The sequence below is a fragment of the Tachyglossus aculeatus genome, chromosome 25 (genome assembly GCF_015852505.1).
Source record: "Tachyglossus aculeatus isolate mTacAcu1 chromosome 25, mTacAcu1.pri, whole genome shotgun sequence".
Lineage (NCBI taxonomy): Eukaryota > Metazoa > Chordata > Mammalia > Monotremata > Tachyglossidae > Tachyglossus > Tachyglossus aculeatus.
The window spans coordinates 21913122-22057300 of NC_052090.1; the positions used below are offsets into that span (position 1 = coordinate 21913122).

At 45.3% G+C, this 144179-nt stretch overlaps 2 protein-coding genes and 6 non-coding genes across 12 annotated transcripts; 4 read left to right on the forward strand and 4 right to left on the reverse strand.

Moving 5' to 3' along the window:
• The first annotated feature begins 19081 nt into the window (after window positions 1-19081).
• Window positions 19082-58250, forward strand: DNAJC5B (DnaJ heat shock protein family (Hsp40) member C5 beta). Of its 2 annotated transcripts, XM_038766730.1 has the most exons (6): window positions 19082-19182; window positions 32678-32806; window positions 38336-38463; window positions 49355-49568; window positions 52761-52938; window positions 57898-58250. In XM_038766730.1, the coding sequence occupies exons 3-6, from the start codon at window positions 38357-38359 to the stop codon at window positions 57990-57992; spliced, it is 594 nt and encodes a 197-aa protein (XP_038622658.1). In that variant the 5' UTR covers window positions 19082-19182; window positions 32678-32806; window positions 38336-38356; the 3' UTR covers window positions 57993-58250. The 2 variants fall into 2 exon arrangements, with proteins under 2 accessions (XP_038622658.1, XP_038622657.1); XM_038766729.1 differs by lacking the exon at window positions 32678-32806 and having other exon boundaries at window positions 19087-19182.
• On the reverse strand, window positions 28518-28606 carry TRNAY-GUA. The gene is given in 2 exon segments: window positions 28518-28553; window positions 28570-28606. It is a non-coding gene; the product is annotated as a tRNA-Tyr (tRNA).
• TRNAW-CCA lies at window positions 29033-29104 on the reverse strand. The gene has a single exon. It is a non-coding gene; the product is annotated as a tRNA-Trp (tRNA).
• A 4272-nt stretch (window positions 58251-62522) lies between the features above and the next one.
• Window positions 62523-62624, reverse strand: TRNAY-GUA. The gene is made up of 2 exons: window positions 62588-62624; window positions 62523-62558 (listed from the first exon to the last, which is right to left on the reverse strand). It is a non-coding gene; the product is annotated as a tRNA-Tyr (tRNA).
• Window positions 62625-66592: 3968 nt separating this feature from the next.
• Window positions 66593-66665, reverse strand: TRNAR-ACG. The gene has a single exon. It is a non-coding gene; the product is annotated as a tRNA-Arg (tRNA).
• Window positions 66666-67318: 653 nt separating this feature from the next.
• Window positions 67319-67412, forward strand: TRNAY-GUA. Its single transcript has 2 exons — window positions 67319-67355; window positions 67377-67412. It is a non-coding gene; the product is annotated as a tRNA-Tyr (tRNA).
• Window positions 67413-68697: 1285 nt separating this feature from the next.
• TRNAY-GUA lies at window positions 68698-68787 on the forward strand. Its single transcript is given in 2 exon segments — window positions 68698-68734; window positions 68752-68787. It is a non-coding gene; the product is annotated as a tRNA-Tyr (tRNA).
• Window positions 68788-78187: 9400 nt separating this feature from the next.
• On the forward strand, window positions 78188-114544 carry TRIM55 (tripartite motif containing 55). 4 transcript variants are annotated; one of them, XM_038766585.1, is made up of 11 exons: window positions 78188-78532; window positions 79527-79699; window positions 85133-85298; window positions 87162-87257; window positions 92678-92911; window positions 93269-93291; window positions 93388-93512; window positions 94299-94528; window positions 95757-96041; window positions 97448-97538; window positions 113921-113948. In XM_038766585.1, the coding sequence occupies exons 1-11, from the start codon at window positions 78365-78367 to the stop codon at window positions 113929-113931; spliced, it is 1602 nt and encodes a 533-aa protein (XP_038622513.1). In that variant the 5' UTR covers window positions 78188-78364; the 3' UTR covers window positions 113932-113948. The 4 variants fall into 4 exon arrangements, with proteins under 4 accessions (XP_038622513.1, XP_038622510.1, XP_038622512.1 ...); XM_038766582.1 differs by lacking the exon at window positions 97448-97538 and having other exon boundaries at window positions 78365-78532; window positions 113921-114544; XM_038766583.1 differs by lacking the exon at window positions 97448-97538 and having other exon boundaries at window positions 78413-78532; window positions 79522-79699; window positions 113921-114544.
• Window positions 114545-144179: the final 29635 nt, after the last annotated feature.

Consider the following 144179-nt stretch of genomic DNA (forward strand, 5'->3'; position numbering starts at 1 on the left):
AATAATTGGCTTTAGTTCTCCATGTCCAAAAGAGGCTCATCATTCTGGCAAAGGGAAGGCAACAGAGAAGAGGGGAGGGAGAAAACACAAAATGTCCACGGAGAAGCTTATCAGCCTCAACCATCCCAGCCCCCATTAATAATATTTGTTAAGCACTTACTATGTGTCAAGCACTGTACTAAGCGTTAGGATAGATACAAGATAATCAGGTCCCAAATGGGACTCCCGGCCTAAGTAGGAAGGAGAACAGGTATTGAATCCCTATTTTGCAGATGAGGGAACTGAGAGACAGAGAAGATCAATAACTTGCCCAAGCTTACACAGCAGTTAAGTGGTGGAGCAGGGATTAGAACTCAGGTCTTCTGACTTCCAAGCCTATGTTCTTTCCACTAGGCCATGCTGCGTCAATAATGCAATTTTTATTTGAGCATGCTCAGAAGGGAGCAGGGTGAGCAAGGCTGTGACTGACCCTATGTGGGAGAACCCAGAGAGAACCATCCTTCCAGTTCAAAGATACTGCTATTATCTCTGGGTGAGTTATCAGGAAGATGAAGGTGTAGGGCAGGGGCCAGGGAGTGGGGGTGGGGGGTGGGGGAAGGGACAAAATAAAATAAAGGACTCTGAGAGCTAACACCCAAGCCTACTAATGGTGTTGGATGCTTTTTTGCAAAGTCTATGAGCACCATGCTATACATGTAGAAAAGGGATGACAGACCACCACATAAAGTGGGAGAAATGAAAATGAGGTAAAGCACTGTAGGTAGCCAATCCAAGTGCCACAAGGGACCCCAGAAGGCATTTTGAGTTCTACATCTATCTTATCAGCAACATTAATGCACACTGATAGATTTCAGCATCAATAGCAGTTACATCTTCACCTCCAGTATGTGCTTGGTGGGGAGGGAGGAAATTAAATATTACTGCTATGCATATAATAGTGATGGAATTTGTTAAGCGCTTACTATGTGCCAAGCACTGTTCTAAGTGCTGGGGGGGGATACAACGTAATCAAGTTGTCCCACATGGGGCTCACAGTCTTCATCCCCATTTTACAGATGAGGAGGTTAACAAGAAGGGGATGAGGTCAACTTGCCTAACTCCGAGATGTTGCGATATTTGGTACTCTGAATGCAGACAGCTTCTAAACCTGTTAGGTTTCAACCATTCTCTTTGCTTTTCAAATGATTTGAGTCCTGTCACTGCCAATTCAACCCTGGGCCCTATGTCACCTCGGTACCGTGAACAAGGGAGCCACTGACCGTTCCCACTTAGAATTTACTTGTGACAAGGACAAACCAGGAAGGGAGAGCCTTGGCTAAAGAGCTTCTAGAAGACGGGAAATGAAAGGCGAGAAATCAACCTACTCTCAGTTCCTTGCTCCTTCCTTCTGCCTTTGCTTCTTCGTGGTCCATCTTTGGAAGACAGAACTGAATTCTAGGACTTGCGTGGAAAGGTGGCCCAGGAAGGGACGTGAGGAGGTCTGACAGAGAATGCCACTGGCTAAAAGAAGGGTTTGGGGACCTTGCTGGGTGTGCATTGTCAATGTCTTCTCTGGCCCTGATAAACCTGAATCATTGCAAAAATCTGCCTTTTCCTTTCCATCCAAACTGCTACCATGCTGATCCAAGCACTTATTCTATCCCGCCTTGACTACTGCATCAGCCTCCTCGCTGACCTCCCGGCCTCCCGACTCTCCCACTCTAATCCAAACTTCACGCTACTGTACGGATCATGTATCAACAAAAATGTTCAGTCCACCTCTGCCCCCTCCTCAAGAACCTCTAATGGATACCCATATACCTCTGCATCAAACAGAAACACCTTTCCAAGCAGCGTGGCTCCGTGGAAAGAGCCCGGCCTTTGGAGTCAGGGGTCATGGGTTCAAATCCCGCTCCGCCAATTGTCAGCTGTGTGACTTTGGGCAAGTCACTTCACTTCTCTGTGCCTCAGATACCTCATCTGTAAAATGGGGATTAAGATTGTGAGTGCCATGTGGGACAACCTAATCACCTTGTATTCCCCCAGCACTTAGAACAGTGCTTGGCACATAGTAAGTGCTTAACAAATACCATCATTAGTATTATTATTATTTAAAGTGCTCAATCAGCTTGCCCTAACCTACCTCACCTCACTAATCTCCTACTAAAACCCAGCCCACATCCTCCACTCCTCTAGTGCCAGTTTACTCACTGTGTCTGGAACTACCTCCCCATCCATAAATGCCAGACTACCACTCTCACCACCCTCAAAGCCTTATTAAGGTCATGTCTTCTCCAAGAGGCCTTCCCTGATTAAGCAAGCCCTCTTTTCCCCAGCTCACTTTCTCTTCTGCATCATCTATAAACTTCGATCTGTGACCTTTGGACATTTGATATTCACCCTGCTCTCAACCCCATGGCACTTATGTATATATCTTCAAATTATATTGCAAATTATTTATTCATATTAACGTCTGTCTCCCCCTCTAGACTGTACGCTCATTATGGATGGGGAACGTCTGCTCATTCTGTTGTATTGTACTCTGCCATGTGCTTAGTACAATGCTCTGCACAAAGTAAGTGCTCAAAAAATACAATGGATTGGTTAAGAGGTAATTATTCCCGACTGGCATCCATTCAGTCTCTGAACATCCCTGTAAGGAATGTGACAGGTATTATTCATATTCCGGCTTTGCAGGGGTGGAAATGGATGCCAAGGAGGTGAAATGAATCACGAAAGCTTCCGGAAGGATCTGCGCTGAGTCAGGGATGAATCCGAGGCCTCCTCCCAGTCTGTCCTCCGTGGGAGCTGGGCCCCAGGCTGTGTGTGTGTGGACGAGAAGTGTCTCCCCCGAATCCCCACACCGGAGAGATCTAGGGTGGGGACCGGGGGGAGGGGAGTGAGGAGTGTCTTCCCAGCTCCGACTCCACTGTTGGGAAGCAGATGGAGGGCTATGGATCTAACTGGATCTCGGCTCAAGGAAACGCCAATCAAAGCTATTAAATGAGTGTTTACTGTGCGCAGAGCACTGTACTAAGCGCTTGGGAGAGTACAATATGACAGAGTTGGTAAACATGTTCCCTGCCCACAGAGAGCTGACAGTCTAGACGGGCAATTCCAACAGCCAGCTAGCTCCCAATGTAGCAGTCCTCTTGGGGTGTGTGGAAGGCAATTTCTAAACCTACTATGGAGCAATCAGTGGGATTTACTGAGCAGGCACGTTCCCTGCCCGCAAGGAGTTAACAGTCTACAGTGGGAGACTGACATTAAAATAAATGCTGAATATATACAAGTACTGTGAGGATGAGTTCATTTATTTATTTATTTATTTATTTTATTTTGTTAGTATGTTTGGTTTTGTTCTCTGTCTCCCCCTTTTAGACTGTGAGCCCACTGTTGGGTAGGGACTGTCTCTATATGTTGCCAATTTGTACTTCCCAAGCGCTTAGTACAGTGCTCTGCACATAGTAAGCGCTCAATAAATACGATTGATGATGATGATGATGATGATGATGAGTGTACAGTGAATATAAAGTGCTTAAATGGTACAAATAAATAAAAATAATAGATAATGATGGTATTTATCAAGCGCTTACTATGTGTCAAACACTGTTCTAAGTGCTGGGGTTGATACAAACCAACCAGGTTGGACACAGTCCCTGTCCCACATGGGGCTCACCATCTTAATCCAGATGAGGGAACTGAGGCCCAGAGCAGTGAACTGACTTGCCCAAGGTCGCAGAGCAGACGTGGAGGAGCCAGGATTAGAACTCAGGTCCCTTCTGACTCCCAAGCCCATGCTCTATCCACTTGGCCACACCATAAATAAATGCCTTGGGGGGCAAGGGGAGTACTCAATCAATCAATCGTATTTATTGAGCGCTTACTGTGTGCAGAGCACTGTACTAAGCGCTTGGGAAGTACAAGTTGGCAACATATAGAGACAGTCCCTACCCAACAGTGGGCTCACAGTCTAAAAGGGAGAGACAGAGAACAAAACCAAACGGTGCCAAAGTGGGGTGATTAGAAACCAAAGTCATGCCCAGAGATGCCAGGGGTATGAGCAGCCAAATCCAGAGATGCTGGGCCTGAGCTGTTGGTGGCCATCCAGATCATGGCACCAGTTCCCTTGCTGATCTTAAGTAAGCCACTTTGTCCCTTAATCCCTCAATATTCTGCCGTGTAACCAGGGATAATAAAACATGCCCTCTAATGCCCTTGCATCGATCCTGGAGATGATGAGACAGGAGTCTCTCCAGGGCCTCTCTCACTTCCGCGTAGCATTTGGAAGTAAATGTTAAACAGTTAAAGGAGCCTTCCTAAACAGATAATAAATTGATTGCTGGGGGGAGGCAGAGCCACAACAGACAGCAGAGCTCAATAAACATTTTAAAAAGCTTAACCTGCATCACTCAAATGCCCTAGGATTCTTAGAGTTTCTGTTTCTAGGACACTTTATAGTGGACTCAATTCTCCCCTTTGCCTGATTCCCCTTCTGGCAGTGAAGATGTTTAGATTGGGGCATTAACTCATTTGGGTCACCAGGGGGTCATTTTGTGGGTGGTGTTAGAGAGTAATCTGTTATTTTCCTTTAAATTGGTATTTAAAGGGACAGACTCCGATTAAGAGCGCAAGGCAGAAGAACATAAGGGACTCCCAGGATAAAGTTTTCCCCTTCCCACCTTCCCTGGGCTACACTTGCGCTCCTACCTCATCATGTTCTCTCCCGTCCCATCACCTGACTTTCCGCCTCACTCTACCAGGGCTATTTTAACCTACAGCAGCAGCTGGAGCCAAAGGAAATGGGAACGAAGGACTATTACATTAATAATATTAATTATGGTATTTGTTAAGCTCTTACTCTGTACCAGGCACTGTTCTAAGCGCTGGGGTAGCAACAGGACAATTGGTTTGGACACAGTCCCTGTCTCACATAGTCTTAATCTCCATTTTACAGATGAGGGAATCGAGGCACAGGGAAGTGAAATGACTTGCTCAAGGTCACACAGCAGATAAGCGTCCGAGCTGGGATAAGAACCCACCTCCTTCTGACTCCTAAACCCATGGGCTTTCCACTAGACCACGTTGCATACTGTAGTGGATAGAGCACAGGCCTGCGAATCACCGGGTCATGGGTACTAATCTAAGCTCCACCACTTGTCTGCTGTGGGACCTTGAGCAAGTCTTTTAACTTCTCTGTGCCTCATTTATCTCATCTGTAAAAAATGGGGATTAAGAGTGTGAGACCAATATGGAACAGGGACTGTGTCCAACCTGGTTAACTTCTATTTACTTCAGCATTTAGAACACTGCTTGGCACATAGTAAGCACTTAACAAGAACCCCCCACCCCACAAAAAAACCCAAAGTCCTTCAGTGACCCTTACTGCAAGCCTGGTTCCCTTTATAAGGTGGTGTCAGACTATAGGAACTGTTTCCAAACCTTGGAGCAATTTTTATCCAGTTCTACTTCACATGCTTTGCAAGGGACAGTCAAAACAGTGCCCCGCTTCTTCGTTAGTTCACCAAAACTGGAGCTAAATAACATAAGAAACTAGTGTTACCTTCTCTGATTTCTTCCTCTAGCTAACAGGGAGAAAGGAGAGAACATGGAAGTTTAAACATTCCCCGTGAGGACCCTAAATCACTAGTCAAGTTGCCCAATGGGTGATTTTTATCGAAATCCATGACTCTGACAACTATTCCAGTTTCAATACCGATTAGATCAGGCTTCCCCCGTCAATCCCCACCACCACCACCACTACCAAATAAGGGATCAAAACGATGTTTGTTCCCAACTGACTGATTTTTTTACCATGAGAAAACTGATAGAACCACTGCCAGCAGGTTGATGGAGCTGAACAAAGAAATCAGTGGGTGTGCGCAGTGAAGGAAAAGTTATGCTTGAGTGACAAGCAAATACTAGAGGGATTAATTTTACAAGCTCACCTTTTAGATCAGATAAAGGGCAGTTTGACTTTTAAAGACAATATCCATTTTATCAGTTTCATAAAAAGCTCTTAGCAACTTTGATAGCAATCTTTAATGGACAGAAACAAAAGGGCCTTATTACTGCTAAATCTAAATTGTTCACTAATCTGACTTCAGTTTATTGCCTGGTTTGCAGCATGAACTTTTAATCAGTCATTCCAAAATGAAAGCTTGGTGATGTCTGTAAATACACCAGAAAATCTCAGACTGTGGTCTAATAAAAGTAAATAAATCTTGTTTTCAAAGGAATTCTGAAACTAAGAGAACCACGGGATTTTGTATAAACAGGAGATTCTGCAAATAGGTCAACGAGAGCCATCTACAAAGACTTTTGAAAGTTTCTCATTTGCTGGTAGCTTAATAGACTAGTGAATGTTTCAGGGTGCCTTAATAGCAAGATTCAAAATAATTGATAATCCAAAGGCAATCAATAAATACCCAGAAGTGTATGGTAATTGGCAATAGTCTCTTGTAGTAGTAGCAGTAGTAGAAGTATTTGAGTCCCCATTTGGTACAATGCAGTGTAAGAAATGCTTGGAAAGTACAAAAATGACAAGTTCTTTGTTTAGAAGGAGCTTATGCAATAATGGAAGAGACAGACACAAAAATATCTGAAAATAGAGTAGTGATATAATTGACTGTGCAGATGAATAAACACAAAAGTAATAATAATAATGATGGCATTTGTTAAGCGCTACTATGTGCAAAGCACTGTTCTAAGCGCTGGGGAGGATACAAGGTGATCAGGTTGTCCCACGTGGGGCTCACAGTCTTAATCCCCATTTTACTGACGAGGTAACTGAGGCACAGAGAAGCTAAGTGACTTCCCCAAGCTCACACAGCTGACAGTTGGTGGAGCCGAGATTTGAACCCATGAACTCTGACTCCCAAGCCCACACTCTTTCCACTGAGCCACACTGCTTCTCCCATGAGACCAGGTATAAATAAGGAAGCTGTGCTTACAGCTAAATGAAAAAAAATACCACTACCTTTTCAATTTTGGCCAAAATCATTTAGGAACTCTGGCTTACTGTGGAAAACAGAGGCTAATATCTAATCATTCAGAGCCTCCAAAGCACTTGAACTTGAGATAGTCAAACCACTAAAACAAAACTGGGTTTTCCTTGAATTTCAGAAGAGTTGCCTCAATCCTTCACTCGGCTTTGCTAGTAGAGACCCTGCTCTAACTAGCAGCAACTCACTTTCTTGTCCCTTTACTCTCCCAAATGGTGGGAGACCTAGATTCTTGTCAGTACCCTCTCCTCCCTGCCCAATATAAACTTTGGTTGCCTGATCAGACGCAAAAATTGGAATAATAACCAATCATCAATGGTATTTGAGCACTGTGTGCAGAGCTCTGTACTAAGCACTTGGAAAAGTATAATACAATAGAGTTGGTAGGCACAATCCCCGCCCTCAAGGAGTTTACAGTCTAGAGGGGGAGATAGACATTAAATTAATTACAGATAGGGTAAATGGCAGAGCGTGAGGACATGTATGGGCATAAGTGTGGTGGGACTGAGAGTGGGGTGAATAACAAGTGCCCAAAAAGCACAGATCGAATTGCAAAGGCAATGCAGAAGAGAGAGTCGGGACAAAGAGGGCTTAACTGGATCTGGCCTCTTGAAGAAGATGTGACCTTCTTAGACAGGGATTATGCCTACTGACTCTATTGCACTTTCCCAAACACTCCATGTGGCACTCAGCACCGAATAAGTGCTCAATAAACACTATTGATTGATAACTCCCATTCTAAAAATGAGGAAACTGAGGCCCACAGAGTTTAAGTGACTTGTCCGAGGTTAGACAGCAGGCCAACAGCAGAGCTGGGACAGAAAGGGGGGCTCCTAACCTCCGGTCCACTTCCTTCCCCCTAGATTATGCTGGAATGTGCACAATTCTTTATTTTCAGTGTTACTTCCATAACTGGAGAAATTTCAAGTATTTTCCAAAGTTACTTAAGGGACCGATAAAGCGTTTGTTCTCCAACAAGGACCTTAGTAATTAAGTGGCCACCCTCAGATCTGGGCAGCAAGTCTGAGAGAATTTCTGCACACAAAGGGAAGTCAGCTTTTCCAGGTGTGTGACCTAGGATGGTGAGCGGGAAGAAAGGCAAGAGGGCCCAGATCATTCTTCCGATACATTTCACAAAGGAGAACAACCCAGCCACACTTTCAAGCAGGAGGACATGACTTATGCATCTTCTGATTAAGAGTTTGAAGGCAGTTATTGGAGCAGGCAGGTGGGATCAAGTGAAACAGAAAAGAAGCAAAGGTTAGGTTAGGGTCATTTTCTGGATCGAATTTATGACCTCCCACAAACAAAAGCTTTGTTTATCGAGGATGCAGTTTCTAATGAACTTCCACTCTTTTTTACTTCTCCCCCACATTAGCACCGAACTATCTTGCAACAATCCTGCTTTACAAAGCCAAAGGGAACCACAACTCTGACTGCTGCTCATGTGAAATATAATTACCCGCTTTTCTCCGTTCACAAGATGACAGTCCTAAAGGGACACAATACAGCTTCTGTCATTAATAACAAGAAAACTCTTTTGAAATTATTTCTTAACAACTCTCACCAGAATAGGCTTCCTTTAGCTTTCCTGCCTGGCTCTTTGTACATTGTAGCATTTGGATAAGAAACTGCTGTGTCGGATCCAAGTAACAAATGAAGGTTGGAAAATTGGATGAGTTTATGAAACAAATGAGTTGGTTCAGAGCCATCACAAATAAAAAGACGGCAAATTACAAAATGCAACCAGTTTGATTGGGGCATATTAATCTCTATTTGCAGCAGTGCAGGACACACACAAGCTTGTAGAATTCAAGTCTATATATTTTTAAAAAAGTCTGAGGGTCAGGTGTCCGTCTTGATTCTTTTAGATTTCTCAGCTGAGCCAAGTTTTTATTGCTCATTCAGAATTATTTGATGGCCCTGTGAGTACTGAATTGTAATTTCAGCTCTGCAGATAAATCCCTTAGATCCAAAACAGGGTGGGGCGGGGGGTGATCTCAAGTTGGGGTGCTGCAGGCTTCCCATCCTTTGTGGAAAGATGGGTGGATAAGGATTCTGGGAGGACAAGCAGTTCTTCGTTGTGATCTGGGCTTAGTTGTCTATTCATTGAATCTTTTCTTTTCCCTATAGTCACTCTCATTACATCTTTTGGTGCCCTTGCCAGAAACAAAATACTGGGCTGGCTCCTCCCGATGTTCTGACCCAATATGGGCATTGTGTGTATTCTTATGTTCTCAAGAAAATGTTGGTCTTCTTTCCAAGTGATGATCTAATGGTGCAGATGAGTGATCTGGATATGGTTCATTTTAGCTAGGCAGGATGTGGTGCTTTTAGAAGAGGCAGCAGTCAGTGATCTGTGATGTCCTAGAGACCGCTTGTCCTACCCTGGATTAGGGACGGTCCATGTTGAGTTCTGGAAAGTATAAGACCCTTGGAACCCCAAGATCTCAGGAAGCAGTAACTGACACAAAAAAGCGATTACCCCAATTCCTCCCCATTGCAGAGAAGTAAGGAGGGAGCTGGTCATTAGAAGGGACCTCACCATAAGTAGTTGCTTGAATTTTGAAGTGTATGGGCAATGTATGCAATTCTGCCCATAAATGTTCCGTTGAACTGAGCCTGCATATTCAAACTGATTAAGGACAAATGAAACAAAACTCCTCTAGACTGCAACCTATTGATCTTTGCTTTTTTGTCTCTATGTTGTCTTAGTGTTTTGTTTCATCTCTTGACTCTAAGCTCCTTGTGGATAGGAAACCTATCCACCAACTGTATTATATTGTACTCTCCCAAGCACTTAGTACAGCCCTGCACAGAGTAGGTGCTCAATAAATACAACTGATTGATTGACTGATTCTGAGCTCTCACAAAACTTGGGGGAAAAAAATAACACATTTCTGGACAGATGCAGAAAGATTGAATTCCAAGCTTAGTTTCCACTCATGACCAGCCCAGTCAGCTGACCACATATGAGCAGCATGGTGAGGTTGAGAGAGGACGGACCCGAGAGTCAGAAGGTCATGGGTTCTAATCCTGGATCTGCCACTTGTCTGCTGTGTAACCTTGGGCAAGTCTCTTGACTTCTCTATGCCTCAGTTCCCTCATCTGTTAAATGGGGATTGAGACTGTGCGCCCCACATGGGGCAGGGACTGTGTCCAACTCGATTTGCTTGTATCCACCCCAGCGCTTAGTACCTTGCCTGGCACATAGTAAGCGCTTAACAAATACCACAATTATTATGTATTCACCGAGGCTTGGCTGAAGAGAAATAGAACAAGCACTCATCCACACATGAATGAAAAGTAGAGTAGTCTGGCTAGCTGTCTTTCTTCAACTCTTGAACTCTGGACCCAGGCTGAACTGCACGCGTTATCAGCACAGGGACCAGGGATATCGAGATGGGAAGTGGAAATGCTGGTCCCTGTTTGTTCTTCTGGACTCATAGACTTCAATATCTGTCCATCAATAGTGTGTTCTGGGTGTTTACTTGGTGCTAAGCAGTGTTCAAAATGCTTGGAAGAGTGAAACAGAAACAATACACACATTCCCTGTCCTCAAGGGGCTTACTGCCTAATGGGGGGAGACTGACAAAAATAATTAACCAACGTTGGGAATTGGAGGAAGAGTAAGGATATAGCAGGAAGTAGTACAGATACAACTAGAAGAATTTTGGCAGGAATCGATTACAGGCACTACAACAAGAGAAGTCATACCTTGATGTTTTATAGTGATTTTCCTCCCAAGAAGTCCCAGCTTTGTGTTCCCTCTAGGAAATAATAAAAAAAAGAAAAATCAAGGCATTAGAAGGGATATATACATAGCTTTAGACTGTAGTGTGTTCTTTAAAAAATGTCCCCATTAATCACCTTAGCACCATATTCATTGGAACAGCAACCACTAATTAACCTTCAGTTTTCAAAACCAAGTCACAGAATTTTGGTTTATAACACAGAAATAAACTTATTACATTATTTTCTTTCCAAATGTCTTGGCCATAGCTCAAAATGGAATTAGAGGATAAACTGCAATCTGGGTTCCCAAAAAGTTCTCAGGTGCACAATGAGGCTCACACAGGAACAAATACTAGCCATATACATCTTATGGATTCCACAAGCATGTTTGCATTTCTATTTAGGCATAAGTAGCTTGACTTGGAAGTACAATTAGGTTTAGAGTTACTCTTTCAGGCTTATGAAGACTGGCTGAACACAGTTCTGCTAGCAACCTATACAGGCAATCTCCAGGTCTCATTGTCGCTAATGCTTAATTAAAGTTTCTATCAACCCTGTTTGTTCATACACCAGTGACAACTTTGCAGCTTTAGCACCTGGTTATTGTTGTTACGTTTACACTTTGTTGTGCAATCAGACATTAAAATCAAATTAACGCAGCAAGTGGAAAATTGGAAGTGAATTGTGCTCGAGAACAATCTCAAATTCAAAATGACTAGAGAGAACGTAGGATTCCGTTTAGACTCAAAAGAACTGACTGAAAAAGAGGCTTCCTGTTCTCAATTTTTCACCTGACAAGTTCCATCAACTTTTGAACATTCATTAAGCTTTCCAGCGGTGGAAAGTTTTGTCTGAGCATCGGACCCAAGTGCCCAAATGACCTGAATAGTTGAATCCAAAATTAGACTTTGCTCTGAATTATGCCGATGCTTTTTGCCAAAACAACCCTCCTGCCTGAATTGTCCCTGTAACCCAGATAATTACCCAGATCATTTACCTTTGTAGTCCCAGCCTGCATATTGGTATCAGAATGGGGACTCACTTTGTTCAATAGGAGCAGCTACAAAACCTTGGATGGATCGCCACTTTGGACTGGAAGTTCTCGTGTGTTTCAACAATGTGCTTGGGTCGACTTGATCTTGTGACCAAACCCATTGCAGGAGCCCGGTAGAGAAGCAGCGTGGCTCAGTGGAAAGAGCCTGGGCTTTGGAGTCAGAGGTCATGGGTTCGAATCCCAGCTCCACCACAAGTCTGCTGTGTGACCTTGGGCAAGTCACTTAACTTATCTGAGCCTCGGTTACCTCATCTGTAAAAATGGGGATTAAGACTGTGAGCCCTACATGGGACAACTTGATCACACTGTATCCCCCCCAGCGCTTAGAACAGTGCTTTGCACATAGTAAGCGCTTAACAAATGCCATCATTATTATTAGTACTCACCGTCCTAAACTCTGGTTTGGCGTGGCAGCCCAGAAGGCTTTTTCGACCACGGGAGACATGAGAATAGGCTGCCATTTCCTCAGGGAGGAAAGAGAAAATCTTTGGAAATGGCTTCACTGAGTATAATCTCCAAAGTAGACGTCTGTTACCACTAAATCCTCCTGTATTCTAAGTTCTGAAGAGAACTAAAACAAGTGGAAACTCTCACTAACATAGGTGTGTCTGTGATGTGTTTAAAGGCCTCTGTTGTCTGTTGATGAAATGACTTCTCAGTCAGGAGGACAAAAATCCACCTTTCTGCAAAGACCCTGCCTCCCGCACCCAAACAAGTCTCTATCTGCCTTTTCCCCTCTATACTTGGGTTCTCTAAAAGTATGTTGTTAGGCAGAAGCAGGGTAGGTTGGGCTGTAATCTGAAAAAAAGTATCAATGCCTAAGCACACACACCCTGGGAAACATTAAGTAAACATTAAACAAAGGTAAATTCCAAGTGAAGACACCCTTTTTTGCCTGAAGGAATTGCCTGGGAGAAAGTTTTCCACAGACAGTTCCTTGTCTTCTTTGCCAGCCCCCTCATCCCATCCACTGAATAATAATAATAATAATAATGATAATAATAATAATGGCATTTGTTAAGCGCTTACTATTTGCAAAGCACTGTTCTAAGCTCTGGGGAGGATACAAGGTGATCAGGTTGTCCCACGTGGGGCTCACGGTCTTAATCCCCATTTTACAGATGAGGTAACTGAGGCACAGAGAAGTTAAGTGACTTGCCCAAAGTCACACAGCTGACAAGTGGCGGTGGCAGGATTAGAACCCATGATCTTCTGACTCCCAAGACCAGGCTCTTTTCCGAGTCAGACGCTGCTTGGACACAGTTGTTTCTGGAATCACTGGAGGTTTATGACCTTTGTGGTCAGGATAGGTAGGAATTGTCTTAAGCTCTTTCCCATGGGCATTTTTCACCTTGGTCACAGCAATAAATATTTTGAAGATAAGACAAACAAGCAGCAAAAGGCGGCCAAACAACTTACTTAAAACAACCTATTCTGCCTTCCTGAGTTATAAACATTTCCAAATGCATATCTAGGGGTAAGTTGACATGGAGTGAATATTCGTAACAACGGGGGCAAAACACTGTACTGAACACCCGGGCCACTCTCTCCCCTCCAGATGGCCATGCAGCTCCTCCAAGGACATGCCACTGAGTTATAAACATTTCCAAATGCATATCTAGGGGTAAGTTGACATGGAGTGAATATTCGTATCAACGGGGGCAAAACACTGTACTGAACACCTGGGCCACTCTCTCCCCTCCAGATGGCCATGCAGCTCCTCCAGGGACGTGCCACTGAGTTATAAACATTTCCAAATGCATATCTAGGGGTAAGTTGACATGGAGTGAATATTCATATCAACAGGGGCAAAACACTGTACTGAACACCCGGGCCACTCTCTCCCCTCCATATGGCCATGCAGCTCCTCCAGGGACATGCCACTCTCCCCCAGCGCGGCCCCCAGACAGGAGAGCTAATCCATCATGGCATTCGCCTTCCCACCGTGACATCCAGGACTCTCAGTGACCCTCTCTACCGGACCTCCACGCTGCCTCCCCGGGAAACTGCGCTGACTCTCTTCCACGTCACTGGGGAACCTCCATCCCAACTTGCCTCGTCGGGAATGAGATAAGCGGCCACAGTAGGCGGCCTTGCCAGAACCTCCGGAAGACCATGGGGGCTGCTGTAGCAGACACTGTGGCTGTGGGGGACTGGGCCCAGGAGCATGAAATTCCACTCCTCTGGTCACTGCAACCTATATATCTTTGGTTTGTTTGTTTTTATATTGTCTTAGTGTTTTGTTTGAGGGCAGGAATCCTTGAGGACAGAAATCTATTGACTTGTACTCTCTCATGAACTTAGTAATAATAATAATAATAATAGTGGTATTTGTTAAGCAATATGAGAAGCAGCGTGGCTCAGTGGAAAGAGCACGGGCTTTGGAGTCAGAGGTCATGGGCTTGAATTGTCAGCAGTGTGATTTTGGGCAAGTCACTTCACTTCTCTGGGCCTCAGTTACCTCATCTGTAAAATGGGGATTAAAACTGTCAGCCCCCTGTGGGACAACCTGATCGCCTTGTAACCTCCCCAGCACTTAGAACTGTGCTTGGCACATAGTAAGCACTTAATAAATGCCATTATTATTATTATTATTATGATGACGCGCTTACCTTGTGGCAGGCACTGTACTAAGCACTGGAGTGGATACAAGCAAATCAGGTTGACACAGTCCCTGTCTCAATCCCCACTTTACAGATGAGGTAACTGAGGCCCAAGGAAGTGAAGTGACTTGCCCAAAGTCACACAGCAGATGAGTGGTGGAGCTGGGATTAGAACCCATGACTCTCTAACTCCCAGGCCTATGGTCCATCCATTACATCTTGCTGCATGCACATAGTAAGTGCTCAATAAATACCATCAAATGACTGATTGATCTTTCCTTATATGTCTATTGCCAGTTCCAGCTCCCCATTTCTACTTTCAGACTGTTAGCCTCCAAAGGGATGAGGACAGTGCCTGATTCCTACTGTGTATTCTTTCACAGTGCTCTGCACACAAAAAGTGCTTCATACGGTAACTCCTACTTCACTGGAGTAAAAGAGACAAAGTCCCTGTCATCACGGAATTAAACCCTAATAAGGGAGATTGGAGGATGCAAAGTCATTCACAAACTGAGGAAGAGAAATAAACAGCACTACAATTCCTGGTAGCAGAAACATGGGAGGATAAATAGATAAATGTGTAAATGCAAATGGATTTTTAGAAGTCAACATTCATTAAATATTTATTTAAAATATTTATGTCAGTTTCGTGGCTCCCAGTGGGTAGAGAAGCAGTATGGCTCAGTGGAAACAGCCCGGGCTTTGGAGTCAGAGGTCGTGGGTTCAAATCCTGGCTCCGCCAATTGTCAGCTGTGTGACTTTGGGCAAGTCACTTCACTTCTCTGTGCCTCAGTTCCCTCATCTGTAAAATGGGGATTAAAACTGTGAGCCCCCATGGGACAACCTGATAATCTTATAACCCCCCCAGAGCTTAGAACAGTGCTTTGCACATAGTAAGCGCTTAATAAATGCCATTATTATTATTATTACCTATCTTGGAGGGAGCAGTTTCTACAACGAGTTCCTCACACAGACATTCATTGTAATTGCGTTCAGTGGGAGCTAAATGAGAAAAGCATCTTGAGGCCCAAATACACTGCATTCTTACATCACAGAAGACATCGATATTGTGCAGTCACATTAGCACTTCCAGCCCTAAACTCTTTCTTTAACCCAGAAGAGTGAAAAGGAGGAAAAATAACTGAAATCCAGTTAATTGTTCCTTTTGGTTTCTTTCTCTCCCAGCCAGAACAGCTCCTGTTAGGCTGAGATAGGCCACACACATTTCTGGGCTTTTGTTTGAATTCTGTTGCTTAATTTTCTATCGCTTTGGTTGCTAATTGAGGAGGGGCGTGGAACTTGAATCTTAGCCAAAGCTAGGCCGGTACTTTGTGGTTAGCTTTAGAAAAGTCACTGAATATTTCAGGCTTCCATTATCTCCAATAGTAAACTACAGAGACCACATATCTCACTATGGTGTGGAAATGTAGCCACATTCAATTGTATTTATTGACCGCTTACTGTGTGCAGAGCACTGTACTTAACTCTGTCTAATCATTGTTTTGATTATAAATAAAATGGCCATTGATTGCATTTAAACTTCACCGTCACGATATTGACCTGGAATAGTCAACCCTTGATTATTATTCTGATGGCTAATAGACTGGGATAATCAATAATTCAATCAGTGGTATTTACTGAGAGCTTACTATGTGCAGTGCACTGTACTAAGTGCTTGGGAGAGTATAATACAATAAAGTTAGCAGATATGTTCCCTGCCCATAAAAAGCTTACAGCCTGGATAACAAAAATAAAAGAAATGCACACATAATTCCCAAGCCCCTTCCTTCTTCTCCCCCTCGTCCCCCTCTCCATCCCATCTTACCTCCTTCCCTTCCCCACAGTACCTGTATATATGTATATATGTTTGTACATATTTATTACTCTATTCATTTATTTATTTTACTTGTACATATCTATTCTATTTATTTTATTTTGTTAGTATGTTTGGTTTTGTTCTGTCTCCCCCTTTTAGACTGTGAGCCCACTGTTGGGTAGGGACTGTCTCTATATGTTGCCAACTTGTACTTCCCAAGCGCTTAGCACAGTGCTCTGCACACAGTAAGTGCTCAATAAATACGATTGATTGATTGATTGATTGATTGAAGTCCAAAAAGAGATTCAGCCTTCTCACTGGCCAAATTTAATACAGCTACTACTATTAATAATAATGGTATTTTTTAAGCACTTAGAAGTAAGTACAAGATTATCAAGTCAGACACGGTCCCTGTTCCACATCGGGCTCACAATCTAGTGGGGAGGAACAGGTATTGAAACCCCATTTTACAGATGAGGAAACTGAGTACTGAGAAGTTAGCCTGACCTCAATCAGTCAATTAATAGGTCATATTGAATGTCTAATGTCAATCAGTTGTGTTGCTTGAGTGCCTGTGGCAGAGCACTAAACTAAAGTGAGGAGCAGCTTGGCCTAGTGGCAAGAGCACAGGCTTGGGAGTCACGGGTCATGGGTTCTAATCCCAGCTCCACCACTTGTCCACTGAGTGACCTTGGGCAAGTCACTTAACTTCTCTGTGCCTCAGTTACATCATCTGTAAAATGGGGATTGAGACTGTGAGCCCCACATGGGACAACCTGATTACCTTGTGTTTACCCCAGCGCTTAGAACAGTGCTTGGCACATAGTAAGCGCTTAACAAATACCATAATTATTATTCTTCTTCTTATTAAAGGCTTGGGAAAGTACAACAGAATTAAAAGACAAGATCTTGCCCTCAAGGAGCTTCCACTCTGAACACAAAATAAATTACAGATAGGAGGAAGACGATAATTGAAAGATGGATCTGCGGATGATACGGGTTGGCAGCAGAATGGCCTAGTGAAAAAAGCACGGCCTGGGAGTCAGGGGACCTGGGTTCTAATTCCAGTTCTGCTATTTGCTGTGTGGCCTGGGGCAAGTCCCTTAACTACTCTGTGCCATGGTTTCCTCATCTGCAAAATGGGGATTAAATCCTACTCCCTCCTAGTTAGACTGTGAACTCCATGTGACCAGGGATCATGTCCAATCTGATTATCTTGTATCTACCTCAGCGCTTAGTACAGGGCTTGGCACAGAGTAAGCACTTAACCATTATTACTAGTTTGTAAATCGATGTGCTCCCAAGTGCTGTGGGTAGTTATGAGTGCAAAAGCGCTGGGATAATTGGCTATGACCTTGAAAGTAGATTAACTGGGGAAAGCCTCCCTGGGTGTGTGGGATTTATGAAGATGGAAGAGTTGTGGTCTGATGTATTTGAAGGGGGAGTGTTCTAGGCAAGAAGGCCCTGTTCTCCCTTCTTGAGTTCCTTCTATTAGAGGTGGTAATGATCAATGTTACACAGGAGGAGGAAAAGCTCAGAGGCCTGGATAATTCACAAATGGGAAAACCAGCCCTGGATAACAAAGCGTTAGCTGTTTGTTCTGTAAACTAGGCAGATAGAGCAACAGCACTACAAGTTGCTCTATCTGCCTTCAAAGCCCTACTGAGAGCTCACCTCCTCCAGAAGGCCTTCCCAGACTGAGCCCCCTTTTTCCTCTCCCCCTCCCCATCCACCCCACCCTACCTCCTTCCCCTCCTCAAAGCATCTGTATATCAATCAATCAATCAATCGTATTTATTGCGTGCTTACTGTGTGCAGAGCACTGTACTAAGCGCTTGGGAAGTACAAGTTGGCAACATACAGAGACAGTCCCTACCCAACAGTGGGATCACAGTCTAAAACGGGGAGACAGAGAACAAAATCATACTAACAAAATAAAATAAATAGACTAGATATGTACAAGCAAAATAAAGAGTAATAAATATGTACAAACATATATACATATATACAGGTGCTGTGGGGAAGGGAAGGAGGTAAGATGAGGGGGATGGAGGGGGGACAAGAGGGAGAGGAAGGAAGGGGCTCAGTCTGGGAAGGCCTCCTGGAGGAGGTGAACTCTCAGTAGGGCCTTGAATCAATGAATGAAGTTCTGTCTTCCTAACATCTGAGAGCTCTGAACTGCAGGCTAATTCATTCATTCATTCATTCAATCGTATTTATTGAGCGCTTACTGTGTGCACGGCACTGTACTAACCACTTGGGAAGAACAAGTCGGCAACATATAGAGACGGTCCCTGCCCAACAATGGGTTCACAGTCTATAAGGAGGAGCAGACAACAAAACAAAACATGTAGACAGGTGTCAAAACCATCAGAAGAAACTCCTATTCCTACCTCTGGAGCACGTAGAAGGTTCAGAGAGACTGCCGGATCTGTGCTTGTGGAGCGATGTAGCACATCTGATAGGGAACTGGCTGATGAACGCACTCTTCCCTACCTGAGTGGGTTCCTGGCAGGGGTTTGAGCCACATGGCTTTGGAGGGTCTAATCCCAGCTCCGCCACTTGTCTGCCATGTGACCTCGGGCAAGTCACTTCACTTCTCTGGGCCTCGGCTACCTCATCTATAAAACGGGGATAAAGATTGTGAGCCCCATGTGGGATGGGGACTGTGTCCAACCTGGTTAACTTGTATCTACCCCAGTGTTTAGACTAGTGCTTGACACATAGTAAGCGCTTCACAAACACCATTGTCATCGTTATCATCATTATTAAGGTTAGAGATCACTAAACTGCTCCCGGTTGCCAGTTCAGTGCCGCCGTCTCCACGTGGGAAGTCGTTGGTTGGGTGACATCACAATACCCCCCAGACCCTCCCCACGAGCTTGACTCCGGAGAAGGGGGCACTGGGGCAGTCTATCCACTCAGCAGTGCCAAGGGTTGGGGCCACCGGGGGAATTTGGAAGGGAACAGCCCACCATGTCATCATTCAGGGTAAGTGGGGTTGGGCTTGGATCAACAGAAATGGCAGGCCTCTGGGGAACGAGTGGGAGGGGAAGAGGGAAGGAAAATTACTCTGAGGTTGCTGATCTATTCGGGGCCAAGGCACAGTCCTCAGAGTCACCAAGTCCCACGTACTGGGAAAGCTTCAAAATGGGGGCAAAGAGAAGCCCTTTGTCCCTTTGCCTATAAGCAGATAGCCAGATAGCTAGGGGAAACCTAATTCTAGAAAAACAGAACCGGGAGGGATTAAAAAATTCAAAATCAGTTCCCTGAGACATTCATAATACCAGAAGCCCGTAAAAGTGAAGGGAACGTGAGACAGAACATAAAAAGCAAGACAAGGACGAGGAAATAAATAAGTCATTCTCTGGGGTTTACAACCAGAAAGGCGCTTATGCAGTTTGGGTTTAAAAATTCAAGTGTTAGAGAGTTAAGGCCACACCTATAAGTTGTCCAAAAGAAAAAAGCTTATTGTTTGCTTGCTAGTAATTCAAACAGCCGTTCACCTGGAACAGTCCCCAGCTCCTCCTTTTAGGAGCTCCTGCCAATGAAATCATCACTCGGGGCTGCGTAAGTCTGATTCTGTTTTCTTTACCCTGCCCGGGGGTTTTGGCTTCCAAAGTATTTGTTTCTTCCTGGAGTCTTGGGGCCCTGAAAGGCTCCGAGTGACGGCAAAGGGCTGTTGTGTTTACCAGCGGGGAGGGAAGGAGAGATCTGTGCCAGGGCCTGACTCTGTGCCAGGGCCTGACTCTGTACCAGGGCCTGACGTAGCTCCATTTGCAGGGTAGCCTGGTTAAGGTGGCCAGCAGCTGGAGGGAGCACAGACAGAGTGGCCCAGCTGGCCACCGATTAGCTCATGGGATGAGTAACTTTTAGACTGTGAGCCCACTGTTGGGTAGGGACTGTCTCTATATATTGCCAACTTGTACGTCCCAAGCGCTTAGTACAGTGCTCTGCACACAGCAGGCGCTCAATAAATACGATTGATGATGATGAGTATTGGTTGGACTATTTGCTTAAGCACCACAGAGCAGTGGAGAGAGCACAGGCCCGGGCATCAGAAGGTATTGGGTTCCAATCCTGGCTCTGCCACTTGTCTGCTCTGTGACCTTGGGCAAGGCACTTCACTCCTCTGGGCCTCAGTTATCTCATCCATAAAATGGGGGTTGAGACTGTGAAGTCCCATGTGGGACAGGAAGTGCGTCCAACGCAATTTGCCTGCATTCACCCCAGAGCTTGGTACAGTGCTTGGCACATAGTAAGCGCTCAATGGAAAGAGCGCGGGCTTGGGAGTCAGAGGTCATGGGTTCGAATCCTGCCTCCCCCACATGTCTGCTGTCTGACCTTGGGCAAGTCACTTCACTTCTCTGTGCCTGAGTTCCCTCATCTGGAAAATGGGGATTAAGACTGTGAGCCCCACATGGGACAACCTCATCTCTTTGTGTTCCCCCCAGCACTTAGAACAGTGCTTTGCACATAGTAAGCACTTAACAAATACCAACATTATTATTATTATTATTATTATTATTATTATTATTATTACCCAAGCCACTCAGATCCAATGTAGCCCTCCTTACTAGATTCTAAACTCACTCCTCCTCTGGACTATAAGCTTGTTGCGGGCAGGTAATGTGTCTGTTGGTTGTTGCATTGTACTCTTCCAAGCGCTTAGTACGGTGCTCTGTGAACAGAAAGCGCTCAATAAATACGACTGACTGACTGGAATGTAAGCGCCTTATGGGCAGGAATCGTGTCTAACAACTCTACTGCATTGTACTCTCCCAAGCGCTTAGTACAGTGCTCTGCACACAGTAAGTACTCAATAAATACCATTGATTGACTGATTGATGTAGACTACAGGTTTCGGTAGTGAGTGCCTACTGTGTGCCCAGTACTGGATCTGAGCGACAACTGAGGTACATACAGACAAAGGTAAATTAGTTATCTTTAGTGGATCTGAAAGATTCTGCAAGACTCCCTTAGAGGAAGAATCAATCAATCAAAGGTATTAATTCAGCACTTACTATGTGCAGAGCACTGTTCTAAGACAACAGAAAAGAGGGCTCAATCAGGGAAGGCCTCTTGGAGGAGGAGAAGGAATGATGACGATGGCATTTTTTAAGTGCTTACTATGTGCAAAGCACTGTTCTAAGCGCTGGGGGGGATACAAGGTGTGGGGCTCACAGTCTTAATCCCCATTTTACAGATGAGGGAACTGAGGCTCAGAGAAGTTAAGTGACTTGCCCAGGGTCACACAGCAGACATGTGGCGGAGCTGGGATTAGAACCCATGACTTCTGGTTCCCAAACCCGGGTTCTTTCCACTAAGCCATGCGGAATGGGGAGAGCCATGTAGGTCATTTACAAAGCTGGCTAAGATGGTCGAAGAATATAAGACTGCAAGCTCCTAATGGGCAGGGAACTTGTCTACCAACTATACCAACTATAAATGTTATAAATGTACCAAGTGCTTTAGTACGGTGCTCTGCACACACTAAGTACTCAGTAAATCGATAAAAGCGAACTTGGAAGAGCTAGGGATGTTCAATTAAGCATTTTGGGGAGCCTTATTTTTGTCCATTTGCTTTTCAGCTATCTGAATAAAGCCGAACTGGGTCACTGTAAGCACTAAAAAGCCAGGCTGAGGTTGGACTGTGCACAGGGGGAAAATGCTTTAGGTCCATCTGGAGTTTGGCTTCCATGGACTGTTGAAAGCGTGCTGCAAGAGTAAATTCAAAATGATCATTTATAGAGTGAAGATAACTAGTATGAAAATAGTGTGAGAAGCAGCTTGGCCAAGTGTAAACACCACAGGACTAGGAGTCAGGAGACCTGAGTTCTAATCCTGGCTCTGTGAGCTGCCTGGTGTGAGATCTTGGGCAAGTCATTTAACTGCTTTGTGCCTAGTTTCCTCATCTGTAAAATGGGCATTAAATAACTATTCTCCGTCCCCCTTAGGCTGTGAGCCGAATGTGGCACAGGGGCTGGTGTCTTACCTGATCTACCCCAGCCCTCAGCACAGTGCTTGGCACCTAGTAAGTGCTTAATGAATACCACAAGTATTATCATTATTAAGTGCCCATTGGGAAATACTTGGAAAGTACAAACCAAAGAAGAAAGCACCTAGTACAGTGCTCTGCCCACACTAAGTGCTCAATAAATATGATTTAATGGCACGTTCCCTGCCTACAAGGAACTTACACTAAATCATCATCATCATCAATCGTATTTATTGAGCGCTTACTGTGTGCAGAGCACTGTACTAAGCGCTTGGGAAGTACAAGTTGGCAACATATAGAGACAGTCCCTACCCAACAGTGGGCTCACACTCTGAAATCTAAAATCCGGAGAGGCCAAATCTAATTTTTCTCCCAGCGCTTAGTGCTGTGCTTTTCACACACTAAGAGCTTAATAAATACAACTCTTATTTTTTTATGGTATTTCTTTAGTTTCTTACTATGTTCCTGGCACTGTACTAGGCTTTGGGGTAGATACGAGCTAATCAGGTTGGACACAGTCCACGTCTCACATGGGGCTCACAGTCTTTATCCCCACTTTACAGATGAGGGAACTGAGGCCCAGAGAAATGAACTGACTTGCCCAGGGTCACACAGCAGACAACTGGCAGAGCTGGGAGGAGAACCCAGGTCCTCCTGACTCCCAGATGTCTGTTCTATCCACTAGACCACCCTACTTCTACAACCACTGTGGATGCCAGGATGTAAAATTACTTCACGCTCTTTGCAATGTGTTGTTTCCCAGCCCAAATACTCATACCCACTCCCGCGGCAGGAGCATGACTGGCAGGGACGAGGGAGTGTGATGGACACTGCACAAGGCGCTAGCACTATAGTCGACGCCTTCAAACAGCTTCTCAAACCAGTGGTCTCTGGGACTGGACTGAGGTGTGCCCATGTCCCCTCCTCCAGGAGGCCTTCCCAGACTGAGCCCCTTCCTTCCTCCCCCCCTCGTCCCCCTCTCCATCCCCCCCATCTTACCTCCTTCCCTTCCCCACAGCACCTGTATATATGTATATATGTTTGTACATATTTATTACTCTATTTATTTTACTGGCACATATCTATTCTATTTATTTTATTTTGTTAGTATGTTTGGTTTTGTTCTCTGTCTCCCCCTTTTAGACTGTGAGCCCACTGTTGGGTAGGGACTGTCTCTATATGTTGCCAATTTGTACTTCCCAAGCGCTTAGTACAGTGCTCTGCACATAGTAAGCGCTCAATAAATACAATTGATTGATTGATTGATTAGATAGGAGGGCTCACTCATTGAATGGTGGACTGAGAGAGTTTCAGTCAATCAATCAATCACTGGTATTCACTGAGTGCTTACCGGGTGCAGAGCATTCATTCATTCATTCAATCGTATTTATTGAGCGCTTACTGTGTGCAGAGCACTGTACTGTTTGGGAAAGTACAATATTATAGAGCTGGTAGATGGGATTCCTACCCACAAGGAGGTCACGGTCTTCTCCCACTCTACTGTGAACTCATTTTGGGCAGGGAACTTGTCTACCAACTCTGTTGTACTCTAGTCTCCCAAGCAGTGCTCTGCACAAAGTAAGCGCTCTATAAACACCACTGAAGATGGTGGTGATGATGATGATGATGATACCCCTTCCATTCCATTTCACTCCATTCAGAGAAGCAGCATGGTCTAGTGGACAGAACATGGGCTTGGGAATCAGAGGTTGGGGGTTCCCATCCTGGCTCCACCATTTGTCAGCTGTGTGACCTTGGGCAAGTCACTTAACTTCTCTATGCCTCAGTTACCTCATCTATAGAATGGGGATGGAGACTGTGAGCCCCACGTGGGACAGGGACTGTTTCCAACCTAATTGGCGTGGATCTACCCCAGTGTCTAGAACGGTGGTTGGCACATAGTAAGTGCTTAATAATCATAATTATTATTCTTCAAAATAAAGTGTCCCTAGGACAAAGGACGATGGAGACAGGCAGGAAGAGAAGCTACGACAAGCGACTATTGAAGGCAGCAAGCCCAGGGTGGAGAGTAATTTCCTCAAGACCCTACCATTGTCACCAGGAACTGTAACAACTTAACCCTTGAACTGTACAAGGTTCTTTGTTACACAATACGAGCTCACCACTTATCCTATATGTCCTTATCCTTTCCCAGTTTAATTAAAGGATTACACATCATTTATGTATCTATACACATACCTACACCACATGCGTGTAAATACAAATATGCATATGATATTAGGGTGGTGTAGGGCTGCTACACCCACCCAGCCATAAATGACATCTGCACATTACTTCACACCAAAAGTGCACATTAGCAAGGGCCCACCACATGAAAGCAATTAGGCCAGATCTAAAGGGTAACTAGCTATATTGTAAGCTCCTTGTGGGTAGGACTCGTGCCTTCTTCCACTGAACAAGTGCTTAATACAGTGTTCCCTGCACAGTGCATGCTCAAGAAATACTACCGACTGATCAAGCTATGGGAGTCAATAAAAATGAAAATATGATTGACTGTATTAGTCCCACAACTTCAGACCAGCGGTGTCCACCGCCACCACCGCCCTGACAGGGCAATCGTGGGGCAGATTTGTGAACATCTTGTGACAGTTTAGATTTTTCAAACCAATCTACTAGAAGATTGGTGCCCCTTCCAATTGTGTGTGCCACACACACATTTTCATTGTGGCTTTCTAAAAAGCCCCATTTCTTAATATTACATTGGATGCTAAATGAATAACCAGTTAGGAAAAGGGAGTGTAAATCAGCCTTATACGCCATAAAAATTGGGGGGATTCACCCCCTCTTGCTCTCCACCCTCTGGACACAATGAGGGTGGGCATCATCCTGGGCAAGATGCCAATGAAGCCAGAAAAAAGGTGTGGCCTGGAGACTTCTGGGCAAAGCCACCAATAATCAGTCTGAATTCCCAGAGAAAGGAGGAGTCACAATCTGAGTCAGGTGAGGAACGCTTTTGCTTGACAGCCCCGTAATCTGAGTGCAAGTCACTCCAGTCCCTGGGGCTAGTCTCCCCTCCATATACAAGTGTCCTGACCGGAGGGAAGAATAGTTGAGTCCTGGATGGAGCAAAAGATCAATCAATTATTGACTGTTTACTATGTGCAGCGTCCTACACTAGACCTTTTTTACGAGTTTTGAGGCCTCCTCCACCCAGGGACAGGACCAGGCCTAATTCCCAACTGTGTATTCTGTTTTAGTCCTTAGTACAGTGCTCTGTGCATCAATCAGTTGTATTTATTGAGCACTTGCTCTGTGCAGAGCAAAATACTAAGTGCTTGGGAGAGCACATAGTAAGCACTTACTGCATGGCCTAGCAGATAAAGCACAGGCTTGGGAGTCAGGAGGACCTGGGTTCTAATCCTGGCTCTGCTACTTGTCTGCTGTGTGACCTTGGGTAAGTCACTTGACTTCTCCATGTCTCCGTTACCTCATCTGTAAACTGGGCATTAAGTCTTTGAGCCCCATGTGGGACAGGACGGTGTCCAACCTGATTACTTTGTATCTACCCCAGTGCTTAGAACAGTGCTTGACACATAGTAAGTACTTACCATCATTAATTATTATTATTATCATAATTGCTGCTTGGGGGAGTGCAATAACCAGTAGATAGGACTCCTGTCTTCCAAGGGTTTGCAATCTAGGGGATAGATGGGACAAACCCATCTTCCCTTTGCCTTCAGGGAGAACAGATGTCAATGTCTGGCACCCTCAACAACAGTGTGAATACCCTTTCGGTCTCCAGAATAATGGCCTGTTGATAACAGGGTCCAATCCTCCTCTCCTTTTATTTTGTTCAGGTAGGGGTAAATAAAAGGCCCAGTTGCAGCCAAAATCTAAAGGAAAGCAGATTTGTGTTCGGAAAGGGTGTCTTCTGTTTCCTCTTGGGATCGTCGTGATGTCAACTCTTCATTAACAAGGGAGGGGAAAGAGCCCCTTTCATGGGCAATGCCCCATGGCGTGGGTTTCGAGTCTGGTTTTCTGTATCATTCCAGTTCTCTGCAATTCCCTGAATATACTGGGCCCTTTCAAAATGGGATTATCCACAATCCCTGGCCCTCTCCACCCTGCACCCTCCAGCACAGCACACACCAGGAGGCTGGAAAAACAAGCCTCCACCCACTTCTAAAGGCCCTGCCCTTCCCCTCGCTCCCTCCCTCCTGGGTCTACACCCTGTGCTTTGCAGGCAAAGCAAAGCATTCCAGACGGCTTCCCCAGGATGTGGAAGATGAAGGTCCAGGGATCGTTTTCTTCAGGGCCTCAATCCTTGATTCCAACTCTGTGGGTGATGGCGGGATGTTCCCCTTATGGGTTTCCAGCTTAAGGGGTAAAGCTACTGTTTCTGTCCCCACAGCCCAGGGCTGTCCCCCCCGCCCCCCAGCCTTGATCACCCCAGACTTCCAATGCACCCAGACCATTAACTCTTTAAAGCCTGCTTGATTCTCCCAAATTCATATCGATTTGCTCCCTCTTTGTGACTCTGCCCTCAGAATGGGAAGCTGGTCCCTCAGGTATCAACTAGGGAGTTCTTTTGAGATGCTAACAATAATAATGACTGTGGTACCGGTTAAAAACTGACCAGGTGCCAGGCACTGGACTAAGCAACAAGATAATCCTGACGAGCACACTGGTGGCCGACCCCATGCCAGGGCCTTAGGACTGCTCTGGGGCCAAGTCTGCTCCTTCATACACTCTGAGAACCCCCAAACCAGAGAAGGGCACCTTGGTGAGGCCCCACGGTCCAGACTTCCGATCAGACATGCCAGCCCTGGTCCCTGGCCTGAGCTGTGGCAGAGGGAAGCTTGGCACCAAAGAGGGGAGAAAATACATCCACTCTGAAATAATTCACACTGGAACGCTTGCAATGGCACCTTCTGTTTTACAGGCGTGGTATTTCTAACGTTCTGGTTTGCTTTCACTCTTGCTCTTTCTTATTCCCCCCCGCCTACCCCCAAGGTATCTGCATTCAGCCCAGGCTCCATGTTAGCCAGGCTGTCTGCAAAGCCCTGGGAATGACGCTGCCTTCCTCTTGGAGAAGGCCGGGGTGGGGGGTGGGTGGAGGAGGGAAAAGAGGAGGTAGAGGAGGAGGAGGGAAAAGAGGAAGAGAAAAGAGAAGGAGAAGAAGGGAAAAGAGGAAGAGAAAAGAGAAGGAGAAGAAGGGAAAAGAGGAAGAGAAAAGAGAAGGAGAAGAAGGGAAAAGTAGAAGGGGAAAAAGGGAAAATTATAATAATAATAATAAAAATTGCAGCATTTGTTAAGTGCTTACTATGTGCCAAACGCTGTACTAAACACTGGGGTGGATACAAGCAAATTAGTTGGACATAGTCCCTGTCCAACATGGGGCTGACATTCTTAATACCCATTTTACAGATGAGGTAACTGAGGCACAGAAAAGTGAAGTGACTTTCCCAAGGCCACATAGCAGGCAAGTGGCAGAGACAGGATTAGAACCCATGACCTTCCGACTCCCAGGCCTGTGCTCTATCCACGATGCCATGCTGAGGAGGAGAAGAAGGGAAAAGAGGAGGAAGGAGGAGAAGAAGGGAAAAGAAAGAGGAGGAGGAGAAGGGAAAAGAGGAGAAGGAGGAGAAGAAGAAGGGAAAAGAGGAGGAGGAGGAGGAGGAGGAGGGTAAAGAGGAGGAGGAGGAGAAGAAGAAGGGAAAAGAGGAAGAGAAGAGAGAAAAGAGGAGGAGGAGGTGGTTCAGGGTGGTTCCTAGTCATTTCTTACAGCCATGAAACTCTTGCCCCCACCCTCCAGGTCTGTTCCCACCTGAGAAGGGCATCCTTCCTTCCTTCCATCCTTCCTTCCTTCCATCCTTCCATCCTTCCATCCTTCTTTTAGACTGTGAGCCCACTGTTGGGTAGGGACTGTCTCTATATGTTGCCAACTTGTACTTCCCAAGCGCTTAGTACAGTGCTCTGCACACAGTAAGCGCTCAATAAATACGATTGATGATGATGATCCTTGCTTCCCCTTCCCCACTCCCCACAAACTTCATATTAGCCAGGGGTAAAAGGAGGCTGAATAATAATAATGGCATTTATTAAGCACTTACTATGTGCAAGGCACTGTTCTAAGCGCTGGGGAGGTTACAAGGTGATCAGGTTGTCCCTCGGGGGGGGGGCGGGAGGGGTCCCAGTCTTTATCCCCATTTTCCAGATGAGGGAACTGAGGCCCAGAGAAGTGAAGTGACTTGCCCAGAGTCACCCAGCTGACAATTGGCGGAGACGGGATTTGAACCCATGACCTCTGACTCCAAAGTCCGGGCTCTTTCCACTGAGCCACGCTGCTTCTCTAAAAAAAACCTAGTCCTTCGAGCCGGAATTTAACCAGCGACCTAAGGATGACCATGAGACAACCACTACAGTCCTCCGCTCTACCAGCTGAGCTATCGAAGGCTTAAAAGCTTGTTGCGGGCAGGGAATTAATTGTCTCTTGTTATATTGTATTCGCCCAAGCGCTTAGTAGAGTGCTTTGCACACACTAAGCACGTAATAAATACAATTGAATGAATAAATGTATATATATGTTTGTACATATTTATTACTCTATTTACTTATTTTATTTGTACATATCTATTCTATTTATTTTATTTTGTTAGTATGTTTGGTTTTGTTCTCTGTCTCCCCCTTTTAGACTGTGAGCCCACTGTTGGGTAGGGACTGTCTCTATATGTTGCCAATTTGGACTTCCCAAGCGCTTAGTACAGTGCTCTGCACATAGTAAGCGCTCAATAAATACGATTGATGATGATGACAAATGTTATTAGCATTCCTTCCACATCCACTCTGGACATCTTTCCCCTGGGAAAGAAAATTCGTTTTTGACCTCGACGTGATTTGAACACGCAACCTTCTGATCTGGAGTCAGACGTGCTACCGTTGCGCCACGAAGTCACCACAGACTCATCTCATTCAAACAGCAAAATACAACCACCATTTTACCGGCTCAGTGAAAAGAGCCCGGGCTTTGGAGTCAGTGGTCGTGGGTTCAAATCCTGACTGCCAATTGTCAGCTGTGTGACCTTGGGCAAGTCACTTCACTTCTCTGGGCCTCAGTTACATCATCTGTAAAATGGGGGTTGACTGTGAGGCCCCCCACGTGGGACAACCTGATCACCTTGTATCCTCCCATCATCATCATCATCATCATCAATCGTATTTATTCATAGTCTAGAGGGGGAGACTGACATTAATAAAAGTGAATAGATAAATCGATAAAAGACACATACAAATGTGCTGTGGGGATGGGAGGGAGGATGAACAAAGGAGCAAGTTGGTGACGCAGGAGGGAGTAGGCGAAGAGGAGAGGAGGGCGCAGTCAGGGAGGGCTTCCTGGAGGAGATGGGCCTTCAGTAAGGTTTGGAAGTTAGGGTGTGAGTCCTGTGTGGGACTGTATCTAACCTGATGTTGCCAATTTGTACTTCCCAAGCGCTTAGTACAGTGCTCTGCACACAGTCAGCGCTCAATAAATACGATTGATGATAATCCTCGTAAGAGGAGCAGCATGGCTCAGTGGAGAAGAGCACGGGCTTTGGAGTCAGAGGTCATGGGTTCAAATCCCGGCTCCGCCACATGTCTGCTGTGTGACCTTGGGCAAGTTACTTAACTTCTCTGAGCCTCAGTTGCCTTATCTGTAAAATGGGGATTAAGACTGTGAGCCCCATGTGGGACAACTTGATCACCTTGTATCTACCCCCACCGCTTAGAACAGTGCTCTGCACATAGTAAGCGCTTAACAAATACCATTATTATTATGATGATGATTTATTGAGCGCTTACTATGTGCAGAGCACTGTACTAAGCGCTTGGGAAGTACAAATTGGCAACATATAGAGACAGGCCCTACCCAACAGTGGGCTCAGTGCTTTGCACGTAGTAAGCGCTTAATAAATGCCATCATTATTATTTTACCGCCTTTGCAAACCCCGAATTCAAGCCGAAGATGACAAATGGGTCAGAGGGCTGGATTTCTCATTTTCCACACTTGACGCCTATGAAAAAAATCAAAGAGGAAAGCGGCGGTTAATTGACGTTTGAACACTAGAGGGCGCTACGTGCATTCAAAATCGCAAAGTCCAGCCCGACTATCAGCCCCCAAATCTCCGACAATGCCAACTGCTATTTCATTTTGTTCATCATCATCATCATCATCAATCGTATTTATTGAGCGCTTACTATGTGCAGAGCACTGTACTAAGCGCTTGGGAAGTACGAATTGGCAACATATAGAGACAGTCCCTACCCAACAGTGGGCTCACAGTCTAAAAGGGGGAGACAGAGAACAAAACCAAACATACTAACAAAATAAAATAAATAGAATAGATATGTACAAATAAAATAAATAAATAAATAGAGTAATAAATATGTACAAACATATATACATATATACAGGTGCTGTGGGGAAGGGAAGGAGGTAAGATGGGGGAGATGGAGAGGGGGACGAGGGGGAGAGGAAGGAGGGGGCACAGTCTGGGAAGGCCTCCTGGAGGCCTTATTAATCAATAAATACCATTGATTAATAGAGAGGTTTGGGTAGTTAGAAAGATAAGTACTTGGCATGGTAGCACAAATGGCGGTGGGCTTACACAAACTTGAGGACCGAATAAAAGACAGTGGACACAACAGATCTAGGAGTCAGTGTCAAAAGCAGCCAGTGACTAGGTGTTGAGGTTCACCACATTCTAGAATTTGAAGGTTTAGGTTTGACTGGGTTTTTCTGAGGGAGTAGGGTGAAAACTGGTGGTATTTAGTCTTGATGATTAAGCTTGAGGTGATACAAAGTATCTAGACCGCTATCTTTCGCCTCTCAAAGGTGTGATGCAAGATGGACGTTCGGGTGCATTATCGTTTACTACTGAGATGGAAGTTTCCCTAGGCCAGGGGAACAGATCAAGTCAAGGAGCATGGAGCAGAGATGGAAAAAAGGAGGTGGCTGTCAGATTTATTATTCTATTTTATTAATGGTGTATATAGCTATAATTCTATTTATTTATATTGATGCTATTGATGCCTGCCTACTTGTTTTGTTTCGTCTTGTTGTCTGGCTCCCCGCTTCTAGACTGTGAGTCTGTTGTTGGGTAGGGATTGTCTCTGTGGACGGATTGTACTTTCCAAGTGCTTAGTACAGTGCTCTTAGCACAGTAAGCACTCAATAAATATGATTGAATGAATGAATGACGAGATTCCTGAGACAAGCTCCCTGACTGGGACAGATGGTGGCTTGGGAGAAAAGCCCAAAGAAGTCAGTAAAGAGCTGTTAGGACACCCAGGAGAGGAGACAGCATTCGAGACTGGGACCAGAAGGAACTTGAGGAGGAAAAGATGCTTGTCCACCCTGTGGAAGGCTGCAGAGAATCAGGAATGAAAACCACCCCAGGCACCCCAAAAAGAGATCACTGGAAACCTGAGTTATGGTGGGCTCAGGGGACTGGAGGGATAGAAACCAACCTGGCACCGGTAGCCGGGAGATCGAGCTGTAGGGCATGATGGTCACCCTTCCAGTTTTCCAGTCTTTTTGTGAAAAATTATTGGCCAGCTCCGACCCAGCAAAGGTCACCTGATGGCATAGAGAAGCAGCGTGGCTCAGTGGAAAGAGCCTGGGCTTTGGAGTCAGAGGTCATGGGTTCAAATCCCGGCTCCGCCACTTGTCAGCTGTGTGACTTTGGGCAAGTCACTTCACTTCTCTGGGTCTCAGTTACCTCATCTGTAAAATGGGGATGAAGACTGTGAGCCCCCTGTGGGACAAACTGATCACCTTGTAACCTCCCCAGCACTTAGAACAGTGCTTTGCACATTGTAAGTGCTTAATAAATGCCATTATTATTATTATTATAGATCACGGCTGCTGAGAGTGTCCATCTCCCCCCTTTGCTCCCAGGACTATTCTGAAACTGGAGCAGGTTGAGAAGCACTTGGATCCCAAATAAAACCAGGCTGTCACCCCACTTGGGTCCTAAATAACATCGGGCTATCACCTTCCCAGTGCTGGTGGCTGGAAAGAATTCCAGCCTCTGACCTCCCCCTATTCCCCCACCCCCACATGAGCACAGCACTAACTAAAACTGCCATCAAACCAAACCACACATCCTTTGCATTCTGCTGGGCTTCTTCCTTGAACTTTCCAATTCTCTCCCTAAAGTATATATCATCCATTCGGCCTCATGACTTCTTTCATGGAGGCCGAGGGGGATTTTGGAACCAGACACTGTGTGCTTTTAATCCAGGATGTGCCAGCCAGAGAAAGAAAAAGAAAACAAATGCTAAATTATCCACCCTTCCAGCATGCCACCATGTATCTCAGTGTTGGAAAACATAGATGGAGAAAACCCAATCTATTCAAGAGGTCTAGTGTTGTCAGGATGGGGTCTGAGCTCTCTGTAGGGTGGAGGTGGCATATATGTTGGCATCCATGTCTGTCCTGTAACAGCAACCCTTACGGTCATGCATGTTTTATTCATGCTTTCTTAGGTTTTCCAGAGGGATAACCAATTGGCTGCTAGAGTAACAAATGACAAGTAACCTGACTCCACTGACCCGCTTAACCCTGCTTTTGGAGGATGAAAAGGAGCAGTTGCTTGCTCTAAACCAGCGGCACAGGTACGGAAAGGCCTCCTTTTGCCGGTTCCTTCCTTTCTTTTCTTTGCCCGGTGTTTTCACGCCACCATTAAAACCACCCGAAACATCCCGTTGATGGTGCTCTGAAGACACGCGGGAGTTGACTGTTGTTTGCTGCTGTGCTGCGGGTTAAGGAGCAAATACTGTCCAGGGTTGGCATCTTGTGTTTGGTTCTGGATATCAAACGGGCCACGTACTTGGAAGAAACCTTTGCTTTCAGGTACTTGGCTGGCATTTCCGAAATGTTCTCTGTGTCTGTAGAACAGCTGTGGGACCGTTTTAATAGCTAGGGTATGATCTGTTAGAACGGTTTGTGTAGATAGGATCAGGTGTGGACGTATGTGTGTGTGTGTCCTTTGAGGGAAGTAAGCTGGAAGACCAAAGAGCCTGTACTTTCTGGTTAAAGAAGAATGTGTTTACTCTAGAAAAGTAAATTATTTATTTGATTTTGTTAATGCCTGAGAGAAAAGTGGAGAAGGGAGCTTGAGTGGGGTTATTTGAGGCTCTGGTTTAGGTAGAACTTTATGCCTTGCTGTTCTCCAGAAACTACCTGCCATTATCAAGTTTGGAAGCCAATGATGTGACCTTGTACATGGGCTACAAAATAAAATTTATTATTGTGGCTGCAACCCAAACGACAGGTTATAGAATTAAAGATGGCTTTAAGCAACTTTCCATGTGTGTCAAATATTCTGGTCAATTAGAAGAGGATTCTGCATTTTAACTGGATATCTTATTGATGAGTGATTGTGATAAATCATTAAAATGAATTGTACATTTGAATATTGAAATGAGAAGGAATATAAAAGAAATAATTAATGAAAATTACATTTTAATAATAATAATTATGGTATTTGTTAAGCATTTACTATGAGAGCCAGGCACTATACTAAGCGCTGGGCTAGATACAAGCAAATCAGGTTGGACACAGTGTCTGTCCCAAATAGGGCTCTCGCAGTCTCAATCCCCATTTTACAGAAGAGGTAACTGAGGCCCAGAGAAGTGAAGTGACTTGCCCACAGTCACACAGCAGACAAGTGGCAGAGCCGGAATTAGAACCCATGACCTTCTGGCTCCCAGGCCCGTTCTGTATCCACTTTGCCATGCTGCTAGAATGAAATTTCCCTGTTTGCTACAGTACTTATCTAGATGTAATTTCTGTGGAACTCTATGATTTTGATCTCTAAGCGTCTTCTTTTTTATAGAAATTCATACCAACTACATGGTTCGAACTGTATCACTCCATTGAATCTGAACCTAAATGAAGCCTAAATCAATAATGTATGAAGGGTAGAATTTCAAGGGCAACAACTAGGATGGGGGAGCAGTAGGGAATTTGAAAGCCCAGTCTTCAAAGCTGGCCAATTAATTGCCATTGTTCTTTCTTCTACTCATCTTCCACCGGGGTGGGATTTGATGGGAAAATTAATCAGCCAGAGAGAAAGGTGTCTGAGAACTATGGGAAGGAAATGGAAAGAGCAGCAATAAACTGTTTTCAATCAATCCATCAATGGTATTTACTAAGCACTTACTGTATGAGGAACAATCAATCAAATTTATTGAGTGCTTACTGTGTGCAGAGCACTGTATTAAGTGGTTGGGAGAGTACAGTACAACAGAGTTGGTAAGAACATTCCCTGCCCACCATGAGCTTACAGTCCAAGGGTCCACAGCATCAGACAGTTCCAGTAGATTCAAGTTGGCCCCTTAAATCTAAAGCAACGTTCTTGCCTTCTGCATCTCATTAAAAACAAATGGCCTTGGCCCGTATCATCTCTATTCTCCTCAAACACTGGCTTCCCGTATGTCTCCAAAACACTTCACAATCAGGTTTAAGGCTCTAGACCAACTCACCTCATCTTACCTAATTTCTGCATCTACGATTCTCCAAATTGCTGTGTTAATTCTTCCCAAGCCAGTATTCTAGCTGGATCTTGCTCTCAGCTTCTCCTCTGGACTATAAAATGTGCCTGCCAACTCTGTCATACTGTACTCTCCCAAGTGCTCAGCACAGAGCTCTGCTAACAGTAAGCACCCAATAAATACTATTGATCGATTCCTCCTGACTCTGTCCTTTTGCTCACCCTGTTCCCCTGGCTTGGAACTCCCTCCCCAGATCCAACAGGCCGTAGCTTTCCCACATTCAGAACTCTCCTAAAAATCCTTCCTCTAACAAGCTTTCCACAGATAACCTCCCTGCAACCTAAACTATTACTTATAATTTACCACCAAGTCTAGCACTTATAAATGTATTTTTACCCATCCTCAGCATCCGTGTGTATACATGTTCATTCAATCATCTATTTTGACTATTCTGGCTCTAAGTATTTATGTTTGTCTCCTCTTTTAAAATGTAAGCTTCTTAGGGACTGAGAGAGTGCCACGGTTCTGTACTCCTCAAGTACCTAGTATAGTGAAATAATAATCATAATTATGGTATTTGCTAAGCGCTTATTATGTGCCAAGCACTGTTCTAAGTACCGGGGTAATTACAAGGTAATCAGGTTGGATACAGTCCCTGTCCCACATGGGGTTCACAGTCTTAATCCTCATTTTACAGATGAGGTAACTGAGGCACAGAGAAGTGAAGTGACTTGCAAAAGGACAAGTGGCGGAACAGGGATTAGAACCCATGACCTTCTGACTCTCAGACCCGTGCTCTATCCAATATACCACGTGCCATGTGGGCGTTCAGCAAATACTACTCTTTATTATTATTAATCATGTAGTTCTGTCTTCAGGAAAAAAATGACTTCAAATACATTGGGAGGGGGCAAGCAGTAAAAATACCTTACATTTACCACTCAGACCAAAATGGAAAGTTAATAAGTGTCAACCACGCTAAGAAAGATGGAGAGAGAAATGAAAAGACACAAGAAAGGAAAACGTTTACACACTTGGAAATATTCCTTGTTTTCGATCCCTGCTTTTGGGATTGTAAGTGCTTAAATACACCTGAGAAGCCGGTAATTTTGTTTTGTTTCCTTGTAAGCCTGTGTCTACTTCCTTTCCAACCTGTGAGCCCTATGTGACTGACATATCTTATATCTACCCCAGCACTTAGTACAGTGCTTGGCACATGGTAAGCACTTAACACACACGACAGTTACTATCACCATCATCCTTATTATTATTACTGGAAAAGAAAAATACTCATGCGTCTTCAGTTGCACCCACATCACCTTGACAACAGAGAGTGTAACCTAGAAAGTCCCAAAACATGCACAGATTTTAAGCTTTCAAAAATGGTCCAAGGAAATAACTGAAAGGGAAAGGAAAAGAGGGAAGTGAAGAGTGAGAATCCCCTGCCATGAATAAGACTTTCCTTGGAGGTCCCAGAGTTTCAGGCAAAGAGGGTCTCTTCTCTGCTCATCTCCCTAGATCCTCAAGAACCTCCAGTGGTTTCCCATCCACCTCTGTGTCAAAAAGAAACTCCTTACCATTGGCTTTAAAGCACTCAATCAGCTCGCCCTCTCCCCTCTTACCTCACTGATTTCCTATTACAACTCAGTCCACACACTTCAACTCAGCCCACACACTTTGCTCTTCTAACGTTAAACTACTCACTGTACCTTGGGCACATCTATCTCACCGCTGACCCGTTGTTTATTACCTCCCTCTGGCCTCAAACTCCCTCCCTCTTCCTGTATGAAAGACCATCACTCTCCCTACCTTCAAAGCCTTATTAATATCACATCACCTCCAACAGGCCTTCCCCAAGATCTCTTTTCCCTTCTCTCCTTTCTGAATTCACTCATTCATTCATTCAATTGTATTTATTGAGCACTTACTGTGTGCAGAGCACTGTATCAAGCACTTGGGAAGTACAAGTTGGCAACATATAGAGACGGTCCTTACCCAACAACGGGCTCACAGTCTAGAGGGGGGAGACAGACAACAAAACAAAACATGTGGACAGGTGTCAAGTCATCAGAATAAACAGAAGTAAAGCTAGATGCACATTATTAACAAAATTGCACTTGGATCTATACCTTTTAAGCACTTAATATTCCCCCCACCCTCAGCCCCACATCACCGTAAGCCTGTTGTTGGGTAGGGACTGTCTCTATATGTTGCCAACTTGTACTTCCCAGGCGCTTAGTACAGTGCTCTGAACACAGTAAGTGCTCAATAAATCCGATTGAATGAATGAATATGTCATTTATTTATTTATCTTAATGCCTGTCTCCCCCTCTAGACCATAAGCTCCTTGTGGGCAGGGACTGTGTCTTCTAACTCTCTGGTATTGCAGTCTCCCAAATGCTTAGTACAGTGCCCTGCATAAAGCAAGCACTCAATAAGCAGACATAAATAAAGAATCAGTGTGGCCTAGGGGAAAGAGCATGTGCCTGAGAGGCAGAGGACCTGGTTTCTAATTCTGGCTCCATCACATACTTGCTGTGTGACTTTGGGCAAGCTACTTCACTTCTCTGTGCCTCAGTTATCTCATCTGTAAAATGGGGATTAAGACTGTGAGCCCCAGGTGGGACAGGGACTGTGCCCAACCTGTTTATCCTGTATCCACCTCAGTGTCTAGGACAACGCCTGACACGTAGTAAGTGCTTAACAAATACCAGTAAAAAAATTAATACCATGGATTGACTGATTAGTGAACCACCAAATCCAGAAATTGGGATAAAGAAGACAGGCTTCCCTGCATCACCATAGTAGATCTGAAGGGTTTAGGGGGGATTTCTAGAACTACTATAGCTAAGAACCCATGCTGGAAGTCCGGGCATCTCCCTCCGCTCTTCCAAAGGGTGACTGATGACACATTTTGGCCACTAAGGTGGCTCCACTATGGATCATGGTTTGGGGAGAAAACTAGTCGGGTGGGAAGTGGGGGGCACTTTCTAATCCTGCTAGGGAGCCAATGGGAAACTTTCAAGCCATCTTGTGATGGAGTGGGTGGGAAAGAGAGGTGTCCACACATGTCCCACAGACACCTGATTTGCTTGGGGAGGGTGGGGGGTGGAGGGAATCTGGTCAGGCTCCCTGGGGTGATGATTTCTGTGGCATGTGAAGGAGAAGTGGATTGAAGATAAGTCACAGCCAAAGCTAAGCAAACAGTTAGCCCCATTATCCTGCAAAATGAAGGCCACGGTTACGGCTGGTTTGGATTATTTTTTTAAAATCCACTTTTTGGTTGAATCATCTAGATTGGCTCCCTGTCATTCCAAATCTACCATATTTCTCAATTCAGTTAATTATCGTATTAAGCACTTTCAGTCTACCAAAGCACTGTGCTAGGGGCTCGGTTGGATACAAAATCGTCGCATCAGCCACAGTCCCCATCCTACACAGACTCTTGATCATTATAGCCCTGACCATTTTGCTTCCCAGCCTAAAGTTTCTGTCTTGGGTTGAGGCGCAGATATCCTTGCCGCTGCTTTTTCCACCAGCACCAGATGCGCTTCGCCCAGGAGCAAGAGTTGATGGCCACTATGACGCAGAAGGCCGGGCCTGGGGGATGTCACCCCTGTGGTGAGCTCTTTTCCTCTGGTTTTGCAGGCTTGGGGATGCACTGATAAGATGGCCGACCAAAGACAGAGGGCTCTGTCGGCATCTGGCGAAGCGCTATATGAGATTCTCGGCCTACAGAAGGGAGCGGCCCACGAAGAAATTAAGAAAACCTACAGGTATGGATGAAGGGGAAAGCTGGTGTTCCCCGTTTTGGATGTGTCCCCCGATGGAAAAAAAAATAGGCCTCCACAGCATTCCTCAGATAACAAACACAGACTCTCCTCGGACGAATGGGCCCCACCCCAGCCTGTACTAGCCACAACTGGGTGCATGTCTGTAATCGCTTTAGTTTCTTGACTCCCATCTTGGTTAGTGAGGCTCGCTTGCCCCTCTGTGCCCCTCCTCTCATTCAACCTGACCCAAGTTTGTTCACCTGGTTTAGAGAAGGAATCCTATAACCCCAGTCAGTTTAAGGGCTTGTTTTTATATCCCTCCAGAAGAATGATTCAGAATTGACATAAGTGCCAAATCTGAATTTGCAGTTTTATTCCTTCTCTACTCAGCATTACAACTATTTTGAGGCTTTGAGTTCTTCTAGACTGTAAGCCCACTGTTGGGTAGGGACTGTCTCTATATGTTGCCAACTTGTACTTCCCAAATGCTTAGTACAGTGCTCTGCACACAGTAAGTGCTCAATAAATATGATGGATTGATTGATTGAGGCTTTGATACAGTCGTACTGCCACTTCATTGCAATTATTTGACTTGGGCCAGTCCCTTCAGCTCTCTGAGCCTCAGTTTTCTCATCTGTTAAATAAGAATGATAAAGGCTGCCTGGTTCTACCTCGCCTGGAAGATGATCTGGGAGTTCTGCGGAAATGTTTCAAAAGCACCCTACGATTCAAAATTATTGATTAGTGAATACTGTGGATTTAAGCTTTTCATTGCTTTCCCAGACCTGACTAGGCAGATATGCCAAAGGGGCCACATTATTCTTCCTGAACTGGTGGGAGCTTTCTAAGGGGAGGTGGATAAGGGGAAAGAAGGATCTGGGTCAGTTCAATGGACTTGGCCGCTGAGTTTTATTTTTCACCGGGAAGGAAGACCACAGTGGACTCCCCAAGAGGGTAGCTTTGTTAAGATTCAGTGCCCCAGAAAAATGAAAGATTTTCATTTTTCTGTCCTTCCCGGCCTAAGCCCCCAGTATCCTCAGCTTCCCCTCCCCTCCCCATCACCCCGACTCGTTCCCTTTGCTCTACCCCCATCCCTGCCCCACTTGTGTATATATGTACATACACATCTATAATTCTATTTATTTATATTAATGTCTGTCTACCTGTTTTGATGTCTTTGTATCTATAATTCTATTTATTTCTATAGATGCTACTGATGCCTGTTTACTTATTTTGAAGTCTGTCTTCCCCCTTCTAGACTGTAAACCCGTTGTGGGCAGGGATTGTCTCTCTTTATTGCTGAATTGTATTTTCCAAGCACTTAGTACAGTGCTCTGCACACAGTAAGGCTAAATAAATACAACAGTGATTTTAGATGGGAGAGCAGCGTGGCATGGTGGATAGAAGACAGGCCTGGAAGTCAGAAAGTGGTGGGTTCTAATCCTGCCTCCACCACTTGTCTACTGTGTGACTTTGGACAAGTCGTTGCACTTCTTTGGGTCTCAATTCCCTCATCTTTAAAATGCAGACTGTGAGCCCCACACAAGACAGGGACTATGATCAACCCGATTTGCTTGTATCCACCCCAGCACTAAGTATAGTGCCTGTCACATAATAAGCACTTAACAAGTACCATTATTATCATTAGTAGATTTAAGGGAACTGGGCTAAGGACATCAATTCCTCCAGAGGAGCATTCTCAGACCAACAGACCCCGACAAAGGGCAACAACACTGTAATTTTAAAAATCCATTTCCCGTTTCATTTCTGCAAGTGAATGTGACTTATAATTGCTTTTATTACTTGTTAAAAACTAAAATTACAGGTCATATTCTAATTAAGGTGCTAATTATGCTGTGTTGTTTGTAAGCTTTATTAACTACAACATAAAGCCACTTCATGTAATCAGTGTCGTGCTATTAATTTTGTTCTAATATCACGCAAATATTATTTTTCAGCTGATTAGGGTAATAGTATGCTGCTAGAGGCATTCGCATCCACTTAAATGACAAATTTGTATTCTGCCAGTTATTCAAAATGTATGAGCAGGCTGAAAACCCTCTGAGAATACCATTCTTATATTCAGATCTGGCTCAAAGTGGTTGTAATATAGTGAAATTAAATCCTAGTAAAATACAATAAAATCACTAACTCTTTCACTCAAAGTTTGCTCCATTTACACTGATGTGCAGTCAGTATTTCTTGGGCTGGGTGACACTCCTGGAACCGAGCTGGGTTTGGCTTTAATGCTTCCAGAGGAGAGGATGGGAAAAAACTGGGCAAAATGCTCAACATCACCTGTGTTTCCCTCGCAAGAAACAAGTCACACAAGAGACCCAAGGATGGAGTTTGGGGCATCTTTTGGAACCCAAAGATCTGGTTTATTCTTGGAGTAGTATTAGTATTTATTGAGGTCCCTCTTAGAGTATTTGATTGATCGGTTGCCATGCACTGTACTAGGGAAGTAGGAAGTATGATAGTGACATGTTCTCTGTCTACAGGGAGCTTATAGTCACTCTAATCCAGGGATGTGTACAAAAAAATATTTACAAACAGAGTAGGGTATGAAAAAAAAACAATTGAAAGAGAGTCCTGTCCACAAGCTTCAGGACTTAGCCCACTGTTGGGTAGGGACTGTCTCTATATGTTGCCAATTTGTACTTCCCAAGTGCTTAGTACAGTGTTCTGCACATAGTAAGCGCTCAATAAATATGATTGATGATGACTTGTTCCCAACACAAGTACCCAGCTGAAAATCCATCTTTCCGACACAGGATTGGGTCCTCCCCTTGGTCTCAAAATGGCTTTCCCAAAGTGGAGGCCCATAGCCCTCTTTTCCTCAGGCCTCTTCAGATGGCAGAAGACTGACCCCAATTAATCCTTCATGGAACTTGGGGCGGGGAGGTGTGGGGTGGAGGGGAGAAGATTCATTCATTCATTCAATCAATCGTATTTATTGAGTGCTTATGCAAGCCCCCTGATTCTCTGCTTGCCCCTGAGCAGGGAGGTTCCCCTTTTGATCGTTCTGGTGTTCAGAACTTCCTTTCCTGCAGTCCTGCCTTCCATGTGAGCTCACTGTGGACAAGGAATGTCTTTATATGTTGCCAACTTGTACTTCCTAAGCGCTTAATACAGTGCTCTGCACACAGTAAGTGCTCAATAAATATGACTGAATGAATGAAGGAATGTGTTTATTGTTGTATTGTACTCTCCCAAGCACTTAGTACAGTGTTTTACACATGGTAAGCGTCAAATACGATTGAAAGAATTTCCAGATTCCCATTAGCAATTCTAACTAGAGGCCATTGGCTTCAGCCTAGTTACCTTGTGTTAATTCAGTGCTCAGCACAGTCCTTGGCACCTCGTAAGTGCTTTTATAAATTCCCTAGTTATTATATTTTCCTTAGTAACAAGGTTTGAGAAGACATTTTACCTTGTTCCAGTCCCACAGTAAGTCCTCTGAGCAACAGTTTATTATTACTATTAATAATAACAATCACTGTGGTATTTGTTCAACACTTAACTATGTGTCAAGCACTGTTCTAAGCGCTGAGATACAGGATGATCTGGTCAGACACAGTTCCTGGCCCGTACAGGGCTCCCAATCTAAATACAAGGGCAAACAGGCATTGAATCCCCATTTTAGAGATACAGTAACTGAGGCACAGAGGAGTGAAGGGACTAGCCCAAGATCACACATGGCAGAGCAGGGATTAGAAGCCAGGTCCTCTGATTCCTGGCCTGTGCTCTTTCCACTAGGCCACACTGCTCCTTGGGTCTTTTGATTAGATTCCTGTTCTTTCTGCTAGTTATTGAGAGAATGCACATGAGATCATCATCATCAATCGCATTTATTGAGCGCTTACTGTGTGCAGAGCACTGTACTAAGTGCTTGGGAAGTACAAATTGGCAACATATAGAGACAGTCCCTACCCAACAGTGGGCTCACAGTCTAAAAGATAGGATTGTTCTTAGGGAAGCAGGAAGTACTGCAAACACAGAGTGACGCACATATGACAGAAGCAGAGAACAAAGCTGGTCACTTGTCCGTTTGTCAACAGCTGAATTCCTTTGAATAAATACATTATTGGTTTCAACCTGCGGAGGCTGGTGTCCTTCTCAGTGAAGACCCCGCCACAACGGTGAGGCTCCAAAGGATGACCATATCACTGCTTTCCCTCAGAGGTTAGATGCTGGAGGAGTTGGTAAATATCTACATCACCTGCTGCTATTTAATTATAGTAGAACCCACACAGGCAGATCAAAGCATCGAGCAACCACTAGGTATGTCCTAGTTTCTCGGAAAGTATTCAGTTTTGCACCAGAAAGGGCCGACTCTCTCAGACGGGTTCCACATCCTTACAGGGCATTTTTGCAGTCACCTGTGGTGGCTTGCTTGGGACACTGAGCAGCAGGGCCAACTCAAAGAACCAGAACTTCAAGTCCCGGAGCCTCTCAGCTCATCTTTACCAGCTCTGGATCAGGGAGCGGGCCCAATCCAAGCTGCTGGCAGTGAGCACGGTACAGTGCTTGCTGCAGATATTCCTCTGCTTTATAAAACTCATACTTTCTCACAGTCTGATTTCTACTAAGACTGACAATTCCTTTTCGGTCTCAGACTCCGGGTCCACGCCGACGTGCGGGGCTGGAGTGGCAGAAGTTTGCAGCCTGGCAGAGGGAAACAGCTCTTTAGGAAGAGATCTGAATTGGGTCAGCAGATAAGCTAAGTTTGTGGTTTTGTACCACTTACCCTACAACTTCAGCCAAGTGTGGCCTTTGGAATGCTTGGCCCATTATGGGGAAGCTTCCCTTCATTCTTGACCTGTTCCTGACCTAATCCCTGCTCCTCCTCACCATCACTGGATCTGGCTCTCCCCAGACGACACTGTGTCCCCTGTTTCTTTCTCTAGAAGGGGGCCTCATCCTCACCCACTCCCACTGCGAATGAGGGAGGAGTTGGCTTCCTTTTGCTCCCCCGTGCTGCTTAAATACCATTCCATCTCCCCGATCCCTTTCTTTCCCTTCCTTTGAAGCTCATAGCATCTGCCCACTCCAGATACTAGTCGCAGTCATCTACCGCCCCCCAGGTCCCAACTCCAACTTTTTGAACCATTTTGATCCTTTCTCCATCCCGACACTGATCCTGGGGGACTTCAACATCCACATAGATGTTTCTGACGATCAGTCTACTGCTTGCTTTCTATCACTCCTCAACTCCACTGACCTTCTGCGTCACACCACCATGACCACTCACCAACTTGGACATACAGTCACTCTAATCACCTCTAGTCACTGTATAATCTCTACCCTCCCTTTATTCACCTCCACCCCCAAGCCCTTTAGCACAAATACATACCTGTAATTTATTTATTTACATTAATGTCTGTCTCCCCCTCTAGACTATAAGCTCGTTGTGAGCAGGGAATGTGTCTGTTTATTGTTATATGGTACTCTCCCAAGTGCTTAGTACAGTGCTCTGCACACAGTAGGCGCTCAATAAATACAACTGAATGATACCCTCACCAACTCTGAAATCCCTCTATCTGACCACAACCTCCTTACCTGCCTTCTCTCCCACACACCTCCTCCCCTTAAACCTGTCCTGTTCCCCTAGAGATCACCAAACGTTTGACCCCCTCAATTTTCTCAAGTCATCATGTTCCAATTAGTCCCCATGCCCAAACTACCTTCTCTTGATGATATTTTAAAATATTTTATTGTGAAATAATCAATGAATAATTATGGTATTTATTAAGCACTTACTATGCCAAGCACTGTTCTAAGCGCTGGGGTACATACAAGGTAATAAGTTGTCCCACGTGGGGTTTACAGTCTTAATCCCCATTTTAGAGATGAGGTAACTGAGGCACAGAGAAGTGAAGTGGCTTACCCAAGGTCACACAGCAGACAAGTGGCAGAGCCTAGAACCCATGTTCTCTGACTCCCAAGCCCGTTCTGTGGTTACTGTGTGTCCGGCACTGTTCTAAGCACTGGGGCAGATACCCGTTAATCAGAATGGACACAGTCCCTCTCCCACCATCTAAGTGGGAGGAAGAACGGGCACTGAATTTTCATTTTACAGATGAGGAAACTGAGGTACCACAAAATTCAGTGACTAGCCCCAGGGCACAGAGCCCAGATTAGACCTCGGATTCCCTGACTCTTAGGTTTATGCTCTTTCCACTAGAACTCCATCATTCCCTTCAGCTGTGAGGGATCCAGGCTCAGTTCTGAATGATGGGGAAAAAAAAAGACCAGAAGCAGCTGCTTTTCCACAACATCATGATATTTAAGCACCTATTATGTGCAGAGCACTGTCCAAGCACTTGGGAGAGGACAACAGAGTTAAGGAGATCAGTTAGTCAATCGTATTTACTGAGCGCTTACTGTGTGCAGAACACTGCACTAGGCACTTGGGAGCCTGTCTTCTAGACTGTGAGCCCACTGTGGGCAAGGATTGCCTCTCTTTGAAGCTGAATTGTACTTTCCAAGCGCTTAGTACAGTGCTCCACAGACAGTAAGCGCTCAATAAGTACGATTGATTGATTGACTGAATGAATACGTGGCTCAGTGGCAAGAGCCCAGGCTTTGGAGTCAGAGGTCATAGGTTCGAATCCCGGCTCCACCACGTCTGCTGTGTGACCTTGGGCAAGTCACTTAACTTCTCTGAGCCTCAGTTCCCTCATCTGTAAAATGGGGATTAAGACTGTGAGCCCCACGTGGGACAACCTGATCACCTTGTATCTCCCCAGCGCTTAGAACAGTGCTTTGCACATAGTAAGCGCTTAACAAATGACATCATTATTTTTAGACTGTGAGCCCACTGTTGGGTAGGGACTGTATATGTTGCCAATTTGTACTTCCCAAGCACTTAGTACAGTGCTCTGCACATAGTAAGTGCTCAATAAATACGATTGATGATGATGAGAGTATAGTATAACAATAAACAAACACATTCCCTGCCTACAAAGAGCTTCCAGTCTAGAAGAAGAGTCAAGTGCTTAGCACCTAGTTAAGCGTTTAACAAATAGACTGTGAGCCCACTGTTGGGTAGGGACTGTCTCTATATGTTGCCAACTTGTACTTCCCAAGCGCTTAGTACAGTGCCCTGCACACAGTAAGCGCTCAATAAATACGATTGATTGATTGACTGAATGAATGAATGGGAGAGTAGAGCATAACAATAAACAAACACGTTCCCTGCCTACAAAGAGCTTCCAGTCTAGAAGAAGAGTCAAGTGCTTAGCACCTAGTTAAGCGTTTAACAAATATTATTAAAAGGGTGTGGGAGGGAGGGCAGTCTTCCAGTTCCCCTGGGCCCCTCCACCACCTGAAATTACCCCACCCTGATTTTTGCCAAAGCAAAGGACTTTTTGGCTCATAAACAGCTCGAGTGACTCAGAGCATTATTATCCTTCACTTCTACCGCGTTTAACTTTCCTCTCTTCTTCCGTCCCTCAAGGGCTGAGTTGCCCCAGAACAAGGCAATGTGAGGCCAGGACTGCTTTCCTACTGAACATGAACGAGCCCAATTACCATAGCAATCTATGGCCAACCTGCCTGTGGTGTTTTTACCCATCTTTATTAGTAATTACAGGTGAAAACAGAGGCAGCTCATGAATAAGTGAAAGTGTCAGAGGGATTCACATGTAATGGAAAAGTTGTGAATGTTTGCGAGAAAATGATGATTCAAGCTCTGGGATTAATTTTAATTAATCTTTTATCAAATGCTAATTTGTTTCCTGAATCCCAAGTCCTTCCATTAAAAATAGGCTGCCATACTAGTTCAAGATTATCTTTTGGGCCCACCGCTTTGACAGTGTCACTTCCCTCCTTTTCATTCATTCATTCATTCAGTCGTATTACTGAGCACTTACTGTGTGCAAAGCACGGTACTAAGCACTTGGGGAGAACAATATAGCAGTAAACAGACACATTCCCTGCCCACAACGAGATTACAGTCTAGAGGACGAGTTTACTGTCTATTTATTACCCTATTTACTTATTTTACTTGTACCTATCTATTCTATTTTGTTAGTATGTTTGCTTTTGTTCTCTGTCTCCCCCTTCTAGACTGTGAGCCCACTGTTGGGTAGGGACTGTCTCTATATGTTGCCAGCTTGTACTTCCCAAGCGCTTAGTACAGTGCTCTGCACACAGTAAGTGCTCAATAAGTACTATTGATTGATTGATAGAGGAAAGCTCAAATGGTGACTCGAAAGACTCCCTGTCGAATGCATCTAAGAAGTGTTTCAGACCCCCTACCAAATTCTGACAGCTGAAAGGGGCTTGGCCAATGCAAACAGGACAGGGCTCAGATACCGCGGGCTTTTAGACTGTGAGCCCACTGTTGGGTAGGGACTGTCTCTATATGTTGCCAACTTGTACTTCCCAAGTGCTTAATACAGTGCTCTGCACACCGTAAGCGTTCAATAAATACGATTAATTGATTGATTGATTGGTTGATTGACCACCCTGGGCTGCACTGGGTCCCCTCTGGGTTTGCCCAGAATACACTCAGTTTCCTGGAGTTTTTCCATATCCCCTCTGGAATACTGGGCTATGCTAGAGGGGACTGGAAACCTCCCTCGATAGGGTGCCCCTGGGATCATCTTCGAGAAGTCTTGGGCCTCACTGGACCTTTTCCTTTTACTTCAGAGTCACTGTGTCCCCCACCAGGTCCCTGTATACAAGGCACCACTTCTGGGCCACGGGACTCGGCGACGAGAGTGGAGATGGAGAGAGCTTCAGCTGAAATCCAACTAAAATACCAGACATAAACACAGCCAGTGTCAAGTCCAGCGCTTAGAACAGTGCTTTGCACATAGTAAGCGCTTAACAAATGCCATTATCATCATCAAGTCAGTACCAGAAAGGGGACACACCTGTAAACCCAGCCAGTGTCATGTCAGTACCAGAAAGGGGACACACCTGATAAACACTGGGGAAGCAATTGGCTTAGTGGCAAGAGCACGGGCTTGGGAGTCAGAAGTCGTGGGTTCTAATCCCAGCTCCGCCGCGTGTCTGCTGTGTGACCTTTGGCAAGTCACCTAACTTCTCTGTGCCTCAATTACCTCATCTGTAAAATAGGGATTGAGACTGTGAGCCCCACGTGGGACAACCTGATCACCTTGTATTTACAGTGCTTGGCACTTAGTAAGCACTGAACAAATACTGTAATTATTATTATTATTAAAGCACAGGTCTGGGAGCCAAAGGGCCTGGCTTCAAATCCCAGTTCTGCCACTTTTCTGCTGTGTGACCTTGGGCGATGCACTTAATTTCTCTGGGCCTGAATTTCCTCAACTTCAAAATGGGGATTCAGTACCTGCTCTCCCTCCAACTTGTCTATGAGCCCCATAGGGACAGGGACTGTATCTAATGATAGCATTTATTAAGTGCTTACTGTGTGCAAAGCACTGTTCTAAGCACTGGGGAGGTTACAAGGTGATCAGGTTGTCCCACGGGGGGCTCACAGTCCTGTCACAGTCACAGTCTTCATCCCCATTTTACAGATGATGTAACTGAGGCCCAGAGAAGTGAAGTGACTTGCCCAAAGTCACACAGCTGGCAATTGGCAGAGCGGGGTTATGAACCCATGACCTTGGACTCCAAAGCCCGTTCTCTTTCCACTGAGCCGTGCTGCTTCTCTATCTGGCCTGGTTACCTTGTATCTAGCGCAGCGCTTAGAGCAATGCTCGACATCTATTAAGGGCTTAAGAAATACCACATTTAGGATCAGTGGGAGCAGTGGGTATCCAGGATAAATCATATACCACCAACATTGGTAAGCAGCATGGCCCAGTGTAAAGGGTCTAGGCCTAGGAATCAGATGACCTGTGGTTTAATCCTGGCTCTGCCACATACCTGCTGGATGACCTTGGATAAGTCATTCTATTGTGCATCAGTTTCCTCATCGGCAAGCTGGGGGATTCAATACCTGTTCTCTCTCCTACTTACACTGGGAGCCCGACCTGATTATCCTGTATCTACTCCAGTGCAGTGTGTGGCACTACTAAATGCTTAACAAATGCTTAAGAAAAGCAGTGTGGCTTAGAGGATTGAGCATGGGTCCTGGGAGCCAGAAGGACCTGGGTTCTAATCCTGGCTCAGGCACTAGTCTGCTATGTGACGTTAGGCAAGTCACTTCTCTTCTTTATGCCTCAATTACCTCTTCTGTGAAACAGGAATTAAGATGGTGAGCCCAATGTTGGGTAGGGACTGTCTCTATATGTTGCCAATTTGTACTTCCCAAGCGCTTAGTACAGTGCTCTGCACATAGTAAGCGCTCAATAAATATGATTGATTGATTGATTGATTGATGTGGGATATGGACTGTGTCCAACCTGATTACCTGATTATCTACCCCAGTGCTTAACACAGTGCCGGGCACATATTAAGCAATTAACAAATACCATTTAAAAATCACCACAATTATTATTATTATTCCACCTATTCTTGTTAGTCTGTGTGGTTCTCTTGCGTGCTTCTATTCTCAAGAGCCATTTTCTGTTGTCACAGAAAAAGAATCTCACTTTTCCTTCTGCTCCAGGATCAACCCTACAGATTCTAATCCACAGTATTCCTTATGGATTAGTGTCCAGGTGTGAGGACTCCCTAAAAACAAATTATCTCCGCTTAAGCATTTTTGAGCTTCCCCAACAGCAAATGGAGAACATTTTTCATGGTTTGAGAGATGTATTGCCAATGATGGTGTATCTGTCCAAGTCTACCTTACTGCACTGAAGTCTGGCAAAATATTTTCTATCTTTTATATATTCAAAGTTACCAATGTTTAAGACTGCCCGTGATCTTCAGGGTGGTCAACTCCTTCTCCCATGTATCTTTAGGTCATTCATGCCAAGCATAAATTTTTTCCCTCTTCATGTTCAAGAAAACTGGCATTGAAATATCACCCAGACAAGAACCTGGACAACCCAGAGGCTGCAGAAAAGTTTAAGGAAATCAACAACGCCCATACGATATTGACGGACTCCTCCAAGAGAAATATATATGATAAATATGGATCCCTGGGGCTGTATGTGGCCGAGCAATTTGGGGAGGAAAACGTGAACACCTACTTCATGCTGTCAAGCTGGTGGGCAAAGGTAAGAGCACACCACCTCTATCTGGAAATGACTTGAAAGTTGACAAGGTGCAGACCCTCCTGGTCTCTGTTTACTGCAGGGGCTAAAATTGCAAAAAATCTCAGGAGGCTCCACTTCAATCACTGAGAAACAGCATTTCCTAGTGGATAGAGCACAGGCCTGGGAATCAGAAGGACCTGGGTTCTAATCTTCTCAGCTCTGCCACTTGTCTGCTGTGTGACCCTGGGCAAGTCACTTTACTTCTCGGGGGCCTCAGTTTCCTCATCTGTAAAATGGGGATCCCTCTTAAACTGTGATCCCCATGAGGAACAGAGACCGTGTCTGACGTAAACTAGCCCAGCGCTTAGAATGGTGCTTGACACATAGTAAGCACTTAAATACCATTAAAAAATAAAAGATAAATGTGCTGTAAGAGGAATTTTCTCCTGTTTCTTAATTTGCCAAATAATTAAAGCAACGACATGTCTCCAACACTTCAAGGCATTAATTATATTTGGCACTAGGGCTCCAGGTGAGTTCTGAATTTTTTTTTTCCCTTCACAAATGACTAAATAAAAAATGACTCACGGCTGAAAACCCAAAAATCCTATCTGTATGACAACCGCCTAATAAATTATTACAGGACAAATTTAGCCAGGTACTTTGCTGTGAATAGCAGGGGCTACAGAATCAATCAATTGTATTTATTGAGAACTTATTGTGAACAGAGCACTGTACTAAGCACTTGGGAAAGTACAATATAACGGAGTTGGGAGACATGTTCCCTGCCCACAAGGAGCTTACAGTCTAGAGGGGGAGGCAGGCATTAAAAATCAATTATAGATATGAATATAAGGCACAACCATACCCAGGGGAGTGTGTACAGAACTGGCCAGGGTTTGCGGAGGAGCTAGGGGAATTTTGCAATGCTGCTCGTGCATGGGGTGAATCCAGCTCCCTGCTATGTGTTACAATGCCATAATAATAATAATAATAATTATTATTATTATTATCCACTTGCCGATCCGAACCGGAGCAGCCTGGGCTGGCACAGGTGGAGGGGTGGTGTGGAGCTACCTCTGGAGATGGTCTGAGACTGGGGGTGGCTTCTGCTTGTGGCTTCAGGTACCCCCTGTCACCCCTTCTCTCTCCTCCCCATGCCCCACCACTTTCTCTAGCCCCGAGTGGATGATAAATCGAGCCTATTTTGAGGAAATGAGAAAAAGAGAGAATTGAGCAGTACAGAGGAAGAGGTAACTCCCCACTGTAATATCCCTGAGGGCAGGGATTATGTTTTCTAATTAATGTACCATTTCAAGCATTGAGTACAGCTCTCTGCCCACTGCAAGTGTTTAAAAATTACTACCGATTGTCTGGCATTGATATGTATGGAATGAAATGAAGCAATTTATGGATGACAAAATACTCATTTATTTGGGGACAAATGAATCCACTTTTGTGCTGCCTATGGGATTTATTATGGTGCGAGCAGCCCATACCATGGGCATGTTTTCAGGGTGGTTTTATGTTTATGAAGGGGAGAAAATACATAGGGATTAAAAGTTAATGATTTCAAGTCTGTAGTGTGGCAACGTTCACAGACTCATCATCACTACTCTCTGCTATTTCTAGCCACAGAATTTGGATCCAGTGAAAGGCCCTGAAATCAAAAGACAGGAATTGGAGACTAGATAGAGATGTAAGAGAGAGGAATGTGTTGGTTGTGGATAAAGCACTTAATTCCCAGTGGCAGTTTGGGAAAATACCACAATGCCTCACCAGCCTAGTGGATAGAGCATGGACCTAGGTTCTAATCCCAGCTCAGCCACTTGTTTTCTGTGAGACCTTAGGCGAGTCACTTCACTTCTCTAGGCCTCAGTTACCTCATATATAAAATGGGGATTAAGACTGAGTTCCATGCGGGACATAGCTTGTGTCCAACCTGATTAGCTTGTATCTATCCCAGCGCTCAGAACAGTGCCTGGCACTTAGTAAGCGCTTAACAAATATCATTTGAACACAAATAAATAAGGAGTCAGTGAGCACGACACAGAAGTTTCCAGAGCTAATTCTCTGAAATAACTCTTTCAAGATGGGCCTGTTTTCACCCCACCACTCACTGTGTGTGCCAAAGCCCAATCCCAAAATGATGGACAGTTATTCCTCCCATGTGGCCCAAGTTCAGCTTGAAAGGGGACGATAGAGGCCCACCCACTCCCCAGGGAACCGGAGTCAGTCAGTATGTCTGAAAGCCAGGACCAGGTAAACTTCTGGACGTGGCCCTGGCGTGAGAAGTAGTGCGAGTAGCAGCGCAGCCTCGGGGAAAGAGCACAGGCCCGGGAGTCAAAGGACCTGGGTGCTCCACTACTTTGCCTGCTGGATGAGCGTGTCACTTCTCAGTGCCTTAGTTTCCACCACTGAAAAATGGGGATTAAATACCCGATCTCTCGCCCTCTTAGACGGTGAGCCCAATGTGGGACAGGGACTGCGTCCCATCTTCTCACCTTGTATCTATCTCAGTGCTTGGCACACGGTAAGCGCTCAACACATTCCACAGTTACCATTTATTCAAGATACTTATGCACATGAAAGCTTGTGCCCCCTCCCACTTGCACACATGCACACACGCACACACACACGACTTGCAGGTACACTTTCTCTCAGTCTATACAGAGGGGACTCTGCTTACCTTGGACAGAATAAGATGATGGCCTCTGCCTGAATTATGGCTTTTAGCATAAACCGGGTTTCCAGAGAACAACAAACTGACCTACTTTTACCTCCAGGCAGTGAATAAACCCCTCTATCTCCTTTCTGAGGGGATCATGCCCATGGGGGCTTGGGCAGGAGCTACTGGCAATGTGGCCTGCCATCTTTGGGGCTTCTGTGGAGCTGTGGGAGCCTTTTAGACTCCCCCCCCCCTTTCAGACTGTGAGCCCACTGTTGGGTAGGGACTGTCTCTATATGTTGCCAATTTGTACTTCCCAAGTGCTTAGTACAGTGCTCTGCACACAGTAAGCGCTCAATAAATACAATTGATGATGATGATGATGATGATGAGGGGTAGGGAGACCCAACAACAGAATCCCCTCCCCTTCCGCCCACCCCTTATGGTCTCTGAGGTCCATCATGACTCTAAGAGGCACTCAGAGACCGATATTCAGCTCTGGAACTCCCACTGACTGTTTCTCTTTCGGCTTCCTTTCCTTCCAGGGCCTGTTTGCCCTCTGCGGACTTTTGACGGGCTGCTATTTTTGCTGCTGTCTGTGCTGCTGCTGCAATGGCTGCTGCGGGAGGTGTCGCCCTAGACCCTCAGGAGAGAAAGAGGAGGACGACTACTACGTGTCCCCCGAGGATCTGGAGGAGCAAATCAAGACAGACATGGAAAAAGGTGCAGTGAGACAGTGTAGCCGAGTTCTGGGTTCTGAGCAATTTCGGGCAAGCCCTGGCACCATGGTGATGGGGCCGTTACAGTGCAGAAAGAAAAACCAACAAAAATTCCCCTCAGAATTGAAAGTTTCATTCTTGCCCCATCCTGAGCCTATCTATTATGCTTGGATGATTTTTATCCATCTTTTCCATTTCTTCTTTCAGAGATAGCCATGGCATGGCATCATCCATGGCTTGGTATCATTTCACTACATTTCCCCCCCAACCATTCATGCGGTATTTATTAAGCACTAACTTTGGGCCAAACACCATGTTAAATGCTGGAGTAGATACAGTCTAATCACAGCAGTCAGTCAGTCAGTCATATTTATTGAGCACTTACTGAATGCAGAGCACTATACTAAGCACTTGAAAGAGTGCAGTATAACAATATAGCAGATGGTTCCTATTCCAAACAGGGCTCATAATTGAAGATGTTGGTGGGGCGGGGTGTCTCATTCAGTCAGACAGTCAATCGTATTTACTGAGCGCTTCCTGTGTGCACAGCACTATACTAGCTGTACTAAGTTATACTAATATAACAATATAACAGAAACATTCCCTGCCCACAATGAGCTTACAATCCAGAGACGATCTTACAGTCCCATTTTATGGGTGAAAAACTGAGCCACAGAGGGGTTAACTGGTTTGCTCAAAGTTACCCAGCAGGCCAGTGGTCAAGCTGGGACTAGGACCCAGATCTCCTGTCTCTCAGACCTGTGCTCTTCCCACTACACCATGCTGCCTTGCATTCTGGCCTTTAATAGTATTTTCCGGTTGAGGACTATTGAGTTGAAGTTGGGAAGGGCCTGGAGAATCAATCAATCAATCAATGCTATTTAGTGAGCACTTACTGAGTGTGCAGAGCACTGTACTAAGTGCTTGGGAGAGTACAATACAACAGAGTCGGTAGACACGCTCCCTGCCCGCAACGAGCTTCAGTCATTCATTCTTCATTCAATCGTATTTATTGAGTGCTTACTGTGTACGGAGCAGGGAACTAAGTACTTGAGAGAGTATGATACAGCTATAAACAGACACATTCTCTGCCCACAACAAGCTTGCAGTTGAGAGGAATCCAGCAGTCCAGGGAGCCCCCAGGTCCTCTCCCTGAATTTCCCGCACCATCACGAGAAGCAGCGGCGACCCAACTTCCATCCCCCCGGCCCACTGGGGCAAATCCAGATCTTCAGCCCTAGGCCTGGGCAGCTGGGCTAGATCATTCCCAGACACAAAACAGGAGGGATGCAGACTGAATCCCTTTTAGACTGTGAGCCCACAGGGACTGTCTCTATATGTTGCCAATTTGTACTTCCCAAGCGCTTAGTACAGTGCTCTGCACATAGTAAGCGCTCAATAAATACGATTGATGATGAATCCCTAACCAGCAGCAATCCACAATCATTCAGGGAAGCAGCACGGCTTACTGGGAGTCAGAGGTCATGGGTTCTAATCCCGACTCCGCCACTTGTCAGCTGTGTGACTTTGGGCAAGTCACTGTACTTCTCTGTGCCTCAGTTACCTCATCTGTAAAATGGGGATTAAGACTGTGAGCCCCACATGGGACAACCTGATTACCTTGTATCTACCCCAATGCTTAGAACAGTGCTTGTCGCATAGTAAACATTTAACAAATACCATTATTATTACTATTATTAGTCATCTGATGCTTCCCTCACTGATGAGGCGAGTGACTTCATTCAGCGGCTCTACCCACTGTGCTGTAGGCACATCTGAGGTGAGGGAGACCCCTTCCCCACTGCCTGGTATCATGCCCTACTGGTGGAGACCCCACAGCTGAGGTGTTGAACTTTGAAAGTCCTGGATTGTTCCAGTTCAAAGTTCTCTGTGCAGCTGTAGGTTTTTCCTTCTTGAAGAGTCAGTAAAACTCCCCCAGATAATGGCGGTTCTCCTGCTGTAAGCATCCCTGCAGCAGATTTCCTTCCTGGAACCGGAATTCACACTAGGAGCCAAATTCCTTCTGCCTGCAGAGTGATCAGTAAAACTGGTAATTCATCTGAATGCCTTGGGCTGTCTTCAGGGGCAGAGTCACAGACATTCCCTACTTCGTTTCAGAGGTCAGATTTTTCCACTAACTAAAGTTCTGCTTCTGTTCCATTCCATCACTGGGTCCAGAAGGGAAGGGGAATTCTTCTTTTCTGGACATTTCTCTGGAGGTTTGACTCCTTTTTTTACAAGCAGAGATTTTTATTCAAAGGACAGGACTACTGTTGAGCTGACTTGTGATGGCTCTTTTTTTTTCCTCCCTTCAAACCAAACTTCAGACTCCTCCTTGGAGGAAGATGTCAGAAGGAGAGAGAAGTTGGGCCTCCATTTCCAAAGGAAAGACAATGGTAGCTTGCATTTAGTTGATCCCAGGGAATACTCCACTTTCACATAAAGGCCTTTTGACAGCTTTTGCCCTTGACCTTGAGAGAAGCCAAACTCTTCCATGGCTACTGAGGAGCCTCCGTATGTCAGGCAATTAGGCTCCTGTTCCTAGCCAAGCTAGTCTACCCACTACATTCATTAGTCACCATTCCCGTGTTTATTACTCCGAGAGAGGTAAGGGGTCTGAAACCGTCCCTCACACCTCCCTCTCCCAGCCTGTCCTGCCAAAGCTTCAGTCAGGCACCAAGTATGGAGGGCTGATAGTCTGCTTCTACCCAGCCTTGACTACATCAAATCCCCTTCCTGCCTTTTGCCCTGAAATGGAAACACCGACTGTGTAATAATAATAATAATAATTTATGGTATTTGTTAAGCACTTACTATGTGCCACTGTACTAGTCGCTGGGGTGGATACAAGCAACTCGGGTTGGACACAGTCTCAATCCCCATTTTACAGACGAGGTAATTGAGGCATAGAGAAGTGAAGTGACTTGCCCCAGGTCACACAGCAGACAAGTGGCAGAGCTGGGATTAGAACCCATGACCTTCTGATTCCCAGATCCGTGCTCCATCCATTAACACCAGGCTGCTTCTCTATGTGTGCTGCTAAGGGCCGAGATGAGATTACTGGACCAGGGAGCTGACATTGCCTTCCCTGAACCGGCTCAGATACATTTCAGAAAGCAGGGGAGGGGTCTCCTCCCTGGGGGAAACTCTAAGGCGGTGGAATGATGACAGTCCTCCCTGTACAATTTTCTCCTTGTCCTTCCCTCCGCCAGGTTCTCCATTTTATGGGGATCTTTACTGTGGCCTAGTAGATAAGAGCAAGAGTTTGGGAATCAGAAGGACCAGGGTTCTAATCCCAGCTCCATCACCCGTCTGCTGTGTGACCCTGGGCATTTGACTTCTCTGGGTCTCACTTACCTCATCTGTAAAATTGGGATTAAGACCGTGAGCCCCATGTGGGACAGGGACTTTGTCCAACCTGATTAGTTTGTATCTACCCCAGCCCTTGGAACAGTGCTTGACACATAGTAAGGGCCTAGTAAATACCATTATTATTATTATTACTATCATCTTTCATACATTATACATTAGGACCCTGGGGGTTAAATTCTCCACCAGCAGGGATAGTAGCCAGGAGTGTGTGACCAGCTGGGGGGGGGGGGTACAGGTGCATATGCCCAGGTAAGGGGAGGAGGGTGGAAAGAGCCCGGGCTTGGGAGTCAGAGGTCATGGGTTCTAATCCCACTCTGCCACTTGTCAGCTGGGTGACTTTGGGCAAGTTACTTCACTTCTCTGGGCCTCAGTTCTCTCATCTGTAAAATGGGGATGAAGACTGTGAGCCCCACGCAGGACAACCTGATCCCCTTGTATCCCCCCAGTGTTTAGCACAGTGCTTCACACATAGTAAGTGCTTAACAAATGCCATTATTATTATTATTATTAGTGAAAAGACCATTCGACTGGGAGTCAGTGACCTGGGTTCTAGTCCCAAATCTACCACTGGCCTCCTGAGGCACTGTAGGAAGTCAAACCTCTACAGACCTCAGTTTTCTCACTTCTGAAATGGGGGTCATTCCACTGACGAGTCTCCTCTCCAAGGAAACTGCGTGGGGCAAGGCAGGCCACTGGGATGTTGGTAAGACACACTGGACCAGAGAAGCGACTGCCTGCCCTTCTGAAATGCCAGCCATAGTCGGTTTCTATGCTGCACATGTGTGGCTTCCCCAGGCTGTGACCCTGTCCCCCGACCAGCACCTTGTCCAGAAAACCAACGACAAGGGTCTGTTCCTGGGCCACAAGGCACCATGCAATGATGTGGTGAATCGTCCCGGAGATGGTATTTCTAGAACCATCACAGAAGCAGAATTATTCATAACGTTTTGCACTGCCACACCCCGAACCGAAGGCCTTGGAATTACCGTGACCGAAACTACTTCAACTCAGATTCATCTCAGTGAGGAAATGTAGAGCAAGGCCGCATAGCCGGCACAGTGTTGGGCCCTCAGCAGGAGCCGTTTGATGAGGAGGAAGGAAATGAAGGGGGAGGAAAGTGGATTTTGATTTCCCTGCTCTCTCTCCCTATGGCTCTAACTAGAGTTCCTTTGGTGTGCAGCAGGAGGGAGAGGAGGGGGAATTCCTCTTCTGTCTAGAGGCTGAGCTGGGCCTTGCCCTGTAGAGGAGAGCAGGGGTAACAAGAGGTTTCTAAAAACAACAATAATAATAATAATGGTACTTGTTAAGTGCCTACTATGTGCCAAGCACGTTCTAAGCAGTGGGATAGATACAAGTTAATCAGGTTGCACACACTCCCTGTCCCACATGAGGCTCACAGTCAATCTCCATTTTACAGACGAGGTAACTGAGGCCCAGAGAAGTGAAGCGACTTGCCCAAGGTCACACAGCAGACACGGGGCAGAGCTGGAATTCTGGCTCCCAGGCTCAGGCCAACTGCTTCTCATAGGCCCTGTCCCACCTGGGGCCTATGTTTTGTTTTGTTTTGTTTGTTCTGTTTTGTTTCTTTTAGATGGCGACACTCCGATAGCCCTCCAGCCGACCAACGCAAACGAGAAAACCCAGCTCATCGGGGACGACCGCCGCAGCTACTGCACAGACTCGTAGCCCCAGCAAGCCACAGCAATGCTGCAAGATCCTATATCTTTTCCCTGTTGGTAGTTTACCATTAGTCAGGCTAAGGTAATTGCAATTTTCTGACCATGCAGAACCTCTCTAAAGGGGGAGTTTTAGAGACACTAATTTGGTCAAGACAGATTCCTGGGAAGAGTGTATTTTTGCTCCCCTTGAGAGATATCACTGGAGCACCCTACACATGCTTTATGTTTGGACCACTTCTTCGTCAATAAACACGACTGAAATTAAGCATCAGAAACGGGATTGGGCCTTCATTTACAGACTGAAACTCAGGGACTAGATTCATCCTAGATGACAAGATGGGAAGTGAACTTTTGTTGGTCGTTTTCATTCATTCACTCATATTTATTGAGCACTTACTGTGTGCTGAGCACTATACTAGGCCCTTGGGAGAATACAACAGTAAACAGACACACTCCCTGCCCACAACGAGTTTACAGTGGTAATCTGTGAAAAAAACATTTTTTTTTTGTTGTTGTCCAGTGAAATGCTTTGAGTAAACTATGACAGTAAGTCTGGACCACTTCAAGTCAATGAACCTCTGCCCCCAAGGACTCCCAAAGCTGTGGGATAGAAGAGAGTGGAGAAGCCCAGGAGGGGACAGCTACATCACTCTCCCCCAACACTCCAGCTCCCTGTACTGACCTGACCCTGCTGCTGTCCCAGGGCTTTGGAGATCCAGGCTGGGGCTAGGTGAGGAAGAGGTTCTAAATGAGACAGTTGTGACCATGGTAGGACAGGGTTAAAAAAAAAAGTCCATATGAAGTGGGTTAAGGTTAAAGATTCAGGCTATCTTGGTGTCTGGGAGGGCACACTATGGGAATCATGGAGGTTTAAAAGAGCTACAGAGAAAGCAGGGCAGGTAGGGAAGGTGAAGAAAATAGCCAGGTCCTGGTTTTATGGGGAACAATCTTTTTCGGCCGGCTGTCCCCTGTCCAATACAGATACAGTATCGGACGTTCCATGTTGATTATTTAATAATTTTCAGCACTGAGTTTACCTATGCCGCAGCTCCCGACACGACATTCCACAGCTTGGATGGAAGGGCAAAGTTTCCAAAGGCCTGGGAGAGGAAAACAAAAGGCCTCAAGTCGGGGTGTTCAGGGGTCCCACACCCAGGTGGTAATCTAATACCGCCGTTTCTATAAAACGGTGCTCATGACATCACATTAGATGGCGAGCCCACTATTGGGTAGGGACTGTCTGTATATGTTGCCATCTTGTACTTCCCAAGCTCTTAGTACAGTGCTCTGCACACAGTAAGCACTCAATAAGTACGACTGATGATGATCACAAGACGCCGCAAGGCTGATCGAATGCCTGCAACGTCAGGTGTATCTCCTTGTCTGGTATTTGTGTGGGCCACCAGTAGCCAATTAATCATCGAGTCTTTTCTGTGTGCCGAGTACTTTACAAACCGCTTGGAGGGTATAATAGAGTTAGTGGATATGATCCCTGCCTTCAAAGGGATTACAGTGGCCGCTCTAATGTCGGGGTGGGGAAAGGATTGCGGAAGGCCAGTCAAGTTAAGAAAAAAACTTTTGGGAGAGTACAATATAATAATAAACAGACACAATTGCTGCCCATAACGAGTTTATGGTGCGTACAATATCTACCAAGCCATTTCCCTCCTCGGACAACACAGCCCTACCAAGTTATGTTGACCATTCATTCACTTGTATTTATTCATTTGTTCAATCGCATTTATTGAGCGCTTACTGTGTGCAGAGCACTGTACTAAGCACTTGGGAAGTACAAGTTGGCAACATGTAGAGACGGTCCCTACCAAACAACGGGCTCACTATGTGTTTTGTTTCACCTCTCCTTAGGACCTTGCCAGTGTCCTATCCCCCTTTTCATTTTCAGTCTGTCAGTCTCTCAAGGTACATCGACTGTGTCATAGTACCCCTCTGTGTACTCTTTCCCAGGACTTAACAAACACTATTACTACTACTTCAGCCTGTCAGAGCCTAGGCAGGGCAAAATATTGGACTCTTCAGTTTCATAAGATATCTCAGACCACAATTTCAAGTCACAGGGTTGCAGTTACCATCTAGGGATTTAGTGAAAGCTGGTCTATCAGGGTTATTGAAGGAGGGAACTTGAGAAAAATTCAATTTTCCAATTTTCCAGCCCTCCAAACTTGGATATAATTTAGGTGAGTGCCCCAGGAGGAAAATAAGGGGAAAGGTAAATTGGACTCAATCAATCAAATTTATTGAGCACCTACTACATGCAGGGGACCATACTAAACACTTGGGAGAGTACAACACAACAATATAATACATTCCCTGACCACAAGGAGCGTACAGTCTGGAGTTCAAATACATACTTTAATTCACATATACAAACAAACTTCCCTGGATACACGGACAAAATTCTGAGAGGATAAACTCACAAGCTAGTCCCTGGAACATAACCACTGCCAAGGTTACCATAACACATCCCAGCAGAGAAAACATAAGAACTACCTCTCCTGAATGTAAAAGCTTCATTAATCTTGCTGATCGGTTCTCATTCACGGATAATTTTGGGTAGATCATTCTGGGCGCGTAGGCCTCAACCTCCTGGGAAATGTAGTACTTCATGGCTAGTCTTCCTACTTCCCCTTGATCTCTGTTTTACCTTCAGTAGGGGCCCGAATGAACATTCTCACAGCCAGGCTCTGCTGACACTGAACCAAATCTCGTTTAAAAAAAAAGTGAAGAAAAAAAAGTCCCAAACTTACGTGTCTGATGGTGAACTCTGGTCCACTGCCTGTTTCTAGACTGTGTGCCTGTTTTTGGGTAGGGACCGCCTTTATACGTTGCCAACTTGTACTTCCCAAGTGTTTAGTACAGTGCTCTGCACAAGGTAAACGCTTAATAAATACGATTGAATGAACAGGGGGACCTCAGAACTAACTCTAAAAAAAAAAATTGCCTGCTCCACGCTAAGAGGGATTTGGGGTTATGTGACTCTACCTGCTCCTACGTGCCTCTTGCTTATGGCTCTGGGTTGCCCCCCTCGCCTTCTTGAGGCCTGCCTGGTATAGGGTGCCCCAGGGCAGCGGTGAGGAAGGAGGGCAGGAATTGGGAGCAGAAACTATAGGAAAAGCTATGAATCCGATGGTCCTTTTGATAGCAAAGAGCCTGGGGCAGGTCGGTAGTTGTAAATACAGGAGTGAGTGTACCTAGGTACCATTTGTGAAGGTTCAGGGCACAGGAGGAAAAGGAAACTCTAAAACACGAACTTCCAGTCCTCAGCCTGCAGATCAGCTCTCCAACAGTGATATTCAGTCGGGTGGGTGGGAGAGAGGGTCGATGGAGGGAGAGGAGGGAGTAGCACTGCATATATGTATGCAGTGCATGTATAAAATAAATAGAATAAATAGGTACAAATAAAATAGAGTAATAAATAGTACAAACATATATACATATACATATGTATATACATATACATATATCCTGTATATATGTATATATGTTTGTACTATTTATTACTCTATTTTATTTGTACCTATTTATTCTATTTTATTTTGTTAATATGTTTTGTTTTGTTCTCTGTCTCCCCCTTCTAGACTGTGAGCCCACCGTTGGTTAGGGACCGTCTCTATACGTTGCCAACTTGTACTTCCCAAGCGCTTAGTACAGTGCTCTGCACACAGTAACCGCTCAATAAATACGATCGAATGAATGAATGAATAGCACAAACTGGAGGCCCAGGGAGTCACGTCCCAAGGGAAGCACGGGGTGGAATAAGGATAGGGAAGAATAGAGAGGTGCGAGAAAAGTATGAAATGAAGGATTTCCCCCAGGAATTATTTCTGTTATCCAACAAGCGCCTGACCCTCTCCCCATACCCCCCCACCCCCGCCCCGCGCATTCATTTTTGGGGAACTTGTGTCCTTACCTCCTTCTTCATCATCATCATCATCAATCGTATTTATTGAGCGCTTACTATGTGCAGAGCACTGTACTAAGCGCTTGGGAAGTACAAATTGGCAACATATAGAGACAGTCCCTACCCTCCTTCCCTTCCCCACAGCACCTGTATATATGTATATATGTTTGTACATATTTATTACTCTATTTATTTATCTTACTTGTACATATCTATCCTATTTATTTTATTTTGTCAGTATGCTTGGTTCTGTTCTCTGTCTCCCCCTTCCAGACTGTGAGCCCGCTGTTGGGTAGGGACTGTCTCTATGTGTTGCCGACTTGTACTTCCCAAGCGCTTAGTACAGTGCTCTGCACACAGTAAGCGCTCAATAATTGATTGATTGATTTAGAGACTGTCTCCGGAGCGTCTTTCTCAATTTCCAAAAATGCCTTATCTGAGGTTGTTAAATGTACTTGAAGACTTAAATAGTTTATAGAGCTAGTAAGAAGGAAATGATTTAGAGACTATCTCCGGAGTGTCTTTCTCAATTTCCAAAAATGCCTTATCTGAGGTTGTTAAATGTACTTGAAGACTTAAATAGTTTAGAGAGTTAGTAAGAAGGAAAAAGCTGAGCCTTCCCTCGAGCCGGAATCGAACCAGCGACCTAAGGATAACTCTGCACCCTTAGTAAGGGAAGCACACTACAGTCCTCCGCTCTACCAGCTGAGCTATCGAGGGAACCTGCCAAACTTTTCCCCGGGGAAACTTAAGGCTAAAATAAAGGGCCGTGGCTGTAGTGGCTGCTTCATTCGGGCATGCGCAGAAGGGGAGGGTTGCTCCCCTTTGGAGCATGCGCGCAAGGGCACTTCAGTCCCAATCAATCAATCAATCAATCGTATTTATTGAGCGCTTACTTTGTGCAGAGCACTGGACTAAGCGCTTGGGAAGCACAAGTTGGCAACATATAGAGACAGTCCCTACCCAACAGTGGGCTCACAGTCTAGAAGGGGGAGACAGAGAACAAAACAAAACATATTAACAAAATAAAATAAATAGAATAAATAGGGACAAATAAAATAGAGTCATAAATAGTACAAACATATATACAGGATATATATATATATATATATATATACATATATACAGTGCTACTCAATCAATCAATCGTATTTATTGAGCGCTTACTGTGCGCAGAGCACTGGACTAAGCGCTTGGGAAGTACAAGTTGGCAACACAGAGAGACGGTCCCTACCCAACAGTGGACTCACAGTCTAGAAGGGGGAGACAGAGAACAAAACAAAACATATTAACAAAATAAAATAAATAGAATAAATAGGGACAAATAAAATAGAGTAATAAATAGTACAAACATATATACAGGATACATATATATATATACGTATATACAGTGCTACTCAATCAATCAATCGTATTTATTGAGCGCTTACTGTGTGCAGAGCACTGGACTAAGCGCTTGGGAAGTACAAGTTGGCAACATGGAGAGACGGTCCCTACCCAACAGTGGGCTCACAGTCTACTCCTGAGTGATTAATAGGCACGGTTCCGTTTCTATTGAACCCTGAGACCATTAATCAATCAATCAACCCATCAATCAATCGTATTTATTGAGCGCTTACTGTGTGCAGAGCACTGGACTAAGCGCTTGGGAAGTCCAAGTCGGCAACATATACAGTCCCTACCCAACAGTGGGCTCACAGTCTAAAAGGGGGAGACAGAGAACAAAACCAAACATACTAACAAACTAAAATAAATAGAATAGATAGGTACAAGTAAAATAAATAAATAAATAGAGTAATAAATATGTACAGACATATATACGTATATACAGGTGCTGTGGGGAAGGGAAGGAGCTAAGATGGGGGGATGGAGAGGGGGACGGGGGGAGAGGAAGGAAGGGGCTCAGTCTGGGAAGGCCTCCTGGAGGAGGTGAGCTCTTAGTAGGGCCTTGAAGGGAGGAAGAGAGCTAGTTTGGTGGATGGGCAGAGGGAGGGCATTCCAGGCGCGGGGGCTGAGATAGAGAACAAAACCAAACATACAAACAAAATAAAATAAATAGAATAGATATGTACAAGTGAAATAGAGTAATAAATATGTACAGACATATATACATATATACAGGTGCTGTGGGGAAGGGAAGGAGGTAAGATGGGGGGATGGAGAGGGGGACGAGGGGGAGAGGAAGGAAGGGGTTCAGTCTGGGAAGGCCTCCTGGAGGAGGTGAGCTCTCAGTAGGGCCCAAGTAGTCCCAGGCTATGTGGTGCAAATTGGCGAGCACAGGCAGTTTTTCCTTTCGTCGCCCGTGGCCTATTGATCTGTGCCCAGACCCCCAGCTCCCCCCTCCCCGAACCAGGGGCTCCTTGGGCGACTGGAAGCTTAGGAGACGGTTGAAGCCGCTGTCGATTCCACCAAACCTCCCCTGTTCCCTCCATCCTCATGCAGAGCCCTAGGCCCAACTTCTTTATCTCCCCTTGTCCCCCTCTCCATCCCCCCATCTTACCTCCTTCCCTTCCCCACAGCACCTGTATATATGTATATATGTTTGTACATATTTATTACTCTATTTATTTATTTATTTATTTTACTTGTACATATCTATTCTATTTATTTTATTTTGTTAGTATGTTTGGTTTTGTTCTCTGTCTCCCCTTTTTAGACTGTGAGCCCACTGTTGGGTAGGGACTGTCTCTATGTGTTGCCAACTTGTACTTCCCAAGCGCTTAGTACAGTGCTCTGCACACAGTAAGCGCTCAATAAATACGATTGATGATGATGATGATGATCTCCCCCTCATCCGTCCCATTCCTTGTTCCCGATAAACGCGATGAGATGCGCTGCCATCCTCCACCACCTTCTCTTCCTCCCCCTCGTCCCCACCCCCTGGCCCAGATAATAATAATAATGATATTTGTTAAGCGCTTACTATGTTTCAAGTACTGTTCTAAGCCCAGGGGTAGATACGAGGTAATCAGGTTGTCCCACATGAGGCTTACGGTCTTAATCCCCATTTTACAGCTGAGGTAACTGAGGCACAGAGAAGTTAAGGGGCTCGCCGAAGGTCACACAGCAGATAAGTGGTGGAGCGGCATTAGAACCCATATCCTCTAAACCACGCTGCTTCTCACTGGGATCTGCCCCAGAGATGGCCTTCCTGTCCATCACCTTCTCCCTCTACATCACCCTGAGTTCCCTATATTATATTACATATATGAGTTATATTTCCTAGAGTTAGTTTGGATTATGGAAGTTTTTCATTTGACCACTTTATTTGGATTAATTTTGTTTTTCAAGTCCTTATCTAAAAAAATAAGATTAAGCTTACAGACATAATAATGTATTTACATATGAAAATACATATATATATGTATATCAGAAATCTTCAATAAATGTATTTCTTCTAGGACCAGCGGCACAATGGATAACACTTTTGACTACAGATAAGAAGATTGTAGATTCAACTCCTGCCTGGCTTGGGGTTATTTTGTCTTCGTGCTTAGTTTATCATGGTTTCTGTCTTCTATTTTCTTAATTCCGCTGTGGGTAAATATCTTCTAGTCATAGTGCTGATCAGAACATTTGAACATTTGAGCGTTTCCTAATGTAGTGTATGTCCTGCTGCCTCAACTGTAATTGCAATGAACATTAGTAGTTGTAGCAATAATGATATTTGAGTGCTTCCTGCGGGCAAAGGACAGTACTAAACACTTGGGAGGGTATAAGAGAAGCATAAGACCTATTCCCTGTCCAAACAGCGTTTACAGTCTAACAGTAATAATTGTGGAATTTGTTAAATGCTTACTTTGGGCAAAGCACTTTTCTAAGCACTGGTGTAGGTACAAGATAATCCAGGACCAACACAGTTCCTGTCCCACATGAGGCTCACAATCTAAGTAGCAAGGAGAGCAGCTTTTGAATCCCCATATTCTGGATGAGGTAACTGAGGCACGGAGAGGTTAAGTGACTTGCCCTGGGTCCCGCAGCAGGCAAGTGGCAGAGCTAGGATCAGAATTTTCTGATTCCCGAGCCTATCAGTACCAATAAAGGGGAGTAGCACAGCTGAAAACTGAAAGCTTGAAAACTTAGACTGATGACCCCCACTACAACCCCTTTCGGTATCCCATGGATGGTAAGAAGCTGCTCTAACAGGATCTTCAATTCAATATTTTTCATTTTTATCTCATCCTTAAAATCTCGGCAGCTCTTTCACCTTCTCCCCAATGCCATGCTATGGCTGAACATTCCATTTCCTTTCCTCTCGCTACAAAAGAAACTTCAACGAAAGGTAACTAAAATCTACAACCAATCAACGGTATTTCTTGAATGCTTACCGCAGGCAGAACATCGTACTCAGCGACAGATTTTACTATAAATAAATTAAGGATATGTACATGAGTGCTGTAGGGCTGAGGGTACAGTAAGCGCTTAATAAATACGATTGAATGAAGGAATGCAAGACATACCTGGAGAAAAGTGGGGTCTGTTTGAAAGGCAAACATGGGCAAAAGAAACATCCTTTGCACAGGGAAAGGCCCTGGCGAGGGCCCACACTGAAATGGAATAGAAATAAGGCTATTGCTAGGTCAGATAAACTTTCTGATGAAGAAATATCAGGAGCAAGGGGATGGATGAAAGAAATGCCGCTCCCCACCCCTATCAAAATGCTGCTGGGAGGAAAAAAAGGACAGTAGCGAGCCAGGCAGGAGTCGAACCTACAATCTTCTGATCCGTAGTCAGACGCGTTATCCATTGCGCCACTGGCCCCACTATATCATTAGGGGCGGGGGAGGGAAAGGAGTGTCTCCCTAGTAGGAGGAGTGGTGGGAGGGACTGGAAAGTGGGTGATGGGGGTGTCAGGTGCCATGGGGAATAGTCTTCATCATCATCATCAATCGTATTTATTGAGCGCTTACTATGTGCAGAGCACTGTACTAAGCGCTTGGGAAATACAAATTGGCAACACATAGAGACAGTCCCTACCCAACAGTGGGCTCACAGTCTTCGGGCTGCAAGGGTTCAGGCCCATCAGGGGATGGAGAAGAAGGAGAGCCACAAGGGCACTGCGGGCACAGCCCGAAATCACCCAACAAAAAGACGAGAATAATAATATTTGTAAAGCGCTTACTATGTGCAAAGCACTGTTCTAAGCGCTGGGGAGGTTACAAGGTGATCAGGTTGTCCCACGGGGGGCTCACAGTCTTCATCCCCATTTTCCAGATGAGGGAACTGAAGCCCAGAAAATAAATAAATGCATGAGGCCATAATCTCTGACTCCAAAGCCCGAGCTCTTTCCACCGAGCCACACTCCTTCTCTGCTCTAAATAAGCGCTTAACAAATACCATCAGCAGCAGCAAATGGACATTTACTGCCCCAGTCTCATACTGAATATTCTGCAGGCGGAATTATTACTAGCGATCCTTCGATAGCTCAGCTGGTAGAGCGGAGGACTGTAGCGTGGTTACCCCACCGGAGAGATCCTTAGGTCGCTGGTTCGATTCCGGCTCGAAGGAGGCGTGTACTTTTAGTTAGAAAATGTCCCAGCTGCCGCTTTTTGATCAAGGCTCGGCGCCAAAGTATTTGAGCTCATTTCGTGCAATCCAAAATGCGATCCCCCCGGATAGGCCGGGTCCTCTCGCCCTGACCTCTGCCCTCTCCTGACAGCGGAGTTTTCCTAGTGCAAAAGGCACTTATGCAACGTCCGAACAATTAATGATTTCGCTTATCGCCTTTCCTCCCACGCCAAGGCCTTCGGGGTAGAGACGAAGGAACTCCTGGGCCCTTCCAAACCGTGAGCCACCTCCGGGGATATTCATGAGGCATTATCTAAGCTCTGCCCCCCATCTTACCTCCTTCCCTTCCCCACAGCACCTGTATATATGTATATATGATTGTACATATTTATTACTCTATATATTTATTTATTTATTTTACTTGTACATATCTATTCTATTTATTTTATTTTGTTAGTATGCTTGGTTTTGTTCTCTGCCTCCCCCTTTTAGACTGTGAGCCCACTACTGGGTAGGGACTGTCTCTATATGTTGCCAACTTGTACTTCCCAAGCGCTTAGTACAGTGCTCTGCACACAGTAAGCGCTCAATAAATACGATTGATGATGATGATGATATGTGCTCTTCCCCCCCAAATACAGTACCTTTCCAAGTCAACTCTCGAAAGAAACTGCAGATTTCCACAACCTATGCCAAGACACTAGGTCCACGTGGAGGTCGCCGGGTACCAGGGTATTGAGTTAATCTGGGCACATTTTAGTAAAGAAAGGGTTTCTGGTGCCCTTTTTTTTGGCGGGGGGGAGGTTGCTAATTCACTGCAAATGGATATATGAAAGAATAATAATAATTGTGGTATTTGTTAAGCGCTTACTGTGTGCTAGGCACTGTAAATACGAGTGAAAGTACTAAGCGCTGGGGTGGATACAAGCAAATCGGGTTGGACACGGTCTCTGTCCGACGTGGGACTCACACTCTCAATCCCCATACCACAGATGAGGAAACTGAGGCACAAAGAAGTGAAGTGACACGCCCAAGGTCACACAGCAGACAAGTGGCAGAGCTGGGATTAGGGTCCAGAGTGCAACTATTTGCATCTTGAATAAAATGACTTGTCCAGATTGAAATAGTCATTGGACACACAAGAAAAATACAGGCAGTGTCATGCCCGGGGCCTTTGGAACTTGCACTTGCCCAGGGCTGGGCAATCAAAATTATTTAAAGTGAAAAGCAGGTATGAAATTTTTTGAAGAGACGTCTACATCCTGCTGCAAAATATGCATTACTCCCTTCGATAGCTCAGCTGGTAGAGCGGAGGACTGTAGATGACTACGGTATAGGAATCCTTAGGTCGCTGGTTCGATTCCGGCTCGAAGGAGAGGATTAATTTTGCACCACGCTAACAATTTTCGCCGATGTGTCCTGTAGCAACATCCTCCAGGGGATGCAATAGAGAAGCTTACAGCAGCTGGGGAATTAGCTCAAATGGTAGAGCGCTCGCTTAGCATGTGAGAGGTAGCGGGATCGATGCCCGCATTCTCCAATTTTTGCCCCAAACCGTTGGGGAAGTCCTAGACTTCTCCCAAAGTGAGACCGTGCGATTTTTAAAAGCTCACCTGAATTTTGCCCTCGTGGAGCCTGCTATTCCTTGCTGCCTTCCATTTGGCAATATTTCCTTTTTATTTTTTTGCTTGCCTCGGGAAGAGCAGGAAGTGAGCTCCACGTGGGACAACCTGATTATCTTGTATCTCCCCCCTTCCCTCCCCGCGCGCTTAGAACAGTGCTTGGCACATAGTAAGCGCTTAATACCATCATTATTATGGGCTGGGGAGGATTGGCATGCAGAACAGGCTATGCACGCATAAGGGGCCTGCTTGCATCTGACGCTGCAGGAGTCAAAGCTGCTTGGTGTTGGCAAAGCAGACCCAAGGGCAGGGAACAGTTGTTACCCAATCTGCAGGAGTCAATCAATCAATCAGTCGTATTTATTGAGCGCTTACTGTGTGCAGAGCACTGTACTAAGCGCTTGGGAAGTACAAGTTGGCAACATATAGAGACAGTCCCTACCCAACAGTGGGCTCACAGTCTAAAAGAGGGAGACAGAGAACAATACAGGGCAACAGAAACGTGTTGCGCAGGTCCGTGCTTGGGTCAGTTCATATGGCAAATTTGCTCCCCTCTTTCCATCTCTCTCTTCCCCTTTCCCTGTCTCCTTCCCCATCCCCAATGCTTTTTCAACATTCATGACCAGACAGATAGATATAATGGAACCAGTGGATTATGTTTGCCCAAGGCAAGAGTACCTCCCTTCCCTAGTGTACTTCCCCCGTAATCTTTCACATGCTAGTGAGACTTCCAACCTTTGAATTCATTTCTCAGAAGTTCTACCATCCCTCTCTTATGCCCCTAAGAGAGTGGTCCCAGAAAATTCCCTGGGAAAACTCTCACTGTTGTCGTATGTTGTCGCGTAGTCTCTGAGTACAGTGCTCTGCACATAGTAAGCGCTCAATAAATACGATTGATTGATTGATTGACCCATAACGACGCCATGGACACATCTCTCTCTGAACGCCCCACTTCCATCTACAATCATTCTGGTAATGGATCCATAGAGCCTTCTTGGGAAAACTCTTACTGTGGTGCAAAACAAGAATTTGTCTTCTCATACCCCAAAGGTACTCCCATACACGGGACAAGGAGATGCATGTGTCATCTCACACATTACACCAGGCACGTGTGAAGCATGACGATGTATGGACTCTGCTTTCCACAAATATACGGATTTTGCCCACCCTAGAGCGTTTCTCCCCCCTGTAGATACTGTGAGATTCACAAGAGACAGGGACTGTGACCTGATTATCTTGTATTTACCCTAGCACTAAGTTCATTCATTCATTCATTCATTCAATTGTATTTATTCATTCATTCAATCGTATTTATTGAGCGCTTACTGTGTGCCGAGCACTGTACTAAACGCTTGGGAAGTACAAGTTGGCAACATATAAGAGACGGTCCCTACCCAACAGAGGGCTTACAGTCTAGAAGGGGGAGACAGACAACAAAACATATTAACAAAATAAAATAAATAGAATAGTAAATATGTACAAGTAAAATAGAGTAATAAATATGTACAAACATATATACAGGTGCTGTGGGGGGGGAAGGAAGTAAGGCAGGGGGATGGGGAGAGGAAGGAGGGGGCTCAGTCTGGGAAGGCCTCCTGGAGGAGGAGAGCTTTCAGTAGTTCAGTGTGTGGCTCATAGTAAGTGCTTAAATAATGCTATTATTATTGTTGTTGTTTTTGTTATTATTCTCCAGAAGCACCAACTTGCACCAGAGTCTTTGAATTCAGTTTGAAATGCGTTGCAACACTGGGCAGGGCACAGACCCACTGGAAACCAGACAACTGTACAGAGAGTCCAGTTTACAGCTAGTCTGTCCCCTGTCCAATTCGGATACGGCACCGGATGGCTTTATGTCTGGTATTTTTATATTTAACCTCCAGCCACCCTCGCCTCAGCTCCCGCCAGCAAGTTCTGCGGCCTCGAAGCGGCGCCCCTGTTCACATGGACCTGGGGAGGCAACGCAAAGGCTCAGGAACATGTGGCAGGAGGAGGGGAGGCCCAGAAATCCCCTTAGAAGAACATCCTAGGTTCTGGGGGACTTGGATTACATTCCGCAAAATGTTCTGGATGACGGGATTACATTATGCTTCGCATCCGGCCTAACGCGTGCAGTCGGCATCATGTGAGTGTGTCAGTGTCTGGTTTCTGCGAGGGAGGGCCGTCGGTGATTCCACTCATTTTCTGACAAGGCACGGGGGGACGGACCCACACAGGGTCGGTCCAGTTCAGACCCCCAAGGCGGCCCCTGCTGAAGGGTTGGCCCTGGGCCAGGGTGACAGTTGGGAGGGGAGTTGGGTGGGAGAAAAGGGGCAGGATGCTGCCCAGACTGGGCACGCCGCCAGCCTTTCTGCCTATCTGCAGCAAGGAATATAGCTGCCAGCCAAAGAGAGGGAGGAGGCAGGACAATTGATGTTCCCTAAGGCAAATGAGAAGCCATTTTGTAAAGAAAAACAGCTCCTGGCAATATGCTGTTGTTGCTAAAGATAGTCCTTACTGTATATCTTTCAGCACAACTCCCTCACACCAACCGAGGGCGAGAGGTTGATAGCACCACAGTCCTCTCCACCCGCAACAGAGTCCTTTCCTTGATTTTTCTATTGGCACTTTGGCTGCCAAGACTGACCCATCCTCACTGAAACTCCTGTCAATTGTGAGGGGACTTTCATTCAAACGCTACTACGGCCTTGAAGATCATGTTAAGGAAGAGGACAGGCTGAGTGAAATATATCTGGGAAGAAAAAAAGCAGGCCTTGCAGGTTATTGCTGTGTAGGGAAAGGGCAAGTGTAGACCTTGCCCTGACCAGACACCTCCAGGGGCTTCTGGGAGGAGAAGGGCTCAAGATTCGGCAGATGCTACAGGCATTCTTGAGCAACAGGTCCCTTTACCCCTAACCCCAGACAATGGCTCTCTCCATTTTCAAAGCCCTCCTGAAATCCCACTTCCTTCAGGAGGCCGTCTCTGAATAATTCACAACATCCTGGTTGTGTCAACCCAGCAGCCATCCTCAGCACTTCTGTGTTGTATTCCTGTTCTCACCATTTGTGTATCTATAGAGAGTTTATTTGTACATTCTGGAATTTAATCGGCTATTTCATCCTGATATGGCTGAACTACTTTCTGTATTATCCTTGTTCTTCCTCCTCCTTCCTCTATTTGTAAATCATTTTCCTATTACACTGTGAGTTCCTTGAAGGCAGGGATGTATGTGCTTCTCTTCAGCAGGCACTCAATAAAACCACCGACTAACTGGTTGATTCTCCACCCCTTAATTCCATTTCCGTTCTCACATTCAGTCAACACCTCGTTCCCCAGATCTGCCCCTTCCACTCCACCCAAACAGCCAACACCCTAGTTCAAATTCCCATCATGTCACAGTTGGACCACTGCATCAGCCTTCTCACTGCTCTCAATCAGTCAATCATTTCTCATCTTCCAGCATCTTCCCCTGCTGCCTGGATCATCTCCCTGAAACAATCCTCAGCCCGTCTCACAACACCTCAAAGACCACCCTCCGATGGCTCCCTGTTTCCCTCTGCAGCAAGCAGAAACTCCTTACCTTTTACTTTAAGGCTCTCCAACAGCTTTCTCCATCTTACACTGTAGGCTGTCTTCACCTGTTACTCCCCAGCTCACTCTCTTTATGCCTGCCAAACTCACTTTGTAACTGTATCTTACTTATGTCTCTCCTGGCTCCAAACCCTTGCTCGTGTTGCTCCTCAAGCCTGGAACTCCATCCCCCACCTCCAAATCTACCAGGCCACAGTCCTCTTCATCCTCAAAATCCACCTAAGATTTCATCTCCTCCAAGAAGCCTTCCCTGATTCATTTGTACCACTCTGACTCTATTTCATGTCACTCCAACAGCCATCCTTAGCACTTCAGTATTTTTAAAATTAATCCTCAGCACTTAATGAAAATTTCACATGCCTTATTACTTAAACATTAACACATATTCTTATACACTTCCTCCTCCTATCTGGAATTTATTTAAGTGTCTCTGCTGATAGATTGTAAACTCCTTGAGAACAAGGATCATTTTTTTAAATCTGTTGTACTCTCCCAGGCAACTGGTTCAGTGCTTTCACACAGTAGATGCCTTCCCTGACTAAACCCTAACTTCCCCTATCCACCCTTCACTTTGTGATGATGATGATGGCATTTGTTAAGTGCTTACTATGTGCCAAGCACTGTTCTAAGCACTGGTGTCAACTAGGCCCTCGGCTGTGTACCCCTTATGCCTTGTGATATGCACCGCAGCCCCACTGCATTTGTGTAAATATGCTTGTATGCTATTTTGGTTTTGTACTCTCCCAAGCATCTAGTGCAGTGCTCCGCACCCAGTAAACTCTCAATAAATGTGATTGATTGATTATTTCCCCTACCCATAGTTTATTTTCATGTTTGTCTCCTCCTGTAGACTGCAAGTGCCTTGTGGGCAGGGTTCATGCCTACTAACTCGGCTGTATTGGACTTTCCCAAGTGCTCAGTACAGTGCTATGTGCACAGTAAGTGCTCAGTAAATAGTATTGATTGATCTATTATTTATTCTGATATTTCATCCTGCCTTATTTCACACTATTTGTGATAGCCATTTGCTTCCTCTTGTTCCCACTAAGTAACTGAAGCAGCGTGGCTCAGTGGTAAAAGCCCAGGCTTGGGAGTCAGCGGTCAGGGGTTCTAATCCTGGCTCCCCGACTTGTCAGCTTTGTGACTTTGGGCAACTCACTTAACTTCTCTGTGCCTCAGTTACCTCATCTGTAAAATGGGGATTAAGACTGTGAGCCCCACGTGAGACAACCTGATCAACCTTGTATTCCCCCCCCCGCCCCCCAGCACTTTGAACAGTGCTTGGCACATAGTAAGTGCTAAACAAATACCACTAAGTGCTAACGATTCTTAATAATAATAGTATTTGTTAAGCACTTACTATGTGCCAAGCACTGTTCTAAGCACTGGGGTAGACAAGGTAATCAGTTTGTCCCACGTGGGGCTCACTGTCTTCATCTCCATTATACAGATGAGGTAACTGAGGCAAAGAGAAGTTAAGCAACTTGCCCAAGGTCGCACAGCAGACAAGTGGCAGAGGCAGGATTAAAACCCACGACCTCTGACTCCCAAGCCCGTGTTCTTACCACTAAGCCACACTGCTTTAGTTTCCCACACACACACACACACATTAGATTTCTAGCTCTTTGAGGACAGGTATCACATGCTTTCCTTCTGTTGTACTCCCTCAGGCATTTATTATAGTGCTCTGCACAACTGGAGCTTAATAATAAATACCACTGATTGATTTTTGCAATGACTGCCTCTACATACCAGGGTGTAATTGGAAGAGGCCATGTGCAGGGGAGGGTGAAGATGTCCGAGAGTTGCCTCTTCTGTAATGACTTCTGTAATGAGAAGCAGCATGGCTCAGTGGAAAGCGCTCGGGCTTTGGAGTCAGAGGTCATGGGTTCGAATCCCAGCTCCACCACGTCTGCTGTGTAACAGAATTGGTAGGCATGTTCCCCGCCCACAACGAGCTTATAGGATAGAGGGTAGTCTGATAGCTTATGATATAATCAATATCAATATCAGATAGTCTGATTGAATTAGTGGGCATGATCCCTGCCCTCAAAGGAGTTTCCAATCTAGTAGGAGGGTCAGAGAGTTAAAAGGGACAATACACTTAAGTAATAGGGTACATGCTACAGGAGGTTATACTTGTAGAAGCCCTGTGTAGGCCATGGGGATGTAAGAAGGGGAAATGAGAAATTAATTGGCGAAGCCTCCTGAAGGAGGGAAGCCCCTAGGGTTAGCTACAGCTCTTCTTATGTTAGATTGGTGATGATCCGCTTGGCAGTCCAAATTCCTCTGACCCAAGACTGTGAGCCCACTGTCGGGTAGGGACCGTTTCTATATGTTGCCAACTTGTACTTCCCAAGCGCTTAGTACAGTGCTCTGCACACAGTAAGCCCTCAATAAATACAATTGATTGATTGATTGACCTTGGGCAAGTCATTTAACTTCTCTGAGCCTCAGTTACCTTATCTGTAAAATGGGGATGAAGACTGTGAGCCCCCCGTGGGACAACCTGATCACCTTGTAATCTTCCTCAGCGCTTAGAACAGTGTTTTGCACATAGTAAGTGCTTAATAAATGCTATTATTATTATTACTCCTGTTCATCACTCCATTGAGCAGCAGTAACGAGTAAAGTTTAAGGGACGGGGAATGGAGGAAAGGAGTGTGTTATGGACACCAAAATGGCAAGTCCTAGTTCCATCTGGAAGTTCTGTAAGGATTAGGAAACAGGAGCGTAGAGGTACGTGTGTTTCTTCAACACCATAATTGGCTTGGGGCCCAGGAACGACAGAAATGGGAATCTGAGAAAATCATTTAATGTTAAATGGGGTCCTCAGTAAAATGCCTGAATACTGGAATGAGGAGTGTGGCAAGCTCAAGCGTTCTATCTATAGAGACTCATGTGATGGAAACTTCACAGCGAATTGTGCCTGGATTTTAGTAGCTTTTCCCAACTCGGATGGAGACTGTGTGGTTAAGGCTGATTTCAGCTCAGAGAAGTCATCTCAGCCTTCTGTTTGCTCATTTCTGGCAGGTGATATGTCAGAGGGGCTAGCATGGTGTGAAATATACTGTATTTCCAGCATCTCTTCAGAACTCTTTATTATGAACCAAAGTTTATAAACAACAGATTTGTTGAAGGAGTAATTATCAGATGAAGAAAAGCCTTCAACCAGAAGTTTGCAAACTACTACGCTGCTACTGCCAAGTAAATGTGAAAAGTACTTTATATTTAATTTGAATTCCTTTTTTTCCTCTTTCTGCTTGACGTTAGGCCTTCACCAAAGAAAAACTACTGGGCCCATCTATTACTGGACAATCGAAATGCTCAGCAACATAGGAAATCAATCAATCAATGGTATTTATTGAGTGTTTACTGTGTGCAGAGCACTGTACTAAGCACTTGGGAGAGTACAATGCAAGAAATTTGGTAGACTCGTTCACTTCTCATGAGTTTACAGTTTAGAGAAGCATAGGTGGTCTCTTTACAGATAAATTGGATGTAAGGAATCCACAATTCCTGGATTAAACGATCAAAAATATTTACTGAATGCCTACTGTGTGACTTGTACTGTAATAAGTGCTAGGAGATTTCAATAGAGTTAGAAGACATGGTTTCTGCCCCTGAGGAGTTTATAATCTTGTGGTGTGGATCTTAAGGAAGGCTTTAGCCATGCACACTTTCAATGACTATCACCCCCCGTTAGCTGGGCTGTAGTGGAGGGGAAACAGATATTGAGAGGAATGAGATCCACACTTGATATCAATCAATCAATGGTATTTATTGAATGTTTACTATGTGCAGAGTACTGTACTAACTGCTTGGGATCCCTACATTTAAGGTGTTTGTTTCACTCCCTGAACAGAATTTTTTCCCACAGCCGCTGTCAAGTAATTGAATCAATACATTTAGAACTCCCTTCCTTAATCTGGCCCCTTCTGTGTCAAGTTAGTTTGGGCCTGTGGATGCAGAGGATCTTAAATTGGACAGAAAATCGGCAGTTACTCTATAAATGTATTCCCAGGTTTTCCCTGGATTAGCTGGGCAACTGCATCAGTGCTCTTCTTTCCTCGGTTGCCTTGACTGACCTGTTGATGCTAATTAGATGTTTAAAAAAATTCCCAAAGATGTTCAGTAACACATGCAACCACTCCGTAGTTAACAATCCATTAATAACCAACGTCATTAAATGGCATTAAGACAGTTAAGAAGGCTACTGCTACAGCTCACTGTTTGTGTATTATCTGTTGTTAAGTGGACTAAAGAGAGTTTGATCTGTAAAATGTACCTACTCTTAAATTCCTGGGCCTCTTTTATTTTTAGCAGTGGGGACATGGTACCGTATTTACCCTGGTGAACAGGCATGCAGCTGTCTCATTATTATTACAGTATTTGTTAAATGCTTACTATTTGTCAGCACTGTAGTAGATACAAGTTAATCAGATTGAACACCATCCCTGCCCCATGTGGGGCTCACAGTCTAAGTAGAAGGGAGAACTGGTATTTAATCCTCATTTTACAGTTAGGGAAACTGAGGCAGAGAGAAGTTAAGTGACTTGCCCAAGGTCACACACAAGCACTTGGCAGAACCAGAATTAGAACCCAGGTCCATGCTCTTTCCACTAGGCTTTGGGGCTTCTCACTAGGCCATGTTGCTTCTCTACTTTCATCTGAGGATTTGGGGCTTTAATTATTGGGTGAAATATTTCTTGACTGTTCAGTTGTCTGCTAACATCTTGGCAAACACCAGGTCAGATAGCCCTGGACTAAAGACAATCATCAGTGGCCAGAAATGATCTGGAAAAATGCCATTTTAAAAATAACCCTGGAAGAGGTGCCAAGTTCAAAAGGAGCCATCTGTCTTAAAACCCAACCCGTACAGCAGAGCAGTCTACAGCTGAGCTATATTTGGGGTACATTACCGATATGGAAACTGTATTCAGTTATCACCTACCCTCCACCAGTAAAACCAAATTACCTTTGCAGGCCTACCGAAAAGAGGGAAATAATAAGTACCTCCCCTTTTTAAGTTTATTTGGTGACTTATTCTCTAATATCTATTAAGGATTTGAAGTTCTAAGCATACAAAAACTCCAGAAGTTAGACACTGGGCAGAAGAGACTCTTCTTAAGCAGTTAAGCTTATGACTAGAAAATTATATCCAGAGACATGATTAATCTTCTTCAGTAAGTAGGGCTACTCCTGACGTAATGCTGGCTTTCCTGAGAATTGGAAACCGGAGTGAATCGGATTGCACGTTTATGCAGTTTAGCATTTAATCTCTCGCCAGTCAGCCCACTTCTATATACTGAGGTGTGCGGGAGGCGGAGGGGTCCATCGGGTGTATGGGCGGAATTTGCATTTGTCAGAAACAACTGTTGACTTCTCCTTCTGCTCTCCCCCTCCCCATACCACTCTCCCCCACCCTCTGCCTCTCACCACTCTGTCACCCTCACCCCAGCCCACTCCCCTCTCTTCCCTGGGGCCGGAATGTTGATCCTCGAGATCTGCCATCTGTCCGGACCCATCCACATGTCAGTGGCATATATGGATAAGTCAGCATGGCAACATGTGACGCAGAGCTGCTAAAAACAGCCCCGGCCCCCTGCTCTGAACCACTGTTCGCAACAATGTCCTCTGGCAAAAGGAACTTTAAAGGACACTTGATCACACAAGCCCTGAGCTTCTTTTGAGGGAAATTTGCTTGGAAATCCGCTAGCTGCCCGTTCTGCTTATGTTGAGCCCCTTGGAGCGGCGAGGAGATGAGCACGTCTCTGAATTACAAGTCTTTCTCGAAGGAGCAGCAGACCATGGACAACCTGGAGAAGCAGCTGATTTGCCCGATCTGTTTAGAGATGTTCACCAAACCTGTGGTGATCCTCCCGTGCCAGCATAATCTGTGCAGAAAATGTGCCAGCGACATTTTCCAGGTAGGACTGTTTGCTAATACAGGGTTGGTACGTCAGGGAATGAGGGGGTAGGGGTTGGGGAGAGGGGTGGGAGAAGTGTTATGTTCAGCTGGATTCCTAGGAGAAACTTCAGAAGGGTTGAACTCCCTCGGAGGGCAGACTCATCATGTCCTTTTGCACCGGCCTTGGGTTTGATTTTCCAGTCTCCACCCCCTCTCCCAGCGATGGAGTTTTATTTTCATTACCAACAGCCAACAGAAGTCTAAAGGAGAGCAATAAATACTTATTTCAAAATGGATAGCTTATCTAGTCCTGCCTCTTGGTGGGGATGGGGGTAAAGCACTCTATCTGGTTCTTTATGTTTGGGCCCAAGTCATAGGGGATTGTGACTTGTTTTGTTCTTTCCACCCCTTACCTCTTTGAACCCCTCGTGTAGGGAAATGTTCCAGTCCCTGAACAGGGGATTTGCATGCAGATAATGATAATAATAATAATAATAACAATGGCATTTATTAAGCGCTTAGTATGTGCAAAGCACTGTTCTAAGTGCTGGGGAGGTTACAACGTGTTGCCCCACGGGGGGCTCACATCTTTATCCCCATTTTACAGATGAGGTAACTGAGGCACAGAGAAGTTAAGTGACTTGCCCAAAATCACACAGCTGACAATTGGCGGAGCCGGGATTTGAACCCATGACCTCCGACTCCAAAGCCCGTGCTCTTTCCACTGAGCCACACTGCTTCTCTAAGATAAGGCCCAGATAATTATTCTATGGCAGAGGCTAGAGCTATAGGTGCTGGTTTTGGGTGCCATTTATCCGGTTTTCAACTGCTCTGTTTATATATGTGGAGTTTGTGGTGGAGGTGAGGGAGGGAGAGGGTGTCTGGTAATCTTTAGGGCAGTTGGTGGTCACCCTAGTCAGGTCAGATGCCTGAGAAACCTGAGAACCTCAATGCCCTTGCCCCTCAAATGCCCAGTGTTATTCAATAGTTGTTTTCTTGCTTGGCAAGAACAGGCCTCTAACCCGTATTTGCCAACAAGAGGAGGCACCACTGTGGCATCTGGAGGCCGATTCAGGTGCCCTTCCTGCAGGCACGAAGTGGTTCTGGACCGACATGGGGTCTATGGTCTCCAAAGGAACCTGCTGGTGGAAAACATCATCGACATCTACAAGCAGGAGTCCACGAGGTAACGTCCCAGTTGACCCTTTTCCCCCAAATGGCAGCTGGACTGTAAATTTGGAGCTAGGCCACAAATTAACTCTTTTCTATTTCGTTGGATTTCCTTATCAATTCTTTCCAGGGCCAGTGGAAGGGGAGGAGAAGGAGGAGGAGGAAGAGGAGGTTCATGCCTTTAAGGCTAGATCCTTAAGGACTGAATTGACAGTCCTGTTGAAACGGGAAGAAATTCATTTCTATGCGCCTCCTGCTTATGAAGCCTATGGAATTTGTACATTTTTCATAGGTCACAGACCTTGGGTTTAAGGTCATAAGAAGAAAAAGGCTTGGTACAGAGATGTCAGGGCAGGCCTGCTGGAAAATAATTGCAGCAAGACAAAGTCCTGAGAATGATAAATTGTTAAAACAAGTTGAATCTGGAGCCAAAGGTGGGGAACTGAAAACCCTGAAGGTTCAGGGGATTACTGTGGGCAGGAGAACAGTCTGTTAAATTATAACTGGGCTTAGGGCAAAACCAACCCTCATTTCCAAAGAATATCTTGTTTCTATTTACTCTCTTGTACTCTCTCAAATGCTTAATACAGTACTCTTCATACAGTAAGCGCTCACTAAACACCTTAATTGATTAATGGATTGCCCAGACTTCTTCATGGGTCAAATGTTCCCGATCAAAGGAAACGCTCAATCAAAGAAGAAGAGGGTTGGCGGCGCTTTCTTTTGGACATAGTATTTTGGGATTGGTTGGAAACTGTTTTGCGTAGCATTTTGGTTGGGTGAGTGTGTGATTGTGCATGTTTCCCAATTGGCCCAGGAATTTATCTGACTGACGGCGGTGGCATGGGAGCATTGAGGGTCGGTGTTTTTCTCACTCCGCTGCCAGCCTGGCTGACCTCTGGGCACTGACTGACCTGAGGCTCTCTCGGCAAGGCAGGGGGAAGGGGAGGGAGGGGGAGAGTGGTCAAGGCTAGTGGTTGAAAAAGCCCAGGATGTCCTCTGTTAATAAGGTGATTCGCTGTCATCAGGATTCCTGGGGAGGATCCTGGGACTGGACTAATGACACTTGGCTCCAAAACCATTAGCCTTTGGGTGTGCTGAGTGCCCCCTATTTTTAATAACTGTGATCCCCTTCCATGCAGATTTTGATCAAAAGAGAAATTCTTCTCCAGAAAATTCCTTTTTAAAATACTCTTTCTGTGATCACTAGCTCACCATCCCCCATATAATAATAATAATGATGGCATTTATTAAGCGCTTACTATGTGCAAAGCACTGTTCTAAGCGCCGGGGGGATACAAGGTGATGAGGTTGTCCCACGTGGGGCTCACAGTCTTCATCCCCATTTTACAGATGAGGGAACTGAGGCACAGAGAAGTTAAGTGACTTGCCCAAAGTCACACAGCTGACAAGTGGCAGAGCCGAGATTTGAACCCATGACCTCTGACTCCAAAGCCCGGGCTCTTTCCCACTGAGCCATGTGGCTGCACTAAGACCACCAAAAAATTATTATATCATCATTTTTACAAATAATGAATATCAGTAAATTCTACAAGCTTTGAGCCCTTAGGAGGAAAAGCACACATATATTCATCCAGTGTGCTGTCATTATTCATCCATTCATTTATTAGGGTATATTGAGCACCTAGAGGGTACAGAGCAGTGTTCTAAGCCCCTGGAAGAGTTCAATAAAAGTGGAAGATGTGGCTCCTGTCCTTGAGAATCTAGGATCATTATTAATTTATTTTCTGCCACAGAAACTCAGAAAAGAAATGAGGCAGGACCAATACATTCTTAGAAGGGAAACAGATGCCATAACTTGGAAGGATGGGGTGGTTCTCCTATTGTCAGCCAGTCAATTGAATTTATTGAGTGCTTCCTGTATGCAGAACACCATATCAGGCATTTGGGAGAGTACAATACAATATGACACCTTCTCTATCCGCAACGAGCTTACAGTCTACCATACAGTCTATTATCCAATGTCCTGTGTCTTGGGTGGATTAGGTGGGGAAGAGGTTGTCCCTTAATAGTTACATTTCACCCTTCTGAAAATGTGAATTTGCAGGCCCCCCACTCAAAGCTAAAAACCATCACTAGATATTTGCACTAGTCCCCTCAAAGGCAGCATCCTGCTACTATGACAGTTATCTCAGTGGTACATCTATCAATCAGTAGTACATATTGAGTGCCTAATATGTGCACAGCAATGTACTAAGTGTTTGGGAAGAGGACAGTAAAGTTAGAAGACCCAATATCTGTCCTCAAGGAGTTTACAGTCTAGAGGCGAGGAAGACCCAAAATAGTTTATGGACAGAAGAAGTGAAAGGGCAAATGGACATGTAGATGACTATGTACTTACATTACATAGGGTATGTAAGTCAATATGTACAGAATTTTGGGTATTTATGATACCATAAAAATTCTAACATATCTAGCAGAGTAACTGAGTATTACCCAACCTGAAATTCTGAGGGAGCTTGACACATGATGAAATAATACATACAAAGAATGATAATGATTCATAAGGAGAGAAAGTGTGTGTGGGCCTGGGGCTGGAAGGCCAAAACAGCTGTGGTATTCGTAGAGCCATTTTATTCACCATCTTCTGGCCTGACCATCCTACAGAGGCATGTGTCAAGAATGGCACTTTGCGGGAAGCCAAATTGTAGAAAGGAATGAATGAAGTCAAATAGCCGAATGGATGCAGTGTGAATTTGTGGTTCCTAATTTCTTTGGCTGCTTTTGTTCTTACACCTTAAATTTGTCTTTGTGGCACTTCTAGGCCCCATGTTCCTCGAAGGATTTTTTGGGGGGATTGCCAAGGAGAACAAAAAATAAAATAATAAGGGAAACAAATATATTTCCATTCGTGAAATAAAAAGGAAATGCAGTAGGTTTGATGGAAAAGAAACACCCCAAAACATTTTCATATGTAATACATGTTTTTCCTGGCTGTTGTTTCCAAAATCCACACGCATCCTCTAGGCTTACCTGTTTATTGATAAATGCTTAATACAGTTCAGTTTGCCTAAGGAAACCTCGGTAAATGTTTATTAAAGATGAGACATGGAAGCTTCTGGTAGCTTTGTGTAATTGATTTCAATGATTCCAGTTTGTTACCTTTGCTCTTAGCCGTAGAATTATTAGTATTTACTGAGCACCCACTTGATGTAGTGCACCGTACACTCAAGAGAGTATTATACAACAGAATTAGCAGACACATTCCCTGCCCATAATGAGCTTACACTCTAGAGGTCTAAATGCTACAGTCTAGATGCTTAAGAAAATACAACAGAAGGACAAGCCACATTCCCTGACCATGAGGATCGTACATTATAATGAAAGAGAGGTGTAAACCTACAAATAGGTTTATGAGAAGCATGTGAAGCAGCAAGGCCTAGTGAATAGAGCACAGGCTTGGGAGTCAGAGGACCTGGGTTCTAATCCCGGCTCCACCACTTGTCTGCTATGTGACCCTGGGCAAGTCACTTAACTTTTCTGAGCCTCAGATACCTCATCTGTAAAATGAGGATTGACACTGTGAGGCCCATGTGGGACAGGAACTGTATCTGATATAATTAACTTGTACTTACCTCAGTGCTTAGTATGGTGCCTGGCATATAGTAAGCACTTAACAAATACCATTTTTTAAAACGGGGTAATCAGAATAAATCAAAATAACTGAGTCCCTCTTTAGGATTCCTGTTCCTCACTCTGATGCTCTGCTTTCACTTCAAGACGCAGGTGCCCAGTTGACATTGAATTCTCCCCTTCCACTCACATTTCTTTAGACTGTAAGCTCCTTGTGGGGAGGAAATGGTCCCTACCCAACAACGGGCTCACAGTCTAGAAGGGGGAGACAGACAACAAAACAAAACATGTAGACAGATGTCAAAATCATCAGAACAAATAGAATTATAGCTATATGCACAGCATTAACAAAATAAATAGAATAGTAAATATGTACAAGTAAAATAAATAGAGTAATAACTCTGTATGACTATATACAAGTGCTGTGGGGAGGGGAAGGAGGTAGGGCAGAGGGTGGGGGTATGGGAAGGGGGAGAGGGAAAAGGGGGCTCAGTCTGGGAAGGCCTCCTGGAGGAGGTGAGCTCTCAGTAGGGCTTTGAATGGAGGAAGAGAGCTAGATTGGCGGATGGACAGAGGGAGGGCATTCCAGGCCCGGGGGATGACGTGGGCCGGGGGTCGATGGCGGGACAGGCGAGAACGAGGTACGGTGAGGAGATTAGCAGCAGAGGAGCGGAGGGTGCGGGCTGGGCTGGAGAAGGAGAGGAGGGAGGTGAGGTAGGAGGGGGCGAGGTGATGGAAAGCCTTGAAGCCGAGAGTGAGTCGTCATTTACAATAATATGTATTGAGAGCCTAATGTGGTAAAATTAGTAGTAGTAGTAGTAGTAGTAGTGGTAGTAGTAGTAGTAGTAGTAGTAGTAGTAGTAGTAGTAGTAGTAGTAGTAGTAGTAGTAGAAGTTGGAGGAGAAGGTAGAGGAGGATGAGGAGGAGTAATGGAATACTGAACACTTATTAAGTACAAAGCACTCTATTAAGCTCTTGAGAAGTATAACTGAAGTACAAGACTCATTCCTTGCCCACGAAAAGTTTACATTGTAATGCAATGTTTACATTCTAATGTGTGCTCAGCTCTGTATTAAATACTTGGGAGAGTAAAACAGGAATAGAAAACGCAGTCCCTCTCCTTTAGAATAATAATGATGGCACTTGTTAAGCACTTACTACGTCTCAGGCACTGTTTTAAGAGCTGGGGTAGATACAAGTTAATAATGTTGAACATAGTCCCTGTCCCACATGCAGTCCAAGTAGGACGGAGAACAGGCATTCAGTCTTCATTTTACAGTTGAGGAAACCAAGTTACAGAGAAGTTAAGTGACTTCCCCAAGGTCACACAGCAGACAACTGGCAGAACCAGGATTCAAACCCAGGTCCTTTGACTCCCAGGCCCAGTTCTTTCCACTAGGCCTGGCTGGAATAATAATAATAATGATGATAATAATAATGATATTTGTTAAGTGCTTACTATGTGACAGACACTGTACTAAGAGCTGGGGTAGAAACAAGCTAATCAAGTTGGACACAGTCTCTGTCCCACATAGGGCTCACAGTCTTAATACCCATTTTACAGATGAGGTAACTGAGGCACCAAGAAGTGAAATGACTTGCCCAAGGTCACACAGTAGACAAGCGGTAGAATCGGGATTAGAAGCCGGGTCCTTCTGACTCCCAAGCCCGAGCTGTATCCACTAGGTCATACTGCTTCCTAGAATAGGGGATTTTTGATAGATTTCATTTTTCCTGACCTCCCTGAGGTCCTATGTGCCCTATAGGAAATGCTTCCTGAGGTTTTGATGAGAGCAACTGAGTCCTCTCATCTAAATGATTTCTTTCACCTATCTCCTACCCTCCCCCTTCAAAGACCAGAGAGAAAATCAGACCAGCCGATGTGTGAAGAGCATGAAGAGGAACGGATCAACATTTACTGCCTGAACTGTGAGGTGCCTACATGCTCCATGTGCAAAGTCTTTGGAGCGCACAAAGACTGCCAGGTCGCTCCTCTCACCCACGTGTACCAGAATCAGAAGGTGAATAAGTGTCCTAGGTTCTCAGGTGAAAATTTTTCACTGGGACTGTTGGGCTGAAAAGGAGGTGGGACTTTTGGAGTAGTTAGCAGGGAGGGGTTTGGGAGTGGCAGGCAAGTTTTGAAGAGCTAATGGGGACAGAAAAAAGGAGTATTTGGGGTCCTTTTGGCCATGTATGGGAGTCAAGGCCCAATATCTGTGAGAGGATGAATGACTTTACTTTCACAGCTGGAAACCCTAGCAAAACACTCCATCGACCCCCATGGAGTCAGTACTTCTGCCTTGGTTTCTCTTCATGCTTCACTGGGGAAACTGGGGCTGAATGTCTTTCTTCTCACTGCCAGCCAACATCCCTCCCTAGTCACACCAGTCAGCCTGAGGGGCAGGAGGAGCAGCTCTTCAGAAGATCATTCTGCAATCCAATTCTTTCCTTTTTCCAAGAGTGAAAGCAAACTCATAAAGGAGTGTCATTCATTCATTCATTCAATCGTATTTATTGAGCGCTTACTTTGTGCAGAGCACTGTACTAAGCACTTGGGAAGTACAAGTTGGCAACATATAGAGACAGTCCCTACGCAACAGCGGGCTCACAGTCTAAAAGAGTGTCCCAAAACACAGGTTGATTTTCTTCTCCACCTCCCAAAGCCATTTGTTTTAAGGCCTTTCCCCAAGGTGCCATTTATGGCACTTGGTTAAAAAGGAAAAAAAAAAAAACCAAAACAGCTTCATTCACCTGTCCCAGACTATTCTCCAGCTCTCAGCTGGCTCTGCCCTTCCAGTTGGCACTGAAGCCAAGTCAGTGCTGAAGGGAGTTAGGGATTATCACCTGGCAAATAAAAGGGGCATTTTGAATATTCAGAGAGATAAGTCCACAGTGACATTCTGAGAAATTCCAGAGAGGTGTAGGCCTTACTGTTTTGAGTTTCAGCCCTCAAACACACAAGGTCCCTGAATTCCGCTGACTTTCAAATCGGAGTGGCTTCCAGAACTCAAAGAAGTACCTGCTTCCATGGGCATCATGTGCTTTGAAATCTACTTGAGTCCATCTCCTCACATAGCTCCAGTCCGACCATATGTTTTCAGGATGTTTGCTTTATTTTTAATCTATTTGGGATTTATTTCTCAGTACTCAACCAGGGAACTAACCAGGGGACTTCACAATCCAGCCCTTTGTCCCCTTAGGTAACTCCCTATAATGTTTGTGTTCTGTAACTGCTGGGGCTCAAGTATAAAGTCTGCTATGTCCTTGTAAGTGTTGTTTGAGTTCTCCATTTTAGTCTCTTAGGTGCTGGCCCTTCCTCCACTCTGTTGGTTCTGGGCAAAGGTCAAAGTACAACGGAGTTCTGTTCTCAAAAAAAAAAATTGCTGAAAAGTCCTGATCTGGTTCATGGGAAATGTTTGCTTCCTATCAAAATGATTCCAAGTTTTCATCTCAAAACATATTTGGGCTCCTAAATTCACTTGTTATGGGTTCAAATTATCATTATGAATGATTTCTGTCAACACATGGTAGGCATATCAGCCTCCAAAAGCTTGATTTCCCCAGGAGGATTCCCCAGGCAGTAAAATGGAAACAAGGATTCTTCAGCTTCTTTACCACTTTCTCAGTATAAATTGTCATGGGTTTGGGTGTCAAAGCCAGCTGGTGGGGCTCTGGATTTGTAGAGGCAAGAAGAGGAGGCCAATTAACTCACCTCCAAAGCACTGCCCCAAAGGCCTCCTTGCCTGAGCAGTTGGCTCTTCCATGGGTGCCACTAGTTGAAGAGAAAGAGTCCTATGCCTCTTTTGGGGCAGGAAGGGTATTCTGGGGCCTGTGCACCTCTTCCAGACATGTATAAGAATAATGATCCATTCCTTGCTCTCCAGTCGGAACTCAGCGATGGCATCGCAGTCCTCGTGGGAAGCAATGATCGGGTGCAGGGAATTATCAGTCAGCTGGAAGAGACTTGCAAGGCTGTAGAGGTGAGTCGAGCGGCATTAGCCTTGTTGAATACCAAGTCTGAAACCCTCCAGGTCGAACTCCCTGCTTAGAACCAGTCTGCAGATTTTGATTCTGATGCTTTGTTCTGACCAGTTTGAGTGGACACCCCACACCTTGCACCTTTGGAAGATTAGCTGGCTCTAGGGTAGGATGGCAATTCATCTGGTTCTGTTTTCAACTGGGCTGTCCCTGGGAGATAACTACCTTATTTTAAAGGTTTAATCTTATTTAAAGGTTATTTATCCACGGTGGGTCTGCTATAGTTATAGGATGCAATTTTTCTGCCCACCTTTAGAAAACCAAATAAAATCATATGGGACCAAATTCAGCATTTTAAACCCATTGGAACCTAGGTTTTGAGAGATTAACAAATCTAGTACACTTAAGTCCATCTGACTTTGGCGTTTTTTAGAGCCCAGATGGGCTGTCTGATTTTCTCAGCCTTGGTGTTTTGCTGGATGTTGAAAGAATGTGACATAGATATGGCTGACATAGATATGGACCTTGTGTAACTACAGTTGTTCAGTTGCTAGTGATTTGCCTGAGACATAGTCCTTATCTACTACTCTATTTTGGCTATAGCAATGGGATCCTTTTATGGAAATAGCAGCTGGGGCAGCTTTCTCTGCTCTTTGCCCCGTCACTCTCCTGAACTGCGATATGATGTTTTCGCTACTGGAGTCTGCGCTTTGGAAATCTATAGCATTGAATGATATGCAGCTTCAGTTGTACCTGCTTGTTGATGACCCTTTAAGAAAGACAGCATGGCCTAGTGAAAAGAGCATGGGCCTGGGAATCAAAGGACTTGGGTTTTAATCATGGCTCTGTCGCTTGTCCACTCGTCCGCTGTGTGACCTTGGGTGAGTCACCTAACTTCTCTGTGCCTCAGTTTCCTCAACTGTAAAGTGAGGATTAGGTACCTGATCTCCCTTCTACTTAGATTGGAGCCCTGTGCAGGACAGGGACCAGTCTGACCTAATTAACTTGTACCTACCCCAGCGCTTAGAACAGTGTTTGACACATAGTAAGCCCTTAACAAATACCTTTAAAAAAAAAGAAATAGAAGACCACAGATCCCAATTTATCCAAGTAAAAAGCAAATTTGAAAGATAAAATTAATGAAACCCAAGGCAGAGCACTTTCTTATGTCCCTAGCTACTTATCTCACCCTAACCAGGGATAATAATGATAACAATAATAATAGTAATAATAAGAATTCAATATTTAAGTATTAAGTGCTGGGGTAGACTCAATATAGGCAGATCATACACAGTTCTGTCCTATATGGGGCTCACAGTTTAAAAGCAAGAGAGAACAGGTATTTTACCCCCATTTTACAGATAAGGAAAATGAGGTTCAGAGAAGTTAAGTGACTTGCCCAAGGTCACCCAGCAGGTAAGTGATAAACCTGGGATTAGAACTAGGACTGCTGACTTCCAGTCCAGTGCTCTTTCCTCTAGACCTCAGGATAAAAGGTGTAGAGGGTTTAAAACTGTTTACTCTGGCAAATGAGAAAATTTTAGGGAACGAAAGTGAAAATTCTGTAAACAGGAAGAGGTAGACTGGAGGGCTCTTATGAGTTCTCAGACATCAGTACGACTTTCAAGTATGTTCATGAGCAGCATTTTAGTAATACAAAAGCTTATGTTTCCTCCTTTTACATTTTTGTGGTGGTTGTAAGCCAAAAATTAAAGCACTCCAAGTGGCGGTTATACAGATCCTGGCTTTAACAGACAGGTGACGACAATGAAGAGCTGATCCCTGGCTGTAGTACACCCCCCTTGGAATACTGACTCCAAAGTGGAGAACTGAGGGCGTCCAAGCTTGTTTTTCTACTTAAAACTCGACAGAACATGCATCCACAAATTAAAAGTTTGATGTCACACTGCCACACTTGCATCCATCTCGACCAATGGGTCGACAAGTCAGATCCTGCAATTGTTGTTTGATTCCAGTTGATTTAGGAAAATCAAGACATGAAACAAAGAGAATCATTGAAATGAAGATTACCTTATTTGGGAAATGTATTTGCTCACTCCTCCTACTGATCAGAGGAAGATTGACAAGAAGGACCATGTTCAATTTGGGCCTGTTATTTTTGCCTGCCATTTTAAAGAACATATGAATTCACATGTGACATAAAATATGTCTTAAAGCAGGAGCAATTTGTATATTAGGCAGCACAAATCCCAGAAAAACTACAATAAAAATGAAATTACATTTGGGATTTTAAAAGAGATGAAACATGATATCAGGTAATCCTTTTAAACTATTAAAATGACATTTCTGTCATGATTTTATGGTCCATTTCCTACTACTTGTTTTGGAGGTAATAAACTAGCACAGCATTTCCTTTTCAGACTATTCCACATGCCTGAAAGCTGAATACACTGCGGTGAAAAGGGTACGGAAGAAAGGGTTACAATGGGGAAAGATCATCACAATAAACCAGTGTCTCCCAAAACATCTTGAGGGATTTCTACGAAAGTGAAACATCTCTCAAATATGTAATCAGAGTATGAACCCAGGAATGAAACAGGCTCCAGAGGGGGGAACTTGGAATAGAAAAGGTCTAAATAAAATAGTTGCTGGGTACTAACAACGCTGTCTACCCCATCACAAAGATTCCTCCCTCTCCAGGGGAATTTCAAAAGTAAAACAACAGTTCAATCTAAACATAGCCCACAGGGGGTTATCGGAGACAGCTGGGCCAGCAAGCTATTTGCAGATTTTAGTGAAGGGACCTCTCTGCAGCCATGAAGAATAGATGCCAGGTTTGGGCCGGATATAAAAAAGCCACTTGGAGTGGGAGGTCTTGAGGGGGCTCTGGGGTTTCTTCAATCAATCAATCAATGGTATTTATTGAGCATTTACTGTGTGCAGGACACTGTCCTAAGCACGTTTCCCTCAGGTGCAGGGGAAAAGCAGGTTGAGAGGGAGCTCTGTGGCTCCCCAGCCCAAAGCAGCAGCCCCCAATAAATCCCTGCCACCCCCGTCTAGGATAGCTACTGGTTCGGATTTATCCCAGACAGGCCACTTTTCAGCTGGTCTGTCCCCTGTCTAGTGTGGGTATGGCACCAGACATCTTTGGGATTGTATTTTCATTTTAAACCCCACCTTTCTCTGCCTCCGTCCCTGCTGCTGAGTTCCATGACTTGGAATAATAATAATAATAATGGCATTTGTTAAGCGCTTACTATGTGCAAAGCACTGTTCTAAGCACTGGGGAGATACAAGGTGATCAGGTTGTCCCACGGGGGGCTCACAGTCTTAATCCCCATTTTACAGATGAGGGAACTGAGGCCCGGAGAAGTTAAGTGACTTGCCCAAAGTCACACAGCTGACAAGTGGCGGAGCCGGGATTTGAACCCATGACCTCTGACTCCAAAGCCCGTGCTCTTTCCACTGAGCCACGCTGCTTCAGGAGAACCCCAGAGGAACACTCTAGGTTTGGGGGGATCAAATCAACTTCCTCAAAATGTTAATCCATCAATCAGTTGTACTTACCAAGCCTTTACTTGAGGAAGAGCACTGCACTTAGCACTTAGGTAAGTTGGTTAGAATTAGTAGACATGAACCCTGCCCTCAAGGAGCTTACAATATAGAGGGAAGAGGGACACAAAACTCAGTTTCAGAAAGGAGGTGATAATAGAGTATAAAGATAGGTACATCCATTCATTCAATAGTATTTATTGAGTGCTTAATGTTCGTTCATTCATTCAATCGTATTAATTGAGCACTTACTGTGTGCAGAGCACTGTACTAAGCTCCTGGGAAGTACAGGTCGGCAACATATAGAGATGGTCCCTACCCGACGACGGGCTCACAGTCTAGAAGGGGGAGACAGACAACAAAACAAAACATGTAGACAGGTGTCAAAACCGTCAGAATAAACAGAATTATAGCTATATGCACATCATTAATAAAATAGAATAGTAAATATGTACAAGTAAAATAAAAAGAGTAATAAATATGTACACATATATACAAGGGCTGTGGGGAGGGGAAGATGGTAGGGTTGGGGGGCGATGGGGAGGAGGAGAGGAAAAAGGGGGCTCAATCTGGGAAGGCCTCCTGGAGGAGGTGAGCTCTCAGTAGGGCTTTGCAGGGAGGAGGAGAGCTAGTTTGGAGAGCTAATGTGTGCAGTGCACTGTACTAAGCACTTAGGACTTGTACTTAGCACTTAGTACATGAGTGCTCCCTTGTTAGGCGGAGAAGAAGGAGGTGGTGTGTACCCAACTGCTTGGAGGGATGCTAAAGTACTGATGGGGCAGTTGGAGGGATATAAGGTGGAAGAGCAGCATGGCCTAGTGGAAAAAGCACAGGCTTGGGCCTCAGGGGGTGTGGGTTCTAATCCTGACTCTGCTACTTGCCTACTGGGTGATTTTGGGGAAGTCGCTTAACTTTTCTGTGCCTTAGTTTCCTCAACTGTAAACTCAATCAATCAATCATATTTATTGAGCACTTACTGTGTGCAGAGCATTTTACTAAGCGCTCAGGAGAGTATAATGTAATAATGCAGCAGAGAGTTCCTATCCCTAACAGGGCTCACAACTGAAGATGATGGTGGGGTGGGGTGTCTCATTCATTCAGTTAGACAGTCAATCATATTTATTGAGCAGTTACTGTGTGCAGAGCACTGTACTAAGCTCTTGAAGGAGTACAATATAACAGTGTAAGAGACACATTCCCCACCCACAACAAGCTTACATCTAGAGGGGATTCAAATGGGGATTCAAAACGTGTTCTCTCTTCTGCTTAGACCGTGAGTCCTATGTTAGACAGGGATTGTGTCTAACCTTATTACTTGTCTCTACCCCAGTGCTTAGAACAGTGCTTGACACATATTAAGCACTTAATGAGTATCATAATTATGATAATGATCAGGAGAGGAGTCATTCATTGAGGAAGGTCTCCTGGAGGAGTTGTGATTTCAGAAGAGCTCTATATGCAGCTGTTTGGGAAGCAGATAGGGAGGAAACCAGAATTACAGTTAGTCTTGATTTCATTTAAAGAACTGGAAATGCAGTCTCTTTCCTTTTAAAAAAAAATCCCAGGACTTTTCCATTCATCTGGCTATTTCACTCGACCTAAGGAGGCTTTCATTCAATAAAACCTCTGTAACTCCCTCTCTGTTTTAGGAAGAGAAACCTCTAGTAAATACTTTCTAGATGCATACATTAGTATGTCTGCTCCCTCATTAATAGTGTAAGCTCCTTGTGGGCAAGGAACATGCCATGTTTTTGTGTTGCACTTTCCCAAGCACTCAGAACAATGCATCACACCAGTGGGAGTCCAATAAACACAACCGATATTAGTATAAGTAATAACAAAAACAGGCATACAGGTATTTGTAAGCCTTGAAATACCCTTTTTAAACCTGCAACAAAACTATTTCCAGGAATGCTGCAGAAGACAGAAACAGGAGCTGTGTGAAAAATTTGACTACCTATATGGAATCCTTGAAGAAAGAAAGAATGAAATGACCCAGATCATTACTAGAAGTCAAGAGGAGAAACTGGATCATGTCCGCTCTCTGATGAAAAAGTACGGAGACCACCTGGAGATGGTGTCTAAGCTGGTGGAGTCTGGCATTCAATTCATGGATGAGCCCGAAATGGCGGTTTTTCTACAGGTACATTTCCACAGGAGACACCAAACTAAAGAGTCAATATGCTCCTTGAGATGGTCCAGGACTAATAAAATGTCTCACGCTATTCCATATTTCAATTATTTTTACATCACTCACATTTTGAGCTATTACGATCCAACAAAATTATTTTTCTTTTATGTGCATGACTCGATCTACTTATCTAATTCAGTCATCTTCAAAGAGTGAAATGTTGCTTAGCTAGAAAATGATTCTGGCAAAGAGCAGATGCTGTTCATTGGATTTACAGTTAGTTAATGTTAGAGGCTTTTGGAGGAGGATTTAGAACTCAGAGCACCTTGTGTAAAAAATTCTAAGTGTCTCTTTTTTTGGTTTTCACAGAATGCCAAAACATTGCTACAAAAGTAAGTCATTTTCATTACGTGAAAAACTTGTGTTTTCCATTTTCACCGGAAGTTATCAAACTTTAAACACGATGTAATTGACACTCATTGTTTTAGGATTTCTGAAGCATCTAAAGCATTTCAGATGGAGAAAATTGAGCATGGCTATGAAAACATGAACCATTTCACAGTCAACCTTAATAGAGAGGAGAAGATAATAAGAGAAATTGACTTCTACAGAGGTATGTTATCTAGTTGACAAAAGCTAGTTATCTAGCTGTGTGCAATCTACCGAAGGGTGCCAGGTAGGGAAAACAGGATTCAGCTCTTTCCTCCGAAATAGAACTAGCCAATTTTACAAGAATCTTAATCTAAAGTGAAACTCCATTAACTTCAGTATCATGTCTTTTGTTGACAACTTTTATTTGTGCTTCTGATATCGTGGCAGGTGGATCGAGCAAAGGCCTGGAATCCAGAAGGTCCTGGATTCTAATCCCGTTCCTCCACTTGTCTGCTGTGTGACCTTGTACATGTCACTTAACTCCTCTATGCCTCAGTTCCCTCATCTGTAAAATGGGGATTAAGGCTGTGAGCCCTATGTGGGACAGGGACTGTGTCCAACCTGATTATCTTGTATCTACCCCAGTGCTTAGAACAGTAGCTGGCACATAGTAAGTACTTAACAAATTCCACCGTTATTATTATTATCATGAAGGCCATTACCGGGAAGCTGTGTTTTCACTGTGATGGGCAAGGATACAGCACATTATGAGTTTCACACAAAGTTTTATGTGCAAAAGTCAGTAGGGCAGCTGAAGTGACCCCAGCATAGTGCCATGCTGTGTGCCACGGCAAGAGAACCCAGCATAACCTCTAAGAAGGAAAGTCACCTATTTACCCAGGATGGTTTAGTTATCGACCTGACCACAATGTGCTTTTAGAATCCTCCCAACACTGAGATTCACAAGGAGGGTAGCCTCACGCATTTCTAATTATTTTTACAAAGTCATTTTCCATTTCCATGGTAGAGGGGGAGGCAGATGAAGAGGAGGAAGTGGCGGAGGGCGAAGAGTTGGAGGACGTTCGTACTGAATCATCAGGAGAGGAGGAAACCTCAGAGAGAGTATCTCAGCCACTTCAGCTGGACCCCGAGCCTCAGGCCAACCCCCAGGCCGCTCCCCAAGCTGACCCCGTGATACTTCGTGCGCCTTCTCTGGAGTCTGCTCCTCACTCCCCAGCCACTGCTCCCATTCCTCAGGTAACTTCAGCCCCAAATCCAGCCTCCTTCAAACCTATAGCTTTGACAGAGGCAAATGTGTGCCCCGAAGAATGGTCTAGAATTTAGTCTGACCCCCCAAAAAAGCAAAATAAGTCAGGCGGCCATTCTTGGTATGTGGAAGAAGTGATCTCAGGTTTATAGTGCATCAAGATGCTACCCAGTTTTCAAGATTATGCATGAGATTTTGGATGCTTGATTATGGATGTGTGTGTGTGTGTGTTTGTGCACATGTGTGTGAGCACGCACACACATGCAACATGGTATTTCCACAATGGGGCTTTCCCAAACCCTCCTAAGGTACTGTCAGATCCAATGGTTATTTTGGTTATAATTTCAAGTGTAAAGTCATAATGATGGATAACTTGGGGTTTGATTTGATTACTCCTTTAGGGAACTGGAATTTATTTTAGATATGAAATGGGAATCAAAATCACTTGAACTTGGCTACAAGAATGGAAAGGACCCCCCTTGACCATTTTTCCATTGTTTCCACGCAAATCTGGCCTCATTTCTCTTCCAATCTGTATTCAAACAGGGGCAGCTTGATTCCCAGAATGGGTTGGTTTGCAATCTGTGTATATGTGTATTCATTTTCTTTGGAAATGAGGTTACTAGGATGCTGTGTGTGAGTGATTGAGCCCCACCTATGGGAGTCTGGAATGTCACTGCCTGAATTTCATGCCACATCGACTTCATGTAGCATTCTAGTTTGCGCATGAGTTTTTGATGGTTTGAGTGAGTAGATGAAATCAAACAACGCAGCCAATTCTGTTGTGTCTTTGGTAATAGGAGAGAAGGATCAGATAAAAATTAAAATCAATAGAAAATTCAAAAACCTCACATCAGTCAATTGTTTTCACTTCCTTTCCCTACCAAAGCAGCAAGCCGAAAGAAACTGAATCAGAGTTTCCCCACTTCTCCCCGCACAGCCCAACATCTTTTGGCTAGGACCTCAAGGGAGAAGAAGAAGAAATAAAGGGTCTGGATAATCAACTCCTAATTGGTGATGCCCAGTTGAAATTAAGAGCTCAACTGCCATGGAATTTAAATATTGATTTGTTGAGGGTCTTCAGTGGCCTTTTTTTTCGTTTTTTTTATGGACAGAGAGATAAAGCTGAAATTGTGCTGGCCATTGGTGACAAATATGGAGGCAACTGAAGCCCACCATTGTTTATTTTTCACTTTCACTTTATCTGTCCTGATTAAGGGGGAGGTTGCGCCCACTGGGGCTCAGCAGACCACAGAGTCTGAAAGTCAAGTGCCGTCGCCGGTGGAAACTGCGGATCCCTTGTTTTACCCTAGTTGGTATAAGGTCCAAAACCGCCCAGCGTCCAACCCAACATCCACCCTCAGGAGCGATGGTACGGGTCAAGTAGGGCCTTCGGTTTCTAAGGCGACGCGCGTGCAGAAGGCGGAGGAGGCCGAAGCGGCAGCCAGGGAGAGGGCAGGAGCCAGTGGTGTGGATACTAGTCCAGCCACCGCCCCTTCTCAGGTTAGTGCCATGTCTGAGGGCCTCGGGGTGGGCGCCCTGCAGTTCTACCCAAACAGGCTCCCCAAAGGAAAATCGTTCTTAACGGGGCAGAGGGAAATTGTTACCTCCGAAAAAATGGGGGTTCAAACGTCTTGTGAAGATTTATAAAAAAAAGGGAGGGGAAATCAAACTGGTGTGATACCGGTGAGACACTGGTGAAACAGATACTGGCGGCTCACTGCCCGACTTCCTCTGGGGACCTGGGAGGGGGTGGAATCGAGGTCTGGATGAGCCTGGGGCCAAGGCTCAGTCAACTGTGGGCAGGATCGCTGCAGCTATGAGAGTGTTACCGCTGGCTGGGTCACCACCTCCGGTTCCTGCATGGAATGGCCATTTGTTCTTGGGCGGCCTTTTCCTGCACCGGCCCCCTCAGGGCTTGTTGAGCCTAACCAGCTGCTTGCGTGCCACTCACAGCAATCCCAAGAAGCATAGTTGTTTTCATATTTATTTGGCATTGGAAACAACTCTGCTGACCCACTGCTTCTGGAAATGCTTTGCTCTGCTAAGCGAAAGAAGAGCGTCAACAATTAGATCTGCCTTTTCCTCATCCTCTAGCCTAGTTTGGGTTTGAAAATTGATTTGACTTTTCCCCTGATGTCCTCAAAGACCATTGCTAGGGTCTGGAGCCTCCAAACCTTCATTGCTACATAAGGGTTCTTTATTTTTAATAAGTGTTGAAGTTCATGTTCTTTTTTCTATCGCGGGTGTGGGTACATGCATGGTTGTGGAGTCCCACAGAAGAGAAAGCCATTGCTGTTTCTTCTGGAATAAGAATGCTAATGGTGACTTGACACTCAGGAGCACTCTTGAATTGGTGTGTATGTGTGTGTGTGTCACCAAGAAAGGGACTGGCAAAGAAATGTTTTTTCAAGCTGCTGGGCCTTCAGGTTACACTGAATAATGAACAGGCAGCAGATTGCCTCAAAATGGTGGCAAATAACCTCAACTGTTGTTTAAGTCTTTTAGACATTAAGTGATGGAAGCAATGCAGTTGAAGGCAGGAAACAATTTTGAAAATTGAAAAACACTAACCTGTGCCAGAGTGCCTTCTCAGGAGGTTGAAATGGCAAAAATAAATGTTTTGCAGGTGTGTGTTTCGTTGCCTGAAGACTCTTGCAGTGATTGGTTTGTGGGCCGAGGAATGGCACTGAATCTCATTTACCGGTATTTTGTAAAATTCAGGGAAATGTTACCCAGAAAGATGAAGTAGTGTAAAAAGGACCTATTTTTCTAAACAGAGTAAAACATATGAAAGCAAAGATAGGAAGCATGCTGCAAAGCGAAATGGGAAGTCTTCAACTCCAAATGCTGAAAAGTTCTTTTCTTTTTGATGTTGTAAGTGAAGCATTCTTCTTATTTTCTCACAGGAGTTAGCAATCTGCATATCGTTTTTGGCTTTTCTTATTATGCTTCACCACCTCTGGAGTCAGATTCAATGCGTGATTTTTACTTTAAGGGGTAGGAAATATTTTGTTTTGCCCTCAACTAACATTACAAGTGGCTTTCCCCCTGTTTTCCCAGCTCCAGATCTGAACATCCCTCCATTTCTCAAGAATCATGCTGTCATATTATGCCGCCTGCCCCTGCTCTCTCCCCTTCCTCTGACTACCCAAGGGAAACTGTCCCTGTGTGTTACTGTGCATGGTTTAAGCCAACTTTCTCTCAGGAAAGAGGGGAGATTTGACTCAGACCAGATGGTGAGTCAGTGGGAAATCATTCAGTAATCAATGGTTAGTTAATGCTGAATGCTAGTTAAGAAAAATCTGGGTACTCTATGTGCTTATGAGCTACAGTACAGTCATTCCACCTGAGGATTGGAAAACTTTCGCTGGCCGTAAAGTGTCAATTGGGGTAACCAAGGAAAATTTTTTCTGAGAGCAGTCTAGGACTTTTCATAAAGAGATTAAATTTCAGGGATTTACCTCAATGCCCAGCATCTCTCCTGGGAGAAGACGGCACTAAGGTAGCTAATGGTGTGTGAAGACCTCCCAGCTTCAGACCGAAGCGGGAGTCTCTAAGGAAGCCCAGGCTCATCTGACTGGCAGATTGGCCCAATTTAGGGTGTCTCTGTCTGTTCTCCCTGAGGCTTGGGGGTCATCAGTGAGTTTTCTCGGGTATATGTGTGCAAAACTCTCCCTGTCCTCAATTTTAGGGAGTGAGGATGGGGACAAGACATTAAAGCTGAGGAACAGGCTGCACTTGATTAAAATAAAAATGCCAGCCATGGGGTCCGACTAATTTGGCCTAAATATTTCATCCCAAACTCAGAATGCCTATGTGTGTTTATGTAGTAGGGATGGGAGGGAGAGGAGAGCAGACATTCATGATTATTGTTCTGAGGCTGTGTGGAAAATTTCATGCTTCAAGGCTTCATACCTAGCTAGTCCTTCTCATGTGAACTAATATTCATGCACCTGTTACAGAGGGTTTGGTATGGAAGAGGGCAAGGAAAACTGAAGGTTTCTAGGACAGCCAAGGAACTAGAAATATTTCTGTGTTTAAGATGGGGAACGTGAGGGAAGGAAAATCTCCAAACAAGCATGGGATGAAAGGAACAGGCCAGTTCTGCCCATTGTGTAAAATCTGCCCAGTATAAGTGATGAAGATTGCGGAGCTTTGAGGAATTGGGATGAATATTTGGCCATCCCAACCCAGATAATTCAGAGCTGAAAGTGGGTTTCTGGAGAGCACAGGTGATCTGAAGTGATGGTCTACACCGGTTGAGTTCAGCCGGTCCTTGCTCAACTCCCTGTTCTGGCCTTGTGATCCTGTCCTTAGAGGGGTAGATCCTAACTCACCACATTCCTCTCAGGCTTAAATCACGCTACCTTGTCTGTTCTGTAGAATTTGTCAATATCTTTTTTTCTCCATGTGCATTTTAAAATTCAACTCAAAATGTGCTTCTGAAGCGAAAAACTTGCCCTTCTTCTCCCCATTTCCTCCCCCATCACTTCCTTTGAGCCTCTCTCCCTTGATTTCCACTAGCCTCAGGGGTTAACTCTCAGACACCTGGGATGAGCCAGTCTATGGGTCCTGCTCAAAGGGTATGAGGCAATCATCCCCATCTCTTCCTTAGAGTTGGCACTTATGATCAAATTTTTTTTTGTCCTGAATTGACATACACAGGCCTCATCTGAACTCCATCTAGGCTATAAGCTCCTTTTTTATGGTATCTGTTAAGTGCTTACTTTGTGTCAAACACTGTTCTAAGCACTAGGGTAGATACAAGTTAATTAGGTCAGTTACAGTCCCTGTCCCGCACGGGGCTCACAGTCTAAGTAGGAGGTTTTTGATGCCATCTTAGACTGTAGTTTATGTAAGCTCCTTTTTTATGGTATTTGTGAAGTTCTTAATATGTGTCAAGCACTGTTCTAAGCCTTAGGGCAGGTACAACTAAATTAGGTTGAATACAGTCCCTGTCCTGAATGGGGCTCACAGTCTAAGTATGCGGTTTTTGATCCCTATTTTACAGTTGAGGAAACTGAGGCACAGAAGTTAAATGACTTGGATAGGGTCACACAGCAAGCAATTGGCAGTCAGGATTTAGAACCCAGGTCCTCCAACTCCCAGGCTCGTGCTCTTTCCAGTAGGCCACGCTGCTTCTCAGTAGGCCATGCTGCTTTTCAAGCTCCTTGTGGTCAGGGAACGTGTCTACCAACTCCATTATAATGTCATCTCCCAAACGCTTAGTACAAGTGCTCTACACACAGGAAGCGCTCAATAAATGTGATTGACTGATCGATCTAAACTCTGTCCCACAACTCAAGACCCGAGTTGGGGAATTTCTTGCTGCTAGCTCTGCCAGGGCTGGAAGTTAAACCTCTGATTTCCACTTCCGCTGGAATAGGAACACGATGATTGTGTTCCTATCCAGCCCAGGATACTATCCAGCAGGATACTCAGAGGAATCCATCCTAATGATTAGGGATGGCCAACATCCATAAGAGGTTGGAGTTCAGTCAGATCAAAAGGATGTGTCTTAATCAGAACTATGGCCGAGGGATGGGCAGTCCTGAGAAAATGTTTGAATTCAACTTGTTGATGAATTGAGGCCTCTAATCATTCACTGTGTTACCCCTTGAGGGCTCAGTGCTGGAGACTCTTCTCTCTCTCCAGTTTAAGAGAGCTCAGTGGAAACAGAGCTTGATCCATTTATTTGGTTTATTTATTTTTTAGATTTGAAAAATGACATCCTTCCCTAGGACATGATCAGAGCAAAAGCAGAGTGAAATACCACACAAGTGAAAATCCCTACATAAACCTGTAGAGCATGATTACACTGCAAAGGTTCAGGTTTACTTGATGCTTTTTCTCCAACTAAAAAAGATCACAGAATTGTTGCTCGCCACATCTGAACCTAATCAAGAGACCAAAGCCGGGTAAAATTCCTCAATATTGCCTATGTTCCTAGAGAACAGATGCTGAGCCTCTCTACCTTTTCCTCTTGTAGAGTTTCTGTTTCCCAAGGTAGATTGTAAACTCTTTGTGTGCAGAAATATTTCTAATATAGTCTCTCAGGGACTTAGTGCAGTACTTTGCACACAATAGGTGCTCAATAAATACTATTGATTGACTGATCAACTTCCTCTATTGCTCTCACTTGCCTATTTCAAAGCATCAGAATTTTACGAGTCGTATTAAATCATCGGCCCTTCTAGAGTGCTTATTGTGAGCAAAGCACTGAGCTAGGTTCTAGAGAGCATGCAATAGAAGAGGCCACAGGCCCTACCCACAAGGAGCTTGCAATCTTCATCCAGGCTTTACTTGATTTCTGAAGGGTATGGAGATTACTTTTTGCTCTGACCTACCCCCAGTTGATATTTCGAATGTGCACTCTAGTCTGTCTTACCTTGTCATTTCTATTTGGTCCCATTGCTTTACTCATGGTAATATGCCCATCTCTCTGTCTTGCTAATACTGCCCATAATTTCAAAGTCCATCAGTCAGTGGTGTTTATTGAGTGCTTACTGTATGCAGAGCACTGTACTAAACGCTCAGGAAAGTACAAACAGGGTTGCAGGCACACTCCCTGCCCACAAGGAGCTTAGTTTCAACTAGAGTTCTGCAGGTAGAGAGGAAACAATGTCCTCACACATCTGGAGTTCCCGTGAGGTCGTATTCGCTTCTTTCTGGACCCTGGATTTCTTCCTCAGACAGAGCCCTCTCATTAATCCCAAGGTGCCAAATAAAGGAACGAGACCCGCTCAAACATGGAAAGGGATCGGAATTCCTCTTCCTTTTACACCAGCTGAGGGTCCCAGAGCCTTCACTCCTTACAGCCACTAGTTAAATCTTGTGACCTGAAATTTGTGAATAATAATTATGGTATTTGTTAAGCGCTTACTATGTGCCAAGCACTGTTCTAAGCACTGGAAATTTCCCATCAGCCCCCCCTCAGTCTCTTACTGAGTTCAGACCTGAGCAGAACCCTTAAGTGACCACAGAGCATACTGTCAGAAGGAGTTTCAGCCAATTGGAAATAAACGGGCGAGGCATAAATCCCTAAGACACCATCCACAGAGATTTAGATCATTTTTATGTAAATGGACTTTGGGGCTGAAGCCTCTCAATCACCTATGCCCTCCCCCCTTCTAGATTTCTGATCAAACATAAGAGTAAAGAAAGCAGTCAATCAATCAACCACATTTAGATTGTCCAAGGGATCAGAGACCAAGACGCGAGAGGTGCTGAAAACTATTTTTTCTGAGTTATTTTCATTTCAAAGACACTGTGGAGCCTTAAACAACCAGAGAACAAAGAGCATGATGTTATTCAAGGGCCTGATTTCCCCAGAGCACAAATGTTTTCTGTGTTCTTTGAAATAATATATTAAATTTTCCAAAACAAATAGGAATGAATGAAAATTAAACTCTGTTTTCCGCATTTAATTGAGGCCTCCATGGTGTCAAGCGATTTTTCAAACACAAATGACTAACACAGAGAGTGACTGCATCATCTTTCATACATTAAGCAGATCAAGAGTATAAATCATTTTTATGTCCAGGCACCTCCTGTGCTGGAATTTCATCTTGGTAAAAATAGAGAGACAAGTGATCAGGGCTAAAGCTGCCCTACATTAAGCGCCTAGCATTATTTCTCACTTAACAAAGTAGGAAGAGCCGGAAGACAGAGTCAAAAGGCAGGAATCTTGGAGTGATGGCTCATACTTTCCATAATGGTGGGTTAGAACACGCTTGCTATAAATAAGAAAATAATCATGAGACTCTTATGTTTCTGTTTTTCTGGATTCATCTGTGCCAGAGCTCCATTTTGTTTTCTGCTTTCTACTAGGTAAGTGACATCCTAATAAGAGTTGATTTGTGTGTTTTTACCATTAGGTTAAAAGTCAGCGATGAGTATCACTGTAGATTACAGGTCAGAGGTGCAGCTTGTAGTCTAAATCAAAGGAGTAGCAATCATCATTTAAAGAAGGAAACATAATTTAAATGACACAGAAGTGGTGTTCTGAATTCATTTCCCTCGACGATCTGTATCGCCTATACTTTAATGCCACGAGAAATGCATGAGAAGTAGAAAGCTGTGGGGGTAATTGTAATTGAACAGCTCGTGTTATTCCTGCTTCCCATGTTTCTAAATTTTCTATTACTTTGCCGTACCCTGTGACAATTGTTTCGCATTGCAAAGCCCATGGACATTTCTAGCCTTATTCATGGTGGAGGTTTTTTAAGATTTCACTGAACAAATATTTATCCAGGAGAAGGAAATAGATTCCAAGTCAAAGAGTTCGACTTAGGGCTCTGCTTCAGTTAGTTCTTAGTGGGGTGAGTCGGATTCAAGAGAAGGGGCGGTGGGTGTTTTAGGGCAGCTTGGCCTAGGGACAAAAGCGTGGGGCTGGGAGCCAGGAGACCGGATTTCTAATCCCAGCTCTGCTACTGATCTGTTGTGTGACCGTGGGCAAGTTACTTAACCTCTCTGAGCTTCATTTTCCTCATCTATAAAATAGGGATAAGATACCTGCTCTCCCCCTTCTTAGATTGTGAGCCCTGGGTGTGCCAGGGTCTCTATTGAATATGATTATCCATATCTACCCCAGGACTTAGCACGATGCTTTGGTACATAGGAGCCCTCTAGACTATGAGCTCGTGGGCAGGAACGTGTCTACATGTACTCTCCCAAGCACTTAGTACAGTGCTTTGCACCCAATAAGTGCTCTATAAATACAATTGAATGAATGAATGAACCACTTAATAAAATACCATTGTTTCTAAGGAAGCTGAGTAAAATTACATAGCTGGGTCCAACTACCTTCTGCACTTCGCCTTCTTTGGCCAGCTTTCAAATTTTCTCTCTTGATCTCTCCAGTGCCTAGGATTGCTGGGGTTTATCACATAATCCCAAATGATGGCCACACATTTTATTCTCCAGGAACTCAACACAGAATGTCATTATGTAGCCGGTCTCTGAAGGCTTGTTATGAGAAAGGGTAAAGCATGTGAACTCAGGAATGGAAAGCAATCAAGCCGAAGTTGATAAGCATGGTTTGTATTGGATTCTGCCAGAGATTATTGTGGTTCCCAAAAACACACTGACCAGTGTTTCTTGGTTTGGCCCTGGGCCTGATTGGTCATCACTCCTTCATCTCTCAGTGAGAGAAAGAGCCCACCGCAGATTGGTTTATGCAAACCAGGCCCCAAGAGTGTTCTGGTTTACTCCTAGAGCAGAGGGCTTGGCCAGGACTCCAAAATAACAATTATGGTATTTGTTAAGCGCTTACTATGCACCAGGCATTATTTTAAGTAAGATACGAGGTAATAGAGTTGGACATAATCCCTGTCTCACATAGGGCTCATATTCTTAATTCCTATTTTACAGATGAGGGAACTGAGGCCCAGAGAAGTGAAGTGACTGGCACACAGCAGACAAGTGGTGGAGTCAAGATTAGAATGTAGGACCTTCTGAATCCCAGACCCTCACTCTAGCCACTAGGCCATGCTGCTTCTGAGATAAAGCTGTCTTGGTAAACTGAGCAACTGTGATGGGAGATGAGACAGGAGAGTCTCAACTCCTCCCCAGTGCCCTAGGTTTCCACTTTCAATAACTGTGGAGTAGGCAAGAAACAGGAACCTCTTGAGAAATCACTTGAACAAGTTGTTTCCCTTCCGGAGCTCTGTTCAAGATGACTGGAGTTTCCCATCCAGCATTCAGAGCACGGGCCTGCTCTGAATCCACGGGCAAGCTTCCCACACTAACATTTTCTACTACTAGTCCATCTTGCAGCAACTCATTTACTCGAGTGTAAAAAGCATCCCAAACTCCAAGGCATGGTAGGAATTGTGACCCGATACCATCACTGGGATTCAAACCCTGGGGGGATGAGTCATCACCCGGACTGGAGCCTCTTCTTGTTCCCTGAACCCGATGCTGGGTCCTCTGCCTGGGCACTTTTTTAAAAAATCTTGAATGCAGAGAGTTTTCAGTTAGCCAGCTGATCCATGATTCAGAAATGTTAAGGAGGGGGCCCAGTGAATGCTCACATTCTCAATGTCTTGCTTCTAGTTGTTTCTAGCTTCCAGCAAACACTCCCAAGACGCAACTCTCCGAAGACCCTTATGGTTCGGTGTGTTGAAGCTGTGGTGTAATGGATAGAGCAGGGGTCTGGGATTTAGGAGGTCATGGGTTCTAATTCTGGCCCTGCCACTTGCCTGCTGTGCGACCTCGAGCAAGCCACTCCTCTGGGCCTCCATTACCTCATCTGTAAAATGGGGATGGAGACTGTGAGCCCAACGTGGGACAGGGTCTGCATCCAACCCAATTTGCTTGTATCCATCCAGCGCTTAGTATAGTGTCTGGCACATAGTAAGCTCTTAACAAATGTCATTGTTATTATTATTTTTTATTGTCCCTGGTGCCAGGGAGGGGTCAGGGCAAGGGGTGTCACGGACCTTTCCAATATCTTTAACTAAAACAATTAAGAATGATGGTATCGATTAAGCTCTCACTATGTTCCAAGAACTGGGAGACCTTCAAGGCAATCTGATTGGACACAGTCCCAGTCCTCTATGGGGTTCACGCTCTAAGAGGGAGGGAAGGAGAACAGGTATTTTACTAGGTAAAATGAAAGCTATCTTGAGAATTTGTTCCACAGATCAGCCAGCCTTCAAAAAATCCCCAAGAAGCAATTTTCCTTGAGCAATGTGATCACGGGAATCCATGCCCGCCTCAGGATCACAATCACTAGAGTGCCAGAGGAGAACACTGCTCCCCCTGCAATGGACTGTTTGTTTCAGCCCAAGGAGCACATAGTTGCTGAATCCCAATCATTGATTCCCCCCTCCCCCCATTATGTGCTCTTTCTTTGGGAAACTCCTTCTTGGAAAAATGGTTTTTCATTAGAGACGGGGAAATGTTTCATTTAGCCAAGGGCTGGCATTCAACTTGATGGGAAACATATCCAATCAGTGGTACTTACTGAGTTCCCACTGTTTGCAGAATCCTGTGCGTGGAAGAGTATAATAGAATCAGTAGATGTGACCCCTGCCCACAAGAGAAGCAGCGTGGTTTAGTGGAAAGAGCCCGGGCTTGGGAGTCAGAGGATGTGGGTTCTAATCCCAGCTCTGCCACCTGTCTGCTGTGTGACCTTGGGCAAGACACTTAACTTCTCTGTGCCCCAGTTACCTCAGCTGTAAAATGGGGATTAAGACTTTGAGCCCAACATGGGACAACGTGATTACCTTGTATCTACCCCTGCGCTTGGAACAGTGTTTGGCACACAGTAAGCACTTAACAAATACCATAATTATTAAGGAGTTTACAAATCTAGTGGGATTTAGGCCCACATTCCACCCTCAAAAACTCTGTAGTGCCTGGCCACAATCATTCTCCTCTTGAACATGCCTTGGAAAGGTAGAGGGAAACCCAGCTAGATCTCTTGACTCAGAAGCCCGTTCAGCTTTCACCTGATGAAATCTCTTTTTTTTTTTCACATTGTTTTGCTGCGAGCTCCCCACGGAGAGAGTGATTCTGATCTGATCCTGGCAGGGCAGGGAGTGGATGGAGGCCTGGTGTAGCATTTCCTGAGGAGTATACTGTTTCTGAACTGATGATCTTGTGTCTACCCCAGTGCTTAGTACAGTGCTTGACACATACTAAAAACTTAAAAGATATTATTATTATTATTGATGTGGGTTTTCTGGTCTCGTTCCCTGCTTCAATCCTGGTCCCACTTGCTGGACACCAGGAAAATCATGTATCTTATTGTTCCTGAGAATTTTAAGGGCCTTGAAAGGAAATGGTCAGTCTGCAAGTTTATTTGTAAAAATTAGACCATTTGTGTAAATTCTCACCGCCTCCTAAATAGCCTCTTCCCCCCTGGGTTGAAAAAGCCTACTGATTACTAGATTATTTAGAAAAACACTGTTTGCACTAGATGAATGGAGTTTTTCTGGCTATATGTCCCTCTACCTTAAAGAATAGATCTGCAAGCTCACTCTAGACTGTAAGCTCACTGTGGGCAGGGGATGGGCCTACCAATTCTATCTTACTCTCCCTAGCGCTTAGTACAGTGTTCTGCACCCAGTAAGTGCTCAATAAATACAATTGATTTATTTAAATCCTAAAATGCTGGGTGGCATGCTAATGTGGAGATTATAATTAAAATGTTACCTACCTTGAAAGGCATTTAACAAGGATACTCAGTATGCAACGTTTGGATAGTATGACCTGTAAACAAGCTTCATTTAAATCATACATCCTTTGAGTATGGGAAGTGAGGGAACGGGAGGAAAGTTTTCCTGGAAAATTCAGCTCTGGTCCCAGTTCTGCCCCTTCCACTGCTCTGCTGAGTGACCTTGGGCAAATCACTTAATCTAACTGGGCCTCAGTTTCCTCAAGTGTAGAATGGGGATAGAATGGATTGAGAGATGTTAGAGACTGTGTCTAATCTGATTATCTTATATCAAACACCTAGTATACTGATTAACTGTATCAAAGTGCAAAGTAAATACCATAATTAATTAAATTACCTTTCCCAGATTAGAGCAATATTGCCAGACTACGGTAGATATGGGATCATTATTATTATTATCATTATTATATTTACCAGTGCGGCTCACAGTCCTAAGTAGGAGGGAGAACAGGCATCGAATTCCCATTTTACAGATGAGGAAACCAAGGCTTGAGTTGGAATGAAAGGTCAGACCATGAGAAAATAATTTAAGAGCGAGCCATAATGTAATCCTGTGAGAAGGTTTAAAATATTCTCCAATGAATCTTCCACCGAGCAGTCCAACGTTTCAGTTTACCTGATTAGAATAATTTCTGTCCCTGATGGAATTTAGTGTCATTTTTGCTTGGCCCCAGGAAAAGAAAATGACACTTTTTCAAACTGTAATACAGGGGGGTATTGCCCTGATTGCTGAATGGAACCACGTAACCAGTGGTTATGACAGTGATCACCACACACATACCCTAAGGATATTTTGGCCTCCCGATAAGATCCTCAGATACTTATCAATCTCCTCATCAGAGCTTCCTCCTGGACCCCAGGCTGCGGTTTCTTCACTTGCCTCTGCTTTGGGCTACACAAGGTTCAGAATGCACCTGAAGTAGAGTTTGGAATTTGGCTTCTAAACTAAAAATGAGTTCCGTAGCCTGAAAACATGAACATGCCACCAACCAATCAATCAATCCATCAATAATACTGGTTGAGCATCTACTGTGGCGCACAGCATTGTACTGAGCCCTAGGAAGAATACAATAGAATTAGTCAATATGATCCCTGCCCTCAGGAGCTTACAAATCTAGCCGGGGAAACAGACACTCAAATAATTCACAGATAGGAGAAAGAAGGAAAAATGGTTATATATTATGAGTTAGTGCATAAGTAGTAGAGTATATAAGATTTGTAGAGAAGTGTTCAGAATACCATCCTGTGCCAGAATTTTGAGGGAATTCCTGCCAAGAGTTCCACCCACTCCGTGATTTTAGCTGGTAAAAACTCGAGGTCATGATCAATTTCTCGAGGCTTTTTACTCCTTAGGAAACGGTGACTGCAGCTTTGAATTCTGTTAACACTGAAGGGGCAAAGTGAAAAATTAAATTGGCCTTCAGTCACCTAGTCCAGAAACTCTTAGGTGTGGGCTCAACTCACTGTGAAATATGAGTGAGGTCCAAGAAGTATGATAAGGGTAAGAAATAATAATGATAATAGTATTTGTTAAGCGCTTTACTATGTGCCAAGCACTGTTCTATGCACTGGGGTAGATTCAAGGTATAAACTACATTTGCTGCTGTAGCTTTTGGTAGCTCAAAAATAGTTTTAACTTATCAATATCTTGGGTTTTTTAAATGGTATTTGTTAAGTACTTACTATGTGCTAGGCATTGTACTAAGTGCTGGGGTAGGTAAGAGATAATCAGGTTGGATACAGTCTCTGTCCAACATAGAGTTCATAGTCTTAATCCCCATTTTACAGATGAGGTAACTGAGGCCCAGAGAAGTGAAGTGACTTACCCAAGGTCACATAGCAAACAAGTGGCAGAGCTGGGATTAGAACCCAGATCCTCTGACTTCCAGGCTCACACTCTTTCCACTAGGCCACACCCTTTATTATTGTCCCGATCCTTTTAACTTGACTAGATCTGGATCTGCACTGGCAAGTTATACAGATAATTCAGGTGGGAAAAAAACCCACTTTGATTTCAATTGCCTAGATATTTAAGGCCAATATGCTCTGAAAAATTGCTTTCAAAGTATAGTACAATGCATCCCACTCCTCGTACACAGACATGGTGTCTGGAACCTGGTGTCTGCTAAAGATCCTTTTGAGACAACAAGTTCCAGGTGTTTTACTGAAGCTAGAAGCTAACCAACAACCATTTATTGTCCCCAAATTCCTAGTAAGTGAATTATTTTTTTTAATGTCAGAAATATTTTAAGCCCTTAATGGGACATTTCTAGAGAGAACCCAGGCCATTTTATAAATGCTGTATAGGAGGGACAAAGAATTGCAGGGTCGCGGTGGTGGTTAGATGAAGGAAGTGGGCAGTAGAACTCTGTTTTGCCCAGGACTCTATTCAAGCCCTCAATCAATCAATCAGTTAATTGTACTTAATGAGCACATACTGTTTGCAGAGCACTGAAATAAGTGCTTGGGAGAGTACAATATATGCTTGGGAGAGTACAATATAACAATATAGCAGACCTTTTCCCTGAGTTTACAGATTAGAGGGAATGATTTCTGGTAGGGGGTATCTCTCATCTCTCTACTTATCTCCGGCAAAAACTGAGTGAATCCTATAGGCCTTCCAATATTCAGTGCTCCCTGGGTATCATTCTGTGCTAAAATAGCAGGTTTGTCCAATCCCCTTGACATCCTGGAGGAACATGATAGCCCCATGTGTTAGCTATCTTAGTTTCAGCTTATAAATACAGGACAGAGTTACCAAGGTGAAGGCTTGTGCTGTGTGGTTATTTAACAAACCCAGAATAATATTCAAAATTTAGAAATGACAGATGGCCAATATCCACAATACACTTCTTCATTTGTTCCCAAACTCAACTTCTCAGCAGGAAAGTACTATCAGCACGGGTAGCAAAGTCAACCAACATTTATTTCTAATTATAGCATTTTTTAAATTATGTACTATGTGCAAAGTACAGGGGTAGATACAAGTTTATGACATCAATCAATCCATCAATCGTTATTTACTGAGCACTTATGGTATACAGAGCACTGTACTAAATGCTGGGGAGACTACAGTGAAACAGAGTTGGTAGGCATATTCCCTGTCCACACTGAGTTTACAGTCTAGAGATGAGTTTACAGTCAAGAGGTCAGCCATAATCTCTGACCTACACAAGCCTTCTTAAGAAGCACTACAATAGTCTCTGTGGGAGGTGTGACCCTGTTGGAGAGGTGGGCTGGCTTGATTTTTTTATGGTATTTGTTAAGCACTTACTATGTGTCAGACACTGCACTAAGCACTGGGGTAGATATGAGGTAATCAGGTTGGATACAGTCCCTGTCCCCTATAGAGCTCACAGTTTTAATCCCCATTTTACAGATGAGGTAACTGAGGCCAGAGAAGTGAAGTGACTTGCCCAAGGTCACACAGCAGACAGGTGGCAGAGCCAGATTTAGAACCCAGGTCCTTCTGACTCCCAGGACCATGCTCTATCCACTAGACCGCAGTGCTTCTCACTTTGATTCACTTTATTTTTTTTCCCGGGAAGATTAGCAGCCAAATGTGTTGCTTCTTCCAGCTCAGGGCTAATGTAGATAGGGCCATATATATCTGTGGCCTGAGCAAAAGGGACTCATGGCCTACAATATCAAATCTCAGTTCTGTCCCAGGGGCCAGTTGCACCATTCCTCTCTTCAGGACCGAGGCACCCTGGTCTGCAAAGTTGTAGGCGAGGAAACTGAGATGTTGAAATCTAGTAGGGCAAGAACTGCACCCACCCCAGAATCCATGAGTACTTATGGTGGCTTTCTAGGTAGGAGCCATTTCCCACAGATTTTTAACCCCAATCCTGTCCTAAAGGTTTTAGGACTAATTTCTGTCATAGACATAGCTCCTCACCCAAATCCCTCTTCTCTAGTGGCTAAATTCTCCCGGCTAAGAGTTTCCTACAAGGAGAAAGGTCAAGCGTTTGGCCTTGAAGTCCTGGGCTTTGAATTTGGCATTCAGTCTACATTTGGAAGGGAGTGGCAGAAAAACTATAAAACAACAGCGCTGTGCCCAGATTGCAGCAAGATAAATGACAGCAGGGTGAGCAGGGGAGAAAACGTGGACAAGATACTTGCCCAGCACCTGTCAGGAATATCAATTGTGCAGCTGGCTGATTCAGTGCCAGGAAGAAATGGAAAAGACGAGTCAATCTGACTAAACACCCCAGGCATCTTTTTTTAAGATCCCTCCCAGTTGAAAGATGGGCTGAGGAAGATGCATTCATCCATCAATCAATCGATCAGTCGATCAAACAGTCAATGGTTTCATGCTTTCCAGGCACCAGAGGGGCCACAAAATTCATTCCTGGACAAGAACACTGAGTAACCCTTAGTGGTATGAAAGGGAGAATGCACCTCCTTAGGGACTGAACACTTTTTAAAAAATAGTACTTGTTAAATTCTTACTATGTGCCAGCACTACACTAAGCACTGGGGTAAATACAAGATAATCGGGTTGGACACAGACCCTGTCCCACATAGGGCTCACAATCTTAATTCCCATATTACTGATGAGGTAACTGAGGCACAGGGAAGTGAACTGACTCGCCCAAGGTCACCCAGGAGACAAGTGGCAGAGCCAGGATTAGAACCCATGTCCTTCTGACTCCCATGCCTGTGCTCCATTCACTAGGTCACGCTGAACACCACAGGGGAAGGAATCAGTAGTATTTATTGAAAACCTAGCATGCAGAACACTGTATCAAGTGCTTGGAAGAACAAAATAGAATTACTAGACAGAACCCTTGTCCTCATAAGATCTACAGAGGAGAGAGACAACTAAATGATTTATAGATAGGATGAAGACGGTTTAGGGAGGGGAGTCAGTTCATGAAACCCGAGAGCAGTCAGGAATGGACCTAACACTTTTATCTCTGCATTTTGATTTGAATGTAATTCAGCATACTCACAAAATCCGCTTGGTATGTGTCAATGGCCATCCATCTGTGTTTTTCCCACGCTTACCAAAAGTGTAACTCTAAGCAGGTGGAGTAGCTTTTAGAATACGAGGCAGTACGACACACCCAGTTCTCCTGCCAGATTGTAATTGCCTCGTGGGCAGGAATCATGTCTTGTTCTGTTGTACACTTAGTACAGCACTCTGCACGCAGTAGGTGTTCAGTAAATACTACTGAGTGATTATAATGTGGGAGTTACATTGTTACAGAACTCTACATTAAGGAAAGTCTTGTGGTACCCAGCCTGTATTCATTGTCACTCAATCGCGTACCACCTTTCTTTCAATTCCATGTCACATCATATCCACACAGATCCACACTTCGGTTCACGTTCTGTAAATCCTGGAAGAAATTAGATTATTTTAAAGTGCTGCCCCGTTTCTGTTGTGTCCACATGAAGAGAGTTTCTAGACAAAGCACCTCTTTTGATGAGGGGTGCACAAATGAAACTGAATTAGAGTGAAAACATTCTAAGATCCTTAACCATGTGGAATAGTTATTAGTTTCAATTCCTAAAACCACTGTTACTTCTTTAGATTCCTTTTTTTGCATTCATTGCTAAAATAAACAGCTCTTTAGAAAATCACACTAAGCAATTTCTCTTGGGCAGGGTCAGTGAGGGCTGGGGCTAAGAATGGGGGAGGCTTTCTTGTCTTATGCCGTCGAGTCGTCTCCGACCCGTAGCGACGCCAAGGACACATCTCTCCCCAGAATGCCCCACCTCCACCTGCAGTCATTCCGGTAGTGTATCCATAGGGTTTTCTTGGTAAAAATACAGAAGCAGTTTACCACTGCCTCCTTCCGCGCGATAAACTTGAGTCTCTGCCCTCAACTCTCTCCTGTGCCACTGCTGCCCAGCACAGGTGAGTTTTGACTTGTAGCAGATTGCCTTCCACTTGCTAGCCACTGCCCAAACTAGGAGAGGGAGAAATTGTTGACTCTTTGTGTGACCTGGGATTCCCAAGAAGCCTGATCTAAGGCCAGGGAGGGAAGGTTGTCAGGAGTTGGGGAGCCCAGTCCTTTGACACTTCTCTGACCTCATGCTGAATGCACTGGTGGCTTCAGACACTACTAAAATGTGCTTCCTGGAAGTCAGGCAAGCATTGTGACTTCTGCGTGTTTCAGCTCATTCTTTCTGCTCCTGGGGTCCCTGGAGCAAAAGAGATGATTTAGCTGACTGGGCCCAGTATTTTAGCCAGAGAGCTTGAGACCCGACACATGAGGTGGTGCTGGGTGGTCAGGAGAGTCAGCCCAGGAGGGTTTGATGGAGAGAGTGAGGCAGCGGGGTGAGGGAGAGGCAGTCCATATCTACCACCCTCTCCCAGCCAAGACCCAGTCTGTCCTCAAAGCACTCTCGGGGTAACTTTATCTCCAGGCCTTCTGCCACTTCTCACTGAAGGAGGGAAGAAAGCGGGGAGAGGGGAGCAGGAGTGATGCTGTTAGAAAACCCTGATACAGGTAGAAAAGTTTCTGATACTCAACTAGCATCTTTGCCGTGTGAAGAGAGTAGCATTTTTGCAGAAACTCCATCCAGGACCTGTGGCTACATTGATATTATTATTATATTTGTTAAGCACTTACTATGTGCCAGGCACTGTACTAAACTCTGGGATAGATACAAGCTAATCAGGTTAGACACAGTACCTGTCCCAGATGGGGCTCACAGTCTTAATCCCCATTTTCCAGATGAGGTAGCTGAGGCCCAGAGAAATGAAATGACTTGCCTAAGGACACACGGCAGAAAAGTGGCAAAGCCAGTAATAGAACCCAGGTCTTTCTGGCCCCCAGGTCCAGGCTTGAGCTTCCTGCTTAAAATGCTATAGGGGGGCAGGATGATTCAAAGGATTCTGCAGGAAGACTGCCTGACTGCAGGGTTTCTCAACCAAGTTTCCCTCAGTGAGCTCTGACCGAGAATGACCTCTCAAGAAGGACCTTTTCCTTCCTTTCCTTTTTGTGGCATCAGGGCCAAAACACTACCTACACTGCATGCAGCAACATACATCCATGTCTGCTGAAACGGCTGCTTGCTACAGACTCCTAGGCCTGCAGCTGGCTGGGCTGTTGGCTTTAGACCCTTTCCCTCCCCTTCAAACCTTCTTTTTGGGGTGAAAAGGGTTAGAATCCAGCTTCTTCCAGAAACAAACTCACAAGAGAGCTTGGTCTTTTCTGACTAATCTTATCTTCTGTTGCAGACTGGGTCTGAGGCTCCTTCCACGGGGCACGGGGACGTCATCCAAGGGAATGGGGACAGAGTCGAGACCGAGCCGGCTCAACACGTCTTCTCCTTTTCCTGGTTAAACTCCCTGAGTGAATGATGCTTGCTGCTGCTGGAGAAGAATGTCCCGGCTCTTCCAACCGCTAGGCCGAGGGACCTCAGAGGCCGCAGGTGGTTCGGCCGGGATGGATGTCGAGAGCAGCCCGGAGAGCCCCGAGCTTTCATTCCCTCTCTGTTACCCGCCACGTAGGAGGGAAATGGAGAGAGGGACAGGAGATGGCATTTTGTATGAATACGGAATATTGAATTTTGATATGAAGCTTTATTGTGGGTGTGTAGGTGTGTCACAGTTACCTCTAAAGGAGAAAGAGTGAAAAAAAGTGAAACCTGGTGCTTTTTCTAACTGGCACTCTGGCTCTCCCTAACAATATCACTGGCCAATGAAAATATCATTCCCATGTTAACTCATAAATAAGTCATTTAGCAGCTCCTTGCCAATTCCTGTGCAGTAGCTGCTGCAGCTACTGACCAGAACTCCTGACCGCTGCCATTTCATTCAGGGACGGACGAAACTCAGGGGTGAGGAATCTCTCTTCACCTGGTGCCCCTCTGCAGGGCATTGTGTTGGGTGGGGGGTGGGGGCGGGGAAGAGTGGGGGTTTGAGGAAAAGTGCCTAAATCTACAGTTCAGTAGATATAATGATAGGGTGTATTCAGACATTCGGCCGTCATGAGAGGGGAAAATTTACCTCCTTACATTTTCCTGCACAACTTAACGACTACATAAAGAAGTGCCCCCAAACCTAGAGCCATTTTCCAGGGGGACCCTTAATCGCCCCTTGCCCCAGAGTAACTTTGTTCCCCTTCCCAGGGCCCTGTTAATACAGGTGCTACCTCTGGTTTGGACCCAGAAAGCCTCAGCCCTTTCAAATTTTCAACCCCTGCCACTCTCTCAGCCAGTGCACCCTCTGGCCTCTGCTTCACAAACTTACTGTCTGAAGCTGGTCACGGCTACGATGTGCGTGGATTTCAATCCTTTGAAAACTCACCCTGTATTTGACATACCAGAAGGCTTCCTTCAGAACACGGTTTATAACTCTGTAACGTGAACGGACGTTGAATAAATGTCGATTTTGGAACAGACTTAAAATGGCTTCATTCAAGATGCTCCCCCACCAGCTCTCTTTATATGACGGTACCTATTCATGTTAATGTGCCAAGCAGTGTGCTAAGCGATAGGATAGTCGGTCACAGTCCCTGCCCCACATGGGGCTCGCAGTCTAAGTAGGAGGGAGAACGGTGATTTAAAACCCATTTTACAGACAAGAAAACTGAGGCCTACAGCAGGCAAGCGGCACACCTGGGATTAAAACCCAGGTCCTCTGACTTCCACGCTCGTGCTCTTTCCACCAGGAGACGCTGGGATAATTACTCGGGTGATGATAGGGAAGGGGAAGGAGAGAGGCAGTTTCTTTCCCCCTTCTGCAGAGGAGGGGGGAGGAAGGGAGATCGCCGCTCACTTCAGCGGCGCGCAGCTGGACAGCGGCGGCCAAGGAAACGTAGGAGGGGAAGAGAACGGGAGGGAAAAAGAGGGAGAGAGTGAATAGGGAGAAAGAGAGGGAAACGTCAACTCACACTGAATCCGACCCGCCCAAGACGCGCAGACCTTCCTGGGCCTTTCCGTTTTCCAGCACGCATTGCTTTGAAAGAGACCGATTTCAGCCAAGAGCAACTGAACGAAAACTGCCAAGCCGCCTCCTCACTTGGCTGGAGGAGAAACCGGCAAGTGTTTAAACTCTAAGCACCGTTTAAGTGACCAACCTGGGCAGATCCCGGAGTGAGCAGAGTGGACAATGAGGCTTCTAGGTCCTTAATCCCAACTCATCCCTGATCTCCTCTTTCAATCGCATCCCCCCCACACACACACACTTTTGGCCCTAAGAGCAGAATGAGCAAACCTCTCATCAATCAATCATTCAGTCACATCTATTATCATCCTTGTCCGGCTGGTGAGGAACCGGAGACACTGGGGGAGGCGTGTGCACGCGTGTGTGGGAGTAGATGGCTTCGTATTCAAGAGGGGAGGGGAAGAAAACAATCGTCTTCGTCTGTCGGAACATAGCAAAAGGAAGTATATCTAAAGCCATCTTTACCTTTGCAGCTTTTATTAAAAATATAAATATTACACATTCTCTTACACAACCAAATTGACCGAGCGCTGGGAAAATGGTTTATTATGGAAATGTTTACAAGGAAAAAGTTGATCGAGGAGAGTTTACAGGATTCCCCACCCCTCGCCCAGCCTGAACTCCGAGAGAAAATGGTTTTCCTCCCTGCTCCAGCCAACCCCGCCCTCTCGCCAAGGAGGCGGCTTCCACCTGCCCTTTCGCCACGTTTCTTTAAAGCCTACACGCTAACCTACCCACGCTACTAGAACGACTTGGGAGTGGAAAAGAAAAGGAGGAGTTACGAATGACTCTTTTTTTTTTTGTTACTGCACTGAAATACACTTTTGTGCATGCGAATAAAGGGTCTAGGCTCCTTAGACGTACATCCTCTATGTTTCAAGCTATATAAAAATAAACAAATGATACCAGAGCAGCACTATGGTACTTTTTGTGCTAAATGCAGACTCTCTCTCCTTTGGCAAAACGGGGTGTCTCATTTCCCAATACTCTCCAGCAGTTTCCTGTTGCTGTGAGCTTGCTGCGCTAGCTGTTCGTCCCGGGCCATCTCCAAGACCTCTCGGAGGAGATGGAAAGTCAGGTCCAGCGAGATGGGAGGCTCTTCCGAGCGCTTCTCCCTCTCCATCGGCTCTTGCTGGCCGCCTCCCTGCGGGGTGAGCGGCCTGCGGGGGGGCAGCTGCTGCAGCTGTTGCACGGCAGCGAGGAAAAAGTTGGCTGCAGAGGGGTCTGGCGCGAAGCGGCTGCTGCTGCTGCTGGGGGAGAAGGAGGGAGAGGCCGGGCTCTTGTTGAGATGGCCCAGGCGAAGGAAGTATTCTTCTCCCATGCGGAGCAGCACGGGCTGCTGCAGCTGCTGCAGCTGCTGCAGCTGCAGCTGGGGCGGCGGCTGCTGCTGCTGCTGCTGCTGCTGCAGGAGGAAGTCGAGGGGCAGGCGGGGGCCGGCGTTGGGCCCCTTGCCGAGCAGGGGTCGGCAGTCCGGGCAGGGCGGGACGGCCACCAGCAGGATGCCGGCGGACACCAGAAGCTGCAGCTTCATGTTCGGGGGTCGGGGCGGGGAGCCACGGGGGCCGCCGAGCTGCAACGCGAGCGAGGGAGGAACGGGGCAGGGAAGGAAGGAAGAAGGAAGGAAGGAAGGGAGGAAGGGAGGGAGGGAGGGAAGGAGGGAGGGAGGAAGGAAGGGAGGGAGGGAAGGAGGGAGGGAGGAAGGGAGGAAGGGAGGAAGGGAGGAAGGGAGGGAGGAAGGGAGGAAGAAGGGAGGGAGGAAGGGAGGAAGGGAAGAAGGGAGGAAGGGAAGAAGGGGGAAGGGAGGATGAAAGGGAGGGAGGGAGGAAGGGAGCAGGGAGGAAGGGAGGGAGGAAGAGAGGAAGGGAGGAAGAGAGGAAGGGAGGAAGGGAGGAAGGGAGGGAGGAAGAGAGGAAAGGAGGAAGGAAGGAAGGAAGGAAGGAAGGAAGGAAGGGAGAGAGAGAAAAAGAGAGAGAGGGAGACAGGAGGAGGGTGGGGTGGGGGGCAATACCACAAAACTTGCTCGAGTTTCCGAGGCTGGGGCCCGGGAGCTCCGGCCGGGCGCTGTCCTCGGTGCTGAGCGGCCGGGAGGCCGGGGACCCCCCCCCCGGGATCCGCCCCTCGGGTGGGCTTCTTCCCCCGAGACCACCCCCTGCCCGCCTCGCAACGCGCCCCGCCTTGGCCGGGAACCGCGTCCTCCAGCACGCTCCCTTCTACCGCCGCTCTCCCCGAGGAAACATCAGGAGCGGCTGGCGTCCACTAGGCTCAGTTTGGGTTGGTTGGTTGTCTCAACCGGGTAACTCGGGGCCGTCCCCTCCCGTCTTCCCCACCCCACTCCCGATGCGCCTTAGAAAGCAACCCAGAGAAGCAAGGAGGGAGGAGATGGGACGCTGTCACCCCGCAGAGACCCTCCACCGCGCCAAGTTGCGCGCTCCTAAATTGGGTTTTGGAGATCCCGGGAAAGATCTGGATACTCTGGAGACACCTTCAAGCACACACGTGTATACACACACACACACACACACACACACACACACACACGTCATTGCCTTTCATCCGCACGCCCGTCGAGCCCCAGAAAGTTTTCCGAGGGCCTGGAGGCGGGCGGCAAGGCGTCTCCCTACCTTGGCGATGCTGCTGCAGGTGAGCAGGGCAGGTGGACGCCTTTGGGCGCGGGGAAAAGTTGGGGGCTTTTTTTCGGGCTCCTCTGCTCTTCCTCCGAGGCTCCCTCGGAGCTGTCCGTCTCGGAACCGGGGCTAAGATTTTTCTCGCAGCCAGAGCCCCGTTGCGGGATTTTTATAGCTTAGACCCTCTTCTGGAACCACGCAGCACTTGCCTAAGAAGATGACGCTTTCTTGACAACTTGATTGCGTGCTCCGCTCCGCTCCTGAATAAATCATGGGTCCTTCGAAGGGGCACCGGGCACGCTTTTGCTATCACAACACGGAATCTCACATCCAATTATATCAAGAGATATTTATCGCCTCCTGGGTGACGTCAGCCGGTCCTAAAGTGGGAGAGCTGTTCATGACTTGCCCATTGACAAAAAAACTTGAATGAGATTTCCCAAAGGTTGGGGAGAGGTGCCGCCGCACTGCTCTCTCTCTAGGCCCGGCCAGGACGGGGGATCAGAGAAAGTCTGGGGGGCTAGGGGGGCGGCAGGAGGGAGGAGGGCAGTCGTGGAAGAAAAGTACTTGCTAATTGGATGTTGGGCCTGCTGCCCTGTCCGCGACGAACGCCTCACCCAGCATCTCGGCATCCGAAAGGCTCCATCCTTCCATGGCTTCCACCTTCTGCCTCTTCATTTTTCCAGCAGTCACATCTCCCCCCGCCCCATCCATAACTCCATCCACCTGCTCACCTCTGTCACCCGCACCAACCCATCCACCCACCACTTCTTTCTGCCATTCATTTCTCCATCCACTCATCACTCCAACAACGAAGTTCATCGAGCGCTTAACGGCCGCCTTTCCGTCCACGCATCACCTCTCCATCCATCCATCAACTTCCAAACTTTCCCCGACCCTCCCTTCTGTCCGCAGTTAATTCATTCCATCGTATTTATCGAGCGCTTACTGGGTGCAGAGCCCTGGACTAAGCGCTTGGAAAGTACAAATCAGCAACAGAGACGATCCCTACCCGACAACGGGCTCCCAATCTAGAATTAATGCAGCAGGAGGTCTAGTTTACTGGGGCGACCGATTTCCCAGCTCTTCTCCCGGTGAAGAAGCCCTCAATTCCTCATCCTGGCCCCGGCCAGATCACCGCTTCAGAGATGAGCAGAGCTCTTGGCACAATGTCAAGGCCTAACCCCGCGTGAGCCCACTGTTGGGTAGGGACTGTCTCTATGTGTTGCCAATTTGTACTTCCCAAGCGCTTAGTACAGTGCTCTGCACACAGTAAGCGCTCAATAAATACGATTGATTGATTGATTGATTGATTGACCCCCGGCATCCCCGCCTCCCGGAGAAAGCCAGGTGTGGGAAGACTGAATGGGAACGGTCGTGTCCCTGCTCCCTCCTGCCACTGCGGTGGTAGGGAAGCAGGGTGGCTCAGTGGAAAGAGCCCGGCCTTTGGAGTCAGAGGTCGTGGGTTCAAATCCCGGCTCCGCCAATTGCCAGCTGTGTGACTTTGGGCAAGTCACTTCACTTCTCTGGGTCTCAGTTCCCTCATCTGGAAAATGGGGATCAAAACTGTGAGCCCCCCGTGGGACAACCTGATCACCTTGTAACCTCCCCAGTGCTTAGAACAGTGCTTTGCACATAGTAAGCGCTTAACAAATACCATTATTATTATTATTATTATGGGGGGGTCTTTGTCCGATCTGCCGTCTCTCCGGCTGGACGTTTAGGTCCAGGGGCGGGGAGAGAGGGGAAGGGGTGTGTGTCAGCGTGTGTGTGTATGTGTGTGAGGGCGCGCATCTTTCCACCTCAACGGCAGGTGCCACGTTTGAAACCAGGAATGCACCCCTTAATCAGACGCAGCCTGCAGTTCGCTTGGCACTTGAGACCCCGAAAGCATGCCCGAAAATAGGGGGCATCCCCCGCCCCTGCCCCCCTCCCCCCGGCAAAGATGTGGACTTCTTTCCTGGCAAACTGTGAGGCCGGATTCTTTGCTTGGGCCAATCTGGTGGGCTGTGAGCCCCACTGTTGGGTAGGGACTGTCTCTCTATGTTGCCAATTTGTACTTCCCAAGCGCTTAGTCCAGTGCTCTGCACATAGTAAGCGCTCAATAAATACGATTGATGATGATGGTGGTGGTGGGGCCGGGCAACAGGCGACGGCCTTTGCCCTGAAATCGGCTGGAAAGCGCCATCTCGGCCCATTGCACGCGGTTCATCGTATTTATTGAACGCTTACTGTGTGCAGAGCACTGGACTAAACGCTTGGGTTCCTTCCGAAGACTGGGCGCGGGCGGGGACGGGGGATGCAGAGACCCCCGAATCCCAGTATCCCCCCTTTTAGACTCCCCCTTTTAGACTGTGAGCCCACTGTTGGGTAGGGACTGTCTCTATGTGTTGCCAATTTGTACTTCCCAAGCGCTTAGTACAGTGCTCTGCACATAGTAAGCTCTCAATAAATACGATTGATTGATTGATTGATCTGGGCGCTAAACTCTCGACAGGACGACACGGTCAGGAACCTCGGCAGGACCCCAGGCCCTCCTCACTCCAGACCGGGGGACCCCGGGGTCCAGCCCTCGACGACAGGCCGACAAATCCAACCGAACCGAGGGGGAGGGCGGTGGGGACCTCCCCTCATTCATTCCTTCAATCATATTTATTGAGCGCTTACTGTGTGCAGGCCATTGGGCTAAACGCTTGGGAGAGCACCACACAACAAGGAACGGTCACATTCCCTGCCCGCAACGAGTTCACAGTCTAGGGAGAGGCGGGGAAGCAGACTCTGTTACAAATAAATAAAATGAAATTACAGATATGGACGCGGCATCGCCCTCGCCTTGGCCCCTTGAGCTCCGTGGAAGAGGGAGTCAGCCCTTGTCACAAGGGATTGAGGGATGGAAGTTCCTAGAGGTGGCCTTCCTAATGGAGTGGTGGATTTGGGAAGGTTCCTTGGGGAAGCTCCCCCTCTGCAGCCCCTGCCTCCCGTCACCGAGACTTAGCTTTCCAGGCTTGCCCCCTCTTTCCGGTAGTTCGACTCTACGAAAACCTCCAAGAAGTCTTGGGAAACTGATGGAGGCTCAGGTTAAGTGCAAAGATGAGAACTACCCAGGTAGTTTCAATTTATCTAGGCAAATTGATCCATGGGAATTAACCGGCTTTGCGGTTTGAATAATAACAATGATGGCATTTGTTAAGTGCTTACTACGTGCCAAGCACTGTTCTGAGCGCTGGGGTAGATACAAGGTTATCAGGTTGTCCCACGTGGGGCTCACAGTCTGAATCCCCACTTTACAGATGAGGTAACTGAGGCACAGAGAAGGTAAGTGGCTTGCCCGAAGTCACACAGCTGACAAGTGGTGGAGCAGAATTAGAACCCACGACCTCTGACTCCTGAGCCCGTGCTCTTTTCACTAAGCCATGCTGCTTCTCTATAAACCAGAATGACTGAAGATGCAGAGCAAAAAAATCAACCGATGGTATTTATTAAGCACTTACTGTGTGCACAGCACTGTACTAACAGCTTGGGAGAGTACAATATAAGGGTTGGTAGACACAGTCCCTGCCCACAATGAGTTTACAAAAATGAACCAGATTTCAATTCTCCCCTTCAACTTGTGCAGGACAGGCCCAGCCGGTGTCTACACTATAGTGGGAAGCTGACGTTTGAGCAGTAATTAATACAAATAATAATACTAATACTAATAATAATGGTATTTGTTAAGTGCTTACTATGTGCAAAGCACTGTTCTAAGCGCTGGGGGGAATACAAGGTGATCAGGTTGTCCCCTGTGGGGCTCAAAGTCTTAATCCCCATTTTACAGATAAGGGAACTGAGGCTCAGAGAAGTTAAATGACTTGCCCAAAGTCACACAGCTGACAATTGGTGGAGCCAGGATTTGAACCCATGACCTCCGACTCCAAAGCTTGTACTCTTTCCACTGAGCCATGCTGCTTCTCTAATAATAACTGTGGCATTTGTTAATTGCTTACTATGTGTCAGGCACTCTACTAAGCGCTGGAGTGGGGGGAGACACAAGCAAATTGGGTCAGAACTAATCCCTATCACAAATGGGGCTCACAGTCTTAATTCAGTTTTTACAGGTGAGGGAATTGAGGCACAGGAAGTGAAGTGACTTGCCCGTGGTCACACAGCAGAAAAGTAGCAGAGTCAGGATTAGAACCCAGGTTTTTCTGACTTTCAGGCCCGTGCTTTCTCTACTAGGCCACACTGCTTCTCTAATTGAGTTAATACTAATCTGGGGAATTGGCTCAATGGAGAAAAACCACCTAGATAACTCAGGACACAACTCTAGCCTCTCCTTCACTGCAGGGCTCCCTTTTCATGATTTACCCAATCACAATAACTTTTCACTTTATGTTAGTCACGTACAACCAGCCTCCAAGATAGTTGTATATTTCTTCCTCAATACTAGATGCACTTCTATTAAAGCTCAATCTAGATTTTCTCATCTGAAGAAAACTCTATTTAGCTATTCCACCTGCCACAGGCTACACACCCAAACAGTTGTTGACCCATGCTTTCCGGACAATGGGGGTTTCACAACAAACAAACCAAAACAATAAAATCCACTCTTTTCTGTTCACCAGACAGTCCACACCAAAAACAAGCAGCCTGAAGGTGTGAAAGTTTGCAGTGTGAGATAATTTTCTATATCAACATGTGCATTTTCAGAAAGATGTGGTATAACTTGGCTTGAGTCATCATTTATGGAAAGAGCAATAAATATAATAAATTTATCAACAATGTGTTGTCTCTTTAGTCATTTCTATTACACCCAAAGATATAAAAAACCCCATCAACCTTAAATACATTTTTTGATCACTGCTGATGGGTGTTTGGTGACGCACGGAAACTGGAGAAACAGTGCATTTTCTCTGGGGAAGGATTGTTACGGTACAGGTGCTTCAGCATGGGGGGCAGGGGCATGTCTGCAGTGATCCTGCACTGACCACAGGAATTGGAAGCTTTCACCGCATCCAGCCTGAGAGCTGATCAGCTCAGATAATGCTTCTCAACGTATTCGGAGAGTGGTGAAAAGTCCATGAGTTGATTAATCTTTTCTATGGGAGAGAGGAAAGGAGTCCCTCTTCCCCCACATCCACAGGCAGACAAGCCTATTTACCTCGATCTTATCTATCTGACTATCGACCCTTCGTCCATGTCCAGCCTCTAGCCTGGAACTCCTCTCCCATCACATCATTCTCCCCATCGTCACAGTCTTATTAAAAGCACATCTCCTCCAAGAGGCCTTATTCGACTAAGCCCTCATTTCCTCTTCTCCCTCTCCCCTCTGCGATGCTCTTGCACTTCGATTTGCATTCTTCATTCACCCTACCCTCAGTCCCACGGCACTTATGTTTATATCATAATTTATTTATTTATATTAATGTCACTCTCCCTCTCCAGATTGTACTCTCCTTGTGGGCCGGGAATGTGTCTACCAACACTGTTATGTTGTGCTCTCTCAAGCGCTTAGTGCAGTGCTCTGCACCCAGTAAGTACTCAAACACAATTGACTTATTGACCGATTTACAGGTGTATGCAGTGTGCTAGGTTATAACAAGTCAAACGATCAATGGAAAATTAAGTGAGAAGAGTACAACACAGGAGGAGAAGGAGAGTACAACAGTTTGAACTGTTCTCATGAAGTTTACAATTTAGTAGGGGAGAAAACCAAAATAATCATGTCAGAGGAAAAAGAGAATGAAAAATGGATAATTTGAAGAGTAAGTGTCCAAAAAATAGAATAAGTTGACATGTGCAGTAGAGCTCCAGGAGGTTGTGCGTACCTAAATTGAGAGCTAGTGGAACCAAGCTGAGGTGGTAGTTGGGAGGGCATAACCTGGTGGAAGTGGAGGGGAGAAGTCCCTCGTCGTATCTGTCTACGTAGTCCCTCCTGGGTTCCAGTAAATCAAACTTCTGGAAACTGTCAACTGACATAAGTACAGCCCCCCACAGCCAGGGTAACTAACTGCTCTTTCAAATAGTTGATTTCCAGCCAAAGGCTATAATTGTTGAAGTCGGGGCCCAGAGAGTTACAGAAGATATGCCCCACCTGCCATCCTCCTTCACAGGGAAAATGCTCTACCTTGAAGGACTTGTACAGTCTGATTCAAAGGCAAGACGAGCCGACACATTAGCACAGACCACACCTACCCACACCAGTTTGCTGATGCCAGGTCTGTCCTTGCCGCGGTGGGTGACTGAGGAATCAGCCTGTTGCTTGGGGGGTAAGGACAGCTCAAGGCAGTCCTGGCTGCTGGCTCCCTCTCTCTATGCTGTTTTCTCTTCTGAGTAGCTTCCAGTAACTCAGGGGGCCTGTTCAGGGTCAGTCATCCCTGGAGCAACAAGACCTTCCCTGGGGAAAGCAGTCCTCCCCACTGTTTTCATTATTATTATTATTATTATTATTATTTGCCAAGCAGTGTTCTAAAAACTGGGGTAGATACAAGGTAATCAGATTGTCCCACGTGGGGCTCACAGACTTAATCCCTATTTTACAGAGGAGGTAACTGAGGTCCAGAGAAGTAAAGTGGCTTGCCCAAGGTCATACAGAAGACAAGTGGTGGAGCCGGGATTGGAACCCACGTCCTCGGACTCTCGAGTCCCTGCTCTTTCCACTAAGCCACTGTTCTCAGAAAAGGAGACGAACAAGACCTGGGCCCCTGACAAATAAGTCGGGCTGTTGGAAAGGGGAGTGGCACTCACTCTCTCTCTGACAAGTCTCCCTGTCAGTCTGACCTTTCTGTTTGCCTCACAAGGCTCGGCCTTGTCTATTCTGGGCTCCAGATAATGGATGGGGAGCTGAGGAAGGAGCGGGAACGCTTTCACAGCAATTATGGGCCATTCTGCAGGAACTCATAATCATACAATTATTGGGAATAACAAAGGGATCCATCAACCAGGTGTCCTGGGAGAGCATTAGCATTCCTGGCTGTCCCACGGGTCTGCTCTGAAGGCATCGCCCAAGGAGACCAGTCTGGCTGCAGGTCACCCGGGTGTTTGGTTGGCACTGTGAGGCTGGCCTGTGTGCGGGCACACCAGAAAAGTTGGTGGGAGGGTGGCATTGAGCAACGCAGGAGAACTTGGGGGCTGCTAGGGTTGGAAGGGAGGGAGGTACCGTGGCCTAGTGGGAAAAAGCGAAAAGTCTGGGAGCCAAGACACCAGGATTCTAGTTCCTCTCTGCCATTGATTTGCTGTATGTTTGTTTATGGCATTTGTTAAGTGCTTACTATGTGCTTTGTACAGTGCTTTGCACACAGTAAGTGCTCAATAAATACAATCTGCCCTACAGATCCACCTCCTGGGAAGGGGTTCTTCTGGGAAATCTATACAACTTTGGAATATGTCCACTATTTCAATGACATAGAACTACAGAAGAAAGTGTCAGTTTGGGCTTAGTGTTTCAGAATTCGTTCATTCTTTTATTCCATCATATTTATTGAGCGCTTACTGTGTGCAGAGCACTGTATTAAGTGCTTGGAAAGTACAATTTGGCAACAGATAGAGACAGTCCCTACCCAAAGACAGGCTCACAGTCTAGAAGGGGGAGACAGACAACAAAACAAGTAGACAGTGACAGTACTATCAAAATAGATAAATGGAATTATAGATATATACACATCATTAATAAAATAGAGTAGTAAATATGTACGAATATACACAAGTGCTGTGGGGAGGGGAAGAGGGAAGGGCAGAGGGAGGGAGTGGAGGCAGTGGGGAGGGGAGGAGGGGCAGAGGAATAAAGGGGGGGCTTAGTTTGGGAAGGCCTCCTGGAGGAGGTGAGCTCTCAGTAGGGCTTTGAAGGCTTGGGCAGGGGGTCGCGTAACTAGCAGCCAGTAGCAGTACTGGTAAGCCCAGAGAAATCACTGCTGCCAATCCTCCAGGGATGTTCACATTATTTTCCCATGGAAACACAGCCACTGAGCTGTCAAAGTCACTAATCTCTTTGAGCCTGGCCTACTACAAGAGTTTAAGACATCTTGCTTTGTGGAGTATCATTCAACATGACCTTAATCATCGATGATAGCCTCAAATATGAATTTATAAGATTTTCTTATTTTTTAATAGTATTTGTTTAAGCACTTACTGTGTGTCAAGAACTGTTCTAAGCACTGGGATAGATACAAGTTAATCAGGTTAGACATAGTCCATATCCCCATGGGGCTCACAGTCTATGTAGGAGGGAAAACAGGTATTGAATCCACATTTGGCAGTTGAGAAAATGGAGGCCCAGAGAAGTTAAGTGACTTGCTCAAGATCACATAGTAGATGAGTGGCAGAGCCAGGATTAGAACTCAGCTCCTTCTGATGCCCAGGCCCATGCTCTATCCAGTAGGTCACACTGCTTCCCTAATTAACTGACAGGATTAAACTTTCAATCAACCATTAGGGAAGTGAGAATTTTTTTTAAGTGCTTCACTAATCTCTGACCTAGAAAGGAACAGAAATGCATGGAAATCACCCTGAGTTACAGCCTCCACTTCTGAATTATCGGCCAAAGAGAAGATTTTTATATTAACATTTTATGGCATAGTCAGTAAAGTAAGGGAGACAAAAACGTTAATATAAATAAGTACACAAAGCTACCATCTTTCTTTTCAGGGAGAAAGCTTGGGATAAAATACATAAACACAGTCTCAACTTCTTGAATGGATAAGAAGGAACTATTTATAACACCTTCTCTGTCCTACTTTAGTTATGACTAATCTTAAACAATTAGAAAGTCAGATGGCTGAGTATTTAAAGCAGCAAACATCTCAGATACTTTGTTGGCTATTCCCAAATGGCATCAAAATCTTCCAAACTCTCATCTTCCCTAGACTATATCTTTGGAGAGCCAGTCTTAGGTGGAGGGGCTTGCTTCAGAAGTCTTCCTGGAGGATCGTGCTTACTTAGGATAAAATCACAAAGAGTTCCTTGTTGGGAAGAATTTCTCTTTTAAGGTTGCCTCTCGTTGTGTGTGCCAAAGTGAACCAGGGCAGCAAAGAGCTCATACAGAGGGCACGCTAGTCAACTCTGTTGTATTGTACTTTCCTAAGTACTTAATACAGCGCTTTGCACATGGTAAGCGCTCAATAAAGACCATCAATGATGAATTCCTGTTGACTGGAAGCTGGCCGTCTTTGCCCTAGTAACTGTTGGAAGCATAACCGACGACTGCTGAAGCAACCCAACCACCCCTTCAATAGGCATTTCGACCATCCAGGTAGAGTCACTCAAATGTTTGTGTGGCCCCCCTGTACTGCATCCCACCACCCACGACTACCACATCTCCACATTCCCATTGTCACCCAACTGATCAGCAGTAGTGACCACAGCAGGGAAAAGCGAGGTAAATGACTTCCAGAAATACAATCTGTGGTCTCTTAAACACACACACACACACACACACAAAAAAAAAAAAAAACAAAACACCCTCCTTAGGACTGCCTCATCTCAGCCTGAACTCTAGAAGAACGTCCTAAAGTTTACACTCTCTTAATCTCTCTTTTTTTTCCCCACAGAGCCTGAGCTTCTCACTGCCTCAACATTAACAGTTAATTTTTTTCTTCAAATAATAATATTTGTGGTATTTAAGTGCTTACTATGAGCCAGACACTGCACTAAGCACTAAGCAATCAGTTTGGAAACAGTCCCTGCCCCACATGGGTCTCAATCCCCATTTTACAAGTTACTGAAGTCCAGAGAGGTGAAGTGATTTGCCTAAGGTCACACAGCAAACAAGTGGCAGAGTCGAGATCAGAACCCAAGACCTTCTGACTCGCAGGCCCACGTTCTATCCACAACACCATGTAGCTTCTCTGATCTTTCAGCTTTTAGAGAGAGACATCCTCGTGTCTCTCTCCACTTCAATCCATACTTCATGCTGCTGCCCGGATTATCTTTGTCCAGAAACGCTCTGGACATATTACTCCCCTCCTCAAAAACCTCCAATGGCTACCGATCAATCTGCGCATCAAGCAGAAACTCCTCACCCTGGGCTTCAAGGCTGTCCATCACCTCGCCCCCTCCTACCTCACCTCCCTTCTCTCCTTCTACTGCCCAGCCCGCACCCTCCGCTCCTCCACCACTAATCTCCTCACTGTACCTCGCTCTCGCCTGTCCCGCCATCGCCCCCCGGCCCACGTCATCCCCCGGGCCTGGAATGCCCCCAATCCCTCTGCCCATCCGCCAAGCTAGCTCTCTTCCTCCCTTCAAGGCCCTGCTGAGAGCTCACCTCCTCCAAGAGGCCTTCCCAGACTGAGCCCCTTCTTTCCTCTCCCCCTCGTCCCCCTCTCCATCCCCCCGTCTTACCTCCTTCCCTTCCCCACAGCACCTGTATATATGTATATATGGTTGTACATATTTATTACTCTATTTATTTATTTATTTATTTATTTTACTTGTACATTTCTATCCTACTTATTTTATTTTGTTGGTATGTTTGGGTATGTTTGGTTCTGTTCTCTGTCTCCCCCTTTTAGACTGTGAGCCCACTGTTGGGTAGGGACTGTCTCTATGTGATGCCAATTTGTACTTCCCAAGCGCTTAGTACAGTGCTCTGCACATAGTAAGCGCTCAATAAATACGATTGATTGATTGATTGATTGATTGATGGCCCTATCTGGTTCACTTGTCACCTCTCTAAACTGTTTCCCAAAATTATTATTGTTATTATTAGTAGTAGTATTTGACAATTGTGGTATTTGTTGAGTGCCTACTATGTGCCAAGCACTGTACTCGGGTAGATACAAGTTCATCAGGTCAGGCACAGTCTCGATCCCACATAAGGCTCACAGTTTAAATTTCCAGTATTCCCCAACCAATTACAAGCAGTTTTCAGAGTTAACTTGATTACATTTAGGGCCCCATTTGTGGAATAACAGACTTCTTTTTATCATCTTCCAAGGCTCAAAATCTGACCTGCCAGATAAAAATCACTAAAAATATCAGTCTGCTAATATCCTTTGTCATTTCCCTCCTAGCTCCTGGATACACTGCATCTAGAACTGAGATACATCAAAGGGCTCTCTGATCAGAGCCTTCCTACAAGGGTTTCATTCCGCCCTACAAGGGATCTTAGACAAAACAGCTATTTTGGGGAGTTATTTTATAACATTTTTCTCTGCAAATTCAGGAACTGGTGAGCAAGGAGTCCTGTCCTGGTCACTTTGGGTTCCCACTTTAACTCTACATCCCCACTTCCTTTTTAATGTACTGGGCTAAAATTACATTTTCCCCTTCCTATCGTCTGTGAATCAGTTGAAGAAACTTTCTTAGTTAAATTAAATGTCGCCTTTGATCAGGCCTGTAGCAAGTCTCCATTGACAACCAACTCGTTTGCCTTCTCTGGATCACCATCGTTAAACGGGGGCATGGTCAGCCAGACGGGAGGCCAACAATATCTACTGAACAGCCTCAATGGGCAGAGCTGAATACTAGGTGTTTTGAGGACTTTCAGAGTAGATGGGAGATGAGGTCCCTGTCCTCAAATAGCTTACCCTCAAACCTGATCAATTGAATACTGTCAACACAATTCAGAAACATATATACTAATAATAATAATAATGGCATTTATTAAGCGCTTACTATGTGCAAAGCACTGTTCTAAGCGCTGGGCAGTTTACAAGGTGATCAGGTTGTCCCATGTGGGGCCGTGTCCCATGTTGTCCCATGTATATATATACATTCATAACCAGCTTCAGGTGCACAGAAGGGAAACACATAGGGGCTGGTGAAGGTTCACCGGGTGGATAATAATAATAATGGTATTTGTTAAGCGCTTACTATGTGCAAAGCACTGTTCTAAGCACTGGGGTGGTTACAAGGTAATCAGGTTGTCCCTTGGGGGCTCACAGTCTTCATTCCCATTTTACAGATGAGGGAACAGAGGCACAGAGAAGTTAAATGACTTGCCCAAAGTCACTTGGCTGACAGTTGGCAGAGCCGGGATTCAAACCCATGACCTCTGACTCCAAAGCCCGTGCTCTTTCCACTGAGCCCGAGTTCACACAGCAGACAAGTGGCGGAGCCGGAATTAGAACCCACAACTCTGACTCCATAGCCCGGGCTTTTTCCACTAAGCCACACTGCTTCCCAGAGCTGGATCAGAGCTGAGAGAAGTTAGTCTGGGAAGGCTGCAGAGGGGAAGTGAGATTTGAAATTGAAGGATGGAGGGACGTGGTTTGGCAAAAAACAATGGGGCAGGATATCCTCAAAAGGGGGAATTGTATGTGCGATGGCTTCAAAATAGGGGAAGTGTACCGGGGTAAGTAGAGCAGAGAGCACAAGCTGGGGTGGAGTGAGAGATGAGGGGCCACTAGGAAATAGCAGAACAGATACAGCACTTCAACAGACCCTCACAACCTCCAGCTTCACTGGAGCTTGCAATCACAGGCTGATGGCCACTGGCAGAAAAGGGTACAATATTTTACTCATATATTACGTCATTCTTTTGATTTGCAACATCATTTAAGGATAGGAGGAAAGCAGGAAGGTGGCAGAAACACTAGACTGAGCTTGTCTTACAATTTCCGATGCCTGTGGTGGATCAGTATCTCTTAGCCCTTAGTCCCTCTCCACTTCCATTTTTTTTTCCCCAAGCTGCTTCACCACCATCATCATCATCTTCCACAGTACTTATTATTTACTCAGAGTGGAGCATTTTGTGAGGCACTTGGGGGAAAAAGGATGGGAGAAGTTATCTAGACCATAGGTTAGTGAACTTCTCTAGACTCTAGGTCAGAGACTGTAAGTTCCTTGTGGGTAGGGACTGTGTCTACCAACTCTACTCTTTGTATTTTCCCAAGTGCTCAGTACAGTGCTCCATACACAGTCAGTGCACAATAACATGCCACTGATCAATTGACTGAGAAGTTAAATTGTGGCCCCTGAACACCTGGAGCAGACTCCCCTCTTCCCCATGCTCGGACATCTGTCTTAGAGGGATGTCTATTTATTTTATTTTGTTCGTATGTTTGGTTTTGTTCTCTGTCTCCCCCTTTTAGACTGTGAGCCCACTGTTGGGTAGGGACTGTCTCTATATGTTGCCAATTTGTACTTCCCAAGCACTTAGTACAGTGCTCTGCACATAGTAAGCGCTCAATAAATACGATTGATGATGATGATGATGATGTCCACTCTTCCAGGTCCTGATTTCGACTGAGATGGATATGAGATGCAGAACTGGGAGGGAAATGAGAGAGGAGCGGGGTGAGGGAAGGCTACAGGGAAGTTCTAAATTACCTTCATTGCTACAGGTACCTGAAGGGCTCTGGCAGTTCTTGCCCTGGCCTCTTACTGTTCTCTTTTATCACCCTGTCCAGGGCCTGCATTTATTCCCTTTTGATAATCACAGTATTCATTAAGCATTAATATGTGTCAAGCCCTGTGCTAAGAGGTGGAATGGACAAAAGATAATCAATTCATTCACAGTCCATCTCACACGGGGCTCACAATCTAAAGAGGTAAGGAGAGCAAGCAATAATAATAATAATAATAATAATAATGTTGGTATTTGTTAAGCGCCTACTATGTGCAAAGCACTGTTCTAAACGCTGGGGGGGATACAAGGTGATGAGGTTGTCCCACGTGGGGCTCACAGTCTTAATCCCCATTTTACAGATGAGGTAACTGAGGCACAGAGAAGTAAAGTGACTTGCCCAAGGTCACACAGCAGACAAGCGGCGGGGCAGGGATTAGAACCCATGACCTCTGACTCCCAAGCCCGGGCTCTTTCCACTGAGCCACACTGTTTCGGTTCTCACATCCAAGAGGAAGAAACTGAGGCCCAGAGAGGTTGTGTGACTTGCCCTAGCTCACACAACAGTCCAGTGACAGATCTAGGATGGGAACAAGGGCTTCCTGCGTCCTAGTCCCATAACCTTTCACTAAGCCTCTAGACTGTAAGCTCACTGTGGACAGGAAACAAGTACTCTCCCAAGTGCTAGTGCTTAGGGAAGCAGCATGGCGTAGTGGCCAAATCACGGCCCTGGGAGTCACCCTTGTCTGCTGTGTGACCTTGGGTAAGTCACTTTATTTCTCTGTGCCTCAGTTCCCTCATCTGTAAAATGGGGATTGAGACTGTGAGCCCCACATGAGACAGGGACTGTGTCCAACCTTATTTTCTTGTATCCACCCCAGCACTTAGTACCAAGCCTGGAACATAGTAAGCGCTTTAACAAAAGCCATTATTATTAGTACAACGCCCTGCAAACAGTAAATGCTCAATCAATACCATGGCTTAGTGGAAAGAACATGGAATTGGGTTCTAATCCCAGCACCGCCACTTGTCTGTTGTTTGACCTTGGACAAGGCTCTTAACTTCTCTGTGCCTCAGTTACCTCATCTGTAAAATGGGGATTAAGATGTGAGGCCCACGTGGAGCAACCTGATTACCTCATATCTACCCCAGCACTTGGAACAGTTCTTGGCACATAGTAAGTGCTTAACAAATACCGTCGTTATTATTATTGATTGATTGATTGATTAGCCAAGCTGTCACACCTCTTCACTCTTTGCTAGGCTGATATTTTTCCCATGGGGCAGGAACCCAGGCCCGGGAATGCCAGGATGTAGTTCCATTGGAAGGGAACCTCCTCCCACACTGTAGAAGGGGCACAGAGACTGTCTCCCAGCATGGTGGATGATGGGAGCTAATGAAAACATTACTAAAATTAATTCATCAGATTAGAATTAATACTGAAATAAGACACTTGCTTCACCTCCAGCTGAGCGCTCAGGGCCCCCGGAGTTATAAACTGGGCTTCCAGTTACTGTCTGAGCTGCCTATGCCAGAAGAAATGAGAAGCCAGGTCTTTAAACTGCCACGGTTGCTGAGAAGACTGTTTCACAGCAGCTAAATAGCTGTGACCATGCAGCCTGATAATTAAATCATTCTCTGTTTCTCTCTCTCTCCTTCGCTCTCAGTTTTAACCAATGGATGTGCTACTTGGGGATTCAACAGAGTTCACTTCTGCATCTCTCTCTTCCCTCTGCCTCAAGTCTGCCAAGCTGTCACTGTCAATCAATTTCAATCAAGCAGTAGTATTTTTTCATTAATTCATTCAATCATATTTATTGAGCGCTTACTGTGTGCAGAGCACTGTACTAAGCGCTTGGGAAGTACAAGTCGGCAACATATAGAGGCAGTCCCTACCCAACAACAGGCTCACAGTCTATTGAGTGCTTACTGTGTTCAAAGCATCGCATTGAGTGCTTGGGAGAGTACAGTTCCCAGAGTAGACAGACACGATCCTGCCCTCAAGGATATTGCAGACTAGAGGGGAGTTTCTCTGACAGGACTGGGCTGTCTCTCCATTCTTACCAGATAGAAGTGTCACCGCTGGAAATGTAAGCAGTGTTAAGGAATCAAACTTGAATGTGAAAATTTAAAGGCCATATTTAGTTTGGGTATATTTTAGACCCAGATATAAATTATCTGGAGAATTCAGCCTTGAAAATTCATTTTGGCCTCAAATGAGTGAAAATTTCAGGCTAAAAAAAATCCATTTTTGTTAAAAATGTCCAAGTGACTGAGCTATTTGGGGCCTGCACTGCCTGAACAGTAACCTAGTAAAGTACCAGTCCCCTCTCATTTACCTTGCTCATTCAGTCAGGCTAAGTTATGCTGGCCCTCCTTCTATAGTAATCAATCAACAGTATTTATTTAGTGCTTATAATTTGCAGACCACTGTACTAAGCGCTTGGGAGAGTACAATTTTGACTCAATCTGTCCCTTCCTCTCCTTCCTCCTACCACCCTGATTCAAACCCTCACCACCGCCTAGTTGGAACATTGAAACACTCTCTTTGCTGGTCTCCTCTCCAAACTACTGCTCAAATCATCTCAAAATGCCATTTGGCACATTCCACTTTCCTCCTCAAAATTCTCCAGTGAATCCAACTGCTTCCTGAAAAAACAAGAATTCCTGAACTTGGCTTCAAGATTCCCCATTAGCTTCCTCCTTACTTATCTGCTCTCTTCTCCCTCCTAACCTAGCTTGTGCTTTTTACTATTTCCAAGCAAATTTCTCAATAGTCACTTGTTATTGACTCTCACCTCTGACCCATTCCTCATATCTTTCTCCTCCTTGTCGGGAACATCCTCCTCAGTCTGCTTTGCCAAACAAAATCCCTCTCCTGCTTTAAAGGCCTCTGAAAAACACCTTCTCCAGGAAGCCTTCCCTGATCAATCTTCCCAGTTTTCTCACCAATGCCATCCCCTCGGCTATCTTAGGCCACAGGCATTTATGCGTCTGCTTACTCACTTGGGTCTTATAGTAAGTCTCTCACTCTTAACTATGGTATAGTTAACCATTTGTGTTTCTTGTTTCCCCCATTAGATTTCAAGCTCCCTGAGGACAGTCAGTGCATATTTTACACACACTAAGCGTTCAATAAATATGATTTTGAATGAATATTTTACTTCTATTGTTATATTTCCCAAGCATCTAGCATCTTACCCTGCACATGACAGATGCTCAGCCAATATTAATGATACCGATACCGGCCAGAGAATAAAAATGAAACAACTTTTGGCTGGTATTACTCAGCACTGCATGGGGAGTGATCAAATCCCCTTAAAGGAATCCTTGGTGGGAAATGTCCTCTTGTCTCCTGAGGCCATCTGTTCCCTCTGCATCCCCAGAATGATCTCCATGCAGATGTCTCTTAGCGGCTCTCAGGTGTCACTCAGAATCTAGGCACCAATACGAGGCTCGCAGAGCACTGCCACTAAGCAGAGCAAATGATCGCTTAAACCAACTTGAACTTTTTTTTAATGGCATTTGTTAAGCACTTACTATGTGCCAGGCACTGTACAAGCACTGTGCTAGATATAAGCAAATCAGGATGGACACGGTCCCTGTCCCACACGGGGCTCATAGTCTTAATTCCCTTTTTATAGATGAGGGAACTGAGGCACAGAGAAGTGAAGTGACTTTCCCAAGGTCACACAGCAGACAAGTGGCAGAGCCAGGATTAGAACTCATGTTCTTCTGATCCCCAGGCCCTTGCTCTATCCACTAGGCCACGCTGCTTCCCCAGCGTGGAAGTGTTGTCCTTATCGTGGTTCTTCCTTTATAGATCAAAAGTTCTTGGAACCTTAGGCACGAAGTCCATGGCCATGGTCCCCAGGGTTTTCTAGCTGTTGAGGAAAAATGGTTGGTTCCCCATCTTCATATTTGGGGACTGGATTCATTCATTAATTCATTCACTCAATCGTATTTACTGAGCGCTTACTGTGTGCCAAACACTGTACTAAGTGCTTGGGAAGTACAAGTCGGCAACATATAGAGACGGTCCCTACCCAGCAACGGGCTTACAGTCTAGAAGGGGGAGACAAACAACAAAACAAAACATGTAGACAAGTGTCAAAATCATCAGAACAAATAGAATTAAAGCTATATGCACATCATTAACTAAATAAATAGAATAGTAAATATGTACAAGTAAAATAGAGTAATAAATCTGTACAAATATATACAAGCGCTGTGGGGAGGGGAAGGAGGTAGGACGGGGGGATGGTGAGGAGGAGAGGAAAAGTGGGGATCAATCTGGGAAGGCCTCCTGGAGGAGGTGAGCTCTCAGTAGGGCTTTGAAGGGAGGAAGAGAGCTAGCTTGGCGGATGTGTGGAGGGAGGGCATTCCGGGCCAGGGGAAGGACGTGGGCTGGGGGTCGAAGGCGGGACAGGTGAGAACAAGGTACAGTGAGAAGGTTAGCAGCAGAGGAGCGGAGGGTGCAGGCTGGGCTGTAGCAGGAAAGAAGGGAGGTGAGGCAGGAAGGGGCAAGGTGATGGAGAACCTTGAAGCCGAGAGTGAGGAGTTTTTGCTTGATTCGTAGGTTGACAGGCAGCTACTGGACATTTTTGAGGAGAGGAGTAACATGCCCAGGGCGTTTCTGCACAAAGATAATCTGGATTCTGATGAGCAAGCCAGCAGGGCTGAAAAGGGCCCGACGTGGGTCTTTTTAGTCTGTTTACTGATCCTAAACCCCACCAACTCCACTTATTCCCCCCCGCCCCCACCAACCAAAGAAAACACCTATTTCACATCTGCATTCAAAATGTGAAATTACTCCCGATGCCTGAAATGTAGTTGGGAGAGTGGTTAAGGATTGTGTCTAAATATGATCAGATCCACTAGTTATGGGCAGGACTCCGAGACCAGGCAGACCTATTCACTGTGCCTCATTCTCATCTATCTCACTCCGGATCTCATAGTCAGATCCTCCCTCCTGCTTGGAGTTTCCTCTCTCTTCCCATCTAGCAGGCCTCTGACCTCTCTGTTTTCCAGGCCCTTCTGAAATCACATTTCCTCCAAGATGTCTTCCCTGATGCCTGGCTCAGTGGAAAGAGCACGGGCTTTGGAGTCAGAGGTCATGGGTTCAAATCCAGGCTCAGCCAATTGTCAGCTGTGTGACTTTGGGCAAGTCACTTAACTTCTCTGTGCTTCAGTTCCCTCATCTGTAAAATGAGGATTAAAACTGTGAGCCCCCTGTGGGACAACCTGATCACCTTGTAACCTCCCCAGTGCTTAGAACAGCGCTTTGCACATAGTAAGCGCTTAACAAATACCATCATCATCATCAACCTCTCATCTTCCCACCCAATTGCCCCCATGACTCCCGCTTCAGCACTTCATCATCACCTTTTCATTCATTCATATTTATTGAGTGCTTACTTTGTGCAAAGCATGTTATAAGTGGGAGAGTACAATACAACACCTAAGCACGTAGGTCCTCACCCACCCGCAACACACCAGTAGAGCTTTTGTACACATCTTTATATTCTATTGTTTCCCCCATCTGTAATTTATTTTAGTGTTTACCTCCTTTGCTAGATTAACTCCTTGAGGGCAGGGGTCATATCTACTACCTCTATTTTGCCCTCTCAAGTGCTGAGTACAGTGCTCTGCACAAAGTAAGCAGCCTGGCTCAGTGGAAAGAGCCTGGCTTGGGAGCCAGAGGTCATTAGTTCTAATCCCAGCTCCGCCACTTGTCAGCTGTGTGACTTTGGACAAGTCACTTAACTTCTCTGGGCCTCAGTTACCTCATCTGTAAAATGGGGATTAAGACTGTGAGCCCCACGAGGGATAACCTGATCACCTTGTAACCTCCCCAGAGCTTAGAACAGTGCTTCGCACATAGTAAGTGCTTAAATGCCATTATTTAAGCACTTAATACAGCACTCTGCACACAGTAAGCACTCAATAAATACGACTGAATGAAAAGCACTCAAAAAATGTTGATTGATTGACCCCCTACAGTAACATCATTATATCTCAGTCTTCACTATTTCCGCTCCATATTATATCATTATGCTGGGTACCCAGAAGCAAGAATTAAACTTCAGCCTTTTCTAGGGTTATTTTGGATGACACCTGATATACCCTACCTCTGCCAGATCCCATAACACTCCGTCGCCAGGGCCTCTTAACTTCACCTTCACCAGAAAATCTATATTAAAAAATAACATTTCACTCAAACCCAGTTTTCTCCCCCTTCACTTTAGAGTTCTCCAGGGTCTTCAAACAAGACTAGAGAGAACTTTCCTTTTTCATCCACTGGCAATGAGCCTTTGAATTTCCTCTGCTTTTCTTAGGGACTTCAAGCTCAATTATACCTCCAGATTTCAATCTGCCCTGCACTTGTTGGAAGCAGGTAGCAAATAAGGTCCCCCCAGGCTACAGTGGAGGAGGCCGAGTGGTTAGGAAACTTGCCCAGATTTACAAAGCAATGCAATCTCTCTAGCCGCCTCTCATCCAACAACTTTCTTGGATAGAGCTGGGGTTGTAACTAATTTCTGAATTTCTTCAGGAACTTCCCCGAGTGTTCTCAGGGCTCCTGACACATTGCTGTTACACTGTGAGTCAAACCAGTTGTAGCCCAGCAGCGTGGCTTAGTGGAAAGAGCCCGGGCTTGGGAGTCAGAGGTCGCGGGTTCAAATCCTGGCTCCGCCACTTGTCAGCTGTGTGACTTTGGGTAAGCCACTTCTCTGGGCCTCAGTTACCTCATCTGTAAATGGGGATGAAGACTGTGAGCCCCACGTGGGGCAACCTGATTACCTTGTATCTACCCCAGCGCTTAGAACAGTGCTTTGCACATAGTAAGCGCTTAACAAATACCAACGTTATTATTATTATTATTTCTTTAACCACCTAGGAACAGAAGGGCCCCCCAACTAAGAATTCCAGCTTGTTGCCTGATTGGCCCTAGTACAGAATTCACATGACTTGATGTGTTGTAGGGGAAAGGGTTAGCGGTGGAGAAAAGTGAAATTCCCCGCCAGGAATGGAGACCAGCCCTGCTCTTCTGGGCAACCGGAGGGAGGTGGGGCAGGACAACATCTGACAATGCAGGAACCATGGTTCCCCAAGGAAAATCTCACTGGTTGCATCTGGCAAGTGGTCACCAGGTATGGCTCCAGGCCTCAATCTCAGCTATGTCTTCCTTACTAGAACCAAGAGTAATAGTCAGTCAGGCAGTCAATCTAGAGAAGGGAAGGGTTTTTTTTATCATAATGATGATGGTAATAATAACGATGTTTGTACTAAGCACTCACGTAGATACAATCAATCAATTGTATTTATTGAGCACTTACTGTATGCAGAGCACTGTACTAAGCGCTTGGGAAGTACAAGCTGGCAACATATAGAGACAGTCCCTACCCAACAGTGGTCTCACAGTCTAGAAGGGGGAGACAGAGGACAAAACCAAACATACTAACAAAATAAAATAAATAGAATAGATAGGTACAAGTAAAATAAATAGAGTAATAAATATGTACAAACATATATACATATATACAGGTGCTGTGGGGAAGGGAAGGAGGTAAGATGCGGGGGATGGAGAGAGGGACGAGGGGGAGAGGAAGGAAGGGGCTCAGTCTGGGAAGGCATCCTGGAGGAGATGAGCTCTCAGTAGGGCCTTGAAGGGAGGAAGAGAGCTAGCTTGGCGGATGGGCAGAGGGAGGGCATTCCAGGCCCGGGGAAGGACGTGGGCCGGGGGTCGATGGCAGGACAGGAAGGCTGAGTAGGTGCAAATGAGGTTGTCGTTAATGTAACTTGGTGATAACAAGGGCCTTTTTCCCGGGGGGGGCAGGGGGGAGTCAGTCAGGACCGGACCGGGAAGGGGGTTGGGGGGCACTATAAGGTACAAGACAGTCAGGTCCCAAATGGGGCTCACAATTTAAAAAGGATGGAGAATAGGTATTAAATCCCCACTTTGCATATCAAAAAACTGATGAATGTAGAAGCCAAGTGACTTACCCAAAGTCACACAGCTGACAATTGGCGGAGCCAGGATTTGAACCCATGACTTCTGACTCCAAAGCCTGGCTCTTTCCACTGAGCCATGCTGTGGTTCTGGAAGAAGGGGGCTCCAGGATACCCTAGAAAAAGTCTCTTGGACTACATTCCTAAGCAGAGAGAAGTCCTGAGCTAGAGGTCCCCAGACTGGGGCCCTGTCCCATCAGCCAAATCACCAGAACCAACTCCCCTTTCGAAACTCCAATTGTACATTTTCCCTTATCTGGATCAATTTTCTCGGTATTCATTCATTCAATTGTATTTACTGAGCACTTACTGTGTGCATAGCACTGTACTAAGTGCTTGGGAAATACAATTCAGCGACAAATAGAGACAAGCCCTACTCACAACAGGCTCACGGTCTATCAGTGGGTGCTCTGATTCTTCCTAGAACCAGTCACAACTTACCAACTAGGACCTTGGTCATGCCTAACCAGCTAAGGTGGGATGGGTGGTGAGTTCTTACTCATGTTTCCAAGTCAGGCAGTTCTCTGGACCTGAAATAAAACCGATTTCATATTCTGGAGCAAATATTCAAGCATGCGGAGGTAATAAAAATTTCATTTGGAGTGTAATAAATTGTGCATGATAACAATGTTCAGGAGCTGTTCGGAAAATTGAGTGATCATTAATCATGCTGTTTTTATCTGTGGCCTATTGTTCATTAGTTCATGAATAAAGTCTGTAGTGGGGTCCTCTGAAGGCCGACTAATCACCCTTGCACTTGGATTTGCTCTCTTCAGTCCCACAGAACTTATGTACATATCCAAAATTTATTTATATTAATTACTGTCTCTCCATCTAGACAGTATGTTCACTGTGGGCAGGGAATGTATCTATCAACACTGTTATATTGTTATATTGCACTCTCCCAAGCATTTAGTGTAGTGCTCTGCACACAGCAAGGGCTCTAAAAATACAATCGATTGAGATCCGAGATAGAGAACTCTGTTTCTAGGAGGAGCTTGATTTCTCAAAACATCCAGCCAGAGATTCAGCTGCCCTAGGCACTTTCCTTAATACAATCAGGATGATTCTGAAAAACCCCAAATCACCTTCATCATCATCATCAATCATATTTATTGAGCGCTTACTATGTGCAGAGCACTGTACTAAGTGCTTGGGAAGTACAAATTGGCAACATATAGAGACAGTCCCTACCCAACAGTGGGCTCACAGTCTAAAAGGGGAAGACAGAGAACCAAACCAAACATACTAACAAAATAAAATAAATAGAATAGATATGTACAAGTAAAAACACCTTCTCATATATTATCTTGTTTCAGCCTCAGAACAACACTGAGAGGAGAAGCAAGGGGACCAAGGCTCAAAACGGTCAAGTAGCTTGAGTAACAATGTTGTCTAGTGGAAAGACTTTGAGACTGAGAATCAAGAAGCTCAGATTCTAATCCTCGCTAATCTACTTGTTTGCTGGGTGACCTTGGGCAAGTCAGTTAACCTCTCTGGGCCCCAGTAAAATGTAGATTACAATACGGGCCTTTTCCTACTTCGAAGGGATGTTGTGAAGATAAATGAGGTAACTAATGTGAATATGGAGAAGCAGCATGGCCTAGTGGAAAGAACACAGACCTAGGAGTCGGTGGACTGGATTCTAATCCCAATTCTGTCACTTGTCTGCTGTGTGAACTTGAGCAAGTCATTTCACTTCTCTGAGCCTCAGTTACCTCATCTATAAAATGGAGATAAAGACTGTGAACCCCATGTCGGACATGGACTGTGCCCAACTCGATTACCTTGTATCCACCCCAGTGTTAGTACAGTGCCTGGCATATAGTAAGATTTTAAGAAATATTAATATAAACACAAACAAAAAATAATCCATGGCATTATGATTCGTACCCAAGAGCATACCACAATTTGGTCACACAGTGGGAGCTAGAACCTACTAGGTTTTGTGGCTCTCAGACAGTGAATTATTCTAGATCAGGAGGAAAGCAGTTGGACTCATCATTCCAGAGAGGAGCCAACAAATGGAGAGCAGGATACGGACAAAGCTCCCACAGAACTGTTGGACCAGACACCCACCTTTTCTCCTTCCCTTTTGTGGTTACCTTGGGTGCTTCACCCAGATTTCCTGAAGACGGAAGGAGAAAAGTGATGAAACACTGAAGATACATTACATCCTTTTCAATATTAATAGTCTATAAATGAGGCTCTTTTATTCTCCGGTGACAGGGGCTCTGGCTCTTTAGCCCTGAGTTATTTAATCTCTGTGACTGAATGAAGGTTGGAATGAATCCTGTTGAGCCCTTGAAATTGTTCAGGGAGGCACTGTGTTATGGCTCCTACAATTTCCATTTGCGTATCTCTTGAAAGACACACTTTACCAATAATTATAGGGACTGTTCATGCCTCTCCAGAAAGATGAGTTGATCTTGTGAGGCTGGGAACTCATTCCTAATATTGGGGAGTGTGGAATACTAATTTTCATAGATTTCTTTTTTAGTTTAAGCCTTTCAAAAAATGAACAGGCAGCAGGTGTTATTTTTGTTAAAGGCATGGAGAGGGTAAGTCGCTTATACTAGGTCATATAGCAAGTCAGCACCTAAATACATAAAAAGAGAACGGGTCCATCCACAGTGCTTGGAGAGAGCGTGGGTTCCAGGTTGGATTTGGTCTAGGTGGAGATTTCCTGGCTCTGGCAAATTCCCCACGTGCCCATACAGGAAGGGCACAGAAGGTTATGTAACTCAGGTGAAAAACCAGCTGGCATGCCTTTCCACAACCACCCACCCACCAACACAATTCCTATGCCTTGGCTCTGCTCTGGTTTCCTGTAGCAGTGGTCATGAAGTGGGTGGCAGGAAATCCAGCATGAAGACAAGCAGCAGTGGCAGGAGAAGGTAAGAAAGGCAACTCCATTCATCAGTGCTGCAGTCCCTGATTCCCTGGTGTGCTCACCGCCTTTAGGACCTTGGGCAGTCACTCAGCTTCTCTGTGCCTCAGTTTCCATGTCTGTAAGATGGAGACTTAATACCTGTTCTCCTTCCCCTACAGACTGTGAGCCCTAAGAGGAGCAGGGACTATTTTTGATCTAATTGCATCTACCCCAGAGCCTAGCATACTGCCTGGTACATAATAAGCACTTAGTAAACACCACAATTATTATTATTTGGGCTCCATGTTGAGTAGATGTAGCAGAAATTCAGGGTGAGTTAGTAGTTGCAGAGGAAGGAGCAGTGGCTGTAATAATAATCTTCTTAGAATCTCCTGTTGCTGTTATTCTGCTCCGTTGCTGGGAGGAAATCTGCTCTGAGAGAGATGAGGGAATAAAGTGGCAAGGGGAGGGTGGAGAGGGGGAGAGAGAGAGTGTGGGGAGGGGGACAGTGGAGAGAAGGGATATAGAATGGGCTCAAGGGGTGGTGGATATCTTGAACTCCCTTTATTGTTTTCTAATTCTTGAAATTCAGGTAATTCACCTGTAAGGGATATACCTGGTACCTGCCTTCGAGTAGCTGACAATCTAGATCAAATATACAAGAGAGGAAGGTGGGTAGTAGGGGGGTAAGGGAAAGACACACCAAAGGTTTAAAAACCTAGACAGAAATCCGAGACCCAGCGTAGGAAACCCACCAACCAACCAACCAATCTCTTGCTACCCCTATGGGTTAGCCTGAATTGAATTAAGTGCTTAGTTCAGTACTCTGTGCACAGTAAAGCACTCAATAAATCCCACTGATGATGATGATTTCCAGCCTTTGCATTAAAAACTGGGCATGGTAAATCCACACCCAGAGTTTCATTGCTCCTCTTTTTCCGTGCTCTCTGCACCCCCTAAACTGCCTGGTTGGAATTATCACGGGTTAGCAGGTGAACCAAAAACTTTTCTTCTTTGGCTTCTCCATTACAACCATAGTAGGATGATGATGATGGCATTTGTTAAGCGCTTACTATGTGCCAAGCACTGTTCTAAGCACTGATGCCATCCAACCCTTTTTTCCTCAGGGAAACCTACCCACAGAAGTTGCTGAGCCCGTTGTTGGGTAGGGATTGTCTCTATCTGTTGCCGAATTGTACTTTCCAAGCACTTAGTACAGTGCTCTGCACATAGTAAGTGCTCAATAAATACGATTGAATGAATGATGTGCAGTGATGAAGACTTTAGAAGAACAATGTATCCATGGGTTTCTGTTCAACTGAGTTGTGGAATTCATCCCTCTGAATATTTCACGTCAAAACAGTGAGGAGAAAGTTCACCTCTCACCCCCACCCCGGGCGTTATGATTTATTCTCCTATGACAGATTTTTCTATTTTCTGCCTCATTTTTCACTTCCCAATCAATTACACTAGAAATAGCAAAGGGATAATATTGAATTACAAGATGAATGCAAGATGGCCAGATGCAAAAGGATCTTATCCCACTCTGGCTATTTAGCACAACTGATCTTCTGGAAAGCAGTTAAATAGATACTCTCTTTCAAAAATAATATGCATAATATATACCACTCTTGAGGGCTTATTGTTTGTTACCCTGCTGGGACCAAATAGGCAAAACAAGGGACACTTTGAGAAATGCATTACAAAGAAAATGCATTTACCCTAAACTGAATCTCCTAAGGCTGCACCTCAAATAACAAATAAAAGGTGGAGGAGCTAGAA

Bases quoted from the DNA above. Each gene is read 5' to 3' on its own strand.
- TRIM55 (XM_038766582.1), top strand. From the start codon at position 78,365: ATGAGCACGTCTCTGAATTACAAGTCTTTCTCGAAGGAGCAGCAGACC. The intron at 78,533-79,526 runs GTAGGACTGTTT...TGGCAAGAACAG, and splicing joins GTGCCAGCGACATTTTCCAG to GCCTCTAACCCGTATTTGCC. The intron at 92,912-93,268 runs GTACATTTCCAC...TGGTTTTCACAG, and splicing joins AAATGGCGGTTTTTCTACAG to AATGCCAAAACATTGCTACA.
- DNAJC5B (XM_038766729.1), top strand. The intron at 49,569-52,760 runs GTAAGAGCACAC...CTTTCCTTCCAG, and splicing joins TGTCAAGCTGGTGGGCAAAG to GGCCTGTTTGCCCTCTGCGG. The intron at 52,939-57,897 runs GTGCAGTGAGAC...TGTTTCTTTTAG, and splicing joins CAAGACAGACATGGAAAAAG to ATGGCGACACTCCGATAGCC.